Source organism: Mesoplodon mirus (genome assembly GCF_964341445.2).
Source record: "Mesoplodon mirus genome assembly, chromosome: 19".
Lineage (NCBI taxonomy): Eukaryota > Metazoa > Chordata > Mammalia > Artiodactyla > Ziphiidae > Mesoplodon > Mesoplodon mirus.
The window spans coordinates 11,885,981-12,030,159 of record NC_138995.1 but is presented as its reverse complement, the minus strand read 5'-3'; positions in this window follow the sequence as shown (position 1 = coordinate 12,030,159).

Below are 144,179 nucleotides of genomic sequence, written 5' to 3'. Positions count from 1 at the left end.
ATTATTTCTGTCAGTTTTGTCCAGCTGTATCATTGCTTTTGGGGGAGAGGTTTTGCAGAGCTCCTCACACCTCCTTTCCAGAAGTCCTGCCCCCTCAATGCCCTCTTTTTTTAAAAACTTTTTATTTTATATTGGAGTATAGTTGATTAACAATGCTGAGGTAGTTTCAGGTGTACAGCAAAGTGATTCAGTTATACATATACATGTATCTATTCTTTTTAAAATTCTTGTACACACTGCTATATTTAAAATGGTTAATCAACAAGGACCTACTGTATAGCACAGGGAACTCTGCTCAGTATTATGTAACAACCTAAATGCTCAGTGCCCTCTTTTAAGAAGTGTTATTATTGGTCCTGTAATTCCCTTCTCCTCACTAATCCCCACCTTCCAAGAGTTGTCAGGTGTGACTTTCATTTTTCTTTGGCAAAGTTAAAAAAGTTACATCCTGTTTTGTGACCCTCATTACATCTTCTGTGCTGTTTATAAATTATTTGATTCATTTAGCAAATATTTACTCTGTATTTACAATTTGCCTGTCAGTGTGGCAGGTTCTGAGTTAGGAGAGGTGCATCAAATTGACTGGGTCCTTGCCCTCCTGAAATTCACATAAAGTACATACATGATAAATAGGTAAAATCACATGTGAAAACAATCAGTGCTTTTAAGTAAATAAAACTGTTCTAAAAGGGGACTGTGGTGGTGGATGTGGACTGTTTTAGATAGAATGACATGCTTTTAAAAGGTGATAGTTAGGTGCGGCATGGATGGTAAGAAGGAGTCTGATGTGGTAATTTGGATGGAGTGTGTTTCAGGCAGAGAATCCCAAGGGCAAATATTTTAAGTTGCCTAGTAATGGCCTGTAAAATGATAGACCTGGAACCTGGGTGAGATGAAGACTGGTAAGCGGGAGCAAGGGCCAAAAAAAAAAAAAAATTATGTCAGTAATTGTTACAACTATTGGAAAACTAATGAATGTTAATTGACATGAATTTGAGTATGTAGGTAACATGCTATAGAGCACAGTAGTATGGTGAAATTACATTTCCCTCTTTGGAGTTTCAGTAACACAATTTTATTTACACTCATTGGAGAAAGTTCCTAACTTTCAAATGGGTGCTCCCTTTTTATATCTTCCCAATTTGATGGAGGTTTTTTATTATCTAAATTTCAAACTAGATATTTGAACTATTAGATTGGGATGAAAGAACCCAGACATAATTTTAGCATTTTATTTTGGATTGGCTAATATTTCAGTTCCTCATACTGTCTAGATGTTTCATGAACAGAGAGGTGACTGACACAAATAAGGATAAAAACTGGGTTTTGATTTTCTCTCACCCAGGGTGAGAGATTGAGGTTAGGGTGCCTTAACATGATAAGAGAGGTTTCCTTATGACAAGTGTATTAGGGCTCTTGACACTGAAGCCTGGTTAAAAGTTGAAGTCCAGTATCCTTATTTTTCAAAATGAGTTTTTGTCACAGTTACACAGTGCCAGGAGATTTATATATTGTATAGCTATGGCAGCGTATGACAGCTGCAGCAAATTACAGAACCCCATCCTGACCTTAGTTTTTAATAAACGTAAAAAAAGGAAGGAAGTATCTTACTTTCAGATATGAAAGATAAATATCTAAGCAAGAATTCAAATAATGAATAACTGTTTTAGGCTGGACATTAACTGAAGCAGATGCAAATAATGGCATCTTCCAAGGGACCATTCCAGGACATTGTATGGTGTCTCTCATAGGCTGGAGAAAAGAAAGAGAAATTGAACTCCTCCAAACACATAGAGATTTCTTTATACACTAAACTTCTAAGAACAGTTAAAATTTTGACAGTATATGACACTTCATAGTGTGGTGTCACAATTTTTATATATTTATGAAGAAATGGAAGCAGATTAATACATTCCTACTAAAATATGGATACATACTCTTTAAAGGATGAATATATACTGTTTTAATACCTATTTCAGCAGAGGACTGAAATAACACAAGTGCCTTCCATGAAAATGATGAAACCTGAAACATGTGAAAAGAATCTTCAGAGAAATAATAAATATTTAAAAGTCAAGCAGAAAGTGCTGAGAATTCCCATATAACCATGTTCCCATGCATTCACAGCCTCCCCCACCATCAACATCCTGCACAGAGTGGTACTTCTGTTGCAGTTGATGAACCTACGTTGATACATGATCACCCAAAGTCCATAGTTTACATTAGGGGTCATATTTGCCATTGTACATTCTATGGGTTTGGACAAATGTCTAATGACATGTATCCACTATTGTAGTAACATACAGAATAGTTTCACTCCCCTAAAAATTCTCTGTGCTCTGCCTATTTATCCCTCCTTCCCTGCCGCCCCCTGGCAACCAATGATATTTCACTGTCCCCATAGTTTTGTCTTTTCAGGAGTGTCATATAGTTTGAATCATACAGTATGTAATCTTTTCAAATTGGCTTCTATAAGTTAGCAATATGCATTTAAGATTCCTCTCTGTCTTTTCATCGCTTGGTAGCTCATTTCTTTTCAGTACTGCATAACATCTCTTTGTCTGGATGTACCAGTTTATTTATATTCAGCTACTAAAATACATCTTTATTGCTTCCAAGTTTTGACAATTATGAATAAAGCTGCTATAAACATCCATGTGCAGGACATATGTTTTGTGTGGACAGAAGTTTTCAGTTCATTTGGGTAAATATCAAGGAGCATGATTGCTGGATCATATGATAAGAAGGAAACTGACCAGCTAACTTCTAAAGTGGCCGTACCATTTTGCATTCCCACCAGAAATGAATGAGAGATCCTGTGTTTCCACATCCTTACCAGTATTTGGGGTTTTCATTGTTCTGGATTTTGGCCATTCTAATAGGTGTGTTGTAGTATGTCATTATTGTTTTAATTTGCAATTCCCTAATATCAGATGATGTTGAACATTTTTATATGCTTATTTCCTGTCTGTATATTTTCTTTTTGAGGTGTCTGTTAAAGTTTTTGGCCATTTCTAAACTGAGTTGTTTGTTTTCTTATTATTGTGTTTTAAGAGTTCTTTTTATATTTTGAATAGCAGTCCTTTATTAGATATGTCATTTGCAAATATTTTCTCCTAGTCTTTGTCTTGTTTTCTCATTCTCTTGACATTTTTGATTTTAATGAATTCCAGCTTACCTGTTACTTCTTTTGTGAATCATGCCTTTGGTATTGTATCTGAAAAGTCATTGCCATACAGAATGTCATCAAGATTTTCTTTTATGTTATCTTCTAGGAGTTTTATAGTTTTACATTTATGTCTATGATTCATTTTGAGCTAATTTTTGTTAAGAATGTAGTGTCTGTGTCTATGTGTCTGCATTCTACAGGGTTTTGTTGTTGTTGTTGTTTTGGTAGGTGGATGTCCAGTTGTTCCAGAACCAATTTTGTTGAAAAGGCTGTCTTTTCTCCATTGTATTGCCTCTGTTCGTTTGTCGAAGATTATTTGACTTAATTTATGTGGGTTTATTTCTGGGCTGTCTATCCTGTTCCATTGATCTATTTGCCTTTTCTTTCGCCCGTACCACACTATCTTGATTATTATAGCTTTATAGAAAATTATGAAGTTGGGTAATGTCAGTCCTCCAACTTTGTTCTTCTCCTTCAACAGACCTTGGCTATTCTAGGTCTTCTGCTTCTCTATATAAACTTTAGAATCAGTTTGTCAGTATCCACAAAATAGCTTGCTGGGATTTTTTTTTTAACGTCTTTATTGGAGTACAATTGCTTTACAATGGTGTGTTAGTTTCTGCTTTATAACAAAGTGAATCAGTTATACATATACATATATCCCCATATCTCCTCCCTCTTGCGTCTCCCTCCCACCTTCCCTATCCTACCCCTCTAGTTGGTCATAAAGCACCGAGCTGATCTCCCTGTGCTATGTGGCTGCTTCCCACTAGCTATCTATTTTACATTTGGTAGTATATGTAAGTCCCTGCCACTCTCTCATTTCGTCCCAGCTTACCCTTACCCTTCTCCATGTCCTCAGGTCCATTCTCTACATCTGCGTCTTTATTCCTGTCCTGTCCCTAGTTTCTTCAGAACCTTTTTTTTTTTTTAGATTCCATACATATGTGTTAACATACGGTATTTGTTTTTCTCTTTCTGACTTACTTCACTCTGTATGACAGACTCTAGGTCCATCCACCTCACTACAGCTTTCTGGGATTTTGATTGCACCGATTGTATCATTTTTTTAACTGTTTGTATCAAGATCCAAATAAGGTTCAGGTATTGCAAACTATTTACATATCTTTAAGTATCTTTTAATGTACAAATTCTATTTCCATGTGTCTTTACATGCAACTTATTTATGGAAGGAATAAATTTATTTATTCTGTAGAGTTTTCCACAGTCTGGATTTTGAATCGTGCATCTTTCTGGTGATATTTAGCATGTTCCTCTGTTGTCTGTGTTTCCTATAGATTGGAAGTTAGATCTGTAGGTGTAATCAAATTCAAGTTAAAATTTTGGGGCAAAACTGCTTCATAGATGGCCTTATATACTTCCATTAGAAGGTACCCAATTCCAATCTCCATCTCTCTCTCTCTCTGATGCCACATGCAAAACAGTGGTATTCTAATTCTCCTATTCCCTTTTCAAATATTAGTTGAAATATTTATAAAAACAGAAGATCTCTTTTGTCAACTATCTGGTTACTCAAGGATGTGACTTAGATAGAAAAAACTTGATATTTTTTCCTTTATTTTCCATAATAAACAGTTAGCTCCTTAGCATTCCTCAAAGTTTATTAAGAGAAAATTTATCACTAATAATGGAAGTGTCTTTAACTTCATTATGAATAACTTTATGGCAATAAATCTTAGAATTTAAGTGAAATGAAATTTTATAGAATTTTTTTCTCAAAAAATACAATGTACAAAACTAAAACCAGAACAAAAAGGAAATATGAATGTGAAATAATGGTTAACTTCATTAAAACTCTAAGTAAAACTCTTACAGTCCTACGTAGTTTGAAAAATCTTTATTGAAAAATCTTTAGTCCTACATAGTTTCATTAGTGAGTTTTGAAAACATTCAATGAAGGAATATTTCAATTTCTATGCCAGTTTTTTCACAAAAAAGATGGAAATGCTTCCTAAATCATTTCATGAATCTAGTATATCCTTGATACCAAAACCCAACAAGAATATTCAAGAAAGGAAAAATATAGACAAATATATTTCATTAATATGAATGTAAAATTCTAAATAAATTTATAAATCAAATCCAGTGATTATAAAATAGGACAGTGTATCATGATATGAGGTTTTTTCCAGAGATGCAAAGTTGATTTGACATTTTTAAATCAATAAGTATAATTTAAACATTACCAGAATGAATGAGAAATGTCAAATTCTTACCTCAGTAGATGAATAACAATCATTTGATAATTCCACACTCATTGTTCAGAACATTTATCATGCTATCAATGGAAAGAAACTTCTGTAGTATGAAAGAATCTATAAAATTCTAAATCATTAATGTTGAAATCTCAAAGATTTCATTTCAAGAAAGAATAAAACAAGGAGGCTTGCTATCATTACGTCATTCAACATGGTAGTGGAGAGCTCAACCAATTCAGTAATGCAAACATTGAAGTGAACAGAATAAGTAAAAGAAGCCGGCCATTATTCGTTACAAACATAAATGTGTACATAGAAATTATTTTGGCAATCTAAGCACAAAAAATTAGAATACACTAGTATCTAGCTATATATAAAATTGGTATAAAATAGTCTAATTTGATATTTTACAAACTTATAAAGAAGGTGAATAAACACTTTTCCTAAGGTCTTAGCATTTAATAGAGTAGAAAAATCTATGGATTTTTATTTTCAACTCAAAACCAGGCATCAGTATGTACGTGCTATATATCACAAATGATTTCAATAATATTTTATTTACCAGACACAGGAACAAAATTTACCCATTTCTTCTAAGGATTACAATTAGATTTTATGTATACCAGAAATGACCTGCCATAAACAGAGCTGGAAATGATGAAAATTAGTGCAACGTGGTACATGAATAAAAGAACAAATAACATTTTGTCTGTCTTCAAGAATGTTGCTTCCTTCTGAAATTAAACCCAGCAGGTAGGAAGATTCTAAACAGACTTCAAATCGTTGAACATCTGCTCACCCTAGCACAATCTAAAACAAGGAATGCATAACATTTTACAATGCTAAAATTCATACAATCTAGTTAGAATCATTATACTATTAAATTTTGGCAGGGGGGAAGAATATCTCAAACAGAATCCAAAATGTTTTTACTTTCAAGTCATAAAATACTGTGAAACTGACCCAAACAGCTCTTTCATTATGTTAAAAATATTTGAATATCTTTTGCTAATTTAGGTTTATATCATTTCCTAAAATTTCTCAAAATGAAGAGTAAAATTAATAAACCTTAAGGTCAATTATATTTAAATGAAATTGAAATTTAGATTTCTGCTTTAAGATGAAGCTGCTTGATTTTCTTCTTTCATATTCAGGTGGCACTATAACATGTTCTGGTTTGCTGCAGATAAGAAAGGGCTCAGTGCAGGTTGGAGTGACAAAAATACCCAAGAGTTTATTCTGCTTACTAATGCAATGGTTATTCAAAAGGAGTGGATGGACGCTTCTAGTCCTGATGTCATAACTCACAGCCATTGCAGAACTTGAATGTTCTGCCTCTGTAGAAAGATGTCACCTATTCTGATTTGCCTACGTCCCCGTGTATCCTTCTGAAAGTTTAAAGAACAGTGGGTAAGCAGCTGCCATAGATGGCTCAAGAATTTTGTATTTCACAGCTGATTTCATTTCCTTAGTTCATTTTCTGTGCAGAAAAAGTCATGACACCCTTCAGCTTTCAAGTTGGTCATTTCCCCAGTCACAGACAAAACATGTTGAACCCTATCTGACATTCTCAAGAAGACAAAAGTATGTGATAAATGGATCCACAGTTTTCCAGGGCTTAAGGGAAAAGAAGAAGGTATGACTTATAAAGGGATAGTATAGGGGTTTTTTCCTGGGGTGATAGAATTATTCTGTATCCTGATTGTGATGGTAGTAACATGAATCTATACATGTGTTAAAATTCACAAATGTGTACAGCAGAAAAAAGAAGAGAGTCAATTTTACTGTGTGACAATTTAAAAGATAAAATTTTAAAAAATCATCCTAAAAGAAAATTCAAAGTGTTGTTATTTGGAGAGAGGTTCTCTCTCTGACCCCAGATCCACACCCACACAATCCAGTTAAGTAAAAAGTTTTCCAAGCACAAGCTTCCATGCTACTTTGTGCCTTAAACAAGATTATTTAAAAGCATGCTAAGGCAATTATCTCCTGTTGATGCCAAAGGAGAAGAAAAAAGCTGCATTTTAAAAAGCTTTTAAACAACATTTAAAGCAATAAACAGCCTTTGAAAAAGCTATTTTCTTTTCTTAAAGCATGTCCCCTCTCCCCACCAAAAATGGGGCTTTTGTTGGTGCCTGTAGGAGACTGCAAGCGAAGGCAATAGGTTCAAAATTCTTTGCTTTAATGTAAAATTGATTTGAGATTGCCCTTTCCCCTTCCCTTTGTCGAATCATCAAGATCATATTCCTATATTATTATTCAACAAGTATTAGGACAAAGAACAATCCCGTGTTTGATTGCACAGCAATATAGAAAAGGAAATCTAAGGTTCCTGGGACTTATTTTTTGTTGCATTGTGTCCCTTATATTTCTGTTACTTCAGGTTTTTTTTTTTTTTCCCCCAAGAGTGGAAAATTATCAGATAATAAAAATGTAGAGATAAGCAGAAGCAGAACTGTGATGCTATGATTTGTCCAAGAGAAACAAAAATCATAAACTTATCAAATTCTAAGGGTTACGTCTCTGAACAATTTATTTATAAGAGGATAATTTATATGAGAATTTGTATGACAAAACTGCATACATGGCTATGAAATCGGAAGTAAATCAACAAGCTAAATATCATGGAACTTATATCAGGGACTTCAGCAGTGTTCTTTGCACTTGGCCTTTCCTGTTTGTGCAGTGAAAGGAAAGTAATCAATTTTCTTACTCAGAAAATAGCTAAATTGTAAAGAAATCTTTTTGAGATTTTGTTTTTATATAAATTTATCTTAGTGAAATGAATCCCTGAGTTTCGAGCTAAAATCATTGACTTCCTGGCTAGAAACATAGGTCCTTTTGCCTGCATTTGTGGTGAGCTTGTTCATTCAAGATAACTTGATTCAGAACAAAAAGTAAGATCTTCCTCAGAACTGATGATTAGAAATCAGTCAATTCTGAAGAAAATTGGTAAAATTTATTAAATTATATTTAGAAAGAGGTGACATAGAGAAGTTATAAAATTATTTCAGCATGGGAACAGGCTTATCAAATACCTGACTTTTCCTATAAGCAATGTGTTTTTACCTGAATTAATTAATGTAATTGAGGCATATTTTCTCTCAGCAAAATTAGATAATAACTCTCTCTTACATTTGCTGTGAAAATGAAACAATACCTATGTTTTAAAAAGGTCTAGCATAGTTCCTGGCAGACAATAAGCATGTGCTATTCCTTCTCCTTGTCTTTTGACATTAAAAACCACGTTTCTCAAACTTTTAAAACCCATAGAGGCTTGTATTTTCTAGTGAACTCTCACCTGGCACCCAATATGTACCACATGAATTCAGAGCTTTTTGGTTGAAGAGGAATTGAAGTCCTGCGTTCAGAGTCCTGGAGCCTTTTTCTGTCTGCTTTCCTCTCCCCACCTCACTTGCACCCTCTCTCCAACTTCCGATCTCCCCCCTCCACTCCCACCCCCACCGCTACAGTTCTAGATGCTCTGCCTCAATATCCTAGGACTCCAGTCAAGAAATGCCAGTTTAAAACTCTAACACCGAAGTTTAGAAAGACAGCGTGCTCAGATTTAATAGCCCCAAGTGTCTTATGTACAATAATAGTCACCACAAACATATTAGACACAACCGTGTTGGTTAAAGAGGACAAATCATAAAAATATTCATATGAACCCAGTGTTTTATGTTCACTCAAAAATACACACATGCACATTATTTGAGTCTTTTTGCATAGAACCAATTCTTTATTTTTTTTGAAGAACAGTGTTCAGTTAATTGTAATTCTTGGGGAAAATATGCCTGTAATTCTATTATCTGTGATATCTAATTTGACTTTAAAAAAGGGTACAGTTTAGTAGTGTTAAGAATATTCACTTTGTCATGAAACAGAACTTTTTCATCTTGCAAATCTGAAACCCTATTCCTACTAAACAACTCCCCATTGCCCCCTCCTGATGGCATTTTTTTAAGTAAAGTAGTATGTTGAAGAGACTTGTGTAGCTGTCTAAGATCAAAATCTTTCCGGTTGTGTTCCTCAGGTTGTCCTGGACTGTTATTCATGTCTAATTCAAAAGCATTATTACATTGTTTCTTTATTGCATCTTTCTAAAGCATTCAAGTTACTTTTCTCAGAAGAAGTTGGTATCACCTCTCCCTCAGATTTCTTTGTTTTTTCATTATAATTTTGTTACAATTTAATTACATTTCATATATATCAAGCACAATTAGCTTAAGACATAAGAAATATCTCCACTCACTCTTATTAAACACATATTTGTTTGGAGAAGCAGTGACAAGCACTCTAGCAAATGGTCTACAAGCCCTAAGCTGTAACATGTTATGAACACGTGTGAAATATATGTATTAATACAACATGTTTGTCAAAAATGGACATCATTGGCAACAAGAAAGAAAGTGCATTACCATTTATCTATCTATCCAAATATCTATCTAATCTATAGGAATATATATATCTATATCAATTTGAAATACAAAGTTGGAGCTATGAAAATGATCATTGCTGCTGATTGCACACTTTGAAAATGGTTATATATAGTTAACAATATTATATAGGTCAAGTACTTTATTTATTTTAGAGATTTTTTTTTGATGTGGACCATTTTTTTGAAGGCTTTATTGAGTTTGTTACAGTATTGCTTCTGCTTTATGTTTTGGCTTTTGGCCACGAGGCATGTGGGATCTTAGCTTCCTGAGCACACCCCCTGCATTGGAAGGTGAAGTCTTAACCACTGGACCGCCAAGGAGGTCCCAGGTCAAGTACTTTAATACTTTGCTATATTATGCTGAAGACATTAAGAGAAGGCAAATAAATCCACAGTGTGTAACCATAAGCAACATAGCTTGCTTTCCTTAGCTAAGATATAAGAATTGTATCTCATATTTTTCTTAAATTTAGAATAAATTCCCATTATGCTCTGCCCAAAGTATGGGCAGAGGTGAATATGTTGAACTCTGAAATGGAAGGCACAAAGGAGGCAAAATATTTTTCAATTTAGGAGAGAGAGAATCTAACCAAGGATTACAAATTCTGAGAGTATGCAGACTTTTAGACAGAAATTTGGGGGTTTCTATAGTCTGAAGACCAAATTGAAAGTTATGAAATGTTTCAGAGCTCCGAAATAGTTGTAAAATTGATACAGAATTTATCAGTGGACTGCTGATAAGGTGAGGAGCCCACCTCTTCCCTCTTGGAATGTTAATGAAAATTTCTCATCTTATTCTTTCACGCTTGTACTCTTCACTCATATTGGTTTGTAATTAGCTATAACTCAGTTGAAAATCTTCATTGCCTGCTGCTTTTGACGAGCTAGGAACTGATCCAAATCTGTGACTTACAGCCATTTTCTTTTAATGCTTGCTTTCTAGCCTCTCTCTTTCATCTTTAGAATGTTGTCTATCAGTATCTGTCAAACTCTGTCTTTAAAATATGAAAGTCCGAGATAGACATTACAAATTTGGGCTTGTTTTCTTTCTAACAATTTTCAAACATATCTATTTGGTTTTTAATGATGAGAGATATTCTATGAAGGGGTCAATGGCTTTAACCCACATTCTATGACAGCAGATCTCTCATACTCTTTCAGGTTATTATTGAGATGAGTTCCATGGCTTTGGACTTGCTCACGCAAGGTTACAGCACAGACACAATGTCTGTGAATTCTTGGAAGGCAGCAAGCCATCAAGTGCTACCAATTATTCTGCCATCCTTAAACATGTGTTTGGTGTTTCAGCTAAAAAGAAAGCTGTGTAATACGCGGTTTGGGCATCTAATCAGTTGATGGGAGAATACGTACTGTAAGCCTACCTACCAAAAAAAGACCTTCTTTTTTGGGGAATCTGATTCAGTAAACTGCTGCCCATGTGAGATTCACACTCTTCCAGTCTTCCAGCCTTGCCTCTTCAAACAGGCATATTTTGCTGATAGCAAGTAGTTTCTGGTTTCTACATCAGTCACTTATTTAGCTCGTGAGTCTGCAGTTTTGGTCAGGGCTCAGTGAAGAACGTTTGTGTCTCCTGCATGTGGCTTCAGTGGGAGCAAATTCCAGTTTTAGAGTGGCTCACTCACGTGGCTGACAAATTGGCACCTTTGTTTCCCTCCATGTGGGCAACTCCACCTAAGTCTTTGCCAAGGCTGTTCCAGCTTCCTCACAGCATGGTGTCTGGGGTCCAAGAGTGAGGATCCAAAGAAACAAAGTAGAACCTACCAGTTTCCTAAGGCAGGGGCCAGAAACAGGCACAGTACCTTTTTCTACCTTATTTTATTGGTAAAACACAGAGCCCAAATTCAAGTGGAAGGCACATGGATCTCACTTCTTGATGAGTCAACAACATGGTAAATCAACTATACTTCAATTTAAAAAAAGGAGAGATTTCAGAGGTATTTGAGGCCATGTTTTAAAACTAACGTTTATTTTCAAGTATTTTAAAATTTAAATTATGATTCCTTCTTGATCTATAGTTTAGTTAAATAAGAATTGCTTACTTTAATATATATATTGCTTACTTTAATATATATTCTAGTTATATTTTTGTTACTAAATTCAAGCCTAATTATAGTGCAAGATTATTTACTACATATCAATCAATTCTGAGTTTAGGACTTGTTTTACATTTCAGGATATGATTGTTTTTAATGGTTCTTCTTGGAAATAGAGGAAAAATTAGATATATTCCAAAGTTCTGGGGCATAGTATTTAGTATATAAGAGTTAGGTTTACTAATTTTAAAATTATTTTTGTTCAGTTATTCTATATTATTGCTAGTTTTTATTGGCTTTAATTAGGTACTAGGATCAATTAAAATGTTACATTAATGATGGATTTTCAACTGACAAAGGCTTAATCTCCAAAATTTACAAGCAGCTCATGCAGCTCAATAACAAAAAAACAAACAACCCAATCCAAAAATGGGCAGAAAACCTAAATAGGCATTTCTCCAAAGAATATATACAGATTTCCAACAAACACATGAAAGAATGCTCAACATCATTAATCATTAGAGAAATGCAAATCAAAACTACAATGAGATATCATCTCACACTGGTCAGAATGGCCATCATCAAAAAATCTACAAACAATAAACGCTGGAGAGGGTGTGGAGAAAAGGGAACACTCTTGCACTGTTGGTGGGAATGTAAATTGATACAGCCACTATGGAGAACAGTATGGAGGTGCCTTAAAAAACTAAAAATAGAACTGCCATACGAGCCAGCAATCCCACTACTGGGCATATACCCTGAGAAAACCATAATTCAAAAAGAGTCATGTACCAAAATGTTCATTGCAGCTCTATTTACAATAGCCAGGAGATGGAAGCAACCTAAGTGTCCATCAAGAGATGAATGGATAAAGAAGATGTGGCACATATATACAATGGAATATTACTGAGCCGTAAAAAGAAACGAAATTTAATTATTTGTAGTGAGGTGGATGGACCTAGAGTCTGTCATACAGAATGAGGTAAGTCAGAAAGAGAAAAACAAATACCCTATGCTAACACATATATGTGGAATCTAAGAAAAAAAAAGGGTCATGAAGAACGTAGGGATAAGACGGGAATAAAGACACAGACCTACTAGAGCATGGACTTGAGGATATGGGGAGGGGGAAGGGTAAGCTGTGACAAAGTGAGAGAGTGGCATGGACATATATACACTACCAAACGTAAAATAGATAGCAGCCGCATAGCACAGGGAGATCAGCTCGGTGCTTTGTGACCACCTAGAGGGGTGGGATAGGGAGGGTGGGAGGGAGGGAGACGCAAGAGGGAAGAGATATGGGAACATATGTATATGTATAACTGATTCACTTTGTTATAAAGCAGAAGCTAACACACCATTGTAAAGCAATTATACTCCAGTAAAGATGTTTAAAAAAATGATGGATTTTCTATTTTTCCTTTAGATTCTATCAATTATTTTGCAACATACATATTTATTGAAGTATAGTTGACTTATAATATTATACTAGATACAGGTATACAACATAGTGATTCAATATTTTGATAGATTATACCCCATATAAAGTTATTATAAAATATTGGCTATGTTTCCTGTGCTGTACATTGCATCCTTATAACTTATTTATTTTATACCCAGTAGTTTGTACCTCTTAATCCCCTTCACTTATTTTGGCCCTCACTCCACACCTACCCATCTGGTAACCGCTAGTTTTCTGTATCTGTGAGTCTGTTCCTGTTTTGTTATATTTGTTTGGTTGTTTTATTTTTTAGATTCTACATATAAGTGAAAATATACAGTATTAATCTTTCTCTATCTTACTTATTTCACTAAGCATAATAACCTCCAGGTCCATTCATGTTGTAGCAAATGGCAAATTTTTATTCTTTTTTATGGCTGAGTAATATTTCATTGTATAAATACCACATCTTCTTTATTCATTTATCTGTTGATGGACACTTAGGTTGTGTCTATATCTTGACTATTGTAAATAATGCTGCCATGAACTTAGGGTGTATATAGCTTTTTGAATTAGTGTTTTCATTTTCTTTAGATAAATACCCAGGAGTGGAATTACTGGATCATATGGTAGTTCTATTTTTAATTTTTTGAGGGAACTCCATACTGTTTTCCATAGTGGCTACACGAATTTATATTCCTGCCAACAGTGTGCTAGGGTTCCTTTTTCTCCAGATCCTTGTCAACACTCGTTATTTCTTGTCTTTTTGACAAGAGCCATTCTGACTGTGAGGTGATATCTCATTGTGCTTTTGATTTGCATTTCAAAATTTGAAATTTGAAATTTGCATTTGAGGTTTGCATTTCCCTGATGATTAGCAATGTTGAGCATCTTTTTATGTGCCTTTTGGCTACCTATATGTTTTAAATTACTGTTTTTATTTCATGTGCCTATTCTTTGCTTCTTTTCCTCTCCATTCATATTGTAAGTTAAAATGTATATTTTCTTTTGTCTTTTCTCCTCTATGATTTTTTTTTTTTTTTTTTCTTTTTGCGGTATGCGGGCCTCTCACTGTTGTGGCCTCTCCCGTTGCGGAGCACAGGCTCCGGATGCACAGGCCCAGCGGCCATGGCTCACGGGCCCAGCCGCTCCGCGGCATATGGGATCCTCCCAGACCGGGGCACGAACCCGTATCCCCTGCATCGGCAGGCGGACTCTCAACCACTGCGCCACCAGGGAGGCCCTCCTCTATGATTTTTTAAGTTACACAGTCCTTGAAAACTGTTTCAGTAATTTCCTAGAGATGCAGACCATGCCACATACATAGCATGTTAACTCATCAAAGTTAACATATATTAAAATTTTTTCTTACTTCATAGAGAAAACAAAATTCTTGCAGTATATGAACTTGATCTATTATTGTTCTCAGGCACTTTAATTTTCTGTATTACATATTTTAAATGTCACAATGCCTTATTATTATTGTTTTTGCAGTCAACATTCATTTAGATTCACCTAATATTTTATACTTTCACTCAGAAAAGAATACCTTGTTGGCATTTTAAAAATATCACTCTGTAGATTTCCTTCTATGTCTGTTTCCATAATTTCTGTTGAGAAGTCTGTTGCCAGACTTACTCTTGGTTCTTTGAAGGTACTGCATGTTATTCCCATTAATACTTAAAAGTTTTTTTCTTTTTATTTGGTTTTCAAAGAATTTCAGAAACTTTTCAAAAATATGATCTGCGTATAATTATTTGATTATTATTTGTTTAATTATTTTTTTCCCTGCAGCTTTTTGAATTTGTGGCTTGATGTCTTTTGTCAGTTTTGGAAAATTCTCAGCCAATCTTTTTTTCTGCCCTTTTCTCTCTGTTCTTTCAGTTCTTAACATGTAAACTCTTTTCATCCCCAAAGTAACTTACACCCTACTTTTACTCTTTTCCCCTCTATTATTTGGTTTGGCCATTTTACTTTTTGCTGTATTATTGGTAAGTGATTTTCTCCTTAGCTTTGTATAATCTGCTGTTGAACACATTCATTGTTTTTAGTCTCAATAATTGATAATTTCTCATTATATGAATTCTCTTTGTATTTTTTGTAGTTTATTGTTCTATGCCAAAGTTTTTGATCTCTTTTATCTCCTTAAACATATGATGCAGAGTTATTTTAAAGTTCATGATTATTCCATTACCTGAATTCTGTGTAGATTTATTTGTATTCTCTGTTGCTTCCTTGATTTTGTCATAGTATCATCTGCTAATAGTGACTTTTTAAAACATTCAGTGATGTATATTGTGAATAAGAAATTGTCAAAATAATTTGCACCCTAAAAGGATGTACTCTTTCTCCAGAGAGGTTTTAAGTTTGCTTTGAATGGACGGTAGGGTCACGAGGAATCATTGATCTTATGAAGGCTGATATATCTCTAGCTCACCCTTCTCTTATTGGATAGCCTTTGTGATTAACCAAGGTTTTCTCTACTTGGAAAGTCCTTCATTCTTTTTTTGTACTCCTAAACTTGTAAACCTGTCAAAAGCCTTGCTGATCTTTTCAGCCTCTTAAGCTCTTCTGAAATCAACAGCAATTTCTATGATAAATATGGACTTTAATTTTGGGTTCATCTCACTGTGTTTCTTACCCTGGACTTCCACTCTTTAATTTTTCTATTGCCTCATTGATTCTTTGATGCCTTCACACATAATTTTATAATTTTTTTTCTTGCAGTTTTTGTAATTATTCTCAGTTAGAGGGTTGTTCTCAGGGGTGAGGTTGGCCATTTCCCAAACCAGAGTTCTTATTTCTTCTTTATGTATAGTAATAATTCTACAAAATTATTTATTAAACAAATGGATAAACATGTAATTTTAAAGTTCTTATAGTTAAAACTGTTAGATACAGGCGTTCTGTGACCCATGAAAGTTTTCATCAACCCCTCACTGTTATTCAAACTTCTGACTTATGTCCACTTAATTTTATGACTGTGCTTAAAACTGAATGAATTAAAAAAATTTTTTTTAAACTTTGAGCTGAAGGTTACTTTGAACATCAGCAAGTCTCTCCATTTTATAGGTCTTATAACTGCAATTTAGAACATTGGCATCAGCAATAGCATCAATTATGCTGAATGCACAGTACAGGATTATACCTGTCTATAGTCTACCTAGTAAAACTTTAGGTCAAGAACCATACTTATCCTGTATACTTATATTATTGAGTATGAACTTATATTTCAAGGATACTTTAGTTCTGAGGCTAGTAGGACTACAGGAGGGTTTTATCGCCAGTGTCTAACAAATATCCCCAGTAGTTTCTTCAATGACTTATTTGCACACAGATTCCTTGTCATGTAGAAGGAAATGGTTCTCCTTGGTAAAGCAAAACATATTGGGTTAACCATTGCATATAATCAGGAGACCAACACTGAGAGATAAGGTCGGAGTAATTTCAATATTTGCCTGTGACAAGAACCAGATCAAATGAGGAGAGAGAAAATATTGCTCAGTAGTCTAATCTTTTATATTTAATACTTTAACATGTCTAATTCAGATCCACATGAAGAGCTTGAAAATAAGAATCTCTGAAAAACTGTGTCACTTCAGACATAGAATAGAAGATAGAGATGAAGTCCTTATTATGGATAATGCATTTACACATCATTTCAAGAGAAATTATTTTTGAAACAAAGTCCTAGTTCTAGACTCCAGACACTTTATTGTCATCTAACAATGTAATGGAAATCTAATATATTTTACTGTTTTCTACATTTTACTATCATATGTTATCTGCTGAATTTTATGTAGTCTGTAACATTTTATATCAGATTTATCAGTTTTGGGGTATATTTATGCACTACTAAAATGTTTACCACTTTTATTTCAAAATAACCTTATTTTGAGATAGGAAACAAAATTTTCTGTACCTTTAACCAAACTAATTTACCTATTAAGTCTACTCTTAGTGAGATATAGTATTTCTAGTTCAATGTAATGTTTTGGTATCAAGTATTGTACATGATTTTTTTTGTTTATTGTCTTTTTATTATTAACATGAGTCGATTTAAGGGAAAATATTAAAATTAAAAAACTGAGAAACACATGTCCTATAGGAATATCTATATTAAAAGAACAGGTTTTCAGATAAACACAGGGAGTTGGTTTATAAGGATTCAACTAAGTTCATTATCCATGGAATCAAGAAAAAAATGATACTAGTTTCTGAAAATACGAGAAACATATCTCATGTAATGTGATTTCAATATTATGTCTACTTTTTTCTCTATTGCTAATATACGTTGCTTGCAGTTCACAAGCCATTATTTAATGCCATATAAATTTAATATACCCTGAAGGGAATTTGCCCTAGGGACACATTAAGAAAGCTAAATATGATTTTGAAAGCTATAAACTATGCTTTCCAATTTAGTGTTATTCAGTCAGACCTAATTTATATATTCAGCATAAGCTAGAAATAGAATAATCAGAGTTTGCCTGGTTAATGTCCGAGGCAAAGAGGACCTTCTAGCAAATTCTCTAATGTATGTCTAATTGATACTTCCATTGTTAAAATACTGACAATGTTTATTCGTATCCCTCAAGAGAAAGAAATCCTTCAGATTTCTTTCTTTGCAAATACATAAGTGTATTTGCAAAAATCATGTTGTATTTTGGATCAATGAACTTATCTCAGCCAACTCCTTCTTTCATTGGCATGATTGTCAGTACAGGTTTCTGCCTATGTTAATAATAAAAGTTTCACTGTAAGTCTAATTCAATATCTAATTGTTCTCCTCCCACCCCTGGCTATTAGCCAGGAATCAAGTCTTTAATCATGTGCACCATACCCCTAAGTAGTACTGTTAACACTGTGACTGACAAGTACAGTTCACTTTTTTTTTTTTTTTTTTTTTTTTGCGGTACACGGGCCTCTCACTGTTGTGGCCTCTCCCGTTGGGGAGCACAGGCTCCGGATGCGCAGGCTCAGTGCCCATGGCTCAACGGGCCTAGCCGCTCCGCGGCATGTGGGATCTTCCCAGACTGGGGCCCAAACCCATGTCCCCTGCATCGGCAGGTGAACTCTCAACCACTGCGCCACGAGGGAAGCCCTACAGTTCACTTTGATCCACGTACCCGAGCTGTGTTGGTAATTGTGACAAGCAACAGAAATACAGAATGCTTCAGCTACAGGAAAGCAGTTTAGAGACTCCAAGGCCAAAAGTGCATCTCACGGATCTTGGTATATTTAGGAAAACCGTATAGCGTAGCCTTGGCTGTGAAGACAGAAACGCCAACATTTGCAGGTTACTGTCTGTGTAATACCTATTACCTGCGTGATTTTTTTTTTTTTTTTTTTTTTTTTTTGCGGTACGCGGGCCTCTCCCGTTGTGGAGCACAGGCTCCGGACGCGCAGGCTCAGTGGCCATGGCTCAACGGGCCTAGCCGCTCCGCGGCATGTGGTATCTTCCCGGACCGGGGCACGAACCCATGTCCCCTGCATTGGCAGGCTGACTCTCAACCACTGCGCCACCAGGTAAGCCCTACCTGTGTGATTTTTTAAGCAGCATTATTGAGATATAATTCACATACCATAAACTTTACCCATTTTAAGTGTACAATAATTTTTGCTAAATTTACAGAATTTTGCAAATAACATCATTATCCCATATTTCCATCTCCCCCTAAAGATTCCTTGTGCCCATTTGGAGTCAGTTTCAGTTCCCACTCCCACCACCAGGCAAACAAGAATCTGCTTTCTGTCTCTATAGATTTTCCTTTTCTAGACATTTCCTAAATATGGAAACATTTCCTATAAATGGAAACATAAAATATATGGTCTTTTGTGTCTGGCTTTTTTCACTTAGCATAACACTTTTGAGGTTCATGTGTATGTTTTGCGTGTAGTAGTTCATTCATTTTTATTGCTAAGTAGTATTCTACTGCATGAATATACTACATTTTATTTATTCATCAGTAGAGGGACATTTTGATTGTTTTTACTTTTTAACTATTATTAATAATGCTACTGGAAGCATTAATTCACAAGTCTTTGTGTAGACATATTTTTTATTTACCTTGAGTAGTTGCCTAGAAGTAGAATTGATGGGTTATATGGGAAATTTATGTTTGAAATTTTAAGAAACAACAAAACTGTTTTCCAAAGTGGCAGCACTATTTTAATTCCCACTAGAAATTTTCTCTTTGTTCTTTCTGAAACTTCTTATTGTCTATTAAAATTTTTTAATTATAGCCATTCTAGTGGGTGTAAAGTGGAATCACATTGTGGTATTAATTTACCTTTCCCTAATCACTAATGATGTTGACTGTCTTTTATGTGCTTCTTAATCATTAATCTATCTTTTTTTGGGGTAAAATGTCAATTCTACACTTTTCTTCATTTTTAATCAGGTTTTTATATTCCTTGGTTTTAAGAATTCTTTATAGTTTTGATACAAGTCTTTTATGAGATATTTGTTTTGCAAATAATTTCTGCTAATCTGATGCCTGTTTTTAAGTTTTCATAATGGTGTTTTTTAAAACATAAAGGTTTTAAATTTTGATAAGGTCCAATTTATCCATTTTTTCATTTATGAATGGTGTTTCTTGTGTTGCATCTAAGAGAGTTTTGCATGAACCTGGTTATAGATATTTTCTTCTATGTATTATTTTAAAATTTTTGTATTATTTCAAAAATTTTATACTTTTAGCTCTTTCATTTAGGCTTTGATACATTTAGGTTAACTTGCCATGTGACTCCCTCCATCTTCAAAGCCAGCAACAAAGACTCTTTCTTTTTTTAAAATTGGGGTATAGTTGTTTTACAATGTTGTATTAGTTTCTGCTGTACAGCAAAGTGAAGTAGAGTTCCCTGTGCTATACAGCATGTTCTAAGACTCTCTTTCAATTTGAATCTCCCTCCTGTGTTTTAAGTCTTTTTCTCCAGGAAGAACCTTATCTATTTTTAGGATTCATCTGATTAGGTCAGGCCCAGGGAGGATAATATTCTTTTTAAAAGTCATTTGTGCCATATAATACAACCTAGTCATATTCTGTCATATACCTCCCACTTTCAACAGAAGAGGGCTATACAAGGACGTGAATCACAGGGAGTAATTGTAGGATTCTGCGCAATTCTTCTATTGACATGTCTGTTATGGCATAATATATTGAGGGAAAAACATGTATGTTAATTACTCTTTCACTTTCCATTCTCAGGGAGATTTTAAAAAGTTAAATCAAGAGGAACAAAACAAAAACAAAACTGTTTACTTCATCTTCAGTTTGTATATTAAAATATTCTCAAACTATGATTCTTATGTTGAAATGTTCTTAAGTGCAAAGTTTTAAACCCCTAGTCTGATACATGATTGCTCAAACTAAAATAGTTATAATCACTATTTAATATTAGAAAATGTAAGTTTCAAATCTTACAATTTATTAAAGATATTTTTATTTATAATATTTACTATCTCATTTTCCATTCACTAACTCATAACGTCAAGATGAATAGAATGGGGTGACATAAAACATATTTTTGTGATGAACAAGAATCAGTGTGGTTGCCTTCAGAGTTAATGTGTAGTTTAGACTGGCCTTTTTTCAAATTCAAGTACATGATAAATTACATTGATTGCATTTTCATGAAGGTGCCTGTGCTTAGAACGATGGCCTCACAGGAGATGTAAAATGCTGTACTTGAATGGCTTTGAAAATAAAAATACAATTATTTGGAAACTGATATGTTGAGGTAGGTTAGAATATATTTGGTTTTAAAGGACTTAACCCACTCTAATTCTTCATTAAGAAAAATCAGTCATAGGATAAGAACATAAATTAGGTATCCCTAAATGTCATAACATTTATATATTGGATTTTATTTTTACTTCATTAAGAAACCAAATAGAACTGTAATTAAAGAAACGATAGCATATGGTGGAGAGGCTGTTCTTGGTTTTCCCAACTTTAAACACCTTTAGAAATTCTACGCTATGAAGGACAAGCCAAGTGAACTATATGCATAATTGATTAGAAACTTATCCATTTTTAGATCACCGGGAAATCTACTTTTATTTAATTTGAAATCTGTTACACAACTCTGTTTGAAATTGAATGCCCCAAAGTGTCCCATGAAATTTGAAAGGGGATGAAAATAAATGAAGGAGCAAGGGCTTGAAAAGTCCCCTAACAATATTATTTAATTTTATAGACTTATTTAGAATAGATACATCTTGAAATTTTATTTTTATAACTTCAATAATAAGTTATTCTCTCTCTTCAAAGCTGTGAATCAGTAAAAACTATGTAATGCCTACTGTGTGTCAGGTGCTGGGAAAAATTCTGGGCAAATTAATAGAAAAAGATTTGATTCCTGTCCTCATCAAGTAGGTTGGAAAACAAGACAAAGTAATATTTATAATATATTATGATAAATGCTCTATGGTCTGAGAAGAGTGATTGGGGGACAAACCAACACATGATCTTGAAAGTCACTCTGATCACCCACAGATGATCAGGATTCAACTTAATTTTTCCTCTCCCATCCCAGTTTTCTGGCTTGTTTATATAGCTACAGGTTTCCTTCTAAGTATTCATGTATTTTATAAATATGGACATAAAAATCTGTCCCTGAAGTCCATACTAACTTTTATTTAGGTCAGTATTCTAATATCATGAAACAGTAGAAGAATGAGATATCTTTGATGGTCAACATTTCTTTTTTTCAGTCAGGATTGAGCCAGTGCCAGGTGTACAGCATTTGAAAAGTTTATGTTTGTATGTTTGGTGTGGGATGGATTGATGTGGTGTGTGGTATGTTGTAATGGTAAGTGTGGGGTGGTGTGTTGGACGTGGCATGGTGTATTGTATGGTTGGGTAATGTGGTCTGTTGGGGATGGTAAATGGGTGTGTAGTGTAGTGTAGTATAGTGTGTGCTATGCTCTGTGGTACAGTGTGAATGGTTAGGGTGATGGGGTATGGGGTATGCATGTGTGTGTGTGTGTGTGTGTGTGCGCATGCTGTGGGGTATGGTGTTCAGGGTGGCATGTGATACAGTAGGAGTTATAGATGTGCTGTGTAGTGTTCTGAGATGTGGCACATCATACACAATGTGCTGCATTGGAGATGGTAGGTCTGGGAGTGTGGGGTGTGGTATAATACGATGCTGTATTTTACGCTACTTTTTTGAAGTTCTATGTTCCTTAAGTCCGGTAAACATGGAAGGAAATACAAGTTCCTGCAAATTAACAAGGAACCCAGGTTACACTCATATGGTATTTACTGTGTGAGCTTGCTAAGTTGCAATATATCTTTCCTGTGATGGATGCAGCAGCACATACATAAGGAAGACTTGTTGGACACAAGGCGGGGGGCTGGATGTTCCTAAGATGAATAAGACAAATTGAGTAAGCATCCTCCAAGACCTCTGGTCTAGGAAGACTATAAATGTGCCACCAGTGTGTAACTTTTATTATTTTGACAGCAAGCATGAGGTTTCCATTTAGGGAAGGAAATATTCTGAGGGAAATATCCCGGTAGACAACTTGAGCTAGGAGGTGAAATGACAGGGCATGAATGTCCACAATACCCAGTCACCATCAAGAGCTACTCAGTAGGAGGGAATCGGATGACTTTTTGGTTCTTTTATCTTTTTCTTTCTGATTGGAAAGTGGAGGGATAAAAGTGAAAGTAGAGACACGGAGAAAAGGGACCTGGTGAGCTTATTTTGTGTGAGGACTGGCGGGGGAGGGGGAATGAGATGAAGGGAAGCTAGCAAACATTTTAAGAGGTTTTTCATGTTTAAAACCAAATCATGTACAGTCCTGTCATGTAAACACACCCTTCAAACATTGCCTCTCTCTTTAAAACTACCATTGAGTTTAGTAACCTCAGAATGATGTGTGAAAAGGGACCTGCAGAGAGTGATGTGAACAGAGATAGATTCCAGAAAAGTTCAGTGGAGCCTCAGGCAGAGAGGACCCAAGAATAAAGTTTTTACTGTCTGTGTAGACATTGGAGAAGGTTCTGTCATACCCCAAGATGTAGTTGTCCTACATCTTATACTAATTTCAAGAGACAGGGGAGACCCAGGTGAACTCTCTATGTATGAGGCCTGTTCTTCAAATTATAAGGCTGGAAGAAACAAACAGATGCCAGAGAGTGTAATTTCTCATTTCAGCTTGTCACTGACCTGGGTTCTTGGCCTCTTTAATTTATAAACATTGATAACAGGCCAGATGAGAAATTCAGGCACAGCTTTACTGGGACTTGTGTTGCAGCACAAGGTAGTGAGAACAAGTAGCAGGTGCCCTTGCTTGCTTCCCGAGCTTAGGTGGGGTGCTCCGCCCACCTGCTTGGTGGTGTTGCGTGCGGGGATCATGCATAGTACCCTGCTTTTGCTCCCAGCACCTCAAAAGTGGCAGTTGGCTTTTGGCCTTTTTGTATTTTATTGTTCATAATTTGCCCCAACTGGGCATGCATGCAGTTACTTTTAGTCCCTTATAGCTTCTTTATATTCTGTTGCTTGAAGAGACATTTGTCCAGGTGCAAGCACTCCAGTAAAGGGTTCCAGATCCCAGCCTCTCTCAAGCCGAGGCATGAAGGATAAGCAAGAGGCACCATGACAGTGCTGTTATTGGCAAGAAAAACTGGTGTCTTATTGACATAGAGGAAAAGTAAAATTGAGAAAAACTTGTGTAATTTAGGACAAGTAGGACACAAGAGAGAGTTAAAACTCAATTCCTTTTCGTTCACATGAAGTCATTGCTCCAACATGATTTTTCTATTCACCACTGCATGGATATCTCTCCCCTTCTCCAATCACTTGTTTTCCTCTTGTTATACCCTTTCTGTTCTTCCCCTATAGCTCCTGGCTGACCACCTATCTCCTCTGTCTCTAAGTTTTCATAGTGCTGCTGGTCAAAAGTTAGTGGGAAGAAACATGAATTTTAGAGACAAAGCAAAACACAAAATACTCACTCTGATGGACAGACTCTAGGGCATCCCCCATGATTCCTGCCTTTGTGTTCATGCCTTGTGTAAGCCTCCCCTTGATTGTGGGAGGGACCTGTGACTTGCTTTTGGCCAATAGAATATGGAAAAGGTGACGGGATTATTGCAGGTGTAATTAAGGTATCAAATCAGTTGATTTCAAGTTGATCAGAAGGCAGGTTTTCCTGGGTGGGCCAGTCTTAATCAGATAAAAGCTCTTAAAGGAAAGACTGAGCTCTCACTGAGGTGAGGAATGTTCTCTCTCTCTATCACTGTTTTGAAGAATTAAGCTTCCATATTGTGAGAGGGCCTATGGACAGGGATATGGAACAAGGAAACATGGGTGGCCTCTAGAAACTGAGAATGACCCTTGGTTGACAGTCAGAAAGAAAACAAAAGCCTCAGTCCTACAGCTGCAAGGAGATGAATAATACTAACATCTTGAGAGTGTTTGGAAGTATATCTTTCTCTATTTGAGTCTCTAATGGGAACACAGCCCTGGATGACACCTGGACTTTAGCCAGATGAGATTCTGAAATAGAGAACCCAGGCAAGTCGTGGTTGGACTTCTGACCTATGGAAACCATGAGATAATAAATGAGTGTAGTTTTAAACTGCTAAGTTTGTTGTAGTGTGTTATGCAGTGCAGAAAGCTAATATGCTCTCCAATTTTAACTGAATTCTGATCAAAAAGATCTTAGTGGTCTGAAATGATCAAAATACTAAATTCTGGTCAAAATATGATACACTAGGTTGCTTAAACATCAGAAATTTATTTTCTTATAGTTCTGGAGGCTAGAAGTTCAACATCAAGGTTCTGGTCAATTTGGTCTTCAGTAAGGGCTGTCTTCCTGGCTTGCAGACAGCTGCCTTCTTGCTGTATTGTCATGTGCCCTTACCTTGGTGCATGCGTGCAGAAATTGAGTTCTCTGGTGTCTCTTCTTAGAAGGACATTAATTCAATTGAATCGGAGTCCCACCCATATGACCTTATTTAACTTTACTTTTTTACTCTAAATGCTGCCACACTGGGGGTTAGGGCTTCAACATGTGAATTTTGGGGGAGACCTACATTCAGTCCATAACAGTACTTTCCTCACAGGATTTCATGCATTCCATAAATGATATATAACACATAAATCTATAATACATGAAAAAACTCTTACAAAATAAGCAAAATGATGACTGGAATGATAGAAAATTTGGCAGAAGGATCACTAACAATATCTGAAAAGACCATTTGATGTCCCACTAATAAATGTAGATGAAAACCATGACATTGATTTTGCCTATAAATATGCAAAGATTAAAGTAAAATTTCTCAGTCATGACAAATATTGCTGATTTCACAATTTTCAAAAATTTAAATACACACGCAATGTAAGCATATAGAAAGATGTCTGTTATAACATTATTACTGGTAGCAATACACTGAACTCAAGTAACTGTTTCATTAAGAGGGCAGTAGTTAAATAAATTACTATGGATATTACTCTAACAATTTGAAAAAAGCGGGTAGACCTATTGCATTGAATTTAAAATAAGGCCATTGTAAAATGCTGGAGAGGGTGTGGAGAAAAGGGAACCCTCTTGTACTGTTGATGGGAATGTCAATTGATACAGCCACTATGGAGAACAGTATGGAGGTGCCTTAAAAAACTAAAAATAGAACTACCATACAACCCAGCAGTCCAACTACTGGGCATATACCCTGAGAAAACCATAATTCAAAAAGAGTCATGTACCAAAATGTTCATTGCAGCTCTATTTACAATAGCCAGGACATGGAAGCAACCTAAGTTTCCATCGGCAAATGAATGGATAAAGAAGATGTGGCACGTATATACAATGGAATAGTACTCAGCCATAAAAAGAAACAAATTGAGTTATTTGTAGTGAGGTGGATGGACCTAGAGACTGTCATACAGAGTGAAGTAAGTCAGAAAGAGAAAAACAAATACTGTATGCTAACACATATATATGGAATCTAAAAAAAAAAAAAGAAAAGGTTCTGACGAACCTAGGGGCAGGACAGGAATAAAGACGCAGATGTAGAGAATGGACTTGAGGACACGGGAAGGGGGAAGGGTAAGCTGGGGCGAAGTGAGAGAGTGGCATGGACATATATACTCTACCAAATGTAAAATAGATAGCTAGTGGGAATCAGCCACATAGCACAGGGAGATCAACTTGGTGCTTTGTGACAACCTAGAGGGGTGGGATATGGAGGGTGGGAGGGAGATGCAAGAGGGAGGGGATATGGGGATATATGTATGCATATGGCTGATTCACTTTGTTGTACAGCAGAAACTCACACAACATTGTGAAGCAATTATACTCCAATAAAGATGTTAAAAAAAAAATAAGGCCATTGTATAGTATTAAGTGAGAAAAAAGTTAGTTGCAATTTATTTCTTGTAGTTCATTACTATGATACCTTTTTTACAAGTATACTTAGCATTTTGTATACATATCACTGAAAATAGTAATGACATCTGGATATTGAGATATTTGCAATGATTTTTATTTTTTGAAATTTTCTGTTTTGTTTGATTTTTTTGTTAATAAAATCTTTTCAGACCATAAATTTTTTTTAAAAAGTAGACTGAATTATGTTTCATTAATAACTTCTACATAATTAGAAAGAAAATATCTTTTTTATATACAATTTTATATTTTGGTTTTGTTTTCAACCAATAAAAGGAAATTCATTACCCTTAGAACTATGTTAAAGCTTGCCACTATAGCTACTAGATGATTCAGCTTTTCTCTTATTCACTTAGATGCAATAGTTCTTCATCTTTAACAATATCTGTGCAGCTCGTGATTCATTCCAGTCAGTTTGGTGAGTTATGTTCTACCCCTCTCCTCTTTACAAAACACGAATACAAACTTTAAGAGTGGTTGCTTTGCTGAAATTAAATGTCATTTTTTTGCAAGTAGCCAAAAGAAAAGTCAGAATATTATTTTGGTAGTTTTGTATTTGATCCTCTTACAGAGCTGCAGTTCTCTCCTGTGTAGAGAAGTTCTGTCTTTTTGATTATGCAGACAAGACCTAAACAACATTCTCTCACATCTTACTCATTATTCTTTTATTACTGTACTCCTCTATTACTTCATTAAGAAACAAACTATACCATGATTATATTTAATGAACATGTTCAAATCACTATGTATGCAGTCACTGGGAATTTTATACCCAATCAGTCCTGTTTTCATTCCTTTTTCTCTAAGTTCTGTCTCTTTTTATAGGATGACATGATCCGGTGTTCACCACTACAAAATAATGTATTTATCTGGCTCAGAAGGAAAATCCTCAAAAGGCCACATGATACTGGTCCTAAGTAAAAATGATTTGTGATAAGACAGAACTCTTTTTTTTTTTTTTTTTTTTTTTTTTGCGGTACGGGGCCTCTCACTGTTGTGGCCTCTCCCGTTGCAGAGTACAGGCTCCGGACGCGCAGGCTCAGCGGCCATGGCTCATGGGCCCAGCCACTCTGCGGCATGTGGGATCTTCCCAGACCGGGGCACGAACCCGTGTCCCCTGCATCGGCAGGCAGACTCCCAACCACTGCGCCATCAGGGAAGCCCCTAGACAGAACTCTTTAAATGATTAAGAAACTATAAGACAGCATCCTTTAAATGACTGAGGTAAACAACTCAATCCAGCAATTATAAATATAAACCTCCCTACGAAGTATGAAAACAACTCTGAGTCATTCTCTTTATAGCACTCTATCATATCTTCTTCCCTCTTGATAATGAAATGTTCTCAGCTCTGTCTGGCTCCTGTCCAGGTACTGCAGTGGACTGTATATGAAGGGCCTGCAACTTCAGTTTGGGATACACAAGCTTTGTCCAAACGTCTCAGCAATAGAAATATATATGATATTTGAGGCGATTGCCTAGATAACTAGCGCACTGACACAGTTTTCCTTTAAATGTCAACACTATGATGCCTTTATTGACCAAATTGTTTTTTTCCTTTGCTGCTTGAGAAATTAACTTATGTAGGATGTAGCTAACAAATAAAATATCTGAAGGTGGAATTTAATCTTATGACTACAATCAATATTTATTTTCCTGATCTCTTGCACATTATTAATTATATTTTCAAGCGGTAAAATATTTGAGCCTCCTTGAAAATGAGCCCCAGTAGAATTTTTTTTTTTTTTTTTTTCAGTGCGCGGGCCTCTCACTGTTGTGCCCTCTCCCGTTGTGGAGCACAGGCTCCGGACGCGCAGGCTCAGCGGCCATGGCTCACGGGCCTAGCCGCTCCGCGGCATGTGGGATCTTCCCGGACCGGGACAAGAACCTGTGTCCCCTGCATCAGCAGGCAGACTCTCAACCACTGTGCCACCAGGGAAGCCCCCCAGTAGAATTTTTATTAAGTTACTGATATCCTGTCCTAGTAACGAGCCCCAATCATGAGGGAGGTTGTCCGTGCATCTCTCATCTTTTTGGTTAATTTCTTGAATGTAATTCACATTGCTACATATTTTTATAAAGTAGCCTGAGACACAAGCACATTTGCTAAAATTTTTGACATTAATGGGATTACTTTGCCTAGATTTCCATACTAAATTAAAATTTTTTTCATATTTTTCAGTAATAAAACTAAACTTTAAAAATCATTCTTTTTTTTTTCTGATGGCACCTAAATTGTCATAACAGTACATGTTGTTGAAATTTGTTATCTAGGTGAGTAGAAATTGCTGTTGTCCTTAATTTGGATCCATCATTCTAGCCCCCATAATATTTTATAATACCAACTCTGCTCTGAGAGCATTGATTTATCAAACCCTCTCAGAGAAGGGACGTGTGACCTTGTTCACAGTATCTTTCTTTGAGACTCTGTAAACAAAATGACATGATGTGTGCAATAAGCCTCTCCATAAGAATATCAGTGTATAAAGTTGATTAATTAGTAATAATAGTGAAAACATAGTAGTATACATTAATAAGGTTATGGTAAATAATTTGTGAGGTTCAGAAAAGGTATTTTGTGTTTACTAAACTTTTTTTCGTTGATGTTGAGTTTCAAGATAGTATCATCAGGAACCTTAAATTCAATATTTGTTCATTCATCCATATACTGATTCAGATATATACCGAGCATTTATTATATGTTAGACATTATGTTCAGCCCAGTGGACTCAAAGGTAAATAGGAGATCACAGCTACTCTTAGGAGCTCACAGTACTGGGACAAACCGCCAGGAAATCCGAGGGCTTTAATGAAGTCTGGCCAAGTGCAACCATAGAAATGCATACGGGGTAGTAATGTAGTATTGGGAAGAAGCATGAACCAACTTGGGGCTGGTCTGGGGAGTGTTGCAAAAGAAGCCACAGATAATCTGGGATGTACAGGCTCAGTAAGAGAGTCAGCAGAAGGCATAGGGAGACTTCTTAGCCAAGGGAGGGTCACAGGGGAGAAATAGCATGGGGCTAGGATGAGCAAAGAGGAAAACAGGTGGGCAGTCTCATCTCCTGTAATAGGAAGTGGGAGACGGGGAAGAAGAAGATGACAGTGAGGTAAAGAGGAGCACAGAATTCTGAGCATTAAGTCCTTGTTTCAGCATGTTGCCAGTGTGTATAAAAATAGACTTTGTCCTCACAGGATAAATTACTCTTAAGAATCCCCCTTGGCTAAGACAAAATATTTTTGATACCAATATTCTAGTTACTTCCTTTTGAAAATATTTCTTTTTCTGGAGAGTATTCAACCCGTTCAAGGTATAAGCTCAGTGGATCCAAACCTCAAATTCTCTATATGGTGCTGATCCGCTACACTCCCTCTGGGTTACTTAGTATCAGAGAAGGAATAACAAGTAGTTTCAGCAAGCGACCTACATACAAGGAATTATAAAGAATTCTCTCTGTGTGTCAGGGCAGTTGCAAGAAGGGAAATGAGGTAAAAGAGAGTTGGGAAGACTGGAAGCAGGAGATGCCCAAGGGAGGAACAGCCATCTACCATGTTTTCCTGCTGAGAGCACAAATTGAATGAGGAGGAAGAGGGAAAGACGTTGACTGCGGGGAGGGCACTGTTTTCCCCGAGAGAAGTTACAGTGGAATGATCAGAATCACATACAGATAGATAAAAATTCAGTTTGCAGTAACGTAGAGGAATGAATGGTGGTAAAATAGTTACATACAGTGCATAATATTTAAGGCATTTGATGGTGAAGTGAAACACTGAGACGGCTTGAGGAAGGGTGGGGTGTGTGTGTGTATGTATGTACGTATATTCCTTTTATTTTCCCCCATAGGGCAGCATGTATGATTCCATTTTAGTTTAAAGGATTCTTTTTTGAGTTTTATTTCATTCTGTTTAGGATCAGAGATAAATTAAAGCTCTAAAATACGTGTTATTACTTTGTACCCATGTAACATGTTTGTATTCAGTGTTCTTCAGATATTTAAAGTCCTCTGTGTACCTTTGGTAAAGTTGTTCCGCAGCCCAGCTCCTGATTTAAAGAGGAGTTATTTCATGTCCGCCAAGCGCTCGATGAGGCAGCTTACAAGAGACGCAAAGTCTCCCTCTCACAAGGCTCTCTTAGATTTAGAAATAAGCCTTAGGAATTCGTGGATGTTTAGAAAAGAATTCTGAAAATGTTCTGTTGAGGACGTATTTAGGTGAGAATGTCAAACTCTCTGATATTCAATGTAAATATCAATTTTTTTCCATCTCGTATATGAAGAACAAGAAGCAGATAAAATGGAAATAAAACATCTTACTTTGGTTCACTTTTTTCTTTTACTGTATTAACTTTAATTCTCAGTCTTTTCTGATAAAATCATGATTTTTTTTTATTACCTGTCCCATACAAAAATCACTTGGTAAATAAGATCTGAACATTCAAGTCACAGAGGAAAGCCTGAGAAAAAATAAAACTGTGTCTTGTTCTCTGTGGCCTTGAAGATCCCACTGATTTAATAACCCTCAAAGTACATTTAGGCTTATTGCATAGCAAGCCAAATAATATTGTCTGCCAATTATTACATTAAAAGGGAACCTTGGGGCCTCCCTGGTGGCGCAAGTGGTTGAGAGTCCGCCTGCCGATGCAGGGGATACGGGTTCGTGCCCCGGTCTGGGAGGATCCCATGTGCCGCGGAGCGGCTGGGCCCGTGAGCCATGGCCGCTGGGCCTGCGCGTCCGGAGCCTGTGCTCCGCAACGGGGGAGGCCACAACAGTGAGAGGCCCGCATACCGCAAAAAGAAAAAAAAAAAAAAAAAAAAAAAAAAAAAAAGGGAACCTTGTATTAACTTAGAAATGAAGTAATTTCTTTCTTTGAGTGAGTAGAATTAAGTTGGAGGTGATTTTGATGTTATTGAGGAGGGCTTAATCACACTGTCTAGTTGTTTATCCAAAGCTTTTCATGAGAATGCCTAAGGGATGTTCCCCCAACCGCCATTACTACACAACTGGGAAAATATTAGATCTTAATAGGAAGCCAGACTGGTACATTTTCTACTAAGATCTTTTTTAAACCTGGGATTTAATTTAAGGATTTAATCTAATTTTCTCTTGAATTGCTCATTTCTTTTCACAGTGCTGAAGTGTGGGATTTCCTTTAAGGAAACCTCCCAATTTGTCAATACTGTGTGAATACATAAACCAACATTCAAATAAAAATTAAAAAGGAATTTCAGGTAATTGAGGATTTCCCTTGCCGTATCAGTTTTATTGAAGATAAAATTTAAGCCTGAATATAGAAGAAAACATATCGCATTTGCAAGGCTATTTAGAAAAGATAATAAGAAAAGATAATAATAATCCCTGGGACTTACTGAGCACATACTATCTGCCAGGCATTGCTCAAATAATTTGCATTCATTATGTTATTTATTCCTCCCAGGAACCAGGTAAGATAGATACTAGTATTATCACCCAAGGCAGAGAGAGGTTAAGGAACTTAAATAAAGTCACACAGCTGGTGAGAATGGAATCCAGAATCTATACGCAAGCAGTCTGACTTCAGAGCTACGGTTGATTCTCAAAACACACGCTTCAGTAACATATTTCATTGCTCAATGATTGTTAGCAACAAGAATTGGTCTTTAAATGTAATGTAGAACTTGGGAAGTCAACAAAAATGGAGAAATAGCTAATTTCTAGCTGTAATTAATAGCTGCCTACTAGCTGTAATATTTTATTTTGTAATATTTTACATAAACCTATCTCAAAAACTTATTTTAGCGATTCAGCTCTGTAAGGTATTTTTTCTTATGTTTCTTGAATATAGTAAATATTTTTTTCTGTATTCTACTTCAGATCATCAATACAAATGCTGGACAGGTCAGCACTGTCCAGAGTCCACTGTCATAAAATGTAAATGTCCCTCACGGTGAAAATCAATCCAGCAGCTTTGGCAAATGTAGATAAATTAAAATGCAAAGCCATTAAAGAGTATTGAGTCCACATTTCACCATTTTGTCAGTTTTAATGAAAAGTTTAGTCAAATGACTTGGTGAGATCCAAATACCCACGTTTCAGGGGTGAACTTTTAAAAGGGCCAACAGGGTACTTCTGCCAGGCTACTATAATCTGATATTCCATTCTAGCCACAAGAGGATGTTTATAAGTGTAGAAAAATGAATGTGCAAGAGAAGCAAGATTTTTTTGGAAGGTTATTTTTTTCCTTTGAGAGTAGGAGAAGTGACCCTACCCAAGACCTTCTGCTATAAACCCTAAGATTGTTGAAGGAAATGTTCTTATCAGTCAGGGACAAAGTGCAGATGATGGGGCTTTCAAGAAGTACACAGACTGTATTTTGGATAGTATCAGAAAAAAAACAGTGTATTTTCTGTTGGAGAGACCTCCTCAAAGAACCAGTTGGTACATGCAATGTCCTTTAAATACATGATTCACAGTAGATTTCAGGAGCTGAGCAAAGAAGCAAGAGAAGTAAAGTCTACAGGGGAGGATGCAGAAAATGTAGGAAAGGGGAGGTGCAGAAAAGGGACAGTTCCAAATCAGTGAAAGCTGAAGCACAAGAGCAAGTGTTTGTGTAAATGGCATATGGAGTCAGCTAAGATGCCAGCAGAGTAAGAATGCTGACCTAGCTAGACTGAGTAAGGGATTCTTGCAGCTCCTAAACAAAATTCCCATCAGAATCATAGACCTGTAAATTTTTGTACTTTTCATTTCATTAGTGCATTTGTTTAGAAGTTTACCTAGAGTGTCATTAAGTAATTCTTTTTTTTAAAATAAATTTATTTTTTTTTTAATTTTTATTTTTGGCTGCATTGGGTCTTCATTGCTGTGCGCGGGCTTTCTCTGGTTGTGGCGAGCGGGGCCTACTCTTTGTTGCGGTGTGCGGGCTTCTCATTGCAGTGGCTTCTCTTGTTGCGGAGCACAGGCTCTAGGCGCGCGGGCTTCAGTAGTTGTGGCACGCAAGCTCTAGAGCGCGGGCTCAGTAGTTGTGGTTCGCGGGCTCTAGAGCGCAGGGTCAGTAGTTGTGGCGCACGGGCTTAGTAGCTCCGCGGCGGGTGGGATCTTCCCAGACCAGGGCTCGAACCCGTGCCCCCTACGTTGGCAGGCGGATTCTCAACCACTGCGCCACTAGGGAAGCCCATCGTTAAGTAATTCTTTAAAACAATGATCTTTGCTTAGAGTTCTGATTAGATTCTTTGGTGGAAGCAAAATTAACTGCATGGTGGAAAATTCTGTGTGCAGTGTATCTAGTCCCCAAACTGATGTTCAACCCCAGATGGCTGTTAAGAACTGAATCTGGGACTTCCCTGGTGGCACAGTGGTTAGGAATCCACCTGCCAATGCAGGGGACGTGGGTTTGATCCCTGGTCCAGGAAGATCCCACATGCCACAGAGCAACTAAGCCTGCAAGCCACAACTACTGAGCCCACGCACTGCAACTACTGAAGCCCGTGTGCTCTAGGGCCCTTGTGCCGCAACTACTGAACACACGAGCTGCACCTACTGAAGCCCGTGTGCCTATAGCTGATGCTCTGCAGCGAGAGAAGCCACTGCAATGAGAAGGCTGCGCACCACACAAAGAGTAGCCCCTGCTCACCACAACTAGAGAAAGCCCGTGCACGGCAATGAAGACCCAACACAGCCAAAAAAATTAAAAAATTAAAAAAATAAAATAAAATTTCCATACCCATATTTCTAAAAAAAAACCCTAAATCTGTCTGGTCTCACGCTTATGGTGGGATGAAATAACCGCAGAGCATAAAATCTGTGCTCATAAAAGGAATTGTCAGTGAGATATATGAGATTATTCAAATTTAGATTAGGAAATTTTCTCATACACATATTTTACCTGCTCTTGAATCATCTTGATGTCTCTTGTTAAAAAAGACCAGTAGTAACAAGATTTTGCACACACTGGCATGCACATAGACACGTATACACACGCAACTTTATTTTGGGATTTTCAAAATAAATATAATTTAAAAGACAAGAGTGAAAATATTTCACTGACTGATGGAAATGTCATTAATATTTTGAAAAACATTTCAAAATGTCATTTAAAATATTATTCCAGTGACACACTTGATTTCCCTTCAACGATAACCTCTTTTGTCCACTTAGGTGGGTGTTAGAGGGGCACGGAATTTAATAATCTCATTCATTACTTCAGAAGTAAGTATTTGAATTTGAGGTGTCCATTTGGAGATATTTTAATGAATACAGATTTCAAAACAGGTTGAAGTCTGATAAATCTCAGAACCTGTCATGATAATAACAACCATCATGGACTCTCTACCAATTTTTCTTTAAGAACAATAATAATTGAATATAGGAACTCTATACTGGTACATTTCAGGATAGAGTAGTAACTCTATCCTGAACTTTTTACATGGATTAAACGTGCATTTCCAATTCTAACTACAGCTACATCTTGCCACACTGCTGTCTCTAAAGTTGGTCTGATTCAGTGGTTTGAATCTTGCAGATTCAAGGGGACCAATGAAACACTGTGGGCAAATCATGAGTAAATGAGTCTGTGGAATTCTTTTGGGTTTTATCTTTGGGAAATTTAGGTTTAAGACCATCTTGAAATTTATGTTTTAAATTCCTAGATTTATAATAATATGTAAGAAGGAAGAAATTTGCCAGTTTGTATCTTCTACATTTTTTGTATATTTTGTGCATAAAGTTAACTGTTAGATCACATAAAGGATTACATTAGTTTTATCTATTAATACATTAACTCCATAGTTTAACCTATTCTCATGGCATTCAATATTATAACCAGAGAATGGTTCTTCCATCGCACCTTTGGAGGAAGTGCTGTTTCTATAGCAGATACTTTTATGGGCACCTGGGTTGGCTCTAGGACAGCCTCCACCCCCCCGGAAGATGTCTTGCTGAAGAGAATTGAGGTCTCAACCGGGACTGTTTGATTGCACAGTTCTATAGGGACTCAGCTAAACGATTGAAATGGCATGGTATGTGAGAACACCTAAATTGAGAAATAAGACCTTGAGTAGTATGAAATAAAAGTCAATAAAATTAATCAGGAAATCACAAGGCATATATTCTGGGCTATAAAGCAGAACATTTTCCCTCAGTTGTAGAGAAATTGTCAGTAAGTAGCCCAGATTAAGAATAAGGCAAACAAAAGGCAGCAATTCACACATATTTTGTGAAAAAATGAATTGGAATTCCTTCTCAGTATTCAGCCACTTAAGAATGTATCCTTGAGATATTGTGCCGAAGAGGAAAGTAGGAAATGCACATTTACTGAGCACTTGTGAAGAGTTAGTTTTGTACAAGACACTTTACATGATCCCCATGGCCGCTCTCTGAGTTATAATTATTACGTTTACAGTTAAAGTAAATGGGGCTTAGAGACAAAGAGTCGTTGTGACACATCAGAGTCAGAGGCAGAAATCACTGCCAGGACTCTTTAATTTTCAATTCTGGGGGACCTCCCTGATGGTCCAGTGATTAAGACCTCACCTTCCAATGCAGGGGGTGCAGGTTGGATCCCTAGTGGGGGAGCTAAGATCCCACATGCCTCGTGGCCATAAAACCAAAACATAAAACAGAAGCAATATTGTAGCAAAGTCAATAAAGACTTTAAAAATGGTCCACATCAGGAGATTATTTTGGATTAATTGGCTGAACCCAATCTAATAACATGAGTTCTACTAACTCATGACGGCATGAGTTTTGAAGATGGCAAAAGGGGTCCAGGAGCCAGGGAATGCAGGTGGCCCTAGAAGCTAGAAAAGTCAAAGAAACTGATCTCCCTTATGGTTTTCAAAAAAGAGTTAGCCCTGCTAACACCTGTAATTTAGCCCAGTGAGATCCATACTGTACTTCAAACCTACATAATATATTTGTGTTACTTTAAGCCAGTTTGCAATAATTTGTTGAAGTAGCAATAGATATATAAATAATAGTAAATATAAGCAATGTGTATACTGTATATTATATAGGTGGTAAATATAATCATAGAAATAGTAACAATATTGACTATATATATTGTACAATGCAGTGGTAAATCCACAATAAATATAAAATATGACTCCTAAACCATAGTTCACCTTGCTAGAAGGAGCAAGGCTTCCAAACATGAAACAATTAAAAGATAATACAAATTATTGTGTATACGAGCACTAACTTGTTTGATTCAGATAAAATATTTCAGACTTCAAAGAAAGATGTGTTTGAATATCAGTGTGAGCCCATGGAATTAGATAAGCCTTCTCCTTGAGTAGGAAATATGAGTGTCATATGGAAGACGTGAGAAAGATTTCCTTGATAACATTGACCATAATAAATAGCTGGCATTAAAAAAAAAAGGTCCACATCAAAAAACTCTTTTAAAAAATGTACAGTTCTGTGCTCATTCCAAAACACCATAGAATTTGTGAATTCAACTGCATTAGAATAGAAGATGCCCTGTTATTTAACAAGAAATTCCTTGTAAGTCTCCATTATTTTAGATGTTCTCTCCTTAGTCTCCTTTCTCAGCTTCTCCTGTTGACACATCTCTTATATGCCAGTGTTCTTTGTGATTCTGTCCTAGACACTTTTGATCATACTCTACACTTTTTTCCCAGGTGCTCTCATCCCCTTCATGGATGCACTTATAGTATTTCTCTTAGCCAATTCTCTCTGCTTAACCGATGTGCTGGCTTCACGGATGCCATTCTCAGTGAACTATGTCCATTGATTGTCATGGGATGTTGAACTATTGTGCCTGGTAGACTGCATTTGCTACTTTTTCTCCTACCAGAAACGTTGCAAGCTTATCTTGGTCAATGGTTTTTGTTCCCAAACCCGCTTAGGCAAGTTGGACACCATAATATTTTGTGTATTTTAGTTAGAGATTGTGCCCGTTGAAAATGGTTTCATACAAAATTAGAGTTGTTTCTATAAAAATCACATTGAATGCACTGGAAAGACTTGATATAGGAAGCCATTTAAAGTTTTTTCCTGTTGACAAAGGTAGAAAAGAGTAAGAAAGAATAATAAAAATCTAGAATTCTGTACTCAAATATTTTTCACAAGGAAAGTTAATGAAAGGAATATTTACAAAGGGGTGGGCAGGGTTTAGGGAAGTTAACAAAGAATAATTCAGTGCCTCAGACCTAGTAAGAGTGAGGGACTTTTTACCTCCCCTGCACTCGAGAGACCCAGGGATAGTAGCTGTGTAGAAAAGAGTTTGGCCTTTGGTAGAGAGCCAACTGAAGATGATCCAGCAGGGAGGAAGCAATAGAATAAAGCCACCAACTTCCTTTCCTTCTATCTCTGATATCCAGTTAGTGCCCACTATTGGAGAGATTAACAGAAGATATGTAGCATAACCCACTGCTTTTGTCTTTACATCCACTCAATTTTTATATGGGTGGAAAATTTGTGCACTCAACACAAATTCACAAGCCTGATTACAAAATGTAATATCTTGAGGAAATACCAGTTAGAACATATTCCTATCTGTAAATCTAAAATGCTTGCTATACCACTGTTATTTAAGGTAGCAGGGGAAAAGGGGGGAAACAATTAACAGCAACAAGAAGAAAGGAATTTATTGGTACAGTCCCCATTTATGTAGCTCTTCACAAAGCCAAAGTCAATAATTAGACCTTTATTCTCCTACTATCTTGTGTTTCACTTACTGTCCATCACCAGTAATGGTATTCTTTTCCTGAAGGTGTGAGCGAAACCTTCATTTCTAAAAAACCCCTTAATATTTGGTGTTCCTGTTTTTCAGGATTTATCTCAGTTTTTCACTGACTATTGGACAATGGTATACTAAGTGGCACCCCACTGAATGCCTTAGGTTTCACATATGGTTTTATTTGTACATACCTCTCCCCACCATTGTGTAGCATCAACTCGATTCCCCCTCAGAAATAAAATCAGTCTGCTGAGCTCCCTTCTCACCCTGATTGTCCAGCACCTGGGTACCTCCAAATGGCCAGAGACTTGCCGCATCATTTAACTCTATCAGTCCTTGACTATATTCTTTGGTGGAAACGTTGTTCCCTTGGACACTAGGACTTTCAAACTCCTTCAATCACAGTGTTGCCAGACAAAGAAACAAAGAATTCATTAAGTGCATTTCTTAGCATAACAGGGACACTCCTACCTCCATCTTTTGGTTTTGGACCCATAGATTCCTGCACAATCTGTGTCAGGAAATAGCATATTGTGTTGTGATGCACTTGACCTTGCAAAGCATTCTCCCTCAACTGGCTTCGGAGACTGGATCCTGTGATAAGCCGGGTGATTTACATGGGAGTGAGCCGATTGTTGAACTTCCGTTGTTGTAAAAGTTGTTCCCCTGGTCGGAGGCAATGCTGTATGGGATGAAATGGTAATGGATAAGTGATTCTATAAGTCAGGGATGATGGGAGGTGGATGTCACTCTTCAACACTTAAAATCATATCCTCGGCTGTGCTTGGTGTTCAGTCATGTCCAACCCAAGACAATAGGAGATGAGGTGTTCCTTCAAAGCTGCCATCAAGACTTTCTGATTTTCTACTTGTTTTCTAAATAGGTTTTCATTTTATATTTTTAATCCATATATATCAGCTCTCAGAAGCAGCCAGGTAACCCCATTTTCATGATTATTACTAATTCCATGAGAGCAGCTACATGATCTCTCACATCTTGCCTTCCACTTGCATCTCATTCCATGTCATCACCAGGAAAAATCTGAATAATCATGATGCCATCTCATCCTGTGGCCTAACATTGTACCAATGTCCCACAGCAAAGTGGCTTTTTGAGTATCCCTCAAAAATATGAGCAACACATTTCAGAATCTCATTTGAAAGTTTTTTTCCTGGGACACTTCTTGTATCAGTTGCTGTATCTGCCAAGGTTCTCACAAGGAGCAGAGGGAACACAAATGGGGTGATTGAGGGGAATTAGTTAAGGGACCATTTATAGAAGTGCGGACGGGAGTTAATGGCACCCAGAAGGATAGCATAAGATACAAGGGTGAGAAGCAATAAGAAGATTTTACTTTCTAGTTCCTCTAGTCTTTACTCTTTGGAAGGTACCAGGGGAAGGAGCAAGTTCCAACAGAGTATAGCTGTAGACAAAGAGCCTCTTCTTTCTTAGCTCCCAGCCTTCCATGTGACAGAGGTCTGTCTCTTTTAATTGGAAGGGAAGTGGAGGAGGGAAGATAATCCTTCTCATTTTATTCTTAGAAATAAACTGTGTGTGTGCATATGTATATGCATTTTCAAAAACTAACATTTTCAGCAGTTTTTAGCTCTTTTTAAAAATACTGAAAAAAATAATGTGTGTTCTTCAAGATACACTGAGACATGGAGAAGAGACTAAAATCACTGAAGCGTTCATTCATATATAGAAAATAATATGGATTGATTATTGATGTATGATAAGAAATCTGTAAGAAAATATTTCACAGAATACCTAGAATACTATGAAGAATGTTATGATTTTCTCATAGATAATTATAGTCAATTCATAACTCCCTCTGTATTTCTGTTCATGTTCTACATGTACACATAGAAAAATACTCTATATGTTTCATAGTCTATAATGGTTTAACCATAACATTTTTAAGTAGAATAGCATGAATAGTTTGTCATCAGCAATAGCCTGTATTTCTGTAACTATGAAGACTATCTCACAATACAAATCATACTATGAGATGGCTTTAATGAAAACCACTCTTGTAAAGCCTTTGCCAGAAACACACACACACACACATACACATTTTTAAACTATATGGATTATTCAAATCAAGTTGACTTGAAAATTTAAATTGTGAATTTGCTTATGGAAGACAGTGTTTGAAATAGCAAACGCACTAGTCATCGACTACAATTTAACCAAACCAGCTGTTTCAGAACTGTGAGATCTATCAGTTCCTTGAAAATCATTGCTAAATCTGATGTATAGAATTGCATTTTTAATTTTACAGAATTTAATTTCTTGGTTTAATTACTCTGCGTTGCTCAGGTTGTAAAATCAATCTGATGAGTTATTTTTATTTATAGTGCTCCCATTCAAGGTGCTTATAATTATATCTCACTGCAATGGAGGTATGCAATCATCTGTTTCAGTGCCTTTAAGTTTTTTGAAATTAAACTTCTGCCAAACGTTAAAGAATTATTTTTAAAGATAAAATATTATTTGCTAAGATGATAAATAAGGAAATTTGCACATATGTGCATTACAAAACCATTACAAATGGATGAAGTTATAATTTCTATTTGGCAAAGTCATTCAGTTGCAGAGTCATTAAACATTGAGTACTTTCTGTGTGCCATGCATTTTCACATGACACATTCATTTAGTGCTCAGAAATTTATAAATTTGCTGTTTTTAGTAATACAAAAGCAAGTCTACTCTTATTTCGTAGGCACCTTATGAGTACTGTGATCATCAGGATCCATAAAGACGCATTTCAGTTTTTTTAACTTGGCTTGGAAGACCTCTCATGGCCTCCCTCTCCAGCACCAGCTTTGATCACTCCTCCAGGCACATCCCCCATGACAGCTGTCCTGGGCTTCTTTCAGTTCCTCAGACACCTTGCTCTCTCCCTTACTCATCCCTCTGCCTGTCTTGATCTCCATTCCTACGCCTACATTGTCACCTTTCCACTGAACCAAGTCCAAATCATCTTTCAGGCACCAGCCTAAATGTCGTCTTATTTAATGATGCCCAACTAGTATTTATCAAATATATTATCTGGTCCTCCTTGACTAGATGAGGTGATCTTGGTACATGTTACAGTCCCTTCAAATTCTTATCACAGTTCTTATGAACTGTTACCATAATTTCTTATTTAATGTACCTGTCTCCCTTGCAGGATATTTAGCTCAGAGGCCAGGCAATGACTATGTTGTTTCTCCTTTAAATTCTGCCACCTGTCATCAGTTGTTCTCTGTAATAGATGCTCATAAACATTTGAGTAATCAGTCATTGAACACAGACTCATCATGGATCACAAAATACTTTAATAAGCAGTATAGAAGAAGCAGGGAATGCAGGTAAGGCAGAGTCCTCAGTTTGTTATACATAGCACAGAATGTCCCGGCTTTAAACCTGGAGGATCGGCATGCGCTGTGGAGGCCATCAGAGCTTGTGAAGAAGCTATGTCCTTATGTAATGTGAACCTGGTGTGGCCACTGGCCTCTTCAGAGGGAAAGACCTTAGCATTTCACCCTTCTAGAGTGTGCATATGCCCCACTTCTTCTAAGCTGATGCATCAAATGGTTTTCATGTTGAAAGATCTCCCAACAAAGCATTAGCCGTCTGCAGAGCCAGTTCATAGCATAGCAGCTCAGGGTCTCCTGAAGATACTCTGCTTGGTTCATGCAGTTGATCTTTCTGCCAGTCAGTGCTTAGGGGGCCTATTTTTTACACTAATGAAATCAAGAATTGTGAAGAGCTCTCACGTCAGAAGTGACCCGTGCAATGATGGAAACAGAGCAATGAAACATATATATGCCGAAGAAGAAATTATTAATTTGGTAACTATAATTTCCCACTCGGTTTAAAGGAGATTTTCCTCACTGGCTAAATCAGCCTATGAACCAGTGCCCATGTGGCGGGTACAACCAAGCTGATCTGTGCTGTCTGCACGTGTTTGTCTGCATTCTTAAACATTCTTTTTCATTCCTTCCTCCCACTCCTCATGCAAAAACTTCATCTTCAAATCCAGTTGCTTTTGTCAGTATCATAAGAATGACAAATCATATGCTATAGATTGTCAAATTTATTTATTTATAAGATACTTTGTAAAAGGTCTTTCATGTGGCGGGGAGGTAAGGAAAGAGATGGCTAACAACTTGTCAGAAAGATAGCTAATCAAATTAAATTGGGTATGGTAAGTCTTTTTTTTTGGAAAAGGTAGTCTTTTTTTTTTTTTTTTTTTTACCTAAAACACATGTATTTTATTTTATTTTTTAAACATCTTTATTGGCATATACTTGCTTTACAATGGTGTGTTAGTTTCTGCACTATAACAAAATGAATCAGCTATATGTATACATATATCCCCATATCTCCTCCCTCTTGAGTCTCCCTCCCACCCTCCCTATCCCACCCCTCTAGGTGGTCACAAAGCACTGAGCTGATCTCCCTGTGCTATGTGGCTGATTCCCACTAGCTATCTATTTTACATTTGGTAGAGTATATATGTCAATGCCACTCTCTCACTGCATCCCAGCTTACCCTTCCCTGTTCCTGTGTCCTCAAGTCCATTCTCTACGTCTGCGTCGTTATTCCTGTCCTGCCCCTAGGTTCATCAGAACCTTTTTTTTTTTTTGGATTCCATGTATATGGGTTAGCATACAGTATTTGTTTTTCTCTTTCTGACTTACTTCACTCTGTATGACAGACTCTGTGTCCATCCACCTCACTACAAATAACTCAATTTCGTTTCTTTTTATGGCTCAGTAATATTCCATTGTATATATGTGCCACATCTTCTTTATCCATTCATCTGTCAATGGACACTTAAGTTGCCTCCATGTCCTGGCTATTGTAAATAGAGCTGCAATGAACATTGTGATACATGACTTTTTTGAATTATGGTTTTCTCAGGGTATATGCCCAGTAGTGGGATGGCTGGGTCATATGGTAGTTCTATTTTTAGTTTTCTAAGTAAACACCATACTGTTCTCCATAGTGGCTGTATCAATTTATATTCCCACCAACAGTGCAAGAGGGATCCCTTTTCTCCACACCCTCTCCAGCATTTACCGCTTGTAGATTTTTTGATGAAGGCCATTCTGACTGCTGTGAGGTGATACATCACTGTAGTTTTGACTTGCATTTCTCTAATGATTAGTGATGTTGAGCATTCTTTCATGTGTTTGTTGGCAATCTGTATATCTTCCTTGGAGAAATGTCTATTTAAATGTCTATTTAGAAATGTCTTCTGCCCATTTTTGGATTGGGTTGTTCATTTTTTTGATATTGAGCTGCATGAGCTGCTTGTATATTTTGGAGATTAATCCTTTGACAGTTGCTTCGTTGGCAAATATTTCCTCCCATTCTGATGGTTGTCTTTTTGTCTTGTTTATGGTTCCCTTTCCTGTGCAAAAGCTTTTGTTTCATTAGGTCCCATTTGTTTATTTTGTTTTTATTTCCATTTCTCTAGGAGGTGGGTCAAAAGGATCTTGCTGTGATTTATGTCATAGAGTGTTCTGCCTATGTTTTCCTCGAAGAGTTTTATAGTGTCTGGCCTTACATTTAGGTCTGTAATCCATTTTGAGTTTATTTTTGTGCATGGTATTAGGGAGTGTTCTAATTTCATTCTTTTACTTGTAGCTGTCCAGTTTTCCCAGCACCACTTACTGAAGAGGCTGTCTTTTCTCCATTGTATATTCTTGCCTCCTTTATCAAAAATAAGGTGACCATATGTGCGTGGGTTTACCTCTGGGCTTTCTATCCTGTTCCATTGATCTATATTTGTGTTTTTATGTCAGTACCATACTGTCTTGATTACTGTAGCTTTGTAGTATAGTCTGAAGTCAGGGAGCCTTATTCCTCCACCTCCATTTTTCTTTCTCAAGATTGCTTTGGCTATTCGGGGTCTTTTGTGTTTCCATACAAATTGTGAAATTTTTTGTTCTAGTTCTGTGAAAAATGTCATTGGTAGTTTGATAGGGATTGCATTGAATCTGTAGATTGCGTTCAGTAGTATGTCATTTTCACAGTGTTGATTCTTCCAGTCCAAGAACATGGTATATCTCTCTATCTGTTTGTATCATCTTTAATTTCTTTCATCAGTGTCTTATAGTTTTCTGCATACCAGTCTTTTGTCTCTTTAGGTAGGTTTATTCCAAGGTATTTTATTCTTTTTGTTGCCATGGTAAATGGGAGTGTTTCCTTAATTGCTCTTTCAGATTTTTCATCATTAGTGTATAGGAATCCAAGAATTTCTGTGCATTAATTTTGTATCCTGCTACTTTACCAAATTCAATGATTAGCTCTAGTAGTTTTCAGGTAGCATCTTTAGGATTCTTTATGTGTAGTATCACGTCATCTACAAACAGTGCCTGTTGTACTTCTTTTCCGATAGGGATTCCTTTTATTTCTTTTTCTTCTCTGATTCCTGTGGCTAAAACTTCCAAAACTATGTTGAATAATAGTGGTGAGAGTGGGCAACCTTGTATCGCTCCTAATCTTAGTGGAAGTGGTTTCAGTTTTTCACCATTGAGAACAATGTTGGCTGTGGGTTTGTCATATATGGCCTTTATTATGTTGAGGTATATTCCCTCTATGCCTACTTTCTTCAGGGTTTTTCTCATAAATGGGTGTATAATTTTGTTGAAAGCTTTTTCTGCATCTGTTGAGATGATCATATGGTGTTTATCCTTCAGTTTGTTAATATGGTGTATCACATTGATTGATTTGTGCATATTGCAGAATCCTTGCACTCCTGGAATAAACCCCACTTGATCATGGTGTGTGATCCTTTTAATGTGCCGTTGGATTCTGTTTGCTAGTATTTTGTTGAGGATTTTTGCCACGATGTTCATCAGTGATATTGGCCTGTAGTGTTCTTTCTTTGTGACATCTTTGTCTGGTTTTGGTATCAGGGTGATCGTGGCCTCTTAGAAGGAGTTTGGGAGTGTTCCTCCCTGTGCTGTGTTTTGGAAGAGTTTGAGAAGGATAGGTGTTAGCTCTTCTCTAAATGTTTGATAGAATTCGCCTGTGAAGCCATCTGGTCCTGGGCTTTTGTTTGTTGGAGGATTTTTAATCACAGTCTCAATTTCAGTGCTTGTGATTGGTCTGTTTATATTTTTTGTTTCTGCCTGGTTCAGTCTCAGAAGGTTGTGCTTTTCTAAGAATTTGTCCATTTCTTCAAGGTTGTCCATTTTATTGGCATATAGTTGCTTGTAGTAATCTCTCAGGATCCTTTGTATTTCTGCAGTGTCAGTTGTTACTTCTCCTTTTTCATTTCTAATTCTATTGATTTGAGTCTTCTCCCTTTTTTTCTTGATGAGTCTAGCTAATGGTTTATCAATTTTCTTTATCTTCTCAAAGAACCAGCTTTTAGTTTTATTGATCTTTGTTATTGTTTCCTTCATTTCTTTTTCATTTATTTCTGATCTGAACTTTAGATTTCTTTCCTTCTGCTAACTTTGGGTATTTTTTTGTTCTTCTTTCTGTAGTTGCCTTAGGTGTAAGATTAGTTGTTTAGTTGAGATGTTTCTTGTTTCTTGAGGTAGGATTGTATTGCTATAAACTTCGCTCTTAGAACTGCTTTTGCTGCATCCTATAGGTTTTGGGTCGTTGTGTTTTCATTGTCATTTGTTTCTAGGTATTTTTTTATTTCCTCTTTGATTTCTTCAGTGATCTCTTGGTTATTTTGTACTGTATTGTTTAGCCTCAGTGTGTTTGTATTTTTTATAGATTTTTTCCTTTAATGATATCTAGTCTGATAGCGTTGTGGTCAGAAAAGGTATGTGATACGATTTCAGTTTTCTTAAGTTTACCAAGGCTTGACTTCTGACCCAAGATATGGTCTATCCAGGAGAATTTTCCATGAGCACTTGAGAAGAAAGTGTATTCTGTTGTTTTTGGATGGAATGTCCTATAAGTATCAATTAAGTCCATCTTTTTTAATGTGTCATTTAAAGCTTGTGTTTCCTTATTTATTTTCATTTTGGATGATCTGTCCATTGGTGAAAGTGGGGTGTTACAGTCCCCTACTGTGATTGTGTTACTGTCGATTACCCCTTTTATGGCTGTTAGCATTTGCCTTATGTATTGAGGTGCTCCTATGTTGGGTGCATTAATATTTACAATTGTTATATCTTCTTCTTGGATTGATTGCTTGATCATTATGTAGTGTCCTTCTTTGTCTCTTTTAATAGTCTTTAAAGTCTTTAAAGTCTATTTTATCTGGTATGAGAATTGCTACTCCAGCTTTCTTTTGACTTCCATTTGCATGGAATATCTTTTTCCTTCCCCTCACTTTCAGTCTGTATGTGTCCCTAGGTGTGACGTGGGTCTCTTGTAGACAGTATATATAGAGGTCTTGTTTTTGTATCCATTCAGCCAGTGTCTGTCTTTTGGTTGGAGCATTTAATCCACTTACATTTAAGGTAATTATCGATATGTATGTTCCTATTACCATTTTCTTAATTGTTTTGGGTTTGTCTTTGTAGGTCTTTTCCTTCTCTTGTGTTTACTGCATAGAGAAATTCTTTAGCATGTGTTGTAAAGCTGGTTTGGTGGTGCTGAAGGTACAAGCTTTTGCTTGTCTGTAAAGGTTTTAATTTCTCCGTCGAATGTGAATGAGATCCATGCTGGGTAGAGTAATCTTGGTTGTAGGTTTTTCCCTTTCATCACTTTAAATATGTCATGCCACTCCCTTCTGGCTTGCAGAGTTTCTGCTGAAAGATCAGCTGTTAACCCTATGGGGATGCCCTTGTATGTTATTTGTGTTTTTCCCTTACTGGTTTTAATATTTTTTGTTTGTATTTAATTTTTGATAGTTTGATTAATATGTTTCTTGGAGTGTTTCTCCTTGGATTTATCCTGTATGGGAGTCTCTGCACTTCCTGGATTTGATTAACTATTTTCTTTCTCATATTAGGGAAATTTTCAACTATAATCTCCTCAAATATTTTCTCAGTCCTTTTCTTTTTCTCTTTTTCTTCTGGGACCCTTTTAATTCAAATGTTGGTGCTTTTAATGTTGTCCCAGAAGTCTTTGAGACTGTCCTCAGTTCTTTTCAATCTTTTTTCTTCGTTGTGCTCTGCAGTACTTATTTCCACTATTTTATCTTCGAGGTCATTTTTCTGTTCTTCTGCCTGTTATTCTGGTATTGATTCCTTCTAGAGAATTTTTAATTTCATTTTTTGTGTTGTTCATCATCGTTTGTTTGCTCTTTAGTTCTTGTAGGTCCTTGTTAACGTTTCTTGTATTTTCTCCTTTCTATTTCCAAGATTTTGGATCATCTTTACTATCATTACTCTGAATTCTTGTTCAGGTAGACTGCCTATTTATTTCCTCTTCATTTGTTAGGTCTGGTGGGTTTTTATCTTGCTCCTTCATCTGCTGTGTGTTTCTCTGTCTTCTCATTTTGCTTAACTTAGTGTGTTTGGGGTCTCCTTTTCACAAGCTGCAGGTTCATATTTCCAGTTGTTTTTGGTGTCTGCCCCCAGTGGCTAAGGTTTGTTCAGTGGGTTGTGTAGGCTTGCTGGTGGAGGTTTCTAGCACCTTTGTTCTGGTGGATGAGGCTGGATTGTGTCTTCTGGTGGGCAGGACCACATCAAGTAGTGTGTTCTGGGGTGTCTGTGATGTTATTTTGATTTTAGGCAGCCTCTCTGCTAATGGGTGGGGTTGTGTTCCTGTCTTGCTATTTGTTTGTCATAGCGTGTCCAGCACTGTAGCTTGCTGGTCGTTGAGTGGATCTCGGTCTTAGTGTTGAGATGGAGATCTCTAGGAGACTTTCCCCTGTTTGATATTACATGGAGCTGGGATATCTCTGGGACCAATGTCCTGAACTTGGCTCTCCCACCTCTGAGGCACAGCCCTGACACCCGGTCGGAGCACCAAGACCCTGGCAGCCACACGGCTCAGAAGAAAATGGGGAAAAAAAGAAAGAAAGAAAGAAAGAAAGAAAAAATAAAATAAAATAAAGTTATTAACATAAAAAATAATTATTAAAAATAAAAAAATTAAAAAGCAATAAGAAAAGAAAGAAAGAAGAGAGAAGCAAACCAAAAAAAAAAATAAAAACAAAAAAACAAATCCACCAATGATAACAAGCACTAAAAACTATACTAAAAAAAAGAAACAAAAAAAAATCTGGCAGGAAGAACCCTAGGACAAATGGTAAAAGCAAAGCTATACAGACAAAATCACACAAAGAAGCATGGACATACACAGTCACAAAAAGAGAAAAAGGAAGAAAAAATATATATCATTGCTCCCAAAGTCCATTGCCTCAATTTTGGGATGATTCATTGTCTATTTAAGGTATTCCACAGATGCAGGGTACAAACATCAAGTTGATTGTGGAGATTTAACCTGCTGCTCCTGAGGCTGCTGGGAGAGATTTCTCTTTCTCTTCTTTGTTCGCACAACTTCTGGGGTTCAGCTTTGGATTCGGCCCTGCCTCTGTGTGTAGGTCTTTGAGGGCATCTGTTCTTCACTCAGACAGGATGGGGTTAAAGGACAGCTAATTAGTGGGCTCTTGCCCACTTAGGCTGGGGGGAGGGAGGAGTATGGAATGCGGGGTGAGCCTGTGGCGGCAGAGGCCAGCGTGACGTTGCACCAGCCTGAGGCATGCCTTGTGTTCTCCCGGGGAAGTTGTCCCTGGATCATGGGACCCTGGCAGTGGCGGGCTGCACAGGCTCCTGGTTGGGGAGGTGTGTATAGTGACCTGTGCTTGCACACAGGCTTCTTGGTGGCTGCAGCAGCAGCCTTAGCATCTCATGCCCGTCTCTGGGGTCCACGCTGATAGCCACGGCTCGCACCCATCTCTGGAGCTCGTTTAGGTGGTGCTCTGAATCCCCTCTCCTCGTGCACCCGGAAACAATGGTCTCTTGCCTTTTAGGCAGGTCCAGACTTTTTCCCGGACTCCCTACTGGCTAGCTGTGGCGCACTAGCCCCCTTCAGGCTGTGTTCATGCAGCGAACCCCACTCCTCTCCCTGGGATCTGACCTCCGAAGCCCGAGCCTCAGCTCCCAGCCCCTGCCCACCCCGGCGGGTGAGCAGACAAGCCTCTCAGGCTGGTGAGTGCAGTTTGGCACTGATCCTGTGTGCGGGCATCTCTCCGCTTTGCCCTCCGCACCCCTGTTGCTGCGCTCTCCTCCACAGCTCCGAAGATCCACCCCCGCCACCCGCAGTCTCCACCCGCGAAGGGGCTTCCTAGTGTGTGGAAACCTTTCCTCCTTCACAGCTCCCTCCCACTGGTGCAGGTCCCGTCCCTATTCTTTTGTCTCTGTTTTTTCTTGTTTCTTTTGCCCTACCCAGGTACGTGGGGAGTTTTTTTGCCTTTTGGAAAGTCTGAGGTCTTCTGTCAGCGTTCAGTAGGTGTTCTGTAGGAGTTGTTCCACATGTAGATGTATTTCAGATATATTTGTGGGGAGGTAGGTGATCTCCACGTCTTACTCTTCCGCCATCTTGAAGGTCTCCTGGTAGTCTTTTTAATAACTGCTTTTGTCACCCGGTTAAGTCATGCAGTTACCAAGTAGTTAGAAATTTCTGAAAGGATATTATTGTTAACAGAAGAAAAGCTCATTCTTACATAAATAATATCCAGTACTTCTTTGGGACCCTACCTTTCAAAAGGCCCTGGCCAAACAACTTCCAAACAAAACACAACCCCATGTTGTTCCCAGCCTACTGGGAATGAAGCCATGTATGGAAGAGGAGGCCTCTAAATGAGGACATAAATTCAGGGTGAGTTGGGGCCATTGGCAATGCTTAGAATCGCCAGCCCAGACTCTAAAGAGGGAGCCCAAGTGGTTTTTTTCTGGGGCACTCTACTTGAATTATTGTTCAATTAGTCAACACAATAGATCTTCAAAAGAGGACAATTAATTATGTTAAGGAGGTTACTGCACTCTTTGGACTATATGTCATAATTGTGGTTAGTAAATTCTGGCAGTCTTAACAAAAATAGCCTCCATCATTTGCAGGTATGAAGATAACTTAATTCTCTACCGGGCTTTTTATTTTTGCTGGATGACAATATGCAATTGACAAGTTACAAATGATACTGTTTTATGTTATAAAAATACTAGCTTTTTTCATTTATTATGTTTATAGGCATACACTGCTTGAGTCAAGGTTAGGCTTATAAAGTGATTAAAGGCAATTTTATTACAGCAGCATGTACTTATTTTATTCTAAAAGAATAAAATGCATGAAGAGAGAGTTTTTTTGTTTGTAACCTGTAAAATTGAGTTATTTTGCTGATTTAAAATACCAATAACTCACTTGAGGACCATGCTATCTCCTGAAAATGCCATATACCTGATTCTTAAATGTGTCCAAGCACCTGATAGATGTGTCCAGAGCTGAAGTGGCAAGTGACCGGCTGCTCTTGGACAAAAGGTGCTTTCCCAGGGCTACAGCTGACTGTGCTGGGAAACAGCCATTGAGCAAGGCAGCACAGGCAGAGGGAAAAGACTTTATTTAAAGGCAAAATGCCCAAATGGCTCTCTGACATAGCTAATTTCTACTATCACTTAAGCTTATATATGATCCCCTAACTTTTTTTCTTAAGGGGCTGATTTGGATTGACTTGTTGAGAATGGTGTCCATTATCTATTAAGTCACGAGAGAGAGATTTCTGTGGTTACATGTAAACTTGTGATAGGTCTGCAGATGAAGAGGTGAAGAGGGTAGTGAAGAAGTCAGCCACAGTCTGGTCCGGTCTCTGTGAAGGTCACACCAGCTTCATTGTACACCTTGAAGACTTTCTCGATGGTGCTGACTTAAGCAGCTGTTCTCAGGTCCAATCCCAGGTTATACTTCATGGCTGTGCACATGATTTGCCTGGCAGAGCGCTCCATGGTGTAAGCTAAGCCAGACTGCACGATGTCTTTCTCAGAGGCATGCAATATCCTGTCTTGGAACTGTGCTGTGGGTACAATGGGAATAGTTCCCCCGTGCTTTCCAAATTTCCTTTCCAAACTCTCTTGAACAGACATGAGCAAGTGGTAGTTAGAATCCCTTTCATATTTGAAGGTCTAATGGCCATAGCTGACATGATTTAGATTCTTCAGCCACTCAAAGTAAGATACTGTCACTTCTCCAGCATTCAAGTAGAGATCTGGAATAACCACGATGTTCCTCTCTAGGAAAATCTTACCAGCTTCTGGAGTTGTCAGTCCGTTGGCACCTTCAGCAATAATCTTGGCTTCTTAACTTTGACTCTGGGTGTGTTGGACTTGGTCAGCTGCTTCTCGCTGGCAGCAGGGATCAGTATGTCACAGTCCTCCTCCAAGATGCTCTCTTCATAGATCTTTGCTTTGCTCCACCAGCTTGTACTCCAAGATGCTGGCACCGCAGTCGAAGAAGGCCCTCCACCATCTCGAAGAAGTTGGGGTTGTCCTCGCTGTCGGCCGCTGCCTCACTGTAGTGTCGCCGGCCAGGTGACGTGAGCCTTGGCTGCAGGGCAGCGGTGGCTGCGGCGGGCTGCCCGCGGGCCTGGCCCCTCAGTGTGGCCGAGTCGGCCGCCGCTGAACCTAGGGCTGTGGGCCCAACATGGGACAGCAGCAGCGCTTCACCCAGGCACCGGTACATGGCGGCAGGACGGAGGCCGCTGAGGAGAGGCGCTCTCACAGGCCTGGAGACGGACAGAGGGTTTTGTAAGTCTTAATGTAGGAGCCCCATCAAGTGATACTGAGCACGGCATCACTTCCGAGCAGAGGTGGTGGCCGGTGTGTCATAAGACTCATCTACCTGTGGGGAGCTCAGGCAGACAACCCCACCGACATTTTCATTTCCTTATGAAAGTCAACTGTGGACGCTTTGAGGAACAGAATACCAATTAGGACATTTGGGGCATGAAAGTAATTTAGTGGGTGAAGGCACAAAAATATCATCATCACTTCTGTTGCTTACAGCAAATTAGCAGGTGGCCCAGAGAATGAGAGAGCTGATGAACATCGTACATTCACGAGCCCAGTTCCCCAAGGTGCAACAAGAAAACATGTTCATCATGGAAGCAGGCATAGCTTCTGGACATTTCAGCACTTATTTTAAAAAGTGTGGAAATAACTTTTGCTTTAATGTGAATCAGATCTGAAGCTGGTTAATAATTTTCTTCCTCATTTGAGTTGCCTTTAACTCTCAATTCAAAACTATATTACATTGATTAGAAACATACGGAAGTCAAACTGAACAATTATTCACACACATTTTATGATAGATAGAAAGCCACTTTATACTTTGCCTTTATGAATGACAACTTAAAGAGGCTTACAGGTGATTGGATCACCCTAGCCAATTTACATAAATGCAATTTGTGGAGAGATTTATATTGCCGAATTGGATGAGGTACATTTTTGAGTTTGCATAAAGTGTTCTGCAAATTGTTCCATTTTCTTACTGTACGCCCCAGGTTTCTCAACACAGGAACTCTAGTGGATTTACATTCTCTGTGTGGGAAACGATTGATGGAACTGAATGAAGGATTCAGTGTAAAAGATGAGCATCACTGGGCAGGAACAGGCTTCAAAGTGACTTGCCTTATCAGAAGCCCAAAATGACTCATCTATAATAATTAAAACAGTGTGATGCTGGCATAAATAGATCAATTAAACAATTTACATTATCTTTAAAAAGACTCTGATGTGATGCATATAATAAAATGAAAAGGAATAGATTATTTTAAAAAAATCATTGGGCTAATTATCTATATAAATAAGCACACACAAACACACATGCACACCTACACTCCTTAGAATTCTTATCTAACATCGCAAGAAAAAATATTCTGAGCTCTTTTAAACATCTATACTTACACTTATACTTAAATCGTAGATATCACAAAAAAATCTACAAGTATATTAGGCTAATAAATAGATAAGAAAGGCATTTATAATTTTTAAAAAATTCCCAGGAGAAATAATACAATAAGCCCTAGTATACTTAGCCCTACAAAACATATCTTCTGTACATCAAAGGCACTGCAAAGAATTAAAGATCAAATGACAAACTAAGAAAAACCTTTACAACATTTATTACAGAATAATAGTTAATATAGAGATATTTAAAGTATGCATATATCATACAAATCTTGACAAAAAACAGTAAAAAAAATAAAATAGGAAAATGATATGGATGGATATTTTAAGGGAAATTGAAATACTGATAATTACTAAAAGATAAATTATCCAGTAATAAAAAATATATCAATTAAATACCAGGCTGCAATGAACACTCAGAATCTTTCTGCAGATTGAGTGCATTGTGAGACAGAGGGGAGGAGTGTACTTATTACCCTGGCTCCATCCTTGCCAACTCACCTGGTTTGATTGTTCCCTTCTATTGATGGCCACAGCTCCTGCCAACTGTCACTTTCTATTTAGCAATTTCCTCCTGCCAACTGTCACTTTCTATTTGGCAATTTCCTCAGGTTTCAGACAATCACCCAGCCCTTTGCCCCTACAGAAGAGGTGGCATAGGTTTTTCATGTGGCTGGCCTCAGAGTACCATAGCTTTCTTATGTGGCTGGCCTCAGAGTACCATGCCCTGTTGGTTGTCCTTAACATTTTCCCACACCTTTGTAAAGAGCACCCCAATTACCCTACTGAGTTTAGCATCAGTTTACTGTTAAGATATATCAAAATAAATGGGAAAACACCTCTTTTTTGTTACAGAATCTTGACATTATCTTAAGAAAATTATATTTTAGCCCATATTCCAGTTTGAGTTTCTTCCCAGGCTTTATGCACTTATCTGTAAATTTTAAATGGATATTAATTTAAACATTAAATGAACAAAGATTTATTTCCCATTACATCAATTTTTAAAAATCCAAACAAGAGGAAAAATGCTTTTACTGTTCATTACTTAGTTTGTATTAATTTACAATTATTAAAATTTTAATTTAACAGCATTGGTAATTCGGAAAAATTATTTCATCTTTAGGGTGAATTGAAATGAAGTAAAACTAAGCGTTATTAATATGTATTTGAAAAATAACTTTTTAATGTAAAGTTGTTAATTTGTTGTCATTAACACCACCAAAACAAAGATGAACATCCACTAAGTAACTGGATTTTGCAACAATGACAGAGCACCATTAAGCTAGAAATTTTGTAAAAACACTTCAATACAGTGAAGATAGCAAGAAAAATAGGAAGTCAACATATACCAATTGACGGAAATTCTCCCTGAAACAATAATCATAAATTAGAAGTAAACTGTATAATAATAGTTAACATGGAATTAAATATATTCATAAAAGCATTTAACAATATGAAAAACCACCTTTATTCATAAATTAATAATAGAAATGAACAACAACAAACAAAACCCAAAAGAATAAAAATGAGATTTAAAAAAAAGGATTGGGAGCGCAGGGAGAGGACTGGGGCTGGCGGCAGGAAGAGAGCCTGAAGGGGTTAGTGCACCACGGCTAGCCCGGAGGGAGTCCGGGAAAAGGGTCTGGAGCTGCTGAAGAGGCAAGAGACTTTTTTCCCTTTTGTTTCCTGGTGTGCGAGGAGAGGGCATTAAGAGGGCTGCTTGGGGAAGCGCCGGAGACAGGCGCGAGCCGCGGGTAAGGCGCGGACCTCGGAGACGGGCGTGGGCCGCCGCCGCCGCCGCCGCCGCCGCGGGGCCTGTGTGCGAGCGCGGGTCACTGTCCGCCCCGCCTTCCGGGGGGCCTGTGCACCCCGCCACTGCCGGGGTCCCGAGACCCGGGGACGGCTTTCCCGGGAAAGCGCATGGAGCGCCACGGGCTGCTGCAACGTCACGCCGGCCTCTGCCGCCGCAGGCCCGCCCCACACTGCGCGCCCCTCCCTCCCCTCTGCCTGAGTGAGCCAGAGCCCCCGAATCAGCGGCTCCTTTAAACCCATCCTGTCTGAGCGAAGAACGGACGCCCTCCGGCGACCTACGCGCAGAGGCGGGGCCGGGTCCAAGGCTGAGACCCGGGAGCTGTGAGAGCAGAGACAGGGAAATCTCTCTGTGCAGCCTCGGAGGCAGCGGATTAAAGCTCCACGGTCCATTTGATGTGCCCTGCGTCTGTGGAGTGCATGAATGGACAGCGAATCATCCCAAATTGAGGAAGTGGACTTTGAGGACAAGATTTAAGACTTTCCCCCCTTTTCCTCTTTTTACAACGAATTATTCCAAATTAAGGAGGTGGACTTAGAGAGCAAGATTTCAGACTTCTCGCCCTTTTCCTCTTTTTACAACGAATTATCCCAAATTGAGGAGGTGGACTTGGAGAGCAAGATTTTTGATTTTTCCCCCTGCTCTCTTTTTGTGAATGTGTATGTGTAATCTTCTGTGTAAGATTCTCTCTGTATAGCTTTGCTTCCACCATATGTCCCAGGGTTCTATCGGTCCATTTTTTTTTTCAATAATTACTTTCTAATTTTAATAATGCTACTATATTTCATACTTTATTCTATTTTACTTTACCTGCTCTTTCTTTTTTTCCTACCTTCCCTTCCTCCCTCCCTCCCTCCGCTCCTCCTTTCCTTCTTTCTTTTTCTTTCCTCCCTCCCTCCCTCCCACCCTTCTTCTTTCCACTTTCTTTTTCTTTCCTTCCTCCCTCCCTCCCTCCCTCCTGTCTTTCTTTCCTTCCTCCCTCCCTCCCTCCTTTCTTTCCTTCTTTCTTTCCATCCTTCCTCCCTCCCTCCCTCCTTTCTTTCTTTCTTCCTTCCTTCCTTCCTTTCTTCCCTTCTTCCTTTCTTTCTCTCTCTCTTTCTTTCTTCTACTAATTCTTTCTTTCTACTTTTTCTCCCTGTTATTCTGAGCCGGGTGGATGAAAGGCTCTTGGTGCTGCAGCCAGGAGCCAGTGCTGTGCCTCTGAAGTGGGAGAGCCAACTTCAGGACACGGGTCCACAAGAGACCTCCCAGCTCCACATAATATCAAGCAGCGAAAATCTCCCAGAGATCTCCATCCCAACACCAGCACCCAGCTTCAGTCAATGACCAGCAAGCTACAGCGCTGGTCACCCTATGCCAAGCAACTAGCAAGGCAGGAACACAACCCCACCCATTAGCAGAGAGGCTACCTAAAAACATAATAAGGCCATAGGCACCCCAAAACACACCACCAGACGTGGACCTGTCCCCCAGAAAGACAAGATCGAGCCTCAACCACCAGAACACAGGCATTAGTCCCCCCCACCAGGAAGCCTACACAACCTGCTGAAACAACCTTAGCCACTGGGGTCAGACACCAAAAACAACGGGAACTACAAATCTGCAGCCTGCAAAAAGGAGACCCCAAACACAGTAAGATAAGCAAAATGAGAAGACAGAAAAACACACAGCAGGTGAAGGAGCAAGATAAAAACCTACCAGACCTAACAAATGAAGAGGTAATAGGCAGTCTACCTGAAAATGAATTCAGAATAATGATAGTAAAGCTGATCCAAGATTCTATTTCCAAGATCCATAATCTTGGAAATAGAATAGACAAAATGCAAGAAACAGTTAACAAGGACCTAGAAGAACTAAAGATGAATCAAGCATCGATTAAAAACACAATAAATGAAATGAAAAATACTCTAGATGGGATCAATAGCAGAATAACTGAGGCAGAAGAACGGATAAGTGAGGTGGAAGATAAAATAGTGGAAATAACTGCTGCAGAGCAAAATAAAGAAAAAAGAATGAAAAGAACAGAGGACAGTCTCAGAGACCTCTGGGACAACATTAAACGCACCAACATTCGAATTATAGGGGTCCCAGAAGAAGAAGAGAAAAAGAAAGGGACTGAGAAAATATTTGAAGAGATTATAGTTGAAAACTTCCCCAATATGGGAAAGGAAATAGTTAATCAAGTCCAGGAGGCACAGAGAGTCCCATACAGAATAAATCCAAGGAGAAATACACCAAGACACATATTAATCAAACTGTCAAAAACTAAACACAAAGAAATCATATTAAAAGCAGCAAGGCAAAAACAACAAATAACACACAAGGGAATCCCCATCAGGTTAACAGCTGATCTCTCAGCAGAAACTCTACAAGCCAGAAGGGAGTGGCAGGACATAATTAAAGTGATAAGGAGAGAAACCTGCAACCAAGATTACTCTACCCAGCAAGGATCTCATTCAGATTTGATGGAGAAATTAAAACCTTTACAGACAAGCAAAAGCTGAGAGACTTCAGCACCACCAAACCAGCTTTACAACAAATGCTAAAGGAACTTCTCTAGGCAGGAAACACAACAGAAGGAATATACCTACAATAACGAACCCAAAGCAATTAAGGAAATGGGAATAGAAACATACATATCAATAATTACCTTAAATGTAAATGGACTAAATGCTCCCACCAAAAGACACAGAGTGGCTGAATGGATACAAAAACAAGACCCATATATATGCTGTCTACAAGAGACCCACTTCAGACCTAGAGACACATACAGATTGAAAGTAAGGGGATGGAAAAAGATATTCCATGCAAATGGAAATCAAAAGAAAGCTGGAGTAGCAATTCTTATATCAGACAAAATAGACTTTAAAATAAAGACTATTAGAAGAGACAAAGAAGGACACTACATAACAATAAAGGGATCAATCCAAGAAGAAGATATAACAATTGTAAATATTTATGCACCCAACATAGGAGCACCTCAATACATAAGGCAAATACTAACAGCCATAAAAGGGGAAATCGACAGTAACACAATCATAGTAGGGGATTTTAACACCCCACTTTCACCAATGGACAGATCATCCAAAATGAAAATAAATAAGGAAACACAAGCTTTAAATGATACATTAAACAAGATGGACTTAGTTGATATTTATAGGACATTCCATCCAAAAACAACAGAATACACATTTTTCTCAAGTGCTCATGGAACATTCTCCAGGATAGATCATATCTTGGGTCACAAATCAAGCCTTGGTAGATTTAAGAAAATTGAAATTGTATCAAGTATCTTTTCCGACCACAATGCTATGAGACTAGACATCAATTACAGGAAAAGATCTGTAAAAAATAAACACATGGAGGCTAAACAATACACTACTCAATAACGAAGTGATCACTGAAGAAATCAAAGAGGAAATTAAAAAATACCTAGAAACAAATGACAATGGAGACACGACGACCCAAAACCTATGGGACGCAGCAAAAGCAGTTCTAAGGGGGAAGTTTATAGCAATACAATCCCACCTTAAGAAACAGGAAACATTTTGAGTAAACAACCTGACCCTGCACCTAAAGCAATTAGAGAAAGAAGAACAAAAAACCCCCAAAGCTAGCAGAAGGAAAGAAATCATAAAGATCAGATCAGTAATAAATGAAAAAGAAATGAAGGAAACGATAGCAAAGATCAACCAAACTAAAAGCTGGTTCTTTGAGAAGATAAACAAAATTGACAAACCATTAGCCAGACTCATCAAGAAAAGAAGGGAGAAGACTCAAATCAATAGAATTAGAAATGAAAAAGGAGAAGTAACAACTGACACTGCAGAAATACAAAAGATCATGAGAGATTACTATAAGCAACTCTATGCCAATAAAATGGGCAACCTGGAAGAAATGGACAAATTCTTAGAAATGCACAACCTGCCAAGACTGACTCAGGAAGAAATAGAAAATATGAATAGACCAATCACAAGCACTGAAATTGAAACTGTGATTAAAAATCTTCCATCAAACAAAAGCCCAGGACCAGATGGCTTCACAGGCGAATTCTATCAAACATTTAGAGAAGAGCTAACACCCATCCTTCTCAAACTCTTCCAAACAATATCAGAGGAAGGAACACTCCCAAACTCATTCTACGAGGCCACCATCACCTTGATACCAAAACCAGGCAAGGATGTCACAAAGAAAGAAAACTACAGGCCAATATCACTGATGAACATAGATGCAAAAATCGTCAACAAAATACTAGCAAACAGAATCCAACAGCACATTAAAAGGATCATACACCATGATCAAGTGGGGTTTATTCCAGGAATGCAAGGATTCTTCAATATACGCAAATCAATCAATGTGATACACCATATTAACAAGTTGAAGGAGAAAAACCATATGATCATCTCAATAGATGCAGAGAAAGCTTTCGACAAAATTCAACACCCATTTATGATAAAAACCCTGCAGAAAGTAGGCATAGAGGGAACTTTCCTCAACATAATAAAGGCCATATATGACAAACCCACAGCCAACATTGTCCTCAATGGTGAAAAACTGAAACCATTTCCACTAAGATCAGGAACAAGACAAGGCTGCCCACTCTCACCACTCTTATTCAACATAGTTTTGGAAGTTTTAGCCACAGCAATCAGAGAAGAAAAGGAAATAAAAGGAATCCAAATTGGAAAAGAAGTAAAGCTGTCACTGTTTGCAGATGACATGATACTATACATAGAGAATCCTAAAGATGCTACCGAAAAACTACTAGAGCTAATCAATGAATTTGGTAAAGTAGCAGGATACAAAATTAATGTACAGAAATCCCTGGCATTCCTGTACACTAATGATGAAAAATCTGAAAATGAAATCAAGAAAACACTCCCATTTACCATCGCAACAAAAAGAATAAAATATCTAGGAATAAACCTACCTAAGGAGACAAAAGACCTATATGCAGAAAATTATAAGACACTGATGAAAGAAATTAAAGATGATACAAATAGATGGAGAGATATACCATGCTCCTGGATTGGAAGAATCAATATTGTGAAAATGACTCTACTACCCAAAGCAATCTACAGATTCAATGCAATCCCTATCAAACTACCACTGGCATTTTTCACAGAACTAGAACAAAAAATTTCAAAATTTGTTTGGAAAAACAAAAGGCCCCGAATACCCAAAGCAATCTTTTTTTTTTTTTTTTTTTTTTTTTTTTTTTGTTTTTGCTGTACGCGGGCCTCTCACTGCTGTGGCCTCTCCCGTTGCGGAGCACAGGCTCCGGACACACAGGCTCCGCGGCCATGGCTCGCGGGCCCAGCCGCTCCGCGGCACGTGGGATCTTCCGGGATCGGGGCACGAACCCGTGTCCCCTGCATCGGCAGGCGGACTCTCAACCACTGCGCCACCAGGGAAGCCCCCAAAGCAATCTTGAGAACGAAAAATGGAGCTGGAGGAATCAGGCTCCCTGACTTCAGACTATACTACAAAGCTACAGTAATTAAGACAGTCTGTTACTGGCATAAAAACAGAAAGATAGATCAGTGGATCAGGATAGAAAGCCCAGAGATAAACCCACGCACATATGGCCAACTTATCTTTGATAAAGGAGGCAGGAAAGTACAGTGGAGAAAGGACAGCCTCTTCAATAAGTGGTGCTGGGAAAACTGGACAGGGACATGTAAAAGTTTGAGATTAGATCATTCCCTAACACCATACACAAAAATAAGCTCAAAATGGATTAAAGACTTAAATGTAAGGCCAGAAACTATCAAACTCTTAGAGGAAAACATAGGTAGAACACTCTATGACATAAATCACAGCAGGATCCTTTTGGACCCACCTCCTAGAGAAATGGAAATAAAAACAAAGATAAACAAATGGGACCTAATGAAACTTCAAAGCTTTTGCACAGCAAAGGAAACCATAAACAAGACCAAAAGACAACCCTCAGAATGGGAGAAAATATTTGCGGGTGAAGCAACTGACAAAGGATTGATCTCCAAGGTTTATAAACAGCTCATGCAGCTCAATAGCAGGAAGACAGACAACCCAATCCAAAAATGGGCAGAAGACTTAAATAGGCATTTCTCCAAAGAAGATATACAGACTGCCAACAAACACATGAAAGAATGCTCAACATCATTAATCATTAGAGAAATGCAAATCAAAACTACAATGAGGTATCACCTCACACCAGTCAGAATGGCCATCATCAAGAAATCTAGAAACAATAAATGCTGGAGAGGGTGTGGAGAAAAGGGAACCCTCTTGCACTGCTGGTGGGAATGTGAATTGGTACAGCCATTGTGGAGAACAGTATGGAGGTTCCTTGGAAAACTAAAAATAGAACTACCATATGACCCAGCAATCCCACTACTAGGCATATACCCTGAGAAAACCATAATTCAAAAAGAGACATGTACCAAAATGTTCATTGCAGCTCTGTTCACAATAGCCCGGAGCTGGAAACAACCTAAGTGTCCATCATCGGATGAATGGATAAAGAAGATGTGGCACATATATACAATGGAATATTACTCAGCCATAAAAAGAAACGAAACTGAGCTATTTGTAATGAGGTGGGTAGACCTAGAGTCTTGTCATACAGAGTGAAGTAAGTCAGAAAGAGAAAGACAAATACCGTATGCTAACACATATATACGGAATTTAAAAAAAAAAAAAAAGGTCATGAAGAACCTAGGGGTAAAACGGGAATAAAGACACAGACCTACTTGAGGATATGGGGAGGGGGAAGGGTAAGCTGTGACAAAGCGAAAGAGAGGCATGGACATATATACACTACCAAACGTAAGGTAGATAGATAGTGGGAAGCAGCCGCAGAGCACAGGGAGATCAGCTCGGTGCTTTGTGACCGCCTGGAGGGGTGGGATGGGGAGGGTGGGAGGGAGGGAGATGTATATGTATGACTGATTCACTTTGTTATAAAGCAGAAACTAATAAAAAAATATTTTAAAAAAAAAGGATTAAAAAGGGTAAAATGGAAAGTAGAGGAAAAGGAAGACAGGAAAGGAAGGAGTAACATTCATGTTATTTCAATTGGTGAAGAATAAAACAGTGGAACAGAAATAGTATTTAAAACTCTAAGAAAACTTTCCACATTTTGACTCACACACATACACATGTACACTAATGTCATATATATCTGTGTAGACACATTATGTATTATGTGTATATACACACATGTGTTATATGTGTATATTCACAGTGTGCATTATGTGTGTATATACACACACACATACACATGCATGTCTTCTAAAGTCAGTATCATCTTATTTAATAAGGAACAGTAGTGATATTACCAAAAGGAACAAGGCAGTTGTGCCTACAATCTCTGCACTAATCAGCACTTTAATGCACATATTAGTCAAAGTAATTGATCATGAGAAATGATTTAGAGGCATAAGAATAGATAAAACAGATAAAGAAGCAGTAAAACTATCTTTTTTTTTGGCTGCTGACCTGAATGTATATCTGGAAAACTCTAAGAAATCTAAAGAATCAATTAATGGGGCTTCCCTGGTGGCACAGTGGTTAAGAATCTGCCTGCCAGTGCAGGAGACATGTGGTCCAGGGAGATCCCACATGCTGCCAAGCAGCAAAGCCCATGCACCACAACTACTGAGCCTGCGCTTGAGACCCTGTGAGCCACAACCACTGAGCCCACCTGCTACAACTACTGAAGCCCGCACTCCTAGAGCCCATGCTCTGCCACAAGAGAAGCCACTGCAATGAAAAGGCCATGCACTGCAACGAAGAGCCCTGCTCGCTGCAACTAGAGAAAGCCCGTGTGCAGCAACGAAGACCCAATGCAGCCAAAAATAAATAAATAAATAAAAAATTTATAAAAACAAAAGAATCAATTATGAAAAAATTCAGTAAGGTATGAGGGTATGTAAGTAACATAAAAACATTAATAGAACCAGATAGAGGTTCTATTCAATTATTCCAAATAAATTCTTTGTTGTTTATCTGAAACTCATGTTTGAGTGGTTTTTTTTTATTGGTGAATTCCGATAGCTCTACCTACTACTATTAATTTAGAAGGCAGTTTCACTTTGTAAATATGAAACATATAGCTGATATGATAAACAATCTGTGTGATATTGTTACAGATTCTCTGGTGTTTGGAATTATTTCAAAATAAAAAGTTGTAATGATCTGTGCTCATTTCTAATTCTGGTGAACTAATTTATATATGTGATAGAGGGTGACGGCAGATATGAAGTAGGCAACGTTTTTGAGGCTTCCCTATAATAAGAATAGTTATTACAAATCATAGTTCCTTACAAATCAACCCTGTTAGGTAATAATTCCTGTATATGTTATACTGAGGGTCAATAAGGCTAATTAATTTCTCCAAGGTATTGCAATTTAGTAATAGGATCACTATAGTAAATTGTCGAAAGTAATGTCATCAATGCAATAAATCAAATATCAAAGATAGTTACACAAATGGATTTTTTCACTCATTCTTCCATCCATCAATATAATCCAGATAGTTATTAAAATCTTTTTATATTAGGAACCATGTCAATTACATTTTTATTTATTAATTTTTTTAGGTTCCTGGGTTCTTTCTTTTTTTTTAACCTCTTTATTGGAGTATAATTGCTTTACAATGGTGTGTTAGTTTCTGCTTCATAACAAAGTGAATCAATTATACATATGTTCCCATATCTCTTCCCTCTTGCGTCTCCCTCCCTCCCACCCTCCCTATCCCACCCCTCTAGGTGGTCACAAAGCACCGAGCTGATCTCCCTGTGCTATGCAGCTGCTTCCCACTAGCTATCTGTTTTATGTTTGGTAGTGTATATATGTCCCTGCCACTCTCTCACTTCATCCCAGCTTACCCTTCCCCCTCCCCATATCCTCAAGTCCATTCTCTAGTAGGTTTGTGTCTTTATTCTCGTCGTACCCCTAGGTTCTTCATGACCTTTTTTTCCCCTTACATTCCATATATATGTGTTAGCATACGGTATTTCTTTTTCTCTTTCTGACTTACTTCACTCTGTATGACAGACTCTAGGTCCATCCACCTCAGGACAGATAACTCAATTTCATTTCTTTTTATGGCTGAGTAATATTCCATTGTATATATGTGCCACATCTTCTTTATCCATTCATCTCTTGATGGACACTTAGGTTGCTTCAGTCTCCTGGCTATTGTAAATAGAGCTACAATGAACATTTCGAATTATGGTTTTCTCAGGGTATATGCCCAGTAGTGAGATTGCTAGGTCGTATGGTAGTTCTATTTTTAGTTTTTTAAGGAACCTCCATAATGTTCTCCGTAGTGGCTGTACCAATTCACATTCCCACCAGCAGTGCAAGAGTGTTCCCTTTTCTCCACACCCTCTCCAGCATTTATTGTTTCTAGATTTTTTGATGATGGCTATTCTGACCGGTGTGAGATGATATCTCATTGTAGTTTTGATTTGCATTTCTCTAATGATTAATGATGTTGAGCATTCTTTCATGTGTTTGTTGGAAATCTGTATATCTTCTTTGGAGAAATGTCTGTTTAGATCTTCTGCCCATTTTTGGATTGGGTTGTTTGTTTTTTTGTTATAGAGCTGCATGAGCTGCTTGTAAATTTTGGAGACTAATCCTTTGGCAGTTGCTTCATTTGCAAATATTTTCTCCCATTCTGAGGGTTGTCTTTTGGTCTTGTTTATGGTTTCCTTTGCTGTGCAAAAGCTTTGAAGTTTCATTAGGTCCCATTTGTTTATCTTTGTTTTTATTTCCATTTCTCTAGGAGGTGGGTCCAAAAGGATCTTGCTGTGATTTATGTCATAGAGTGTTCTGCCTATGTTTTCCTCTAAGAGTTTGATAGTTTCTGGCCTTACATTTAGGTCTATAATCCATTTTGAGCTTATTTTTGTGTATGGTGTTAGAGAGTGTTCTAATCTCATACTTTTACATGTAGCTGTCCAGTTTTCCCAGCACCACTTATTGAAGAGGCAGTCTTTTCTCCACTGTATATTCTTGCCTCCTTTATCAAAGATATGGTGACCATATGTGCATGGGTTTATCTCTGGGCTTTCTATCCTGTTCCATTGATCTATATTTCTGTTTTTGTGCCAGTAACATACTGTCTTGATTACTGTAGCTTTGTAGTATGTCTGAAGTCAGGGAGCCTTATTCCTCCAGCTCCATTTTTCGTTCTCAAGATTGCTTTGGGTATTCGGGGTCTTTTGTGTTTCCATACAAATTGTGAAATTTTTTGTTCTAGCTCTGTCAAAAATGCCAGTGGTAGTTTGATAGGGATTGCATTGAATCTGTAGAATTCTTTGGGTAGTAGCATCATTTTCACAACGTTGATTCTTCCAATCCAAGAACATGGTATATCTCTCCATCTATTTGTATCATCTTTAATTTCTTTCATCAGTGTCTTATAATTTTCTGCATACAGGTCTTTTGTCTCCTTAGATAGGTTTATTCCTAGATATTTTATTCTTTTGGTTGTAATGGTAAATGGGAGTGTTTTCTTAATTTCACTTTGAGATTTTTCATCATTAGTGTATAGGAATGCCAGAGGTTTCTGTGCATTAATTTTGTATCCTGCTACTGTACCAAATTCATTGATTAGCTCTAATAGTTTTCTGGTAGCATCTTTGGGATTCTCTATGTATAGTATCATGTCATCTGCAAACAGTGACAGCTTTACTTCTTCTTTTCCAATTTGGATTCCTTTTATTTCCTTTTCTTCTCTGATTTCTGTGGCTAAAACTTCCAAAACGATGTTGAATAAGAGTGGTGAGAGTGGGCAGCCTTGTCTTGTTCCTGATCTTAGTGGAAATGGTTTCAGTTTTTCACCATTGAGGATGATGTTGGCTGTGGGTTTGTCATATATGCCCTTTATCATGTTGAGGAAAGTTCCCTCTGTGCCTACTTTCTGCAGGGTTTTTATCATAAATGGGTGTTGAATTTTATCAAAACCTTTCTCTGCATCTATTGAGATGATCATACGGTTTTTCTCCTTAAATTTGTTAATATGGTGTATCATGTTGATTGATTTGTGCATATTGCAGAATCCTTGCATTCCTGGAATAAACCCCACTTGATCATGGTGTGTGATCCTTTTAATGTGCCGTTGGATTCTGTTTGCTAGTATTTTGTTGAGGATTTTTGCATCTATGTTCATCAGTGATATTGGCCTGTAGTTTTCTTTCTTTGTGACATCTTTGTCTGGTTTTGGTATCAGGGTGATGGTGGCCTCGTAGAATGGGTTTGGGAGTGTTCCTCCCTGTGCTATATTTTGGAAGAGTTTGAGAAGGATAGTTGTTAGCTTTTCTCTAAATTTTTGATAGAATTCGCCTGTGAAGCCATCTGGTTCTGGGCTTTTGTTTGCTGGAAGATTTTTAATCACAGCCTCAATTTCAGTGCTTGTGATTGGTCTGTTCATATTTTCTATTTCTTCCTGGTTCAGTCTTGGCAGATTGTGCATTTCTAAGAATTTGTCCATTTCTTCTAGGTTGTCCATTTTACTGGCATATAGTTGCTTGTAGTAATCTCTGATGATCTTTTGTATTTCTGCAGTGTCAGTTGTTACTTCTCCTTTTTCATTTCTAATTCTATTGATTTGAGTCTTCTCCCTTTACTTCTTGATGAGTCTGGCTAATGGTTTATCAATTTTGTTTATCTTCTCAAAGAACCAGCTTTTAGTTTTATTGATCTTTGTTATTGTTTCCTTCATTTGTTTTTCATTTATTTCTGATCTGATCTTTATGATTTCTTTCCTTTTGCTATCTTTGGGGTTTTTTTGTTTTTCTTTCTCTAATTGCTTTATGTGCAAATTTAGGTTGTTTATTCGAGACGTTTCCTGTTTCTTAAGGTAGGATTGTACTGCTATAAACTTCCGTTTTAGAACTGCTTTTGCTGCATCCCAAAGGTTTTGGGTCGTCGTGTCTCCATTGTCATTTGTTTCTAGGTATTTTTTGATTTCCTCTTTTATTTCTTCAGGGATCACTTCATTATTAAGTAGTGTATTGTTCAGCCTCCATGTGTTTGTATTTTTTACAGATCTTTTCCTGTAATTGATATCTAGTCTCATAGCATTGTGGTTGGAAAAGATACCTGATATGATTTCAATTTTCTTAAATTTACCAGGGCTTGGTTTGTGACCCAAGATATGGTTTATCCTGGAGAATGTTCCATGAGCACTTGAGAAGAAAGTGTATTCTGTTGTTTTTGGATGGAATGTCCTATAAATATCAATTAAGTCCATCTGGTTTAATGTATCATTTAAAGCTTGTGTTTTCTTATTTATTTTCATTTTGGATGATCTGTCCATTGGTGAAAGTGGGGTGTTAAAGTCCCCTACTATGAATGTGTTACTGTCGATTTCCCCTTTTATGGCTGTTAGTATTTGCCTTATGTATTGAGGTGCTCCTATGTTGGGTGCATAAATATTTACAATTGTTATATCTTCTTCTTGGATGGATCCCTTGATCACTATGTAGGGTTCTTCTTTGTCTCTTGTAATAGTCTTTATTTTAAAGTCTATTTTGTCTGATATGAGAATTGCTACTCCAGCTTTGTTTTGATTTCCATTTGCATGGAATATCTTTTTCCATCCCCTCACTTTCAGTCTGTATGTGTCCCTAGGTCTGAAGTGGGCCTCTTGTAGACAGCATATATATGGGTCTTGTTTTTGTATCCATTCACCCAGTCTGTGTCCTTTGGTGGGAGCATTTAATCCATTTACATTTAAGGTAATTATTGATATGTATGTTTCTATTCCCATTTTTTTAATTGTTTTGGGTTTGTTATTGTAAGTCTTTTCCTTCTGTTGTGTTTCTTGCCTAGAGAAGCTCCTTTAGCATTTGTTGTAAAGCTGGTTTGGTGGTGCTGAACTCTCTCAGCTTTTGCTTGTCTGTAAAGGTTTTAATTTCTCCATCAAATCCAAATGAGATCCTTGCTGGGTAGAGTAATCTTGGTTGTAGGTTTTTCTCCTTCATCACTTTAAATATGTCCTGCCACTCCCTCTGGCTTCCAGAGTTTCTGCTGAAAGATCAGCTGTTTATCTAATGGGGATTCCCTTGTGTGTTATTTGTTGTTTTTCTCTTGCTGCTTTTAATATGTTTTCTTTGTATTTAATTTTTGATAGTTTGATTAATATGTGTCTTGGCGTGTTTCTCCTTGGATTTATCCTTTATGGGACTCTCTGTGCTTCCTGGACTTGATTAAGTATTTCCTTTCCCATATTAGGGTAGTTTTCAACTATAATCTTTTCAAATATTTTCTCAGTCCCTTTCTTTTTCTCTTCTTCTTCTGGGACCCCTATAATTCGAATGTTGGTGCATTTAATGTTGTCCCAGAGGTCTCTGAGACTGTCCTCAGTTCTTTTCATTCTTTTTTCTTTATTCTGCTCTGCAGTAGTTATTTCCACTATTTTATTTTCCAGGTCACTTCTCCATTCTTCTGCCTCAGTTATTCTGCTATGTATCCCTTCTAGAGTATTTTTAATTTCAGTTATTGTGTTGTTCATTGTTGCTTGTTTCCTCTTTAGTCCTTCTAGGTCCTTGTTAAATGTTTCTTGCATTTTCTCTATTCTATTTCCAACATTTTGGATCAGCTGCATGTTTGTAGTTCCTGTTGTTTTTGGTGTCTGTCCCCAGTGGCTAAAGTTGGTTCAGTGGGTTGTATAGGCTTCCTGGTGGAGGGGACTAGTGCCTGTGTTCTCCTGGATGAGGCTGGTTCTTGTCTTTCTGATGGGCAGGTCCACGTCTGGTGGTGTGTTTTGGGGTGTCTGTGGACTTATTATGATTTTAGGCAGCCTCTCAGCTAATGGGTGGGTTTGTGTTCCTGTCTTGCTAGTTGTTTGGCATAGGGTGTCCAGCACTGTAGCTTGCTGGTTGTTGAGTGAAGCTGGGTGTTGGTGTTGAGATGGAGATCTCTGGGAGATTTTCGCCATTTGATATTACATGGAGCTGGGAGGTCTCTTGTGGACCAGTGTCCTGAACTTTGCTCTCCCACCTCAGAGGCACAGCACTGACTCCTGGCTGCAGCACCAAGAGCCTTTCATCTGCACAGCTCAGAATAAAAGGGAGAAAAAGTAGAAAGAAAGAAAGAAAGAGAGAGAGAGGAAGGAAGAAAGAAAGGAAGAAAGAAAGAAAGAAAGGATAAAATAAAGTAAGATAAAATAAAATAAAGCTATTAAATTAAAAAATAATTATTAAGAAAAAAAGTTTTTTTTAAAGTTAAAAAGCAAAACCAAAAACAGACGGACAGACCCCTAGGACAAATGGTGAAAGCAAAGGTATACGCACAGACTGTCACACAGAAGCATACATATACTCACTCACAAAAAGAGGAAAAGGGGAAAAAGTAATGTCTTGCTCTCAAAGCCCACCTCCTCAATTTGGGATGATTCGTTGTCTATTCAGGTATTCCACAGATGCAGGGTACATCAAGTTGATTGTGGAGATTTAATCCACTGCTCCTGAGGCTGCTGGGAGAAATTTCCCTTTCTCTTCTTTGTTTGCACAGCTCCCGGGGTTCAGCTTTGGATTTGGACCCGCCTCTGTGTGTAGGTCACCTGAGGGCGTCTGTTCTTCGCTCTGACAGGACCGGGTTAAAGTAGAAGCTGATTAGGGGGCTCTGGCTCACTCAGGCCATGAGGAGGGAGGGGTATGGAATGCGGGGCGAGCCTGCGGCAGCAGAGGCCAGCGTGACGTTGCACCAGCGTGAGGCGTGCCGTGCGTTCTCCCGGGGAAGTTGTCCCTGGATCACGGGACCCGGGCAGTGGCGGGCTGCACAGGCTCCGGGGAGGGGAGGTGTGGAGAGTGACTTGTGCTCGCACAGAGGTTTCTTGGTGGCGGCAGCAGCAGCCTTAGCGTCTCATGCCCGTCTCTGGGGTCTGCGCTGTTAGCTGCGGCTCGCGCCCGTCTCTGGAGCTCCTTTAAGCAGCGCTCTTAATCCCCTCTCCTCGCGTACTAGGAAACAAAGAGGGAAGAAAAAGTCTCTTGCCTCTTCGGCAGCTCCAGACTTTTTCCCGGGCTCCCTCCCGGCTAGCCGTGGTGCACTAGCCCCTTCAGGCTGTGTTCATGCCGCCAACCCCAGTCCTCTTCCTGGGACGCAACCGAAACCCGTGCCTCAGCTCCCAGCCCCAGCCCGCCCCGGCGGGTGAGCAGACAAGCCTCTCGGGCTGGTGAGTGGTCGGCACCGATCCTCTGTGTAGGAATATCTCCGCTTTGCCCTCCGCACCCCTGTGGCTGCGCTCTCCTACGCAGCCCCGAAGCTTCCCACTCTGCCACCTGCAGTCTCCGCCCGCGAAGGGGCTTCCTAGTGTGTGGAAACCTTTCCTCCTTCACGGCTCCCTCCCACTGGTGCAGGTCCCGTCCCTATTCTTTTGTGTCTGTTTATTCTTGTTTCTTTTGCCCTACCCAGGTACATGGAGAGTTTCTTGCCTTTTGGGAGGTCTGAGGTCTTCTGCCAGCGTTCAGTAGGTGTTCTGTAGGAGTTGTTCCACGTGTAGATGTATTTCTGATGTAACTGTTGGGAAGAAGGTAATTTCCGCATCTTACTCTTCCGCCATCTTCCCGGCCCCCAATCAATTACATATTAAAGCTGTCTTTCAGGTTAAGCAGAGTGAGTTTCTGAATCAGTAAATATAATTAATTAAGAGACTTTCCCACCTAAATTCATTGGAATAAGATTCATAAACTCTGTATCAACAGAATAGAAATCAAGCAAAATTATTAAATAAAAACTTTCAGAAGTACTTATCACGTTTGTTAATATTAAATAAAATTTTAATAAAATAGAATATGAAGAATTTATTTATGTTGTCTATATTTAAGTAGGAATTAATATGGATATCTTTTTCTTTACAAATTATGTTAAATAATCATTCTGTTCCCAGAGACTGTATTGCCTCCTGCTTCAGTCCCTAAATGCTCATTTGTAACTCTAAAAGTCAGACATTTGCCTGTGGTGAGAAACCCAAACTGCTAATTACTGCTATTAATTTGGATGGTGACTTTGCCTCTGTAAAAATGAAATATTGGCAGATGTGATAAACAATGCATTTTGAATCTAAAAAAAATCAACAAATACATAACTACTTTTTACATTTTTACTTTAAATATGCCTACATATCACAATGTCTATATACATTTGTAAGCAAGTAAAATTTTCTCAATGTCTCCTTTTAAAAATATATTTATATATTTTATATATATATTTATATAAATCTTTTACATATATATTTTATTATATAATATATTTATATATATTTATATATATTAAAATATTTATATATATACATTTGCTCTCCTATAGGGTAATGTAGTAACTTTCTTTCAAAGTTATCTTCAAACGTTTAAAAAGTGGATATATTTAACCTCCTTTTAAAAATTCAGTTACACTTCAAGTTTAAAATTAAGAATTAACTGATTCTTAACTGAGGAAAATCAGACTCCACTAAAATTTGTTTTTAGAACTTGGCAAACATACTGTAAGGTGGGTCTTCGTAACCCCTCCTCCCAGTGTTCATGTCTCAGTGCTCCCCTCCCCTTGAGTGTGAGTAGGACCTGTGTCTCGCCTCTAAGCAAGAGAATATGACAAAGGTGAGAGCCCACATAGGATGCCCCTTTCATGCTTACGTTATATTCTGTGAGACCGTCTTGCTAGCACACTTGCTCTAGAGACTACCCTTGCTGTTTGCTGAAGGAAGCCACCATATGATGAAGCTCACAAGGCAAAAATCTGTGGGCAGTCTCTGAGGACTGGGGGTGCCTCTAGGAACTGTAGGCAGCTTCTAGGAGAAGGGAACCTCCAGCCCACAGATTGTAAGAAGTCCATGTCTTCAGTTCTACACACACAAGGAAATAGATTCTGCCTATAATCTGAGTGAGAATGCAAGTAGATTCTTTTTCATCTTAGCTTCCAGATGAGGGTGCATCCCAGGCTATACCTTGAGTTTTGCCTTGTGAAACCCTAAATGGCAGAGGTCCCAGCTAAGCTTACCCACAGACACTGTGAGATTATAAGTGTGAGCCTGTGTATGTGTATGTTTAACTACTAATTTTGTGAAACTTTGTTACCTAGCAATAGACAACTGATAGAGATAACTTTCTTTCATTTTCTTTCCTTTTTTTTTTAAACATCTTTATTGGAGTATAATTGCTTTACAATGGTGTGTTACTTTCTGCTTTATAACAAAGTGAATCAGCTATACATAAACATATATCCCCATATCTCCTCCCTCTTGCGTCTCCCTCCCACCCTCCCTATCCCACTGCTCTAGGTGGTCACAGAGCACCCAGCTGATCTCCCTGTGCTATGCGGCTGCTTCCCACTAGCTATCTATTTTACATTTGGTAGTATATATAAGTACATGCCACACTCTCACTTCATCCCAGCTTACCCTTCCGCCTCGCCATGTCCTCAAGTCCATTCTCTACGTCTGCATCTTTATTCCTGTCCTGCCCCTAGGTTCTTCGTAACCATTTTTTTTTTAGAGTCCATATATATATGTTAGCATATGGTATTTGTTTTTCTCTTTCTGACATACTTCACTCTGTATGACAGACTCTAGGTCCATCCACCTCACTACAAACAACTCAATTTCGTTTCTTTTTATGGCTGAGTACTATTCCATTGTATATACGTGCCACATCTTCTTTATCCATTCATCTGTCGATGGACACTTAGGTTGCTTCCATGTCCTGGCTATTGTAAATAGAGCTGCAATGAACATTGTGGTACATGACTCTTTTTGAATTATTGTTTTCTCAGGGTATATGCCCAGTAGTGGGATGTCTGGGTCACATGGTAGTTCTATTTGTAGTTTTTTAAGGAACCTCCATGCAGTTCTCCATAGTGGTTGTATCAATTTACATTCCCACCAACAGTGCAAGAGGGTTCCCTTCTCTCCACACCCTCTCCAGCATTTATTGTTTGTAGATTTTTTGATGATGCCCATTCTGGCTGGTGTAAGGTGATACCTGTTTGTAGGTTTTTTTTTTTTTTTGCGGTACGCGGGACTCTCACTGTTGTGGCCTCTACCGTTGCGGAACACAGGCTCCGGATGCGCAGGCTCAGCGGCCATGGCTCACGGGCCCAGCACTTCCGCAGCATGTGGGATCATCCCGGACCAGGGCACGAACCCGTGTCCCCTGCATCGGCAGGCGGACTCTCAACCACTGTGCCACCAGGGAAGCCCCTGATTGTAGTTTTGATTTGCATTTCTCTAATGATTAGTGATGTTGAGTTTTCTTTCATGTGTTTGTTGGCAATCTGTAAATCTTCTTTAGAGAAATGTCTGTATAGGTCTTCTGCCCATTTTGGATTGGGTTGTTTGTTTTTTTGATATTGAGTTGCATAAGCTGTTGTAAATTTTGGAGATTAATCCTTTGTCAGTTGCTTCATTTGTAAATATTTTCTCCCATTCTGAGGTTTGTCTTTTCGTCTTGTTTATGGTTTCCTTTGCTGTGCAAAAGCTTTTAAGTTTCATTAGGTCCCATTTGTTTATTTTTGTTTTTATTTCCACTTCTCTAAGAGGTGGGTCCAAAAGGATCTTGCTGTGATTTATGTCATAGAGTGTTCTGCCTATGTTTTCCTCAAAGAGTTTGATAGTGTCTGGCCTTACCTTTAGGTCTATAATCCATTTTGAGTTTATTTTTGTGTATGGTGTTAGGGAGTGTTCTAATTTCATTCTCTTACATGCAGCTGTCCAGTTTTCCCAGCACCACTTATTGAAGAGGCTGTCTTTTGTCCATGTATATTCTTGCCTCCTTTATCAAAAATGAGGTGACCATATGTGCCTGGGTTTATCTCTGGGCTTTCTATCCTGTTCCATTGATCTATATTTCTGTTTTTGTGCCAGTACCACACTGTCTGGATTACTGTAGCTTTGTGATATACTCTGAAATCCGGGAGCATGATTCCTCCAGCTCCGTTTTTCTTTCTCAAGATTGCTTTGGCTATTCAGGGTCTTTTGTGTTTCCATACAAATTGTGAAATTTTTTGTTCTAGTTCTGTGAAACATGCCATTGGTAGTTTGATAGGGATTGCATTGAATCTATAGATTGCTTTCAGTAGTATGTCATTTTCACAGTGTTGATTCTGCCAATGCAAGGACATGGTATATCTCTCCATCTGTTTGTATCATCTTTAATTTCTTTCATTAGTGTCTTATAGTTTTCTGCATGCAGGTCTTTTGTCTCCTTAGGTAGGTTTTTTCTAGGTATTTTATTCTTTTTGTTGCAGTGGTAAATGGGAGTGTTTCCTTTATTTCTCTTTCAGACTTTCCATCATTAGTGTATAGGAATGCAAGAGATTTCTGTGCATTAATTTTGTATCCTGCTACTTTTACCAAATTCATTGATCAGCTCTAGTACTTTTCTGGTAGCATCTTTAGAGTTCTCTATGTATAGTATCATGTCATCTACAAACAGTGATGGCTTTGCTTCTTCTTTTTTGATTTGGTTTCCTTTTATTTCCTTTTCTTCTCTGATTGCTGTGGCTAAAACTTCCAAAACTATGTTGAATAATAGTGGTGAGAGTGGGCATCCTTGTCTTGTTCCTGATCTTAGTGGAAATAGTTTCAATATTTCACCATTGAGAATGATATTGGCTGTGGGTTTGTCATATATGGCCTTTATTATGTTGAGGTAAGTTCCCTCTCTCCCTACTTTCTGCAGGGTATTTGTCATAAATGGGTGTTAAATTTTGTCAGAAGATTTTTCTGCATCTATTGAGATCATCATATGGTTTTTCTCCTTCAACTTGTTAATATGGTTTATCACATTGATTGATTTGCATATATTGATGAATCCTTGCATTCCTGGAATAAACCCCACTTGATCATGGTGTATGATCCTTTTAATGTACTGTTAGATTCTGTTTGCTAGTATTTATTGAGGGTTTTTGCATCTGTGTTCATCAGTGATATTAGCCTGTAGTTTTCTTTCTTTGTGACATCTTTGTCTGGTTTTGGTATCAGGGTGATGGTGGCCTCGTAGAAGGAGTTTGGGAGTGTTCCTCCTTCTGCTGTGTTTTGGAAGAGTTTGAGAAGGACAGGTGTTAGCCCTTCTCTAAATGTTTGATAGAATTCGCCTGTGAAGCCATCTGGTCCTGGGCTTTAGTTTGTTGGCAGATTTTTTTTTTTTTTTTGCGTTACACGGGCCTCTCACCATTGTGGCCTCTCCCATTGCGGAGCACAGGCTCTGGAAGCACAGGCTCAGTGGCCACGGCTCACGGGCCCAGCATGTGGGATCCTCCTGGACTGGGGCACGAACCCGTGTCCCCCACATCGGCAGGCGGACTCTCAACCAGTGCGCCACCAAGGAAGCCTTGGTGGATTTTATACCACAGTCTCAATTTCAGTGCTTGTGATTGGTATGTTTATATTTTCTCTTTCTTCCTGGTTCAGTCTTGGAAGGTTGTGCTTTCTAAGAATTTGTCCATTTCTTCCAGGTTGTCCATTTTATTGGCATATAGTTGCTTGTAATAATCTCTCAGGATCCTTTATGTTTCTGCAGTATCAGTTGTTATTTCTCCTTTTTTATTTCTAATTCTATTGATTTGAGTCTTCTCCATTTTTTTCTTGATGAGTGTGGCTAACGGTTTATCAATTTTGTTTATCTTCTCAAAGAACCAGCTTTTAGTTTTATTGATCTTTGCTATCATTTCCTTCATTTCTTTTTCACTTATTTGTGATCTGAACTTTATGATTTCTTTCCTTCTGCTAACTTTTGGGTTTTTTTGTTCTTCTTTCTCTAATTGCCTTACGTGTAAGATTAGGTTGCTTTTTTGAGATGTTTCTTGTTTCTTGAGGTAGGATTGTATTACTATAAACTTCACTCTTAGAACTGCTTTTGCTGCATCCCATAGGTTTTGGGTCGTTGTGTTTTCAGTGTCATTTGTTTCTAGGTATTTTTTGATTTCCTCTTTGATTTCTTCAGTGATCTCTTGGTTATTAAGTAGTGTTTTGTGTAGCCTCCATGTGAATGTATTATTTACAGATTTTTTTTCCTGTAATTGATATCTAGCCTCATAATGTGTGGTCAGAAAAGATACTTTATACAATTTCAGTTTTCTTAAATATACCAAGGTTTGATTTGGAGAATGTTCCATGAGCACTTGAGAAGAAAGTGTATTCTGTTGTTTTTGGATGGAATGTCCTATAAATATCAAATAAGTCCATCTAGTTTAATGTGTCATTTAAAGCTGTGTTTCCTTATTTCTTTTCATTTTGGGTGATCTGTCCATTGGTGAAAGTGGGGTGTTACAGTCCCCACTATGATTATGTTACTATCGATTTCCCCTTTTATGGCTGTTAGCATTTACCTTATATATTGAGGTGAAGCTGTGTTGAGTGCATAAATATTTACAATTGTTATATCTTCTTCTTGAATTGATTGCTTGATCATTATGTAGTGTCCTTTATCTCTTGTAATAGTCTTTATTTTAAAATCTATTTTGTCTGATATGGGAATTGCTACTCCAGATTTCTTTTGATTCCCGTTTCCATGGAATATCTTTTTCCATCCCCTCACTTTCAGTCTGTATGTGTCCCTAGGTCTGATATGGGCCTCTTGTAGACAGCATATATATGGGTCTTGTGTTTGTATCCATTCAGCCAGTGTCTGTCTTTTGGTTGGAGCATTTAATCCATTTACATTTAAGGTAATTATCGATATGTATGTTCCTATTACCATTTCCTTGATTGTTTTGGGTTTGTTATTGTAGGTCTTTTTCTTCTCATGTGTTTCCTGCCTAGAGAAGTCCCTTTGGTATGTGTTGTAAAGCTGATTTGGTGGTGCTGAATTCTCTTAGCTTTTGCTTGTCTGTAAAAGTTTTATTTTCTCTGTCGAATCTGAATGAGATCCTTGCTGGGTAGAGTAATCTTGTTTGTAGGTTTTTCCCTTTCATCACTTTAAATATGTCCTGCCACTCCCTTTTGGCTTGCAGAGTTTCTGCTGAACGATCAGCTGCTAACCCTATGGGGATGCCCTTGTATGTTATTTGTTGTTTTTCCCTTACTGGTTTTAATATTTTTTCTTTGTATTCAATTTTTGATAGTTTGGTTAATATGTGTCTTGGTGTGTTTCTCCTCGGATTTATCCTGAATGGGACTCTCTGCACTTCCTGGACTTGATTGACTGTTTCCTTTCCCATATTGCATAAGTTTTCAACTATAATCTCTTCTAATACTTTCTCAGTCCCTTTCTTTTTCTCTTCTTCTTCTGGGACCCCTATAATTCAAATGTTGTTGCGTTTAGTGTTGACCCAGAGGTCTTGGAGACTGTCCTCAGTTCTTTTAATTCTTCGTTATTCTGCTCTGCAGTAGTTATTTCCACTATTTTATCTTCCAGGTCATTTGTCCATTCTTCTGCCTGAGTTATTCTTCTATTGATTCCTTCTAGAGAATTTTTCATTTTATTTATTGTGTTGTTCATCCTTGTTTGTTTGCGTTTTAGTTTTTCTAGGTCCTTGTTAAACATTTCTTGTATTTTCTCCATTCTATTTCCAAGATTTTGGATCATCTTTATTATCATTACTCTGAATTCTTTTTCAGGTAGACTGTGTATTTTCTCTTCATTTGTTTGGTCTGGTGGGTTTTTACCTTGCTCCTTCATCTGCTGTTTGTTTCTCTGTCTTCTCATTTTGCTTAACTTACTGTGTTCGGGGTCTTCTTTTCACAGGCTGCAGGTTCATATTTCCAGTTGTTTTTGGTTTCTGTCCCCAGTGGCTAAGGTTGGTTCAGTGGGTTGTGTAGGCTTCCTGGTGGAGGGATCTAGGGCCTGTGTTCTGGTGCATTAGACTGGATCTTGTCTTTTTTGTGGGCAGAACCGCATCTGGTGGTGTGTTTTGGGGTTTCTGTGACCTTATCATGATTTTAGGCAGCCTTTTTGCTAATGGGTGGGGTTGTGTTCCTATCTTGCTAGTTGTTTGGCATAGGTTGTCCAGCACTGTAGCTTGCTGGTCATTCAGTGGAGCTGGGTCTTAGTGTTGAGATGGAGATCTCTGGGAGAGCTTTCCCTGTTTGATATTACATGGAGCCGGGAGGTCTCTGGTGAACCAACGTCCTGAACTTGGCTCTCCCACCTCAGAGGCACAGGCCTGACACCTGGTTGGAGCACCAAGACCCTGGCAGCCACACAGTTCAGAAGAAAAGGCAGAAAAAAAGAAAGAAAGAAAGAAAGGCAGACAGATAGAAAGAAAGAAAGATAGAAAGATAGATAGCTAAAGTAAAATAAAATAAGGTTATTAAAATAAAAAATAATTATTAAAAATTAAATATTTAAAAGGTAATAAAAAAGAAAAATAAATAAAAAGAAAGAAAAAAAGAAGAGAGCAACCAAACCAGAAAATAAATCCACTAATTATAAGAAGCATTAAAAAGTATACAAAAAAAAAACAACAAAGAACAGGCAGACAGAACCCTAAGACAGTTGGTAAAAGCGAAGCTATGCAGACAAAATCACACAAAGAAGCACACACATACACCTTCACAAAAAGAGAAAAAGAAAAAAATATATATCGTTGCTCCCAAAGTCCACTGTCTCAATTTTGGGATGATTTGTTGTCTATTCGGGTATTCCACCGATGCAGCGTTCATCAAGTTGATTGTGGAGATTTAATCTGCCACTCCTGAGGCTGCTGGGAGAGATTTCCCTTGCTCTTCTTTGTTCGCACAGCTCCTGGGGTTCAGCTTTGTGTTTGGCCCCGCCTCTGCTTTAAAGTAGCATCTGATTAGGGGGCTCTGCTCACTCAAGCTGGGGGGAGGGAGGGGCACGGAGTGCGGGGCGAACCTGCGGCAGCAGAGGCCGGTGTGAGGTTGCAACAGCATGATGCACGCTGTGTGTTCTCCCGGGGAAGTTGTCCCTGGATCACGGGACACTGGCAGTGACGGGCTGCACAGGCTCCTGGATGGGAGGTGTGGACAGTGACCTGTGCTTGCACACAGGGTTCTTGGTGGCTGCAGCAGCAACCTTAGCATCTCATGCTCATCTCTGGGGTCTGCGCTGATAGCTGCAGCTCGCGCCCATCTATGGAGCTCCTTTAAGCGGCGCTCTGAATCCCGTCTCCTCACACTCCCTGAAACAATGGTCTCTTGTCTCTTCGGCAGGTCCAGACTTTTTCCTGGACTCCTCCTGGCTAGCCATGGCGCATTAGCCCCCTTCAGGCTGTGTTCAGGCAGCAAACCCCACTCCTCTCCCTGGGATCCGAACTCCGAAGCCCGAGCCTCAGGCCCCAGCCCCCGCCCGCCCCGGCGGGTGAGCAGACAAGCCTCTTGGGCTGGTGAGTGCTGGTCGGCACTGATCCTCTGTGCGGGAATATCTCCGCTTTGCCCTCCGCACCCCTGTGGCTGCGCTCTCCTCCGCAGCCCCGAAGCTTCCCACTCTGCCACCCACAGTCTCCGCCCGCGAAGGGGCTTCCTAGTGTGTGGAAACCTTTCCTCCTTCACGGCTCCCTCCCACTGGTGCAGGTCCCGTCCCTCTTCTTTTGTCTCTGTTTATTCTTGTTTCTTTTGCCCTACACAGGTACGTAGGGAGTTTCTTGCCTTTTGGGAGGTCTGAGGTCTTCTGCCAGCGTTCAGTAGGTGTTCTGTAGGAGTTGTTCCACATGTAGATGTATTTCTGGTGTATTTGTGGAGAGGAAGGTGATTTCCACGTCTTACTCCTCTGCCGTCTTGAAGGTCTCCCCTCTTGCATTTTCTGTAATGCTCCCAAAGAGTTTTGAAATTAGAGAATGTCAGTATGGTAAAAAAGATAAATAAAAAAACGAAGCAGATTTTAACTATACACCATCAATATGAAAACTTTCTGGAATTTTAAAATGTTAAATACAATTAAAGAGGTTTTTGTTTATTAGATTTCTGCTAAAAGATTAGGTAAAGCAAAGTAAAAAAAAGAAAGTTCATTTAAAAATATTGATAGGGCTTCCCTGGTGGCGCAGTGGTTGAGAGTCTGCCTGCCGATGCAGGGGACACGGGTTCGTGCCCCGGTCCGGGAAGATCCCACATGCTGTGGAGTGGCTGGGCCCGTGAGCCATGGCCGCTGAGCCTGCGCGTCCGGAGCCTGTGCTCTGTGATGGGAGAGGCCACAGCAATGAGAGGCCCGTGTACCGAAAAAAAAAATAAAATAAAATATTGATAATTCCAAGGAAGGTTTAACCTCTTAATGATAATTTTGGGGAAATTGTAAAACTAATTTTTGAATAGTTAATAAAGTATTAGGGAATCTCTGATATAGCTTTATGAGGAGAGAACACAAATGAATAAAGTTTTGTATCCAGGAACTGCAGATAGATAGGTTGATAGGTATAATGGTTATGTGGTAATAAGACATATTTATATTTCAAAATTTCCCTCTAAAATAATGAGGAGACTCATCAGGACCTTAATTTTTAAAATATTTTTTAGACTGTTTATTTAAAAAAGTAAATAATACTTTAATTCAACTATTACTGAAAAAATTAGAAACAGAAAGAGAAGTTAAAATTTATAGAAGACTTACCTGATACATTTGCAATGATGCGTCTGTAAAATAATTTCCAGTTCTACTTTGGAAAAGAAGACTTTAAACTGGATCTGTTTATCAGATGGCATGCTCACCTGAAATAATACTGTGCTTAAATATTCTATCCTACTATCCCCATAAAACAGCAGATATTCTAAAAAACTCAAATTCTTTGGAAACTAGTAACTTACAAAATAATGTCTATAAGTTACATAATAAGTTGTTCAAATGAACTGAAATGTAAATTGCATATTCTTTCATTCATCCGTTTATTTATTAAAAAACACACATTGAGTTCCTGTGTATTCATCAGTGTGGTGTACAACTTTTAGATGTTGTATCGTACTTCCCTTATTCAGTACTAATGTTAGGCCATTAAAACACCAGTTTTACCATTTTAAAACACTCTCTAGCCAGACCAGTGAAAACCTGCTTTGCAAATGTATTTCATTAGCACAAGTCCAACTGCATCGTCTCACTTACTAGGTTGCCTTCCCATTCTTCCTACTGGATTCTTACCATTTTCTTTTATTCCTCTTCTGCTCCCCCCGCACCCCACCCCACTCTACAATCCTGGTCATTTTCAACTTTCTAAAAGTATTTTATTTTAATTAAAAAATAAAATATTTTGATATTTTTAAATGAATGATGTAGTTAACTAAAGAAACAACAACAAAAAATAATATATTTTACAGAAAGCAGGTGCTTCCAGGCTGTGGTTTGTTCTATGAAACCATTTAGCTCAGATCAACAGGCAATTTTCATGGCTCAGAATTGCCTTCTAGTATTTTACCTAGACACCCTTTCCATGTACAAAAATCTTGAATGCTGTCCATTAAATATATATCCCAAGGTAAAATGTGAACTTGTCAAACACAGAACAAATGCACCATACTCCTTGTGACCAGCAGGTGGGCTGAGAGGGGGCCTTGTTACTCATACAGACCCCGAGGTTATGCTGCCCACCTCTGCAGCAGGGCAGAAGATCAAGATAGCCACCAATCTCCAACATCATGTCTTATTTTTTATAAAATCTTCATTTCCTTCAGCCTTGAGAAAGTCAAATGCAGCACTTAACCCCATTTCTAGACACTAAGTGCCCACAGTGTGCATGTATATGTTCTCTCCCTGCTGGTTCAGGTAAGGAACAGCCATTTAAGAAATGCGTATTGCCTCTTTATGTAGGCAAAATGCAGGGCAGTGTTAATGACACTTCTGCTGAATTTGCTCTTTGCTGCCTGCTGCTGGGCAGTTCATCCTTTCATTTCAAGAAATCAAATTTCTCTTCATATTTGCCTTGCCCAGATGAGTAAAGGATGAGTAACCAGTCGTCATCATCATCATCATCATCATCATTTCTCTGTACATTTCCATTCTTGTATCTTGAGTGATAAAGCTGCACTTTGCTATAAGAATGAGTTTTCCATTTTCACTGCTCTGTAAACCAGACAGGGGTTCCCAGTTAGAACCAGGATGATGGAGATCACATTTTTCTGAGAAAAAAAATGTGCACCCTGTGTATCAGGAAACTGTTGCTGGAGTACAGCTAGTTTTGAAGCCATAGGCGCCCTTATATTTGGCCTGTTTAGATAACACACTGACATTTAGCCCATGCCACTGGTGCCTGCCAACTTTCTGTGATCAGTAGGACAGACCACAGTGAGAAGTCATAGAAGTCAGCTCAATATACAAAGGTCAAAACTTTTCTCATATAGAAAGGTTTCTCCAAATCAATGGCTCTTTTCTCTTCTCTCATTGTATGCTAAATACACACATTTATTAATAATTTTGCCTCATGAAACTTTTATAAAAGCATATTCATTGCCAAAGGGAAAGCATTTTGAAACCAAAAACACTTTGAGAAACCTAAGCTTCTCCTTCTGCCCTATTTTGTAAAGACTTTTCCCCCTTTATGTTTTCCATTAATACTCTATATTATGATACACAAACATTAATGTGGATTGGAATTTCTAAGTTAACATACATTTCAAAGCCATTAGAAAAAGCACAGACTATGGTTGCTCTTTTTATGAGAATGGAGATTGTAGGCAGCTGTTTTCAAAAGCACTAACGTACTTCAAGCAGTGATGTAATATCTAATGTGCATAACCTTTTAAAACCTGGTAATATAGAAGACATTTAGATTTACTGTGGAAATATGTCTCAATTTTATTTCCTGCCAAAAAAAAATTACAGAGAGGCATGTGGAGTTTTGTTTTTCCATTTGGTACCTAAATACCATGGCCCATAAATAAACCTACATACTATCCAGAACTGGGATAAATTGGGCAATTATTTTTTTTAAATAAATTTATTTTATTTATTTATTTTTGGCTGTGTTGGGTTTTTGTTGCTGTGCGCACGCTTTCTCTAGTCGCGGCAAGCAGGGGCTACTCTTTGTTGTGGCGCGCGGGCTTCTCATTGTGGTGCCTTCTCTTGTTGCAGAACACAGACTTTAGGCATGCGGGCTTCAGTAGTTGGGGCACCTGGGCTCCAGTAGTTGTGGCTCATGGGCTCTAGAGCACAGACTCAGTAGCTGTGGTGTACGGCCTTAGTTGCTCCGCGGCATGTGGGATCTTCCCGGACCAGGGCTCAAACCCGTGTCCCCTGCATTGGCAGGTGGATTCTTAACCACTGCGCCACCGGGGTGGCCCAGCAATTATCCTTTTGGCCTAACAAAAGGTATAAGAAACTATTCAGGATCATAAATGGTGTCCCTTTAGACTAACCAAATTGGGGATAAATATCCTGTTCAAGCGGAGACTTATTAAATTGTTTGCTCTGAAACAGTAATCCATTCTATAAATATTAATTGAGGATCTAATTATTTTTAAAGAAGTCCTTGGGGAACAAAATTGACTGAGCCATAGTCTGTCATCTGGGAACTTCCCATTTGGAGGGGAAGACTTAATCATGGCAATATAAGATGTATTAGTTTCCTGTTTCTGCTGTAACAAATTGCCACAAACTTAATGGTTTAAAGCAACACAAACTTATTATCTTAAAGTTCTGGAATTCAGAAGGATAAAATGGGTTGGTGGGGCTCTGTTCCTTTCTGAGGCTCTAGGGGAAAAATCTGTTTCCTTGCTATTTCTAGATTCTACAGTTCTTCTGCACTCTCTGGCTCATGGCCCCTTTCTCCATCTTCAAAGTCAGCAGCATAACATCTTCAAACCTCTCTGTCTCTGCTTGTGTCATCACATCTCATTCTCTGATTCTGACCCTTCTGCCTCCATCTTATAATGACCCTTATGACTACATTGGGACCACACTCCCCCACTCCCCCAGATAATCCAGGATGATCTCCCATCTCAAGATCCTTAGCTTAATGATATCTGGAAAGTTCCTTTTGCCATGCAAGGTGATATATTCACAGTGGGTGTCTCTTTCTTTGGTGGGCGGAGGCATATTCTGCCTATGACACAAGGTAAGCTATCTAAAGTGTTGGAGCACTGATAGAAAAAAATCTAAAGGAGGGAGGTGATTTGGAACAGGGGATGGTACTCTGGAACATTTCGCATTGCTTGAGTGTTTAGGCTTTCTTAGGGGCATATCAAGAGAGGTGGGTATATCGGAGGCGTTACCAACAGAGCAAACTGTACTACCCAATGCAAGGAAGCAAAAGATTCAGATTATGTCTCTTGACATCATGTGTTTGTGAAGATGTTGAGCAGAAGAGTGAGAATATAATGTTGGCAGAAACATAGAGTTATGTGATATGTTCTCATCTTGGAGGGACATAGGGGATGCTAGACAATCAACTGGCAGTAAAGGAAGAGATTTTTGAATTTTAATTTTTATTCATTGTTACAGTCATTTAAATTTCAAATTACGTTTGATCTGTAAGATGCAAAAAGTTAAGTATAAGCAAAACGTGAATAGTATTATATTTAATATACATACATTTAGGGTGCATGTACTTTTTTTTACTTCAACTTTCTTCCAAATGCCTCAAACCCAACAACAACAGCAACAACAAAACAGTAGTGATACCCAGTCCCAGTGAGGTTAGAGATGTCTGGTTCAGGGTACACCTCAGACTGGGGAGAAATGGGAGTCAGGTTTAGTCAGAAACTGCAACAGCAGAAGAGTCAGAAGTTAGATATCCTACTATTTTATACCTTCTTCCACTTTGTAGAGGTAAAAGCTGTAGAATTTTGTGAATCGTTGTCTGTGATTTTTAAAATTATAAATTTGGGAATGTGGATCCTGAGACAGTGTCAAAATATTAGATCTTAATGACTGTTAGTATAACCTGCATTAAGGCCCAGAATACAGAATAAAGAGAAATCAAGTGAGAAAATAAAGAAACATAAAGTAAGACTCTCAAAGAATAAAAGTGGTAAATGCTAACCATGAGGTTTTGGTGGATAAAAGGATAATTTATCTCTGTGGTATTATGTACTAAGTTCCTTTAGTCAAGAGATAGAGGTAATTGAAGAATGTTAATTCACAGGGCGGGGTACACTTCCCATAGCTTTGACATTTACTTAGTCAATGAGTGGTGATCACAAAGCAGAGTTTGTCTGTAATATATGGATGATGCTCTTTCCCATCCCATATTGCTGTTTTTAGAAACCAATGAATTAATAATCATACATAATATTTAATTAGTACTCAATAAATACTAGCCATTAAAAAGAATACTCTATAAAATGTTTAATTTATTTTTAAAGATTTTTTTTTGATGTGGACCATTTTTAAAGTCTTTATTGAATTTGTTACAATATTGCTTCTGTTTTATGTTTTGGTTTTTTGGCCCCGAGGCATGTGGGATCTTAGCTCCCTGACCAGGGATTGAACCCGCACCCCCTGCACTGGAAGGCGAAGTCTTAACCACTGGACTGCCAGGGAAGTCCCTATAAAATGTTTTACATAATAAAGTTTATATAACAAAATGTTTTATATAATAACTCACACAAATATATAGTAAGCACATGTAAAGTTTCGTTTAGTCCATTAATGAGGGAAAAACACCCAAAATGTTACAGCTGGTTTAAAAGAATTCAAGATATACTGTACATTTAAACAAAAACAAAAAATGCTGGCATAAGATCACCAAATAATAGTACAAAATTGGTTTAGTGTCCTACAAGGCAATACAACCTTAAGTTTGGGGGCTATCTTTTCTACTAAACAAAAATCATTGGCAGCTTTAACAGACAAAACAACTCTACAAGTTAATATGAAACTTCCTAGAATCTGGCCTCGAATTAATAATAAATACATAGTTTTAAAAAAAAGGCAGATTCCCCTCTAGAATTAATAGTCATTGTCTTGTGGAGACCCATTCAAAAGTGCTCCAGTATGGCAGTAAAATGACACAAAGTCATCCTTTTGCCTTCTTTCCAAGTTTTAAAGAATAATACTTTTATGTTCATTATGCAGTGAGAGAATTGAGTTTTAGAAACGATTCCACTTATCCAAGGTAAAAAAATTTATAAATAGGGAAACCAGGATTTCAACATACATAGTTTGGATGTGAATAATTATAGATAACAATTGCTCACATGTATTGAGCCTTAGTAATATACTGTATTGTGGATTCGCCTAAATGTTTTACATTAGTAACTCATTTAATTCTCACAGTAAACTTGGGGTGGGTTCTGATTCCATCCCCATTTCCAAATAGAAAATGATTGTTTGCCAGCTATATCTACTAATTGGAATGAGAAAAAGTTAAAGCCATTGGCAGTACATATTGCACTGAGAATTATCTATCTTCATCCAGCTGTGTTAATTGAGCAGAAGATGCTTGGCCTTGGATGGAAACATAATGCTGTTCGCTGAGCTAATTAAATTTGCTGTGTCCTGCAAATCACCATGATGAAGAGACTAGAGAATATATGGATTATTTGTTTTTTGAGAGTCTTAATTTAGTGATTCATATTTTCTCCCTCGATTTTCTTACTTTTTTGAATTTTGTTTATTGATTCATATCATACCAATTTGATTCATGTTTAAGCCTTGAAATCATCTCAAGGACTCCACTTCTCCACCTATTTAATTATATGTAGTTACTGACCGTATCTTATAGTTCTACTTCTCCAAAGCAATGAAAGCTTAAGATTAATAGTAGCATTTCTCTAACTCAGCCTGATCCCATCTATTCCTTTCCAAGCCATCTTCTACATCAGTTATCTCTGATCTCAACTAAGACAAAATAGGGCTGTTGTTGGTACTGGTAATGTTAATATTATTTTTAGTATCAGAATTGAGGTATTTGGCAGAAATTGAAGAGTCAAAGGAAGGTGTATGTACCAAACAGATACATTCACATTTATAATTTATGGACATGTTCTATTGTACTGAAATAGTATGAACATTATAAAATGCAACACATTTGAAATTACAGATATGAAGTAAAAATAAATCAATGCTAGTTGATTTTCTTGAACCCTACCCATCTCTATCCAGAGTGTGCACATTTCACTTAGGAGATCATAACTCTAAATTGCTGCCAACATTACCTTTTCAAAAGATATACCTGTTGGTCCCACTCTCTTGCTCAACCTCTTTAAACACATGCCAAGAATCAAAATCTCCTGCCCCTCATTCTGACTTACTTTTTCTAACATAGTTCTCTCTGTTTGGAAAGTCTTTTTTCTTGCCCATCTTTTTCCATAGCCATCTATCAACGTTAATTAAATACACCCAAGGTAGCACATGTTTCTTTATGGTCCTTTTCCATCCTTCTGTTCTACCAGTCTCTCTTCACTATTTCTATATTAAGTACTACCTTTGTTATAACAGTATGACAGTTGACACTGTGGTGACACTATCAAAGTCTTTCTCCCCAAGTGAAACTCTGAGAAGAAAGACTGAAGCTAAGTCTTTGTTTTCTTAGTAGTCCTTTGCAACAGTGGATGCTCCATAATGGAATATCAAATAATTACCTTGTTGGAGGGCAAATGAGTCAGACTTGAATTAGTTCCCACTCGAACAAGTATTTTTATATTCACTTCTGATTAAATCCCAGAAATCCCTTTCATGTTTATTTGGTCATCCTGATTGCTTTGTCATATTTCCACTTGATTGAGATGGTGACTTGCAGAGAGATCCATGCTATTCTAACAGATGAGTTTCTCTAAATGGGTCAAGATATTATGAAAGGAAAAGTTCATACAACTCTCAACTATTTTCTTCAGGAAACAGAATCAAAACATGGCTTCATGCTGAAACTAAATCTCTTTCGCTGTATTTGAAAAGGTTATGTTTGAAGCAGTTTAGTAATTTCTAAAGAGCTTCCTTCTACCCCCGTTTACATAAAAACAGCAACCACAACTTTTTGCTTTTTCTAATGGTTTAAAATTTAACTTAGTCATTCTAATACACTGTCATGTTTTCATATCATGATAAATATTTAATGTTAATGGAAAAGAAGCATATATTTTGAACATAAATGTGGGAGAAATCTTTAAAAAATAGAGAAAGAAGAAATTTAAGTTTCTAAAGGGATTTTACTTCTCAAAATGCTTTCCTACTGCCAATGAATCTGCTTTTTAAAACCTTTATGATATAAAATTACTAATGAATGTGTGTTTAGCCCAGGAAGTAAGAAGAGAATAAGCACCTGCTTTTGAGAAATATCTTTTCAGGTCTAGAGGAGAACAATTTTCAGTTCCGTTTGTGTCCGGAGCTGATCTGTTGCCTTAAGAATTCACAGGTGGGATTGCCCTAGTGCACAGAGAGTGTTGGTGAACACAGGGGATGTGGGTCATCCATTATAGGGTTACTTAAATACATTAGAATGTAAGGACTCATAGGATGTCAAGACAAATTTTCCCCTGACAACAGTTCCTCAAAAGAATGGGCACCCATCTATTCTTCGAAGAGTATGATTCCATGGTTCTCATGTAACTGAAAAATAATGAGGAAGCGCAACCTTCACCTGGTTTACATAACAGAGGGCATCATTAGACATCACTCATACAAGGATTGAAATAAACTGGAAATTTTTTGTTTATTTTATATAATTTTTCTTGTTTAGGGAGAAAAAATACAAAAGAAGAACAGTCCACTTGAAATGAAAGTTTGAAGTGGCCAAGAGTAAGATATGGTGACATAATCTGAGAGAAAATGCACACTGAGATCCTCTATGCTGTATTATACTCATCTGCATCGAAAAGGTAATGAGCGTTTTGTCAGTGCCTGTGCTTCACCTAAATTATCAAGGAGAAGATACATACCTGTGAATTTGTGAGCTTCATGACTAGGAATGGGGCCACATCCTGCTTGTGGGGACTGATATTGAAATAAATTGGGGTAATTAAATGCTTGATATTAGGAAGCTTTGAAGGCCTCTCTTGGTCCTTCATCCTCATGCAGATTCAAGCATCATTATGTCAATGTCAACGTGACCACCAAGGACTGACCCACCATTTCTTCTCTACCTCTGCTCCCTGGTACCCAGAGCTGATTTCATGAAATTCACAGTGCTCTTGTTTTGTTTCTGACAAGTTTATAGTGTGCCTTGGGATATAAATTTAATTGACTGTCATTTCAGACTTTGTCATCAGAAAGGTCACTGGAGAAAAATACATAGGGAAATTCTGAAGTATGAAAATTGTTAGTTAATCTGAGCTTTTCATTTAAGATTTTATTTTTAGGTCCAATTTCACTGTACTATGCCAAAGGCCATTATAAAACTTGATGAAGAAATAATTTTCTTTTAAAAATGATATAAGATTTAATTGTAATTCTAATTATATTCAACTTATTGGTAATATTAAGGTATATTTTGAATGGAGGCTGAGTTCTTTCTGCTTTATTCCTTGGCGACGGTGGAACTGTGAAGCCATTGAAGTTGAGTGGTTTTTAGAATTATGTACTGACCACTTACTATACTTTGTTAAATTTACTTCCCTGGCTGGTGTGAAAAAATATTTAAATGTATGTATTTTAAAGATTACTTGCATTTCAAATCAAAGGAAAGAAAGATATATAATTGGAAATGTGGTTTTCTTGAATTTCCTTTTTATTTTTATTTATATATTAAGTTATTTCTACTTAGTCTTTGGGTGGCATTTTACTTCATAATCATTTCCTAAAATGTATGCAAAATTGTTGTCCATATTTATTTTTCCTCTTTTCTGCTGTAATTGCTTTACTTACATTCTTCAAAAATTCTCCTTTTCATGGGTAACTAAATTGCCATCTCCAAAGAAAAGTCAACATAATAGCCTCAACTTGCTTTCACTCATTTGCATGTTCATTGTTTGTATTTTTCAATGAATACTGAGTGCTTCTTGTATACGTATAATTTACTGGGTGCAAGAAAGAATTAAAATAAGATGGGTGGTGCAAAGTAGCTTTAAAGAATGTTGGAGGAATGTAGACACTCTAGTGTTTTAGTACACATCAAAGAACAAGAACAGAAAATAAGAGGTAAATAGTATTTATTTAAAAGGACAAGGTGGACCATTGGAAAGGACTTCTCCATGGACTAATGGAAAAGGTTCATAGAAGATAGGAAACTGTTCTGAGAGTTGAAGAATAAAGAAAATTTGGATGAGTCAGAAATTAAGTGGAAGAAATTACAGGAAATGAGATCAGCAAGAGCCATGGCAGAGTTAGGAATAGAATGGGCAACAGATTAATAGGAGCAAAGAAGAGGGTTTGTGTGGAAAGGAGTTATTCAAAAGAAAAAGAAGGTTGGAGCTGATTTTACAAGGCTTTGGTTTCCAGCTCTTTCACTCATATGGGAAAGCAATACTGTCATCCCTGGGTATCTGTGTGGGATTGGTTCCAGAAACTCCCTGATAGCAAAATCCACTAATGCTTAAGTTCCTTGTGTAAAATGATGTAATATAGCCAGCTGTCAGTATCCACAGATGTAAAACCCGTGGATACAAGGGAGCCACTCTAGTCCTAAGGCATGGTGGTTCCAGACACTTCAATTTACTCTTGTAACAGAGCCAACAAAATCCTTGGTGCTTTTGTGGCAGATTAATGACCACTTGATAAATTTTGAGAAAGCACATTTTTTTTTTTAGATTTTTTAATGCTGGAACTAATAGGGGATGGGGAGCTTAGTATTTGCTCAGATGTACCTCCCTATCAATGCTTTAATCATTTTCTAAAGACTACTAATTGTTGCCTGAATCACAGATTTGATGAAGTAGGAATGGGTTATGCTACATCTAATTGTTCTTCATTCTCTTTTATATACTCTCATTTTATAACAATGATTTTAAAAACTTAATTTTTCATTGTAAAAATGAGTCATTTCATATTTCTCATATTCAAAATGAAACTCAAACATGTTATTCTGGGGTGCTCTCTTTTCCTTTTTCTTATCTTAAAGGAGTTCAAAATAATGCTTGCTTTAAAAAATTTGGCATAGTTGATATTGGTGGGCCCTGGATTTTTTCTGGCTTATTTTACCTCCTGCTGGCTGCCCTAAGTGATTGCTCCATCAGGCAGATATTAGAAATATACGAACACATGCATTTTGCTTATAGTCTTCCCATCAGAGAAACATGGAAAGCACCAGGTGGATTTAAATACATCAGAGAATTGGGCCGCCCATTAGCAAATGAAATCTGACTATGGTAAATCAATGCTATAATGAACATGGGAGTGCACATGCACATATCTCTCAGAGATCCTGATTTTAATTCTTTTGGATAATGTCAAACAAGCGGCATCTGTTGCCTATTGTCAGGAGTAGAAGTCTGAGCTCTTCTGACCACTGCATCATGGCATTGGAGTCACCACGAAAAATAATGCAGTCAAGCACTGGATGGAAAAATGCTTTACTCACGTGGAGAAGAGACAGAGCAAGATCAGCTTCAATGGTGGATGTCAGTCCCCAGTGGCCAGCAGGTCCCTCCCTTCAGCTGACGGAGATTAATTGTTCTGCACACATCCCTCTGTGCTCCAGCAGAAGGACCCTGTCCTCACCTCTTACAGAGGACAGATATAGTCATGGAGTTGTCAAGGTGCCATATGATGCACATGCTTAAGCAGAATTATGTAAGGAGCACATATCGAGTCTGAAATAGGAAAACGTATTCCCACGTAAGGTGACAAGTTCAGCATGGGCTGTGGGGACTCTATCTCGTGGTAAGGAAGTGTGCCAGGCCCAAACCCATTCATATGGCTGAATGGGTGTCAAACAATTGTATGCATGAGACCACCTTTCCTAACAGATAGATACCCAGAATTGGGATTGTTGAATCACGTGGTAGCTCTATTTTTCATTGTTTTTTGCGGTACGCGGGCCTCTCACTGTTGTGGCCTCTCCTGTTGTGGAGCACAGGCTTCGGACGCGCAGGCTCAGCGGCCATGGCTCACAGGCTCAGCCGCTCCGCGGCATGTGGGATCTTCCCGGACCGGGGCAAGACCCCGTGTCCCCTGCATCGGCAGGCGAACTCTCAGCCACTGCGCCACCAGGGAAGCCCCACTATTTTTGATTTTTTGAGGAAAGCGCCATACTGTTTTCATAGTAGCTGCACCATTTTACATTCTGATCAACAACGCACAAGAGTTTCACTTTCTCCATATCTTCCCCAACACTTGTTATTTCCTGTTTTTCTGATAAGGCCATTCTAACAGATATGAGGTGATACCTCATTTTTTTAAAAATAATTTTTGCTTTAATTATTTATTGTGGTAAAATATATATAATATAAAATTTGCCATTTTAACAATTTTCCCACTAAATGTTCGTTTTTATTGGTATTTTTAATATTATGCCAAGGACTTGACTGATATAGGATAATGAGTTATTAATATAAAGCCAACATTATTTTCCTTCCTCCAAAGTTAGCAGTATCTTAATATTCCAGAAATATTTCTAATACAGTTTTGGTATACACCACTGAAATATAAGATGAGGCTTTACTTATTTTAGGGACAGTTTTCCTCTGTAGTAGCTTCTTTTTAAAAAAATTTTTATTTTATATTGAAGTATAGTTGATTTACAATGTTGTGTTAGTTTCAGGTGTACAGCAAAGTGATTCAGTTATACACATACATATATCATATTCTTTTTCAGATTCTTCTCCCGTATAGATTATTACAGAGTACTGAATAGAGTTCCCTGTGTTATACAGTAGGTTCTTATTATCTATTTTATATATAGTAGTGTGTGTATATTAATCGCAAACTCCTAATTTATCCCCTCTGCTTCCCTTTGGTAGCCATAAGTTTATTTTCTAAGTCTCCGTACTGGCTTCTAAAAGTATGGCTCGAGTCATTCATTGCAGGTCAAAAGCAGTAGTGAAAAAAACTAATATCCAGTATCCAATCAGACCAATATTCAGGCCACTACGAAATGGGTGTTTTCTTCTTTTTTTCTGCCCTTAACACAGCTCTAATCTCCTGTTATCATTGTGATTTTGATTTGTATTTTCCTGGTGATTACTGACATTAAACATTTTTTCATATTCCTTTTGGCCATTTGTATGTCTTCTTTGGAGAAATGTCTTTTCAAGCCCTTTGCCTCTTTTAAAAGTGGGTTATTTATTTGTTTTGTTTTGTTTTATTTTGCTATTAAGTAGTAGGAGTTTCTTATGTATTTTAGAAATGAACCCTTATCAGATACATGGTTTGCAAATATTTTATCCCATTCTGTAAGTTACCTATTCACTCCATTGATTGTTTCTTTGGCCGTGCAGAAGCTTTTGGTTTTGGTGTGGTCTAGCTTGTCTAATTTCAGGTCTTATGTTTAATTCTTTAATCCATTTTGAGTTGATTTTTGTATATGGTATAAGATGAGCGCCCAATTTCATTCTTTTGCATATGGATATCCAATTTACCCAGTATAATTTATTGAAGAGAATTTCCCATCCCAACTGTGTGTTCCTGGCACCCTTATCAAGGATCAGTTGACTGTATAGGTGTGGGTTTATTTCTGGGATCTCTATTCTACTCCATTGGTCTATATGCCTTTGTACCAGGACTATACTGTTTTGATTGCAGCTTTGTAATATGTTTTGAAATTAGAAAGTATGAGGCCTTCAGTTTTGTTCTTTTTTCTCAAGATTGTTTTGGCTATTTAAGGTCCTTTGTGGTTCCATATAAATTTTATATGTTTTTTTCTATTTCTGTAAAAAAAAATGCCATTAGGATTTTTAAGAGGCATTGCATTGAATCTGTAGATTGCTTTGGCAGTATGAACATTTTAACAATGTTGTCTTCTAATCCATGAACACGGGATGTCTTTCCATTTATATGTGTCTTCTTTAATGCCTTTCAGCAATGTTTTGTAGTTTTCAGTGTAGTAACTCTTTCTCCTCCTTGGTTAAATTTATTCTTAAGCATTTTATTCTCTTCAATGATACAGGTACTGTAATTGTGATTGTTTTCTTAACTTCCTTTTCAGATTGGTAATTGTTAGTATATAGAAACACAACTGGCTTTTGCATGTCTGTATACATTTTCACTTTAAAAATGTTTTGAGGCATAGAATCTAGAGAAGAAAACCAGAAAATTGCAAAGACCAGGTTGGGGAGGTGGGAGGAGATGAGTTATGACAGAAAATCAGTGGAGACATGGGAGTCAAACAGGGTAATGTAAGCTACAGTGTCATGGATAATGAGATTCAGGCCCTCAACAATGAGTTCATCCATCTTCCCTGGGTACCTGCCATTACTATGTGACAGGTACTGTGATGTGCTTTGGAAACACAATGGTGAAAGTCCAAGGGCAGGAAGTAAGACTGAGTATCTAACTCAGGGACCGGAGAGAGCTTCAGTATAGCTGATATACAGAGTGTTAGGTCAAGGCAATAGAAGATTTCAAGAAGAGGGGGTCAACATTGCCACATTCTGAAGAGTTATTGTTAAATTAAGGGATCATGGCCACTGTGTTAGTTATAAGGCAGGCAATGGTGATACTGACAAAAGCAGTTTCAGTAGATTTGTTTTGGGTTAGAAGCTGTATTAAGGGATGTGACAGGTAAATGAAAGGAGAGGAAATAAGTGGAAAACTCAGCCCAAATCAGGTTAAGACCTTTAGTGCCTATAAGCATAAGGGCAATAGAGCCCACTCTCTTAAAGATTATTTTCAATACAATTGCATTTTTCAAAATGACCCAAAATTGACATGAATTCTAGAGTTGGAATAGCTTTCTTGTATATCATATAACTGCACAGCTCTGCATGAATATGCTGTAATGGACTCCTTGGTATTTTGTGCCTTTGCTTTGCTGATGCCCCCTGCTCACTGCTCAGTATGTATGTGGTGGTCCAGCACTTATGGGAACTCATTTCAGGAAACTGGATTTTAAAGGAGAGGAATTAGATGCATTGAGAGCTGGGAAATCAGGGTGAGGGGTTTGGGGGAAGGAAGATGTTATGTTGTTTTTCATTTGAGGAATGCTCTAGAATTTTTATACGTTGAAGGAATACAATCCATAAAAAGAAAACATTTGGATATGCATACGAGAAAGCATGATTGATGAAGCAAGTTTTTTTTTCTTTTTTAACCCCACATTTGTTTATTTATTTATTTTTGGCTGTGTTGGGTCTTCGTTTCTGTGCTAGGGCTTTCTCTAGTTGTGGCAAGTGGGGGCCACTCTTCATCGCGGTGCATGGGGCTCTCACTATCGCGGCCTCTCTTGTTGCGGAGCACAGGCTCCAGACGCGCAGGCTCAGTAGTTGTGGCTCACGGGCCTAGATGCTCCATGGCATGTGGGATCTTCCCAGACCAGGGCTTGAACCCGTGTCCCCTGCATTAGCAGATTCTCAACCACTGCACCACCAGGGAAGCCCTGATGAAGCAAGTTTGATGAAAAGTTGGAAAGGATAAGATTGGGAGAAGAAATGAAAAGGTTAGAATTAGTCAGCAAAACAACATACTCTCCATAGGAAGTACAGTAGGAACCCCCAAGGTGTCCACCTAGAGTATAGTGGGTTCAAGGCAAATCAATATAGCGCAAAAATGTAGAGCATCCAGTGGTTTAAGAAGTATACGTTACTCCTTAGTTCACATAGGTGTAGTTTTTGTAAACTATGAAACATATGCTTATGTATTCATTTATTTTTAGTGAAGTACATTATGTTTTGAGGAACTTGATCAGAGGAATCAGTTGAACTAGACCTTCTGTAGTGTTAACTTAGAAAATTTAAAATGATAGCTAGCAATTTTTTAATGATCCTGTGTGCTAGGCACTCTGTCAGGTACTCTACAAGCATCATTTTATTTCATTTTCACCACAGACCTGTGGGTTAGTAACTATGAATATTGCCAAGGGTCATGTAAACAGAATGTAAACCAAGATTTGATTGTAAAGCCCCTGGTCTTATCTGTACTGATGTACTGTTTTCATTTACCATGTTTAAAGTAAGATTGAACATGCATAGTTCCTACAACCAGCTATTTTCACTGTGTATCATAGACTGAAATGCAACTAGATTGGACCACAAAGGTAGAGGGCCAACTGGAATTCAAGAAAAGTTTGATCACACATCATCAGAACTCAGTAACTAAGCTGGAGCACTTAGTTAAATGAGCATTTAGTTAAATTAAAAGGATGCTTTATAAGCAACTGATGTAGATCAGATTAAGAAGTGAATTTTTCATCGTGACAGATACATAAAATAACGAAGTGATAGCTATCAAAAAAAATCTACTGAAACTCATGAAGAAGGTTGTTTGAAAGGGGCTATGCAAAAACTCAGAGGCATATAGATGGTGTCATGTACCCATGACCCTGTGAGCCCTGAGACTGTCTCTGCAGGACCAGTTCAGTTTCTGTTCTGCTTCCCTCTGGTCCACCTCTCTGATGCTTTCTGCTCTCTTCTCTGTCCATTCAAAAGCCATGTACTCTTGACCCGTGTTCCACTGTCCCTTCCATTCTGTCTACCATAGGCTCTGAAATCTATATTCCCCTTGCACAGATATGCCTGCATCACAGGAGTGATTTCAATTCAACTTCAAGCTGGGAGGTCTACTACATATGGTTTTATTTAGGCACATAACATTTCTGGTAAGGATGACCTACTGTTTTCATTTTCATTTTCCAGTTGAGTAAACTAGACCTAGGAGTGATTTTTCCAAGGTCCAACTCAGAATAATTAGTGTTGATGGGGCTTACATTCTTGTTTCCTGATGCTAACTATCATAGCCTTCTATAGGATAGTGTTACCTGGATCTAGAATTCTCCCAAGATAGTTTGGTAGCACAATATAGATTGCTTTGTGGATCTCACTCATTCACATCATAGTTCTTGGGTTTGACAGGTGAAGATGCTGAACTGTGAAGAGTGATAGAAACAATGTGTGAGTATAGGTAAAGGCACATATGGTTGCTGAAAATTATAAAATCAAGGTGCCAGGGGCTATGAAGAATCATACTCTGATTGTACATGTTCTGGATGTTCTCAAAATGACAGAAGCTTATGATAAATGTATGAATGTATGACATCCTTTTTTAATTTTTTCCTATCATATTATTATCAAAGGTTCTTAGTGCTGATTTATCACCATAAAATCTCAATAGATTTCAGTGTTGTAGAATACATATAGAAAAATATTACTAATGCAAAACCACTATGACACAGTGAAAAATCACTATTATAATAGCAGGTTTCTTTAAGAATGCAAAAGAGCCCATTAGAAACATTTGACTGTGCTTTTCTGTTGCTGTGTTTTCTATTTTTACTTTACTTTCTCTATAATTACAAAAAAGAAGAAACTGCTATTACCACCTACTTCAGAAGCTAGAAAGGAAAATGAATAACAGATTTTTTTCTTCTTCTTTTTCCACATGGAGCATACCAATTTTATATGACTTCTGTTGTTTATTTCATTATTAAAAGTTTTTCTAATAAGCAATTTCAAAATTATCACAAAATGCAAAAAAATGTTAATTCAAAAGAAACTAATGTACTAACATTATATAATCTATAAACTTCCTAGTTGATCTCTTTCTATTTCTTTAAACAAAATCAAATGCTTTTCTCCCCTCATTAATAGGCATACTACTAACTAGTCAGTCACATAGCTCTGCAAAGGTTTATAGAAAAATATCCCTTCATGTTGAAAATGCAATAATTGTATGCACTACTTGCCTTCCGTCTGATGTAGCCATGTAGATAACAAGTTTAGATTCTAAGGCTTCATTTTAAATATTCAATATTTAATAAGTATTTATTAAAGCAAATGTAAGGTAAGACAGCCTATTAATATTAATGTCTTTCTAAAAATTGGAGAGCAAAACATAACAACTTAGCTATTAATTTGTAAACCCTGAGGAAGTTAGTTAACTCTATGAGATTCAATTTTCTCCACAAGAATAGCATAATAGTTTTTTTTTCATAAGGCCAAGTATTTTCATAATCTTTATGATCTTGTTTTAGGCAAAGAGTTCTCAGATATGACATCCAAAGCACAATTCATAAAGGAATATATAGCAAACTCTGACTTCAAAATTACGAGTTTTGTGCTCCAAAAGGCTTATTTAAGAAATAAAAAGATAAGCAGCAGACTGTGCTAAAATATTTGCAAATGATATATCTGACGAATGATTTGTATCAGGAGTATCTAAAGAGCACTTACAACTCAACAATAAAAAAACAAATAAATAACCCAGTTTAAAAGTTGGGGGAGAAGAAAAATGGGGAGTGATTGTTAATGGGTACAAGCTTTCTTTTGGAGATGATGAAATGTTCTAAAATTAGGTTATGCTGATGGTTGCATAACTCTGTAAATATACTAAAAATGATTAAGTTGTGTACTTTTAATGGATGAACGATATCTTATGTAAATAACATTTCACAAAACTGTTAATAATGGGCAAAATATACAAATAGACATTTCACCAAAGAAGATATATATATGGCTTATAAACACATGAAAGGATGTTCAGCATCATTAGTCATTAGGAAATTGCAAATTAAAACCACAATGGAGCAATAGTTCACACTCACTAGATTGGTTGTAACAAAAAAGATAATACTAGTATTGGCAAGCATGTGGAGAAAAGGGAACCCTCAAACACTACAGGTGAAATGTAAAATGATACAGCTACTTTGGAAAATAGTATGACAGTTTTTTAAGAGGTTAAATATGAATATATCATACAACACATCAACTCGATTCTGGGTATCTACCCGAGAGAAATGAAAATGTATGTTGACTAAAGACCTGTGAATGTTCATAGCAGCATTATTCATAATAGACAGAAAGTGGGAACACTCAAAACTGGATAAGCAGAATGTGGTATACCCATATAGTGTGATACTACTCAATCATAAAAATGAATAATCACTGCCTACTAAAACATGAATGAAACTCAAAGTATTATGATAACTGATTAAGAAAAAAATACCCAAAGGACTATTTTTTGTGTGATTCCATTTATGTGAAATGTCTAGAAAAGGCAAATTTATATAGACAAAGATTCGTGGCTGCCTAGGGCTAGAGTGGAAACAGAGATCGAATGCAGATGGGCCTGAGGAATCTTTTTGGGGTGATAGAAATATTCTTAAAGTAGACTGGGGTGATGGCTGCACAACTGTATAAATTTAAAAGAATAACTGAATTGTACACTTAAAATGGGTGACATATAATGGCATGTAAATTATACTTCAAAAAGATGTTTAAAAAACTAAACAAAGAAAAGTAAAAATAAACTTGAGTTATTTAGAGCATTAAGAAGAACCAGGAAAACTGCTGATTCTTTCTCTCTCTCCATGTATTTACATCAGACTACTAATCATATGTATATATATATGATTATGTATGTACATAATTATATACGTAAATAAGATTAATAGTCTAGTGTTAATATGCTATTACTCTTAACATTTCTGTAGGAGTACTGCTTGTTAAATAATGGGAAATCTTAAGAATAATTATAAACTAGAGTACGGTCTTTTTAAGTTTATGAAATCAGGAGATCTTGTGATATAGTAGAGACTGCTTACCATCTTTGCCATATGACTTAATGAAGGATCAGTGTTGGTAGAGTGATCAATTAGCTACCTCCTGGGGTTCCCTTCAGGGTAAGAGTTAAGTAATTACTATGATTAAGAAAAGTCTGTTTATTGAAATGGTGTGGATCATGCTCATTTTTCTTTTATTGTCCATTGCTAATGGTAAGAAGAATAGAAAATTTGAAAGATATTGCATTCAAAACTAAGATTCTTTTTCTTTGAGTTGTATTTTACTTACGGAATTAATTCCTGTGATATGTTGAGAACAATTGCTAAGAGTTGGCCTACATAACAAAAATATAGTCTTTGTGATTTTCTGAGACCTAAGGGACAGTTTATATCTTTGGGAAGCTTTAGAAGTCATTCAGAAGGTGGGGAGGAAGGATCTCATGATGGAAGACTCCATCATGAGTTATCGGGAAAACACAGAGCTATGGGACATGTGCTTTGTGGGTTAGAAGACAATAGAGGAAGCATGTGGTTTAACATCTCTCACATGAGAAGGACAATCTGGGATACACCCTAGAAATTCATGGTTCATTGGCATGCTTCCAGGGTTGAGTATTCCAGATGGTACAGTCCATGCCTCTGCACATTAGTGCTTCCCCTGATATCACTTTCTTGTGCTGATGAATTTGCATATGAAGTGTATATGCATTGGTGACTACCTAATGTCAAAAATGTATATTTCCCCCCAAAGTGATATGTAAATGTGCTTTAACTCCATAGTGAAAGGATACTTCATCAAAATGGGGTAGAACATCTATTTTATGATGTTTGCTAGAATTCTATGAGAATAGAAAAACATTTCCTGAGCTGAAACCATTTAGTATACAATTTTCTAGCAATGTATAGACATGATATATAGACATGAGTAGGAATCGCACATTCAGCTAAATTGCTTGGATAACATAACAGGACCCAGCAGTCACCATGCTTTAATTGTATAAGGTAACAGCCACCTAAGGCAGGAATAAATTATGCCCATTGTTAAGGACAATTATGTCCCTTATCAGCTGGTCTGCAACAAGAGACTGGAATATATGGACCATTAATCTGTGTGTGAGCATCTGTTCTAATGTCCCTTCCAGAGAGAAAGTGAGAGACTTTTCGACCTCCCTTGTCAATCATCAGCAAATTAAAAACAACTTAAGTGGCATCTTCTACATTGCAGGTCACTTTTTAAAGGAGAATATTAATCTAGATAATAGATGTACGTTACTTTTAAAACCAGTCAAGATTTCTGAGCCTTTTCCCTCCATAGTTTCTAGTATTTCGTAACTTAAACATTTCAGAGAGAAAGAGGCTCAAAACCATGAGATTCTACAAGTCATCATGACCTTAATTCTTTCCTATATTTGCTTGCTTATTTTTATATTCCAGCCTTGATCCTAAGAGGATAAGAAACTGATCAAATATATAACTAAACTAATTTATAACTAAATATATAACTAAACATATTTTTAAAATGAGGAACAATGGAACAGTATAGATAGAAGAAGAAAAAGGATGAAACCAAGGAGATTAATTGCTAAATTCATTCTCTCAAGCTCTGTGTTCCTAAGTCCAGGTTTTAAAACTGAATTTTAGAAAGTTTACCACAAACTTACCTGATTTTATAGTAGCAAAGGCAAGGATAGAAATGATTCATACTGTCTTTATGACAAAAAGAATCAGATGATAAGAAAAACACAATTCTTAATACTGCCACTGGAAGGAAATTCATCATGAAGAGACCGTTGTGTTATGTAGTGATTCATATCATCAACAGCTTCCTTATCCATGAATACTGAGAGCATCCTGATTTTCTTTTCTTTTTATTTCTTTTAACATTACTCAGTCAGGGGATGGCATAGTATCAAAAAGTTGTTAGGTAAAATAATTGGTGCTGGGGAACACTTGAAAGGCAGACCATGTTTCTATTGAGCTCTAGGGGAAGGGATTGGCAAAAAGAATCTTAGTAATGTATGTTGGCTAAGTATTACAAGGAAAATATGAGCTCAGGGAAATATTGGCTGTTTTATAAGAGGAAAAGACTGTGCATCACCTGGATGGGAGCTGAATCCATGGAATGAATGGCCATTATGTTGATACCCTTGGAGAGAACATGAGTGTTTTCATGTTTGTGAGGAAGAGTCAAGTGGGTATTTGGATATGACAAATGCAGACTGTGGCAGAAACTGGCAAGATGTTCCCCAATCACATTTCCTGTTTCTAGACATGTGGGAAGAGTGCATATTCCAGTGTCCCTTGCAGGTATATTGAGGCCACGTGGCTAGTTCTGGACAGTGGAGTGTAGCAGGGGGTGATGGATACTTTTTCTAGGCCTTGGTCCTGAGATCATTTGTGTGATCCCATGCAGGCTCTTCCTTTCTCCTGTCTCTATTGCCCATGTCCTTTAAGGTGGGCAGCACAGGAAAGAAGACTGGATATGTGAGGAACTATATGGCAGGGGAGGAGTAGCCAGCCAATGCACATAAAATTGTGATGTTCTCTAGAGGGCATTACCCTGAATAATCCAGTTAATTAAAAAAAAAAGTTGTATTATTAATGAAGAAATAAGTGAGTCAGAACTTACCTATCATATTTAATTTTTTTTTTTTTTTTTTTTTTTCTTTTTTTTGCGGTATGCGGGCCTCTCACTGTTGTGGCCTCTCCCGTTGCGGAGCACAGGCTCCGGATGCGCAGGCCCAGCGGCCATGGCTCACGGGCCCAGCCGCTCCGCGGCATATGGGATCCTCCCAGACCGGGGCACGAACCCGTATCCCCTGCATCGGCAGGCGGACTCTCAACCACTGCGCCACCAGGGAGGCCCTATCATATTTAATTTTTATTATCATTATTTAGTCTAATATTTATCACATTTATATAAGTGCAGTGTAATTTCAGACTTATTTAAATTTTTTCTCACCTCTATCATCATCGAATATTTTCATTGCTTTCAATGACTGAAAAGTGTAGATATGTTAAATACAAGTCACAGAGTTCATGAAATTATCTGTTGGAATTTTTGCCTTTTAATTTATTTGTATTTTTTAGTAGGGAGTGATAGGTTTTTCCCTTTATTATTTGTTTATATTATATATTTTTGATGGGGTCAACTGTAGTTTTATTATATTATTAAATATTATATTTGTAATTATATTTTGCTAGATAACCATCCATTTCATTAAAGTTTTCAAGTTTATTTGGAAGGAAGTTAAGTGATATATCACCATATATATCAAGATGGTATAAACATCTTGAGCTGAATGGGCCTGTCTCCACCATTTACTATTTGTATGAAATTGATAGGCCACTTGAAATGACTGAAAAGTTCTGTCTTCTTAATTTTCTTTACTTTTTGTGAAAAAGGTAATAGTACCTATTATATGTTTGTTGTGAGAGTTAAGTACATATATAAAACCCTTTAGAACCCAGTAGGAACTCAATGTATATTAAATACTATTACTGTTTCTCAGTATCTCTAGTGGTTGTCTTATATGCATGATAAGTTGTGTTCATTTGCTCTTCCTCCACTAAAAATTAAGTAATTAATTAACTAAAATTTGAGTCCCTTCCCTAGGCCCACATCCTCACATCCATTCTCCTGCCAGATGGGAAGCACCTCTCTTTCTCACTGCCTGTGGCAAATGGTGGACAGGCAGGGGAGGTATGCAGAGCATTTGGCTTGTCTGGCAGTTACTATTGTGGGTTCCTTACTGATTACCACTCATCTTTTCATCCTTGAATGGGGAAAGGGCATTCGTTTTGTACAGCAGACCAAAAGAGAAATAGGAGAAGTTGACAAAGATGGACTGAATTTAAGTTTTGGAATCTCAATAACATAAATTCTTAAGGTACATTGTAAAGAATGGGTAATTAAAGGGGAAAGAGCATAAAAATGTCTAGGACAAAAGGTTTAGATTATTTACATTAAAAAAACAACATTTAATGAACTAACAGTCTTTGTTATAGAACCTAAAAATGAAAATCAGTAATTTGTCTTAGTTGGTAGGGATACACAAAACAGAGAAAGCATTTTAAGAAGCAAGAGTTTCTATGTAAAGATTGGGAAAACTAACTCTCTGTATTGGTAAAAATTATTAAACACTGATCTAACATTTCCAGCCCTGACATTTATTAACTATATAACCTTAAGCAAGTCCTCTAACAACTCTAAGCCTCAGTCTCAGCATTAATAAAACAGTAAAAATAATGATTTTTAAAGGGATTTTGAGTCACTGTATAAAAAGTACTACATGTACACCGAGAGGAGAACAGGAGCTTATTACATGTCAGTACTCTTTCCCTTTCCTTATTATTCCTATCTTTTATAGATAGACTCAAGGTGAGGATAATAAAGAAAACTTAGCTGTGCTATATAAACTGTAGCAATGTGTAAGGAATAATATAAATAATAAGCTATTCATGGAATTTTGATGCCAACTGAAATAGAGGTCACAACATAAACACTGAATGGGAGAAACCATAAAAAAAATTACTATATAGTTACAGGCAGGATTTTCATTTACATTTTTCAGATTCAGAATACATGATTATGCACAAGACCATCAATGTCTGAAAGTAAAAAAACAAAACAAAAAATATTACTTGAAGTATCTTTTCCATAAAGAAAGCAAATGTACTGGTAGAATATGTAGAATTTTTTTCTTTAGGGAACATTCTGAACAGAAAAAATAAATTCTGTTATGTGGAAACATATGTACATGGAATCTTCCAAATGACAGCTCTTTTTAATATATAATTTCTAAAACTATAGTATAGAAATTATATGCATATTTATAAAATTATGAATAAAAGTCCAGATGAAAGAAAAAAAAAGAATTTAATTATCAGATCTATTTTATGATGTCTCAGGAAGAGCATATGTACTTGTTTTCATGGTTTTCTCTCAGTGAAACTCTTAAAGCTTTTCCATTCATTAATAATAAATGGAAAATCTTAGAATTAGTTTTGCATGACCACAACTTTTACTGAAAAAACAAAACAAAACAAAGCATAACTGTTAAGAGCTCTCTTATTTTAGATTGCTGATTCTCCAGTAGCAATACTTCATCCATCAATTATTTAATTACTCATTAAAGGATTAAAACAAAACATGATACACAGGGCGATATCATATTTTGTATGATGTACCTAAAGGAGTGTTTAAAGGAAAAGTTATAGCTTAAAAACGTACATTATTAAAGAATAGTTGTCCAAAATCAGTAATCTCAGTTTCCACTTAAAGAATCTAGAAAAAGTTAAAATTAAACCCAAAGAAAGACAGTGGGCAAACAATAGAGAAAATCAACAGTCAAAAGTTATCCTTTAAAATTATTAATAAAATTGAAACCCCAGAAAAACTGATTTAGAAAAAATTATCTATATAAAAAATGATAGAGTGACATCACTACTGAATCTGCGATATTAAAAGAGTGATAAGTGAATATCTGTCCAAGTGTCTGCTGATAAATACAATTCGGTGAAATGAATAAATACATTGAAAAAAGATAACTTACCAAAACTGACAAAAAAGTAGGAAATTTGAATATGCATTATCAAAAACCTCCCTCAAAGAAAACTGCAGTGACATATGGTTTCATTGTAGAACCCTATTAAACATATGATGAAGAATTAAAACCAATTTACACAAAATTTTTCAGAATATAGAACAGAAGGAAAAATTTCTCAAATCCTCATAAGAAATCACCATAACCTTGATACCAAACCCAAATAAACATGTACAAAAAAATTAAAGACCAATATGTCTTATGAAAATAGATGAAAATCCATGATGGAAATTACCAAATTTAATCTAGCAATGTATTAAAAAAAGAGAGAGATAATATATCATGACCAAGAGGGATGCATTTGAAAGAATGCAATGTTGTTTTAACATTTAAAAATCAATCAAGGTATTCACCACATTTACAAAAGAGAAAATGATATAATCATGTTAATAGATGCAAAAATGTCATTGAACAGATCTCAACATGAATTCATGATAAGACCTCTTAGCAAACAAGGAGTATAAAACCTGGCTCATCAGATAAAGGACAGCTACCAAAAAAACCTGCATCTAACATTATGTATACTTAATGATGAGGTATGAAATTCTTTCTGCCTAAGTCCAGATGCAAGGCATAATCTTCTATTATTAGTCTTGGAGATCCTGGTAATGGTAAAAGGCAAGTAAAAGAAGTGAGAGGGAAAAATGTTTGCAAATAAACATATTTAAGCTGTCTTTATTTGAAAACCCCATAATATTTTAAATACAAAAATCCTAAGCCATCTACAATAAACTAGTAGAAGCTATAAATGAATTTAGCAAATCCATAGTGTAAAAAATCAATAAAAGTATTTCCATATACTAATATAAAACAACTGGAAAATGAAGTGTTTTGGCTTATTCTTGAAGGATATCTTTGCTGGCTGTTAAACTTTAGAAGATAGTTTTTGTTTGTTTTCTGTTTTAATACACTAAATATGTCATGTCACCTGGCCCCTATAAGTTTCTGAGTAGGAGCCCATGATTATTTGTATTTTTGTTCCTGTGTATGCAGTGTATCATATTCTGTAGCTCTTTGGAAATTTACTCTTTGTGTTTGATTTTCACTATCTTTATTATAATATATTTCGTTCTGATTTTCTTTTCATTTGTTTTGCTTTGGATTGGCTGAATTTCTGGAATTTATGTCTTTTACCAAATTGGGAAGACATTCAGCTATTATTTCTTCATATATTTTTTGTTCTCACTCTACCTTTTCTCTCTTCTCATCAGAACCCAGTTACACATATGCTAGAACTTTTTACATTGTTGCATAGTTTCCTGACTTTATGCTCATTAAATTAAAAAAACAATTTTTAATCTTTCCTCTTTAGATTAGATCATTTCTATTTATCTGTCTTCAAGTTCACTATCTGTCAATCTCTAATCACTATTAAAAACATCCAATGGATTTTTAAATTTTCAGATTTTATATTTTTCAGTCTTGAAATTTATAATATTTTAAGTTATATTTCTACTCTAGGATTTCCTATTTATAAATAAATTAATATTTCCCTTTAAATATTTGATATATTGTATATAATTGTATAATTACAATAGCTTAGAACATTGTATGCTAAATCCAACATATGGTATATTACAGGATCAATCTTCTTTAAATGCCTTTCCTCTTAAGTATGGGTCTTACTTTCCATTTTCTTTATGTATCTAATAATTATAGTTTGTATATTATACAATGTGATATTAAGTTTTAGAGACTCTGGATTATTTTTATTCCTCTATAAATTATAGCAGATTATAACAAATATAGGAAATTATTAACTTTAAGGAGATATGTTAGTCATTTTCTTATACTAAGTCTTTGAAATCTAGCATGTGTATTATAACTGTAGCACATAGGAATTTGGACTAGCCACATATCAAGTCCTCAGTAGCCACATGTGGCTACCATATTGGATACACACATACATTTGTAGTGATCCCAGTTAAACTTGTCACAAGCAAAGCTGAAAAACATATTTTTACCAAAATTAAAGAACCAATATGACCAATTAATGTATGATTTTGAAGTATTTATCTTTGTGTCTATAGCAAAGGTCCATCAGTTTTGTAAACTGTTGCTTTTGAATCAGATTTGCAGATTAATTTGTCAGCTGACAAAGAGAGGGGGATCTTATAGGCTGGTGTTTCATTGGGATTGACCAGTAGATAAAACAGTCATCAACTAGAAGGAAATTGATAATGATAGAAACCTCAAACAACATGGAGGCAATTAAGGCTGCAGGTTGGAGCAATAACAATTCCAGGAGGAGATAAATATTAAACACAGAAGGAATTCAGCAACTGAAACAGAAAAGAACTGGACAGAAAGAGTAGGTAGAGCTTCACCACAATGTTCAGAATATTATTTAGAATGATTCTGTATATAATCATTCAGCAAATAATACATTTTCTCTTTTCTCACATCCCTAAATGACATGTACATGATGCTCTTTTCCTCATTCTTTGCTTTTTAGGGGAAAAAAAGTTTATTTTAATTAGAGATAAACAGAAAATAGAATTAAATACAGTCTTTTAAAAATGGTGATCACTTAAACTACCCCTTGGGTTTATAATTTTGAGTCTTATTCTTACATTTTTAATAGGTCTAGTTTCCTGTTGAGACTGTTGTTTAGATTATCTCACTTGTCTCTTATTATTTGAAATTAGATCACTGTGAGTGCTTTTAGTCACGTTTCTGTTCATGCACTAATCAAGGTACATAAATCATGATAATTGACCTGGGTTTAGTTCTGTTCCTCTTTCTAGTTAATTAAAGATATAGTCATCACAAGTAGATAAAAGAAGTAAAATGCACTAATTGAATGATTATTTTGAATATTAAAGACTCAGTACATAATCTTGGGTTGGCTATTAAAGATAAAAGTCTGCTTTTACTTGAGTTTCAGAAACAGGATTTTGGGAACTCAAAGTTACAATAAATTGCTTTAAAATCAACTCAATTTCCTTAAAACCAATTCTAGTAATTAGAATATCCTGGTTCACTAGTCTCATAGTGTTCAAGTGTACATGAGATAAACCATGGATTTGGAATGGCTTGTCTCTCCCATGTTATTTTCTGAATATAAAGAAAAGTGCATGTTTTTAGGTAGTGTCATGAGGGAACAGAGATAACTGTGTCTTAAAAATTTGAGTGAAAGATCAGTTTAATAGGGTAAAGAAAGAATTCCACCTTTCTGCCTGCCATTGTAGCTCTAAACAAGGATCATAGATGAAAATAAAAGCTATTATGACTCTCATGGTAAAGTCATGAAAATGCTTTTATTTAACTGATTCCAAATAACATAAAAACATAAACGAAATAGTTTGAAAATCAGAATTGTAAAAAGGTTTTTAAAAAGTCTAAGCCACTCTCTCTTAGAAGATCCACAAACAAACATAATTGTATATATGTAAAATATACTATGCAACAGAGAAAGAACTTTACCTACAGAACTGGATGTACTTTGTCCTTCACTTTTGCAAACCTCTTTTTCTATGGTTCCAAAATTGATATCTGATCATGATATGGATCAGCCCTATAAGGAAAAAAGTATATTTTATTTTTTCCTCCTTGTCCCATCAAACTTTTTACTCTGAGACAATTTTAGATTTGGGTGCAGCTGTAAGAAATAACATTAAGTGATCCTGTGTACTCTACCCAGTTTTGCCAGTGGCACCAACTTGCAAAATTGTACCACAATATTATAACCAGGATAAGATCCACTGATTTTATTCAGATTTCCCCATTTTTACATGTACAGTTGTCCTTTGATATCTGCAGGGGATTGGTTCCAGGACCCACCACAGATACCAAAATCTGGGATTCTCAAGTTCTATAGTCAACCCTCCATATCCAAGGAGGTCCCATATCCTCGGATTCAACCAACTGCTGATTGTGTAGTACATACTGTATTTATTGCAAATAATCCAGGTGTAAGTAAACCATGCAGTTCAAACCCATTTGTTCATGGGTCAGCTGTACTCATGTGTATGTGTGTGTGTGTTTAGTTTTATGCAGTTTTGTCACATGTGCAGGTTGGTGTATTTACCACTACATTCAAGATACAGAATAGTCGTATTATCACAAGGATCCCTCATGTTACCCTTTTATAACTACATCCAGCCTTCCTCCCATCCCTAACCCCAGGCAATCCTTAATCTCTTCTCCATTTCTGTGACTTTGTTGTTTCAAGAAGATTATATAAATGGAATCATATGATATGTAACCTTTTGGTTTGGCTTTTTTCACTCAGCACATTTCCCTTGATGACATTTCCAAGTTGTTCTGTGTATCAGTAATTCATTCCTTTTTGTTGGTGGGTAGTATTCCATGGTATGGATGTACCACAGTTTATTTAACCATTCATCCATCAGAAAACATGTGGTTTGTTTTCAGTCTTTGGCTATTGCAAATAAAGTTAATGACAAATGGTATGAACATTTGTCTACAGGTTTTTCTGTGTTCTTTCTGTTTTTAAAGAAATAACACATGTAAATTCTATGGACTTTTGCAATGTGGACTTTAAATACTTTATTTTGTTTAAAATTTTAAATTAAACAAGGTAGGCAAACAATAATTTCTTTGAAAATGCTTAACAAAATGTGTTTTGGAATCATCATTTAAAAGTAGTTTTTAGATTTGTCTGTAAAATAAATTTGAGCATATTTGAGATCAAAATTTCCTTGAAAGAGAAGAGGGGTTGTTGGAGGGAGGTGGTATGGAGCTCTCGTTGAATCAACTTAAAATGAAATTCCATTGAGTTCTCATAGAGCATGCAGGGTACTCCCTCTGAGTGGTCTGCACCCGGGAGGACGAGGGCAGCAGGGGTTGAGCCTCTGGCACACTTACGGTATTTAATCATTCCTTTTTCCTGGGGGAAGGTGAATGAGGAGTTGTCATAGGGCTGAATGTTAAACTAATTGATGTCTCTTTACTTTCCCTGTGGAAGGAAACAGCAAGCATTAGAAATGATTGTCTCTACCTCTCAATGATCTCATAACACCAAATATTACAATGCATAATGAATGCCATTTTGGATTCCTTCAGAATTACTTAACGAATCGGAATCTCATGAGGAGCCTGTTTCTGTTTGTTCATCTGAGGACCAAGACCTTGCTGAAGCAAAAGCTTTAATACTATTTACCAGAGGCTCACAGTAGCAGTGACATCCTCAGAACTTGGGGGTAAAGAGAGTTAGATGTTTTCACAGCATTCTTTGTGTCCTTAATAAGGTAGGGGACTTTGCAAACTATTGATACTTGTTTAAGATAAAAGCATATTGCTTTCTTCAAAAAATCCCGGAAAATCCAACAAAACAAAAACAGAGATGTGACATACTTTGAAAAGAAAGCAAAGTTAAAAAAACACAAATTCCATACAATACCCACTTGCTTTCTAATATAGCTCTATTTCTACAAACAAGTTAGGGTTTAAGCATTTCACTGAACTATAAAGCAGAACTCATGAGAGTAAATCTCGCAGACAACAGTGAGATTATGTGTCATCCTTTTCTCATTCAGTTTTTCAAGAGGAAGAAATTTCTTATCCTACAGCCTGTCTGTGTGTTCAGAGTAGAGGCTGTACGTTGCCCTTCAGAAGTGGGGCCTGTTGGGTTTTTGTATTAAGGTCATTTAAGTCACAAAACCCAGCTATTTCTCTCTTTCTGCAAATTAAACACACTCCCCGTCGTGTTGTAATGGATTTCAGTCCTTTGTAATTAAAGATCCAACTGTTCACCTCCTGAAACCAAGATCTTTTTACCACATTGTTGCTTCATTTATCTCTGGGGAAGACACTGATCCACCCATTTCCTGCTGGAGTGACGCAGCACTCTCAATATTGCTGGCAGTAACACAGCAATAAAAGTGAACAGTAGACATTTTGGAGGAGAACCATTACCTTAACTCTCTAATGAGTTTTGTTTTTCAAGATCTTTTCAGTCAAAAAGATTTACAACAGAGGAAACCTCAGAGTCAGATGACTGGCTCTTCAGTCTTATCAGATACCTCTGGGATAACATTAATTGCACCAACATTCGAATTATAGGGGTCCTAGAAGAAGAAGTGAAAAAGAAAGGATCTGAGAAAATATTTCAAGAGATTATAGACAAAAACTTCCCTAACATGGGAAAGGAAATAATCAAGTCCAGGAAGCACAGAGAGTCCCATACAGAATAAATCCAAGGAGAAACATGCCAAGACACATATTAATCAAACTATCAAAAATTAAATACAAAGAATAAATATTAAAAGCAGCAAGGGAAAAGCAACAAGTAACATACAAGGGAATCCCCATACGGTTAACAACTGATCCTTCAGCAGAAACTCTGCAAGCCAGAAGGCAGTGGCAGGACAGATTTAAAGTGATGAAAAGGAAAAACCTACAACCAAGATCACTCTACCCAGCAAGGATCTCATTCAGATTCGACGGAGAAATTAAAACCTTTACAAACAAGCAAAAGCTAAGAGAATTCAGCACCACCAAATGAGCTTTACAACAAATGCTAAAGGAACTTCTCTAGGCAGGAAGCACAAGAGAAGCAAAAGACCTACAAAAACAAACCAAAAACAATTAAGAAAATGGTAATAGGAACATACATATTGATATTACCTTAAATGTAAATGGATTAAATGCTCCAACCAAAAAACATATGCTGTCTTAATGGTTACAAAAACAAGACCTGTATATATGCTGTCTACAAGAGACCCACTTCAGCCCTAGGGACACATATAGATTGAAAGTGAGGGGATGGAAAAAGATTTTCCATGCAAATAGAAATCAAGAGAAAGTTGGAGTAGCACTTCTCACATCAGAGAAAATAGACTTTAAAATAAAGACTATTACAAGAGACAAAGAAGGATACTACATAATGATCAAGTGATCAATCCAAGAAGAAGATATAACAATTGTAAAAATTTATACACCCAACATTGGAGCACCTCAATGCATAACGCAAATGCTAACAGCCATAAAAGGGGAAATCGAGAGTAACACAATCATAGTAGGGGACTGTAACACCCCACTTTCACCAATGGACAGATCATCCAAAATGAAAATAAATAAGGAAACACAAGCTTTAAATGACACATTAAAAATGATGGACTTAATTGATACTTATAGGACATTCCATCCAAAAACAACAGAATGCACTTTCTTCTCAAGTGCCCATGGAACATTCTCCAGGATAGACCATATCTTGGGTCACAAATCAAGCCTTGGTAATTTAAGAAAATTGATATTTTATCAAGTAACTTTTCCATCCAGAACGCTATGAGACTAGATATCAATTACAGGAAAAAAAACTGTAAAAAATGGAAACATGGAGGCTAAATAATACGCTACTAAATAACCAAGACATCACTGAAGAAATCAAATAGGAAATCAAAAGATACCTGGAAACAAATGACAAAACATGACAACCCAAAAACTATGGGATGCAGCAAAAGCAGTTCTAAGAGGGATGTCCATAGCAATACAATCCTACATCAAGAAACAAGAAACATCTCAAAGAAACAACCTAACCTTACACCTAAAGCAATCAGAGAAAAAAGAACATAAACCTAACCTTACACCTAAAGCAATCAGAGAAAGAAGAACATAAACCCCAAAGTTAGCAGAAGGAAAGAAATCATAAAGATCAGATCAGAAATAAATAAAAAAGAAGTGAAGGAAATGATAGCAAAGATCAATAAAACTAAAAGCTTGTTCTTTGAGAAGATAAACAAAATTGATAAAACATTAGCCAGACTCATCAAGGAAAAAAGGGAGAAGACTCAAATGAATAGAATTAAAAATGAAAAAGGAGAAGTAACAACTGACCCTGGAGAAATAATCATGAGAGATTACTACAAGCAACTATATGTCAATAAAATGGACAACCTGGAAAAAATGGACAAATTCTTTGAAAGGCACAACCTTCTGATACTCAACCAGGAAGAAATAGAAAATATAAACAGAGCAATCACAAGCACTGAAATTGAGACTGTGATTAAACATCTTCCAACAAACAAAAGCTCAGGACCAAATGGCTTCACAGGCGAATTCTATCAAACATTTAGAGAAAAGTTAACACCTATCCTTTTCAAACTCGTACAAAATATAGCAGAGGGAGGAACACTCCCAAACTCCTTCTACGAGGCCACCATCACCTTGATACCAAAACCAGGCAAGGATGTCACAAAGAAAGAAAACTACAGCCCAGTAACACTGATGAACATAGATGCAAAAATCCTCAACAAAATACTAGCAAACAGAATCCAACAGCACATTAAAAGGATCATACACCATGATCAAGTGGGGTGTATCCCAGGAATGCAAGGATTCTTAAATATACACATATCAATCAATGTGATACACCACATTAACACTGAAGGATAAAAACCATATGATATTCCCAATAGATGCAGAAAAAGCTTTTGACAAAATTCAACACCCATTTTTGATAAAAACCCTGCAGAAAGTAGGCATAGAGGGAGCTTACCTGAACATAATAAAGGCCATATATGACAAACCCACAGCCAACATCATTATCTATGGTGAAAAACTGAAACCATTTCCTCTAAGATCAGGAGCAAGACAAGGATGCCCACTCTCACCACTCTTATTCAACATAGTTTTGGAAGTTTTAGCCAGAGCAATCAGAGAAGAAAAAGAAATAAAAGGAATCCAAAGCAGAAAAGAAGACGTAAAGTTGTCACTGTTTGCAAATGACATGATACTATACACAGAGAATCCTAAAGCTGCTACCAGAAAACTACTAGAGCTAATCAATGAATTTGGTAAAGTAGCAGGATACAAAATTAATGCACAGAAATCTCTTTTATTCCTATACACTAATGATGAAAAATCTGAAAGAGAAATTAAGGAAACACTCCCATTTACCACTGGAACAAAAAGAATAAAATACCTAGGAACAAACCTAGTTAAGGAGACAAAAGACCTTATGCAGAAAACAATAAGACACTGATGAAAGTAATTAAAGATGATACAAACAGATGGAGAGATATACCATGTTCTTGGATTGGAAGAATCAACATTGTGAAAATGACTGTACCTCCCAAAGCAATCTACAGATTCAATGCAATTCCTATCAAACTACCAATGGCATTTTTCACAGAAGTAGAATGAAAAATTTCCCAATTTGTATGGAAACACAAACGACCATGAATAACCAAAGCAATCTTGAGAAAGAAAAACAGAGCTGGAGGAATCAGGCTCTCTGACTTCAGACTATACTACAAAGCTACAGTAATCAAGACAGTATGGTACTGGCACAAAAACAGAAATATAGATCAACGGAACAAGATAGAATGCCCAGAGATAAACCTACGCACATATGGTCACCTTATCTTTGATAAAGGAGGCAATAATATACAATGGAGAAAAGACAGCCTCTTTAATAAGTGGTGCTGGGAAAACTGGACAGCTACAAGTAAAAGAATGAAATTAGAACACTCCCTAACACCATACACAAAAATAAACTCAAAATGGATTAAAGACCTAAATGTAAGGCCAGACAGTATAAAACTCTTAGAGGAAAACATAGGCAGCACACTCTTTGGCATAAATCACAGCGAGATCCTTTTTGTCCCACCTGCTAGAAAAATAGAAATAAAAACAAAAACAAACAAATGGGACCGAATGAAACTTAGAAAAGGTTTCTCACAGCAAAGAAAACCATAAACAAGACAAAAAGACAACCCTCAGAATGGGAGAAAATATTTGCAACCGAAGCAACTGGCAAAGGATTAATCTTTGAAATATACCAGCAGTTCATGCAGCTCAATATCAAAAAAACAGACAACTCAGGGCTTCCCTGGTGGCGCAGTGGTTGAGAGTCCGCCTGCCGATGCAGGGGACACGGGTTCGTGCCCCGGTCCGGGAGGATCCCACATGCCGCGGAGTGGCTGGGCCTGTGGGCCATGGCCGCTGAGCCTGCGCGTCCGGAGCCTGTGCTCCGCAGCGGGAGAGGCCACAACAGTGAGAGGCCCGCATACAGAAAAAAAAAAAAAAAAAAAAAAACCCAGACAACTCAATCCAAAAATGGGCAGAAGATCTAAATAGATTTCTCCAAAGAAGATATGCCAACATATCTTCTTCAACAGATTGCCAACAGACACATGAAACGATGGTCAACATCACTAATCATTAGAGAAATGCAAATCAAAACTACAAGGAGGTATCACCTCACTCCAGACAGAATGGCCATCATCAAAAAATCTATAAACAATAAATGCTGGAGAGGGTGTGAAGAAAAGGGTACTCTTGCACTGTTGGTGGGAATGTAAATTGAACAGCCACTATAGAGAACAGTATGGAGGTTTGTTTTAAAACTAAAAATAGAATTACCATATGACCCAGCCATCCCACTACTGGGCATATACCCTGAGAAAACCATAATTCATAAAGAGTCATGTACCACAGTGTTCACTGCAGCACCATTTACAATAGCCAGGATGTGGAAGCAACCTAGTTGTCCATTGACATATGAATGGAGAAAGAAGATGTGGCACATACATACAATGGAATATTAGTCAGCCATAAAAAGAAACGAAATTGAGTTATTTGTAGTGAGGTAGATGGGACTAGAGTCTGTCATACAGAGTGAAGTAAGTCAGAAAGAGGAAAACAAATACCATATGCTTACACATATATATGGAATGTAAAAATATATATATATAGTTCTGATGAACCTAGGGGCAGGACAGGAATAAAGACGCAGATGTAGAGAATGGACTTGAGGACATGGGAATGGGGAAGGGTAAGCTGAGAAGAAGTGAGTGAGTAGTTTTGACATACATACACTAGTAAATGTAAAATAGATAGCTAGTGGGAAACAGCTGTATCACACAGGGAGGTCAGCTTAGTGCTTTGTGACCACCTAGAGGGGTGAGATAAGGAGGGTGGGAGAGAGACGCAAGAGGGAGGGGATATGGGGATGTATGTATACATATAGGTGATTCACTTTGTTATACAGCAGAAACTAACACAACATTGTAAAGCAATTATACTCAAATAAAGATGTTAAAGAAATTTATTTTACTGAAGTATAGTTGATTTAGAATGTTGTGTTATTTTCTAGTGTATAGCAAAGTGATTCAGTTATGATATATATACATTGTTTTTCATATTCTTTTCCATTATGGTTTATCACAAGACATTGAATGTAGTTCCCTGTGCTATACAATAGGTCTTTATTGTTTATCTAGTCTATATATAATAGTTTGCATTGGCTAATCTCAGTCTCCCAATTCATCCCTCCCCACCTCCTATCCCCCTTGGCAACCACAAGTCTGTTCTGTATGTCTCTGAGTCTGTTTCTATTTCATAGATAAGCTCATTTGTGTCATATTTTAGATTCTACATACAAGTGATATCATACGGTATTTGTCGTTCTCTTTCTGACTTCCTTCACTTAGTATGATAATCTCTATTTGCATCCATGTTGCTGCAAAAGGCATTATTTCATTCTTTTTTATGGCCGAGTAGTATTCCATTGTATATATGTACCACCTCTTTTTTATCCATTCATCTGTTGATGGACATTTAGGTTGTTTCCATGTCTTGGCTGTTGTGAATAATGCTGCTATGAACATAGGGGTGCGTGTATCTTTTTGAATTATAGTTTTGTCTGGATATATGCCCAGGAATGGGATTGCTGGATCATATGGTAACTCTATTTTTAGTTTTTTGGGGAACCTCCATACTGTTCTCCATAGTGGCTGCACCAATTTACATTCCCACCAACAGTGTAGGAGGGTTCCCTTTTCTCCACACCCTCTCCAGCATTTGTTATTTGTAGACTTTTTAATGATGGCTCTTCTGACCCATGTGGAGTCTGTACCCTATTGTAGTTTTTATTTGCATTTCTCTACTAATTAGCAATGATAAGCATCTTTTCATGTGCCTGTTGGCCATCTGTGTATCTTCTTTGGAAAAATGTCTATTTAGGTCTTCTTCCCATTTTTTGATTGGGTTGTTCATTTTTTTGTTATTGCATTGTATGCTGTTTCAACAAGTATTTTTTAAACCACCGTACAAAATAAGTCACAAATGAAAAAAATCAAAATTATGTTCCTTTTATTATTTGCTTTTTCCTTTATTTACTTCATGAACATGTCGTCCCTTGAAGTCCACTTATTTCAATATCTAAACAAATGTTCTGTTCACTGTAGAGTCTTATAAACAATTTTCCGTATAGATAAATCATTCAGTATCATATTTATGGGTTACCCTCATTTGATCATAGTGAAGTCAATGTTTTGAAAGAAATATTTTAGGGCTGCAAAGGTGAAAAACATATGCTACAAGAAATTGCGCCCAGATCCCAGGGAATGAAATCACTGCCCCCAATTTAATATTTATCACTGTTTCTTACTATCAGAAGTGGCATCAAATAATTCCTCAAGAGTACTCCTGGTTTTTGTGTGATCTGCTGCTCCACCATGGCACATTAACTGAGACATAGACACAGGAAAACCATTCTTCCTAACCTCTACCGAAATTGCCTGTAGACAAAAAGGAGCTCCCTATTTCCCAAGCCATGATAGCAGAGTCTGATGTCATCTCTCATATTATAGAAATAGAAAGAGGAAAAGTGTAGATGTTGTTAAAAAAACAAAATTCAACTGAGTAAATTTGAAAATCGAGTTGGCTTTATTAAACAATTCATGAATCAGGCGTTATCCCATCTAGTAAACAGAAGGTCGCTCTGAGGAGTTGTTCAAAATGGGGGTGGGGTGGGGTTGGTTATAGGAGGAGGTTGTGGCAAGGAAGTGACTAGCAAAAGAAGAGAAAGAATTGTTTCAGGCCAGTCACCTTCTTTTGGGGGAAGGGAGAGTGTCTCTCATGTGGATTACCTCTTCTTCCTCTGTGTGTGTGTGTGTGTGTATTGGGGGTGGGTAGAGGAAGAGGCCCATATGCCAGATTACCTCATTGGTACTGACCAGAAAATTCCAGAGTGGCTGATTAAGATTACATTCCTGGGGAAGGTCGAAACTGCAGTTAGGTCAGGTATTAAATCTAGGTTTGGTTCCATGGGCTTTAGCACGAGTGATGCCATTTTGGGCCTGTGGTTTTCTCTTAACAAGGTTAACATTCAGGGTTCCAGGGATAGGTTGCCTGCAGTCAGATCTGACCTCCACCATTTACAAGTAGTGTGACCTTAGGCAGGTAACTTAACACTCAGTTTCTCACCTGTAAAATGGGCACTAAAAAAAAAGATCTAAGCCCATAGGCTGTTATGAGGATTGAATGATGTAACACCTACAAGGTGCATAGGATATTGTGATGCATAGATTATGTCCTCAAGGGCGAACTATGATTTTTCCCTTCTCTCTGCCCTGGTTGGGGTCCCCAACATCTACTTCCATTATTGGATTTCCTCCTTCATAAAAATATACTGCTTGGGAAATCCATCCTATTTCAATGGCTTTGGGTATATTCAGTAGTTCCTCCCTTATCTGTGGTTTCACTTCTCATGGTTTCACTTACCTGAGGTCAACTGCACTCCGAAAATATTAAATGTAAACTTCCAGAAATTAACAATTCATAAGTTTTAAACTGTGCTCCATACTGAGTAGCATGATGCAATCTCGCGCCATCTGGTTCCAACTCGCCTGTGAATCACCACTTTGCCCATCACATTCCTTAGCGCTAGTCACTTAGTACTGATCTTGGTTTTCAGATTGACTGTCAAAGTGTTGCAGTGCTTGTGTTCAAATAACCCTTATTTTACTTAATAATGGCCCCAAACTGCAAGAGGAGTGATGTTGACAGTTTGGATCTGCCAAAGAGAAGCCTTCAAGTGCTTCCTTTAAGTGAAAAGTTGAAAGTTTGGGACTTAATAAGGGAAGAAAAACAATCCTGTGCTGAGGTTGCTGAGATGTATTGTAAGAATAAATCTTCTATCTCTAAATTGTAAAGAAGAAGAAAGAAATTCATGCTAGTTTTGCTGTCGTGCCTCAAACTGAAAAAGTTACAGCCACAGTTAGTGGCAAGTACTTAGTTAGGATGGAAAAGGCATTACATTTGTACAATAAGATATTTTGAGAGAGCGCTAGAGAGAGACCACATTTCTATAACTTTTATTATAGTATATTGTTATAACTGTCCTATTTTATTATTAGTTAGTGTTGCTAATCTCTTTCTGTGCCTAATTTATAAATTAAACTTTATCATAGGTATGTATGTATAGGAAAAAACATATTGTACACAGAGGGCGGTACTATCTACAGTTTCAGGCATCCACTTGGGGTCTTGGAACACAGTCCCCTGCAGATAAGGGGGACTACTGTATTTTCTTTCTGTTCTTCTTTATAAACTCTCCCTTTGATATGTTAACATCACACAGAGCACCTCTTCCCAGTGTAAAGGCTGATAGAAATGTAAATAGTTCAGCTTTCTGAGGAGGGAAGGAGGCCACATATGGGAAGAGGAAATAGACTGCCTTCTGTGCTCTTTCCTTGCAGATAACCTCACATCTTGAAACCTCAGAGAGCTCAGCAAGAGAATGTATGGCTTGGGGAAGTAGCCAGAGCATTTTGTACCATTATTCAGCAGAGGAATCTTGGAAACAATGCACTATTTCTAGTAAATGCTGCCTTCTTCATGTGTAGGGGGCAGGGTTTGGAGAGTCCTGTGGAAACAAAGCATCATTTGCCTGGATGCAGAATGCTTCAGTCTGTTCTTTTCTCTAAACATATCCCATTTTCAATTCTCTATTTTATTACAACTGTGTGCAGTTGTGTCTCTTGTGCTTATGTTCTCGCTTTGCTCTGTTTGTTCCTGGTTTAGGGGAAGTCTGTGTCAAAGACAGAAGCATGGGGACTCATGAGAGTCCTTCATGGGCAGATGGTAAAATTCCCAAGGTCCAAATCCTAAATGCAAAACAGCACATGTTTTTTGTGCTCTAGGTTGACACACAAAATATATTCACAGCTATATGGTTTTTTTTTTCTCATATATTGATGGTTTTCAACTGAGAAATCAACCCTTTCCTCAAATCACGTGTCAATGACGGCAACAGGAATCGATACTGAGGATGAGGGATGTACACTGTAGTACTGTCACAGGTAGTATTCTGGTCCAAAATATGTTTTCTGGGTAGGTGTTGAGGCCGTGAGGATCTCAGTACCATCACATGATTTTTAGCACAGAGCACACGAGGATCATATTTTCATAACGTTTCTGGATTTAATGAAATAGTTTATGTTAGTCCCCCCAGATGAAGCAACAATTAATACATTATCACCTCCAGTTGGGACTCAAAAGATTAACGGTTCGAAATCCAGAAACCAGCTCTTACTGACACTTGTTGGAGGCATTTTACTTGATGGGTGGCCAGAATCTCTATTCCGTTTTATCACAGGTCAAAAAATGGGCCTGAGTGCTCCATATCCGCAACGTACAGTGGATGGAATGCACTGACGAAATAAAAATAGAATCTGACAGTTCCATACTTTGGTGATAATCTCTGATTTAAACGCTTTGGTCAAATGTTTGTCAGAACTAAGATGTATGTTTTCTTTTTTTTTTTTTTTTTGCTTTATAACAAATTTAATCAGTTATACATATACATATGTTTCCATATCCCCTCCCTTTTGCGTCTCCCTCCCACCCTCCCTATCCCACCCCTCCAGGCGGTCACAAAGTACCGAGCTGATCTCCCTGTGCTATGCGGCTGCTTCCCACTAGCTATCTACCTCACGTTTGGTAGTGTATATATGTCCATGCCGCTCTTTCACTTTGTCACAGCTTACCCTTCCCCCTCCCCATATCCTCAAGTCCATTCTCTAGTAGGTCTGTGTCTTTATTCCTGTCTTACCCCTATGTTCTTCATGACATTTTTTTTTCTTAAATTCCATATATATGTGTTAGCATACAGTATTTGTCTTTCTCTTTCTGACTTACTTCACTCTGTATGACAGACTCTAGGTCTATCCACCTCATTACAAATAGCTCAATTTCATTTCTTTTTATGGCTGAGTAATATTCCATTGTATATATGTGCCACATCTTCTTTATCCATTCATCCAATGATGGACACTTAGGTTGTTTCCATCTCCGGGCTATTGTAAATAGGGCTGCTATGAACATTTTGGTACATGTCTCTTTTTGAATTATGGTTTTCTCAGGGTATATGCCCAGTAGTGGGATTGCTGGGTCATATGGTAGTTCTATTTGTAGTTTTTTAAGGAACCTCCATACCGTTCTCCATAGCGGCTGTACCAATTCAAGATGTATGTTTTCTGATTGCCCAGTGCATGGGAATGTGGGAGAAAACACACACACACACACACACACACACACACACACACTCTCCCTCCCTCTCTCTCTCTCCAAACTACCTCTGTCATTTTATTGCAGTTACTCCTTTGTTTTCATTTTACTGTCTTCCATTCAAAACTATGAAGAAGGAATAAGTGTTCAAAGATTAAAGAAGTATTCTGATAAATAAGAAAAGTAAGTGTTGATGTCACTTGCACAGATTTTTAATGACTACAAAATAATTTCATCTTCATTCCTGTGAAGGATCGGGAATTGATCCCCATATATAATGCAAGAAAAAGAGAGATGAAGACCTAAAACAGGACAACGAAATGTGCAGGAACTCTAAAAAACCCCACCAATTTTAATAGAGTTTTGAGTTTTAAAACATGAGCCTAACATATTCAGTAGAAATAGAATTCTATTTGAATAGAATAGAATTCAAATAGAATTGAATAACAAGTTAAAGATATTATTATTACATAAATTAATAAGACAAGGTAATATAGTTTTAGAAGTGGTTTAATCTTTAATTGAAAGAATAAGTGTAGAATTTAGTAATTTTATTCTTTTCAAAATCGGATGCTCATTAGTGAGATAAAAGCAAGGGGAGAGAAACTCAGATAACCAAAAGAAATAAGATTATACACAGCCCTTAGGATGGGGCAACTTTTGACCAAAGCCAGGTTCCCTGGGCTCCTCTGGCATACCTGCTGATGTGGACTCATTATCTGACAGATGAACAGTTACCCATTTTACAGAGGCCAACTACTAGATGCAGCTAGGAGGCAACAGAGCCTGTCATCAAAGCAGCCCATTGTTCTGAGGTGCTAGGAACAGGCAGAGCTAAGAGACAAAAGAGTCTGTATCCAGATTCTAGGTTTTGTCTTACAGACCAAGGATTTGAAGAATCAACTGAAGGAAATTTTATTATTTGAAAAACCCACTTTGGAAAAATGACGTTCTGTGATTAACCCCATTCTAATGCCGCCCCTGGCTTTTATGCTCTTTTAACAAGATGGAAAGGGCAAAAATGATGCAGCTCAGTTCCTCATATGTATGATCAGTTAGAACAGTAACCAAGTGCCATCCTCCCTGCAAGCAGGGCCAGAGTGGTATTGACTGCTGCATGTACTAACCCTAACCCTCCAGCATCCTTCCTATAAGGACACTTAGGATATAGTGGGCCTACCCATTTTATCCTGGATAATTTCCCCATGTCAAGAACCATAAGTTAATTACATTTTTAAAGTCTCTTTTGCCATGTATGGTAACATATTGGCAGGTTCTGGGGATCTGGACATAGACATCCTTGGGAGGGCATTATTCAGTTTACCACATCTATTTTCAGCTGGCTTGAATTGGAATTTTGTCACTTTCATCCTGGAGAATCCTAATTAAGATACAATGATTCTGCTTTTTTATTTACCTTAGAAGTCAACTACCTGTTATTAATATATACTTCTGCATTTAGTGCATATTATAAATTCAAAGAAACAGATATTTATAAGAAATGACAATAGAATGTGAATTACTAGTATTTTAATCCTCACTGGAGCAAATTACATATTTGCTTTCAGGCTTATTTATTTATAGTATTCAGATAATAACTCCTGATTTGCCTGATTCACAGGTTATTGTGAAAATTAAATGAGATTTTAAAAAACCCACAAATTTCATGCTGCATGCATATAGAAATTACTGTTGTTTTATCTCATGTATGTGTCAACTGTTAGGGTAAGTCATTCACTCAACAATTCTGACTGTAGTTTTTGACCATTGGTCTTGCTATAATTGCTTTTGCATACTCCTCCAGGCTAATGAAAGAAAAAAAAAGATATGCAGGTCCCTTCTGCTTGAATAAGGCAGAGAATAGGCAATTTCTTTTTTCCCCTCTGCTTCAAAATCCATTGGGGAAAATAAAGCAAAACAAGAAAAAAGGGAGGAAAAAAACCTGACTTTTATGGAAGCAAGGAAATGATCACACTCCAACACCCCAAAATGGGAAGAAGATGTGTTAAGTATTGTGAAATAATGCTTAGAGACAAGTGAGGATAAGAGAAACCAAACATACCTTTTCAGATATAAGGGAAATTAAAGATTCTCCTGGTAGCCTGTGACTGAGCCCAAGATAAATCTTTTCTGTTTAGTTCAGAGAGATGGGATACATGAATGTGAACCGGCAACACCTCAGAATGGCAGAGGAGATACTGATGAAGGGAAAACTGTGCTGCAGCCCTTTTTTGTTTGTTTGTTTGGTTTTTTAAATCTACAACTTAGCTTACAGTCTAAGGTGGGGGGATGTTGATGCTTCACCTAAAGAAGGTGGGAAGGTAAATAACAGTTGCCAGGTCAAAAATTAATATTAACACATTTGCTGTGATCACACTGACGTCATGGATACTGAAGCTGAAGGGGGATGTACAGAAAGAGAAGAAATCACAGGCTTGATGAGAGTGTGTTTGAAGTAGCATACCCGAATCTGTTACAGATGCCTCCATGAGATACATGGATGAGAAATGCTCTGCTGAGGACCAGTCAGAAAATAACCAGTATGAGATATGAGCACAATCACCCCACCACCAATCAAAAGGGAAAAGGAGTTAAAATATAGGGGAAAAAAGAATATAGATCATAAAGAAAAATTGCCCAGAGGAGGAGAGGTCACCAGGATAATTTATATAATCAAAATCTCCCTAAACAAATTCCTTAAAGAAAAGATCAAATATTTGAAATTACATGACAAAAGGAGAAAATAGAGTGAGGAAAAAAATTAAGATATCGCAGAGATGAAATCTGTATCTATATGTCTATCTACCTAACTATATCTATGTCTATATATATATAGTCAACCTAAATAAGGAGGTAAACAGAGGCAAGCTTGCATTACCAGAATTTTATTTTATTTGGGAATAGCAGAGGAATTGCATTTTAGCAAACGCAAACTGTAGCAAGCTTCAGGTGAGTCTGCTGAGGGTTCAGGTTGGGCTGTATTTGGGGTGGGCATGGAGTACAAAGAGGGGAAAGTCCAGTCATAGTCTAAGCGGTAAGTTCATTGGCTTGAGGATGGGGAGAGATCCTTGGTGGGTGTTTATTGGTCAGGAGATTAGTTTTGGTCTTGTGTAAATCAGGCATTTATGGGAACTGAGTCTCTTAGTTCCTTTTTTTTTTTTTTTTTTTGGCTGTGTTGGGTCTTCGTTGCTGCGCACAGGCTTTCTCTAGTTGCAGTGAGTGGGGGCTACTCTTCGTTGCAGTGCACGGGCTTCTCATTGCTGTGGCTTCTCTTGTTGTAGAGCACAGGCTCCAGGCGCGTGGGCTTTAGTAGTTGCAGCATGCGGGCCATAGAGCGCGCAGGCTTCAGTAGTTGTGGTGCGCGCGCTCAGTAGTTGTGGCGCGCGCGCTCAGTAGTTGTGGCTTGCAGGCTCGAGAGTGCAGGCTAAGTAATTGTGTCGCACGGGCTTAGTTGCTCCACAGCATGTGGGATCTTCCCAGACCAGGGATTGGACCTGTGTCCCCTGCATTGGCAGGTAGATTCCTAACCATTGTGCCACCAGGAAAGTCCAGTCTCTTAGTCCTTACATTTTGTTTTCTTGAGGGCCCGATGTGAGATTCTCTTTTCCATGTCCTCTAATTCCTTTTTATATTGAAATCCTTTCACAGTAGCATATACATATAAAATATATTCCAAATGAATTCTCAAGTATAAAATTGAACAATTTTTTTTCTTTTTTTCCCTCTGATCTAAGATCTTGAATTGGTCTTGTGAAAAGGCACAGCTTGTCCCAGGAAAAAAAAGTTAATGTCAACTTTAATTGGTATTTCTAAAAAATGTAGGTTTCATTATTATTCAGGTAAAATGAGGCAAACAGATCAGGAGGCAATTGCCATTGAATAAACAGTTTGTTACTCATAGCTCCCAAGAGGAAGGACACATCCTGCCACACAGGACCACACAGGGAAGCACCAGGGTCCATCAGGAGGCAGAGGGAACAGAGAGAAAATGTGGGCAAGAGCCTTTATCTAGGTTTCTGCGGGAGGGAATGGGTCAGGCAGGGTAAGCAAGTTTAGGATTGTTTATTTTAAATAACTTCAGTAGGCTCTGGGGTGGAGGGCTGCTCCTAGCTGTCTATAACCTGGAGTTGTCTGTAACCTGGTCTTGGGGTGATTAGGGCTGGGGAATACTGGAGCCAGTGTGAGTGCCTTGTGAGAGTCAGATAAAGGAGGAGGATGGGCTTTGGAATGGTTGGTTTGCATATGAAAGGCACGCATTTGGTGGAGTTGTTGCTATCTCTAGGAGTTAGTAAATCCCAGAGGAATGTCTCTGTCAGTGTAGGCAAGGCCCCAGATATCAAAGTATCAGGAAATACAGCAAACAAAAAATGTGATTAATATAAGTTGCAGTAGGAGGGCTCTTAAAAGACAATGAATTGCAATTCTAAAGAATGGTTTGCCATGCTATGCCAAAGTTGTCATTTATTGTGCACATGATGTAATATTTATTTAATTAAAGCCTAATTAAGTTACATTATATATTAGATCATTGAGTTACAGGGGAATATACTTTTGACAGTTTCGTGTGGTAGTGTTCAAAAATAAGTTTGTTTTCCTTAAAATTAGGTATTCTATGAATGCTCTATTGAAAATTTTATATTTTCAAGGCAGAATGTTGGTAATGCCTCCTGAATTTGTATTTCACGCTATGTAAATTAACACCTGAACAAAGAAGTAAGACTAATACATTTTAATAACAAAAAAACACTAAAAGAAATACATGGATGGTTACATTTCATGTATATGCCCACAGAGACTTCAGGCTCATAAGAGTTTGCATGTAATTGGAACCTGGGAGGTGTGAAAATCTGGATAAAAAGGAATTTAGGATTCCAGACAAAAAGGTAAAAGACAAAGGGAAGGACTGTTTATTAAGTCAGTGGGAGAACTTTTCATCCAGACTCATTAACATAACAACTAAACTTACTCTGAAACAGGTTTTTTCTTTTGTTAAAATAAATACCGCCGTTGGTATTGAGAATCTTGGAACTGATCAGATGCAGTGGCAGAAAAGGGATGAGAAGCAAAGCTAATTTATTTTGCAGAAATTGTTGGTCAGTTTATAGCACTTTGTAGACCATAGAAGTATGAGGTAACTATTCAATAAGTTATTGTTCAGATACTTGTCAACAGAGTAAAATAAAAAACTTCTGGTACTGTTCAGCAGGGGGCAAGTGTTATTTTAAAATAGATATCAGTGACTTAAAGGAAGGCATTGGTAATGTGTCTCATTAAAATCACAAATGGCATCGTGTTGGATGTGAGGACATACAGTCTGTAGCACAGAAATAAGATTCAAAATTTACTTTTTAAATTGGAGAAATGAAATGAGCTGTCAAAATAGAATGAAACTGAGGAGGGACACAGTTGGCTCATTGACTGTGCACTTCCATCATTAAAGTTTCTCATCTGAAAAACAGACATAAAAGCTGTAAACAGACAAAGGACAAAATCCCTGGTCATAACATTGTTACCGGCAGCATGAAAATTTTTGATATAAAGTCTGTACATGCTTGACTTACTTCTAAATGCCATGTTCATGAAATTCTTTTAAAACTCCACAGTTAAGTTTCAACTATTTAAGTTTTGTTGAGGATAAAAATCTCTGTATTTTCAACAACTTTACAAAGCTTTTTAGATAGTTAGCAGTTCTTACTTTTAAGAAGTAAAAGTACATTTACTGTGCATTTGTTTTAGAGAAGGAAAGAAAAGATACTTCACATGTCTAAAATATTTGATAAGCAAACACTTGCTTTTTTGTGTATTCAAGTGCACTCTGTATTTACTTTGATGAGATCTCAATTCCATCTATAGGCATACCTCGGAGATGTTGCAGGTTTGGTTCTAGACCACTGCAATAAACCAAATATCACAATAAAGCTAGTCACATTATTTTGGTTTTGCAGTGCATATAAAAGTTATATTTACACTACACTGTAATCTCTTAAGTGTGCAGTAGCACGATGTCTAAAAAATCCAATATATATACCTTAATTAAAAACACTTTATTCCTAAAAAATGCTAAACAATATTTGAGCTTTCAGTGAGTCCTAATCTTTTTGCTGATGGAGGCTCTTGCCTTGATGTTGATGGCTGCTGACTGACCAGGGTGATGGTTACTAAGTTTGGGGTGGCTTTGCAATTTCTTAAAATGAAACAGTGATGAAGTTTGCCGCATTAATTGACTCTCCCTTTCATGAATGATTTCTCTGTAGCATGCGATGTTATCTGATAGCATTTTATCCACGATAGCACTTTATTTTTTCAAAATTGGGATCAGTCCTCTCAAGCCCTGCTGCTGTTTTATTAACTAAGTTCATGTAATATTCTAAATCCTTTGTTGTTATTTCAACAGTCTTCACAGCATCTTCACCAGGAGTAGGATCCATCTCAAGAAACCACTTTCTTTGCTCATCCATAAGAAGCAACTCTTCATGCGTTCAAGTCTTGTCATAAGATTGCAGCAATTCAGTCACATCCTCAGGCTCCGCTTCTAATACTAGTTTTCTTGCTCTTTGCACCACATCTGCAGTTACTTCCTGCACTGAAATCTTGTACATCTCAAAGTCATCCATGAGGGTTGGACTTCTTCCAAACTCCTGTTAATGTTGATATTTTGACCACTTCCCATGAATCATGAATGCTCTTAATGGCATCTAGAATGGTGTCTTCTTTTCAGAAGGTTTTAAATTGACTTTGCCCAGATCCGTCAGAGGAATCACTATCTGTGGCAGCTATAGCCTTGCAAAGCGTGTTTCTTAAATAATGAGACTCGAAAGTCAAAATTACCCCATGATCCGTGGACTACAGAATGGATGTAGTGTTAGCAGCCATGCAAACAACATTAATCTCATTGTCCATCTCCATCAGAGCTCTTGGGTGACCAGGTGCCTTGTTACTGAGCAGTAATATTTTGAAAGGACCCTTTTATTCCAGAGCAGTAGGTCTCAATGGGGGCCTTAAAATATTCAGTAAACTATGTTGTAAACAGATGTGCTGCCACCTAGGCTTTGTTGTTCCATTTACAGAGCACAGGAAGAGTAGATTTAGCCTAAGTCTTAAGGGCTCTATGATTTTTGGAATGATAAATGAGTGTTGGCTTCAACTTCAAGTCACCAGCTGCACTGGCCCCTAACAAGAGAGTCAGCCTGCCCTTTGAAGCTTTGAAACCAAGCATTGACTTCTCTTCGCTAGCTATGAAAGTCTGTTCTTTAGTGTAGCTACCTTCATTAATGATCTTAGCTAGATCTTCTGGATAGCTTCCTGCAGCTTCTGTATCATCAGTTGCTGCTTCACTTTGTACTTTAATGTTATAGAGATGGCTTCTCTCCTTAAACCTCGTGAACCAACCTCTACTAGCTTCAGACTTTTTTTCTGCAGCTTCCTCACCTCTCTCAGCCTTCATAGAATTGAAGAGAGTTAGGACCTACCTTGCTGTAGATTAAGCTCTGGCTTAAAATGTTGTGGCTGGTTTGATCTTCTATCTGGACCTCCAAAACTTTCTCCATATCGTCAATAAAGCTGTTTTGATTTCTTATCATTAAAAGGAGTAGCACTTTTAATTTCCTTCAAGAACTTTTCCTTTGCATTCACAACTTGGCTAACTGTTGGCTACAAAGGGCCTAGCTTCTAACCTGTATTGGCTTTCGACATGCATTCCTCACTAAGCTTAATCATTTCTAGCTTTTGATTTAAAGTGAGAGACATGTGACTCTTCCTTTCACTTGGTCACTTAGAAGTCACTGTAGGGTTATTAATTGGCCTGATTTCATGTTGTTGTGTTTCAGGGAATAGGGAGGCCTGAGGAGACGGAGAGAGACAAGGAATGGCTTGTCGGGGGAGCAGCCAGAGCACACACAACATTTATGAGTTAGGTTTGCTGTCTTATATGGGCACAGCTCATGGTGCCCCCAAACAATTAGAATGGTGACATCAAAGATCTCTGATCACAGGTCACCATAACAAATACAGTAATAATGAAAAAGTTTGAAATATTGAGAGAATTACCAAAATGTGGCACAGAGACATGAAGTGAGCAGATGATGTTGGGAAAATGATGTTGACAGACTTGCTTGATGCAGGGTTGCCACAAACCTTCAGTTTGTAAAAAAATGCAATATCTGCGAAGCACCATAAATCAAAGTGCAATAAAATGAGGTATGCTTGTATTTATACTGAAACCCAATCAATAAACGAATATATGCAGGAACATTGGGAATGTTCTTAAGAAGGAAATTGATAGAATATAAGTGTATGCCACATTGGGCAGAACATATATTTCCATGTACATTTTAACCGCAGGTCTTAATGATCATTTATGTTGCTTAAACAACTTCCAAAGGTTATCTCACTTGCTCATTATAGAACTTAAGTAAGGATGACAAGGTAGATACTAATGTTTGCCTAAAAAAGAGAAATTTGTCTTCTCTGAGTTATTTCACTTGGCATGTGACCCTCTAGATCCATCCATGTTGTTGCAAATGGCAAGATTTCTTCTTCTTCTTTTCAATGACTGAGTAGTATTCCATTGTATGTACAGACCACATGTTCTTTATCTATCTCTGCTGAGGGACATTTAGGTTGCTTCCATATCTTGGCTATTGTAAATAATGCTGTGATGAACATAGGGGGATATATATCTCTTTGAACTAGGATTTTCATTTTCTTCAGATCGATACCCAGGTGTGGAATTGCTGGATCTTATGGTAGTTTTATTTTTAATTTTTTGAGGACCCTCCATGCTGTGGTCTGTAGTAGCTGTACCAGTCTACATTCCCAGCATGTGTGAGGGTTCCTTTTTCTCCACAACCTCACCACCATTTGTTATTTCTTGTCTTTTTGATAATAGTCATTCTGACAGGTGTGAGGTGATATCTTACTGTGGTTTTTGTTTTTTTAATTTATTTATTTTTGGCTGCGTTGGGTCTCCATTGCTGTGCACGGGCTTTCTCTAGTTGCGGCGAGTGGGGGCTACTCTTGGTTGCGGTGCTCAGGCTTCTCATTGCGGTGGCTTCTCTTATTGCGGAGCATGGGCTCTGGGAGCTCGGGCTTCAGTAGTTGTGGCTGGTGGGCTCTAGAGCACAGGCTCAGTAGTTGTGGCACACAGGCTTAGTTGCTCTGTGGCATGTGGGATCTTCCCGGACCAGGACTCAACCCGTGTCCTCTACACTGGCAGGCAGATTCTTAACCACTGTGCCACCAGGGAAGCCTTTCATTGTGGTTTTGATTTGCATTTCCCTGATAATTAGTAAGCCATGTGGTGGTACTCACAGAAAGATGTCTATAAGAAGACTCGCCAAAAACATTGATAGTGATGAGGCAATAACATTTATATTTTAAGGCAGGACAAGAAAGAAGGTAAACATAAAATCCTCTCTCTGTGTCCTTGTTTGGGCTGTTTCCCTCCCTCATGTGCAGTGCACATCTGCATTATACATTAACTCAGCCTGTTCACCGGTAAAGATCAATTTTTTTTCTTTCTTCTGACACTAGCAGTGTAACTTCTTAAAAGAATAGTGGTTTTTCCCAGCTCTGTAGGGGGTCATGGTGACTTGTTGCTCACTTTGTACGTGCTTACCTGGGCCATGTATCCTCGGTGACCTTTGTGTAAAATATCAGTATGTCATTCTGATGTAGGATCCTTTGTCCTAAAAATGTATATGATGTGCCTTCAACTTCTAACAGGCGGAACAGTTCTCAGAGCTTTCTGAGAATCTGCTTCCCGGGCTATAATCCTCAGTTTGGCTCGAATAAAATTCCCTTTTTTTCTTCTTAACTTGATAGTTAATTGAATTTTGAACTTTTATAAACAGAAAAATTAAAGAAGTAAGTGAAGGCCTAACCAAAAAAAAAAAAAAAAAAGAGAGAGAGCTTAACAGAGGGAAACTATGGTATAAGAGGGGCAGCATCATATTAAAATATGATTATTAAATCATATTAAAAAAGATAGGTAGGTAATAACCTAACATGAGATCGAGTGTGAGTTTTGACACCAAATGGATGGATGGATATCACTTGATATTCTTTGGCGTTAGCATTTGCTAGTGTTGCTTTTACTTTCCTATTATTTCTAAAATGTGTCATATTGCAGTACATTCTAACCATTTCCTTGCCTCCAAGATCCTTCCCATCACAGGTATGATCCCCAGCTTTGTTGTTCATGTAAACAGTTAGAGAGTACCACACACACACACAATGAGAGTGTAATAAATACCAGTGCTTAATGCTATTATCGTTAGTATCATTATTCATTCAACAAATATTTGTTGAATATGTATGATAATTCTGCTGTGTGTGTGTCATATTTGAAAACGCACACGATTTGTCTTTATAGTTCTTGTACTCTAACGGGAATACAAAAGGTATCTATTCAAAATCCAGCTGTCCCGTCATGTTGCAACAGCTGCTCCTTTTTTATAAGATAAAGTCCATAGCATTGACATGTTACCCAAAGTCTTTTGTATCTGACATTTCCCTGTAACTTCAGCCTTACTACTTGACATTTGCTACATTTATACCTTTCAAAGCACCCATGTTTTGTAATTCCCTTGTCTGTCTGCACATTAATCATGCAAAAGCTCCCCTCTGTGCCTTTGTGTGTAATATTTCCCTTACTTAGAATTTTCTGGAAGCAGTGTAAAACTGGCTAATTGATGCATCTTCTTTAAGATTTGGCTCAAATTCCACCTTTTCTCTATAGCCTTCTCTGATCTTTTCTCAACCTCCAACCTTTGTGTTATTTCTGAATGTGACACATTGGTGTATAACTATAGTTCTTAGCTGGGGGCCATCTTTCTCCATAGGGGACATTTGGCAATATCTAGAAACATTTTGGTTGCCACAGCTGGGGTGATGCTCCTGGCATCCACTGAGTGTAGGTCAGGGATACTGATAAAAGTCCTATGATGCTCAGAATAGCCTCCCACAACAAAGAATTGTCTGGTCCCACCTGTCAGGAGTGCTGAGGTTGGGAGACCCATGTTGATGATTCTGCCCCAGCCACTAGGTTATGACCTTCCCCAGGCTAGTAGCTCTGTCTTATTTATCTCTGTGTACTCAGCATTAAGTCCAAAGCCTGCAACATGTTTATTAGATATTTCCTGAATACATGAAAGAAGGAAGGGAGTAAAGTATGCATGACTATATAAATAATCAGAAAGTGTTGGTTCAATAATAAAGACATTGACTGTATTTTGACCAATAGCAGTGCTTCCCAACTGTGGGGAATTAAACTTTTGAAATGGAGTGGTAGGCAGCAGAAGGAACAGGGGTATGGGACAGAGAAATCACAGTAATTGAGGATTAAAGTTCTAATAACAGAAAAGGAGAAAACATCAGAGATTCGTATGTACGGTGACATTTTCAACAGTTTAAAGCTTTTATTAGATGGAAAAAAGTATCTGAATAATTTTTATTATTGCAGCCAATCAAGATTAATGATATATATAGTCTCAATAAACAAGGTTATTTATCCTTTTATTAAAATTATAATTAATGTAATGTATCTGAATATTAACACAACATTGACTATTTAAGATGTGCTGTCTCAGTCTTTCTCACTTTTTTCCAGGTATAAAATTCTGTGTAAGCAAATTCTTCTTTTTTATGATATTAGTTGATGGTAGGTGAAAGAATTCTTATAAAATAGGAGCTACTTCAAACTTTCAAACTAAAATCAAATGGAAACAGTTTTAAAGTTTAAAATAGTTCTTTAAATTTTTATGCCTTTTATGCCTCTCAATCAACATCAGCCAATAAAGCACTGAATTACTACTAAAAACAGTTCTTGAAATACTTCCAAGTTTTTAGGAAAAAAATCCTTCCAAATTGAAAGGACTGCCAATCTCATAGGAGACTCTTAAGAAAAGACGGTTAAAAAGCCATCAGAAAACAGAATCTGAGACCGCGAACTTCCTTAAATATCATAGAAACAATTTTTAATAATATCACACTTTCTTAAAAAAGGTTAGCTAAAAGTGTAATGAGAATTTCCCATTTCTGCTTGTAGATAATTAGGAAAACTCATTTACTAATATGTTTCCATGACATCCCATCCCAGAATTGAAGATTTTTCTCCTCCCTGAAACTGCCCTTTCAGGTTCTTATAACATACCTTTTTCTCCCATGTTCTTTTTTAACTTTAAAAAAATATTTGTGAAGTTTTTACATATGAATAGTCTCCACATAGATAGGTATAATTAACATATCACATTATATTATTTTCGGTGTACAACACAATGATTCGATATTTGTATATTTGCAAAATTATCACCACAATGTCTTGTTAACATCCATCACCATATATTCTTATAGAATTTTTTTCTTGTGATGAGAACTTTTAAGATCTTCTTTCTTATCAACTTTGAAATATGCCATACAGATTATTTAACTGTAGTCACCATGACTTATTTATTTGTTAGCTAGAAGTTTGTACCTTTTGACCCTCGTCACCTGTTTTTCCTATCTCCCCATCCCCAGCCTCTAACAACCACCAATCTGTTCTCTGTATCTCACGTAGATCCACTTTTTATGTTCTACCCTTTAAAAGTACTTTAGGGGCTTCCCTGGTGGCGCAGTGGTTGAGAATCTGCCTGCTAATGCAGGGGACACGGGTTCAAGCCCTGGTCTGGGAAGATCCCACATGCCACGGAGCAACTAGGCCTGTGAGCCAGAACTACGGAGCCTGCGCATCTGGAGCCTGTGCTCCGCAACAAGAGAGGCCACGATAGTGAGAGGCCCGCGCACCATGATGAAGAGTGGCCCCCGCTTGCCTCAACTAGAGAAAGCCCTCGCACAGAAACGAAGACCCAACACAGCCAAAAATAAATTAATTAATTAAAAAAAACAACAATGGATAAAAGTACTTTAACTAAAACTACCCATCAATGAAGTGCTTTACACAGAGGATGCCTGTAGTCTTTTTACTTATAAAATTTTTTATTATATTTTAAATCACCATTTTCATCAGCACTAAAATTTTATAAGCAAAATATTTTCTAAAACTCTTCCTTCTTTAGTACAAAAGAGCTTGAGAGAGTCTGACTCTTAATGCCACCTATTGGTTATCACTTAATTGCAGCTCCATAGAAATTTCTGACTCCAAAACTGTTACATAGCTGGAGTAACAGTTAAGAAATAATGGCTTACAATAATCTTCTATATGCCTGTAGGAGACTGATTAATTGCCACCCAAAGATTTCAGATTCTACTCCCCAGAACCTATAAATGTTACTATATCGAGAAAAGAGGTCTTTTCAGATGTGATTAAGTTAAGGATCTTGAGATGGGGTGATTATTCTGCATTATCAGTGTGGGCCCTAAATGCCATAACAAGTGTTCTTATAAGAGAGAGACAGAAGAAGATTTGATACAGACAAAAGAGAAAAAGACACACACAGAGGAGAAGGCTTTGAGACCATGGAGGCTGAGCTTGGAGTGATGTGACCACAAATGAAGGAATGTTGGCTGTCACCAGAAGCTGGAGGGAGCAGAAAACTTGACTCCAATCTAGTGACACTGATTTCAGACTTCTGGCGTCCAGACCTGTGAGAGAAAAATTTGTGGTTTTAAACCCCTGAATTTGTGCCAATTTGTGACTGTAGCCACAGGAAACAAACACATGACACTTGGCTCCAAAACATACCTTAAGAAATAGGTGGAAAAAAAGATTAAAAGATGAATGCTCCGTTTATGGCTCCATGAATGAATGTGAATGAGGCCAGTTCCACCAGTACATTAGAGAACTGTAGGATCAGGTTTGGAGGTGAGTTAAGAAATCGTTTGGTCCACATTGATTCTCAATATAGAAACTCTATGATAACCTCTCTCTTGGTTGATCATTAAGCATTTATATGAGTCCTTTTAGAGAGAGGGAGCTCACCATTTTTAAGACGGTACCTTCAATGGTTGGCCATCCATAATCCCTTGAAAAAAAAGCATGCATCACGATAAAAATGAAGACAAGACCAATTTATACATTTGGCAAATATTAATTAGCATTTGTAACGTGTCAGGCAATTCTTCAGCACAAATAAAGAAGAAGAAAAAGAGAAGATTATTTTGTAATTTGTTACAGCAGCCACAGGACACTAATACACGCCTGATACTAATTAAGTGGAAATAAAGTATTGCATGGTGCCTGAAGTATGAAATCAATAATGAGAATAAAGGAACGCTAAAAAGAAAAAGAAAAAATGAGGTTGTTGATAACAAAGTGAAGAACTTCATACATATAACAAGATGTTGATGGAGGATAAGTTTTTTAAAAATGAAAAGTTACTATTAAAGCAATTGCTTTGTCGTTCATATTGAAAAGTCATTAATACCCTTTAGGCAATGCAAGGTTTTCATGCAAGTATGGTTGTTTTAAAAGAGGGAATACAAATAACTTATATTAGTTAATTATATCATTTTGGTTCTTCTAAGAAGAAAAAATCCTGAACACCAGTTAATAAATATTGATAAAGTTCACTCATCTGTTTAATTTTCACATACCTGTTATCTTCTTAGTTCAGCATAGTGCTGAATAAAGTTGCTTAGAATATCATGTTGTGGCCTCTTAAAATAAGAGTGTTGAATGCTATGAAGGGGAAGGGTGTGTAGGGTACTGGTGGGGAGAGGCATGGCCAACAGAGGGAAGAATGAGAATATCTGTGCCTTAAAGGCTGGATGAGGCAGATTATGGAGAGCTTGCATGAGGCTTTAATAACTGGGAAACAGGAAGGAACTTACTTTAAAAGTTAAGCAAGCAGAAGAAGGACATGGCAAGGGTTCATTAACTGAAACAGCTTAAGGCAGACTAGCAATAGGAGACTGAGAGATGTGAAGTTAGTGAGGGAATTAGGAAGTGAGAATTGTTTTGTCCAGTGAGAAGCACGAGGAGAGAGAGGTGGGACAATTCAAATGAAGAATCCACAGAACTCCCTGACCCACTGGATACAGGGGAATGAAGAAAGATAAGTCAAACATTTCTCCAGGATTTATATAGTAGGTGATTGGGGAAAATAAGAATGAGGAAGAAAAATTCCAAAGACAGGGTGTTGTAGGATAAAAAAATTAATGAATGTGAAGTTCCAAATAGAAATTTTCAATGGTAATTAGTCATGCAGAAATGGAATAAAGCAAAAAGCCAAAATTCTGATTTTCCCAATAGAAACATACCCAGGGGCATCAATCCGTTTTATATTCTGACTCTCTTTAGCTGGTGGGTTTAAATTCCTCTCTGGCTCACTCCCTCTGATGCTGACTAATGGTGTGAAAGATGGACATGTAAGACTGAGCACACACAAAAAAGATGGTGTGTGCCTTTCGTGGAGTGTTCTGCTGGCCTATGGACGAGAAAGAATTCTGTCAAGCTGAACCTGAGAAACAGTTTGTTGTTGTTGTTGTTGCTTTTGCGGTACGCGGGCCTCTCACTGCTGTGGCCTCTCCCGCTGCGGAGCACAGGCTCCGGACGCGCAGGCTCAGCGGCCATGGCTCACGGGCCCAGCCGCTCCACGGCATGGGGGATCTTCCCGGACCGGGGCACGAACCCATGTCCCCTGCACTGGCAGGCGGACTCTCAACCACTGCGCCACCAGGGAAGCCCAGAAACAGTTGTTTTCTAAGTCTATTTTTGATATGAGGAGTAATATTTGTAATGGTAAAACTTATTAGCAGCAGTCTTGGAAAAGGAACTGTTGGAACTGGATTATTTGATCTTGGAAATACAATTTCAGCGTCAGTGGCAACCTGGGATGATAGCAAGACCATGAGGTCACACTGGAATTGGAATTCTAGTGTTCTGTTTACAAGGTGTGGGTATTGGGCGGGATACTCAACCCATCTGTACCTCAGTTTCCTTATCTGTAAGAATAAATATTTTCTTCATAGGGATGTTGTAAGTGTACAGTATCCCTACTGTGCAAAACCAATGTGACAATGTCGATCACAGTGCCTGGCTCTTTACAGGTACTCAATAAAAGTTAATTCCAGTCTTTATACCCTACTCACCTTCCCCCCAAACACAGAAGAAAAAAAATCTGTTTTTAACTGCCCAGTTAAGAAAAACAATCAAATTTATATTTCTTTGTGAACAAAGGCTCAGATCAGCGTATAGGTAGTAAAACCCCACCCTGAAGCTTATATTGTTTATCTTTGAATTCTATGGTATTAACTGAACATTTCTTAGGCTTTAGATTATATGGAAATAAAAAAAGAACTGGAAAAAATGTAGTGTAAACCAGAAGACTTTTACTTGGAAATGTTGAGCTTTGGTGTTCAAATTTTAGCCTTTGAGAATTTATTAGACTGTAAATTGATTAGATGAGCACTTTTCTGTGTATATAGTTCAGTAAAACCTTTAAAATTTTAAACTTTCCTAATTTAAAAATTCAGCAAGAGTAATAATAGATGTCATGCATCAAATAATATGTGTCAATCAAATAATATGTGTCCTTGTTGCATTTAATCCTGTGAAAACAAACATTTCACATTTTAGTTGATGAAATAGTCTAGTGTTTAAGCACACAGTGGCAACCTCCATGTTTTAACACTTTAATAAAATAGCTTCACTGTGCCCACACTTAATCAAGCCTAGGAAGCATAGATGTATTTAACACTGCTGTGTTCTATAATAGACACTCAAGGGGGTAGGCATATTAGCCCTTCAAGAGCCTAGAAGAGAACTGAGGACCAACATAATGCAGGATAAGAATTGCTTAAAATTGACTTTGAATGGATAGTTGGGTAGGAATCAATCCGAGTTGTCATTATAATTGATTTAATCCAGGGTATCATCTGGCAGTTTACTCCAGGTAGATTTTAGGAGTTTACCTTCAAAGGCACACTGGGTTAGACTTCTTTCATAGGGTACAGGTATGACTAACACTGAGAAGAATGATGAAAGCTTTTCAAAAAGTGCTGAATGCTGGATCCACTTACAGTTCATCTCGGTGAAAAATATTCTGATCGTTGAGAAACTAAGGCAAAGTATGAGCCCCGAGTGCAGCTTTAACCAAGACAACATGAGTCACATTTTTCATTCTTAGTTGGAAATTAAAAAATACATCTGAATTTTTGTGAAACAAATTCTATGATTGTGTTTTTGACCTGAGGAAGAGTAAAACACTTCTCACCTTTCCTGGGCACCTCTACTTTGTTATTTAAATGTAAAAAGTAAAAACATTTTAGACCAGCTTCAAGTGGGGCTTGGGATGTAGCGATCCCAAGGAGATGGTGATCAATAGAGATTCAGATTACTCTATGACTTCAGTGTTTGAAACATTTAAAGGAGAAAACAATGTGAAGTTAGGTTAAACTAGCAGCATTTGTAACAGAGGGTGGTTTACACAGTTCATTAAGACAGGACATGCAGTCAATAATGTCATGGCTCTGAGCTTTTGTTTGGACCACTCTCTAGCTTTTCATAAGCTGATCATCGATTTGCAATAATTTAACTATTTTTTTTTCCTACAAACCAATACTGTAAATCAGCAAATGTGCAGGTAATGAAAAATCAATGCACTCTGTCAAATGCTCCCACTTCTTTTCAGATAATTCTCACTTCGGAAAGAAACTAAAGTGCTAGGATATTAAATTCTTGAAGAAATAATAGGACAAGTCTAAGCAAAAAATCACGTAGGATTTGAGGTCAATTCAGGAAGTGTATTTGTCTCAGAGCCCAAGTAATGTCTTCTCTCATATTGAAGTTATTTTTTCTGTCATTCTAATTTGCATTTCTCTTCATAAACTATTTTTTCACATAGGTCTATTTTCTAAATTTAAAATGATCTGACTTAGGGGACTTCCCTGGTGGCACAGTGGTTAAGAATCCTCCTGCCAATGCAGGAGACACGGGTTCAATCCCTGGTCCGGGAAGATCCCATGTGCCGTGGAGCAACTAAGGCCATGGACCACAACTACTGAGCCTGTGCTCTAGAGCCCGTGAGCCACAACTACTGAACCTGTGTGCCACAACTACTGAGCCCGAGTGCCTTGAGCCCGTGCTCCGCAACAAGAGAAGCCACTGCAACGAGAAGCCTGCGTACTGCAACGAAGAGTAGCCCCTGCTCACCGCAACAAGAGAAAGCCCATGCGCAGCAAAGAAGACCCAATGCAGCCAAAAATTAAAAAAAAAAAAGATCTGACGTAAAACTTAAAGAAACTTATTCTTTAAACAGTCTTCCAGTTGTAAATACTGGCAAGTACTTACCTTTCTATCCATTCTTATTAGTTTGCATGATTTGATGGGTTATTTTAAAAATGATAAGTTTTAAAGAATAATAGTTCACTTGGTGAATACTCTGTGTTATAACTTTGCATTTAAATCTGGTAGTTTCATCGAAAAAGAACCGATTTGGAACAGGAAAAATGACCACAAGCACATGGAAAATATTTTGTTGGGACTAGTAAAATATAGACATAAAATGTATTTCAATATGTAGTGTTTATTTAAAATATATGGGCACTCTCAGAGTTGATATATACTAAAGAAAAAAAATCCCATGTTCTCTTATCTCTTTCTTCTTTTGTTTCCTAAACAAAAATCTAATGAGTTCCAGAGAAGAAGCATTTGTTTTTTCACAAAGCTAGAGAATATATTTCTCCTTTCATAAAATGCCAGACTGTGTCCATTATTCTTGTGACTCATAGAATTCTAGGGTATATTTGAAAAGTTCTGAACTCACTTGACGAAAGAAGCATGAAAGATCTGTAAAAAGATTTAAAAAATTCTATCCCATCCGTAATTTCTAGAATCCATTAACAACCAATTTGGAGATTCTTAACTCTACAAACTTTAGTTTCTATTTTAATATTAGGGCACGAGAGAAGTACTGAGCCAACTTCCAGGAAAAGAAAATGGACACCCATTACACAACTTTCGTTGTATATGCTGATTTTTTGAAATACACATTGTATGATTGTTGGTTCATATAAATAATCTTAGGTTTATGCTTTTGCTAGTTCCAATGACTTTACTGTTTGGCTAGGCTAAATATCTTAACTTACATATCTTATATTTCACCTAACAGTGTTTTAAGATCTGTTGTTATATAAAACTCTGCTTGTTTTGCTGAATTCATAACTCTGAGAAGCAACATATTTATGATCAATGATGGAAAATATGCTTCCAAGATGCTTTTGTTTGCATTTATAGATATAATTCGCTAAAGGATTTATGTGAGCACTACTTATATATCAGATGTTTGACTATAAAACATTTTTTTAAATGCCACACTCCACAGGCTAATGATCTATTCATTTGAAATGTATTCTGACTCCTATAAGTGATATATATTTTAGATCTTTTGGAGATACCCTTTGTATCCTTCTGTTTTAGCCCATACCTAGAACAAGAATAAATTCCCTGGACTGTTAGGACAATTCAGAAGATAAAGCTGATGATGGACCCTGCCCTGTGAAACAGGACTTAATGATAGGCCCAGGATACCTTTAGAGGTAAACCTCTAAAGTCCAGGTGAGAGTTCACACGTAGCCAGGAAAGCCAAGAACATGCAGAGCGCCCACAGTACAAAGGGACATAATGAGGAAGTCACTTAGCAGATGACAGAGTAATGCATATGATGAAGGACCTCCATGAGAAACCGAGAGACATCTTAGCTGGACAGCTAAAAATGACTGATAGGCCCAGACCATCTCGATGGATAGATAGGGTTGTACACTTCCAGGGAATATTTGTGAATTCATTTGTCCCCACATAAATACAGATGAGCTCATTAAATCCTACCTCATCTTTTCCCCATGAATACATGACTTTTTCCCCCTCTGGGTCACCTCTTCTAGATGTTCCAAGGCAGTTTGCTTGGCTCCATTATAAGTCCCCTATCTTTATTTTTCTCTTTATTCTACATCTCATGTTTATTATTTAGCTCTACTTCATTTCCTACAGTATTTTTGGAACTAGGAAAACTATACATTAATAAGTTGTCAAAGCAAAGATTGTACTGGAAGGAAGACTTTATTTAGACTATTGTAATAGAGGAGAGAGACTGAATTCAACTCCCCTGAAACATAAGGTGGGAGGGATTTTAAGTGCTGGGGTGAGTAAGTGCAAATGTCCTGGAGGACATTAAGGGGGAGGTTGGTCAGTGGGATATGTTGAGCACATCAGAATTATTTCTGAGTTTGCAAGTGTTTTTCACGGTGATTAGGCCTTTGTGTTTGCTAATTGGTGTCCATCAAAGTTAGTCTCCTATTCTTCCACAGAGACTGGGAGATATGGGTGCTGTCTCCTGAGATGTTTACTTTCAAAGAGATGGTTCCCAAGACCCTGAGAAAACATTCCCTGGGTTGTAAATCTGACAAGAGCCTGGGAGATTTACATACCTTCCAAAGGGGCAGAGGAGGAATTTACAAATGCAAGTTTTCTAAGTAAAACCTCTAAGGATAAGGAAGTCAGAGCCTACAGTCAGGAAGAAATCTGTCTAACGTTTAATGAAACTGAAGAGAATGTTAAGGCTGTCTTGGTCAAGTGGTTATTAATTTTCAAATATTAATGTTTATATCCATTGTGTATCAGTTGCATATCTTATATATGAATATAAATTCTGTAACACACAAACAAATGCATGAATGTAAATATTTCATGCCAGTCTTTAATCTTCTATGTTTTTTTGTTTGTTTTTTGTTTTTTTTTTTGCGGTACGTGGGCCTCTCACCGTTGTGGCCTCTCCCGTTGCGGAGCACAGGCTCCGGACGCGCAGGCTCAGCGGCCATGGCTCACGGGCCCAGCCGCTCCGCGGCGTGTGGGATCTTCCCGGACCGGGGCACGAACCCGTGTCCCCTGTATCGGCAGGCGGACTCTCAACCACTGAGCCACCAGGGAAGCCCAAATCTTCTATGTTCTTAATTCCATTTCCTACTTATAGATCTTCATCACAGTTTATTGAGCCAAAATTTGCCAGAGTTCCTCTAGTGCCAAACACTGAAACAGCTAAGACATGGTCCCTCCTCCCCAGGGCCTTTTTCCACTGGCTACAAGAATGCATAGGTTTTTATTGCCTAAGGGTAACTCCATTCACAGAAGAGAGGGGTGGTGGTACAGTGTATTATCCAGCAGCCTTCCTGCAAGCTGAACCACTGGACACGTAGTCCAGAAGAATATACAAAGCAGTCATGCATTCCTTTGCCCATTTTGTACATTCTGGTGCAGAAAGAGTCCACAGCGGAGAAATGCATGTTGCTTCTTTCCATTGTTCAGCTTGTTCCTGGCTCCCCATAGCCTTTGTTAAAAACTCTAGAGCTGCACTGTCCAATATGGTAGCCACTAGTACCATGTGACTACTGAGCACTTGAAATGTGACCAGTCCAAATTGAGAAGTGCTGTAATTTAAAAACATACACTGAATTTCAGAAACTTAATATAAAAATAATATAAAATATCTCTGATAATTTTATATTTTGCTTGTTAAATGATACAAGCAATAGATTGGATAGATTGGGCTAAATATTACGATGAATTTTATCTATTTTATTTTATATAATATGGTTACTAGGAAATTTAAAATCATGTATGTGGCATGCATTAAATTTCTATTGGTCAGCAAGGCTCTAGAGAGTCAGATTTCCCCCTTCCCAGTACCCTAGGGTATTCCTCTCCTTTGTATTGGTCCCTATTAAAAGGACTGTTACCTTCCATTTCTGCCTGCCTCTCTTGTTCCAATACCAGCTGAAATGGTACCTCCTTCCTACAGCACTGAGCTACTTAGCACTAAGTTATCATTTATAATGGTTATGTATGTATCATCTTATTCCTCACACTGAAACATGTTCCTTTTTGTATCTCAGCCTCCCATGGAGTTTATAATTAAACACATGGTATAGCTCAATAAATATCCGTTTAATGTTCTAAATTCTGATCAAACAGCTAGCTGAAAACCCACTGTTTTCAATTTACCATCACATTCTTATAATTTCACTTGGGGGAGGAGGAAGATGTAAAATATAACCTTTATGTCATCTTCTCTGAGTTCAGAGAGTTTGAGAAAGCCCAAACTCCCCCCCACCCCCCGCCCCAACCTGGTCATTAGGTCTCAATCAAGGGGCTGAAGCAAGTTCCCAGATGGGATCTGAATTCTTGCTTCTCTAAAGTTCATGCTGAATTCAAGGATAAGTTAAGTAGAAAATTTTCGACTTGTGTAAAAGCAAGGAAGTGATGATGAAAAATATACTTTTTTATTGATGTCCAAGTTTTTTTTTTCTTCATAAAGAATCTTCCTTAATGTTGTGATTGTTTGTTGTAAAAATGATGTAGAAAGGCAGGATGCTATCCATGTAAACTTTCAATAAGCATCCTTGATAAACCAGTGAAAGAAATCCAGAGTATTCACTGGAAAGAATTTCAACCCCATGCTGACTTCAAGCAAGTATAACTTAATGGAAACATCAATGACAAAATATTCCTATGGTCAATGTACAGACCTATAAATTATTAAATCCTCCAAGGCTGTGAAGGGATGGTCAAATTCAGTGTTCAAAGTGTTTCAGGCAAGTGTGTTTTAAAAAATTTTCTGCTTGAGGCACACATAGAACTTTGTTCCCTTGTAAAAGACTAATCGAGTAGCTTAGAGCATCATAAAAATGATCATCTCCCCCAGGGAATGGGAAACACCATTTTATCTTTCACATTGTTCATCCTGGGCACACAAAGGAATTATACTTGCTGCTAATGCAGAAGATTAGTGAGCCCTTACATAAACACACTGAGAATGAGGATTTATAGAGGCAGATTCTAGAGGGGACTTTGGGATTAGGCATTAGTTCACATTCACTGTCTTTCTAACAGCTGACCCTGCACCTCCAGGCAGGGGTCCTGCACACCAAGGAGACCCGCTTGGAACTTAGCAAGATCCCAACGTGAAGAGCCTAGCTCAGAGAGACATGTTATAAATATAAACTTACTCCGTT